Genomic DNA, 144,179 nt, shown 5'->3' with positions numbered 1-144,179 from the left:
ACAACAGAGATAGTGGTACATCTTATTATATGTCCCCATCCCAGGGGACAACTAATCATTGCAAAATAATTGAGTTAGAGTCTGTGTCTGTATGGGTGAAAGGAGCTCTTAAGTTGTTGATGATGTTACACATTATTTTAGAAGTGATTTTGTCTGGTCCTTCAGTGTTTTGTGGATGTGTACTGAATTTTATGCTTGCTAATGCAGAGGCTATATATACAGATTAAAAAATTGAACTAAAATCATCAAAAAATGCTAAACAATTGTAAATGAAAGAAAAAAAAATAGTTTACCATATTTCTAGCTTTTGAATTTCATGGGAGTGTGTGAGTGCATGTATAAGTAGATTATTTTTAATTTTCACCTACCACTAGCTGTCCAAATCATACTAGTTTTAAGTGTGAGTTCCACCCAGTTAATTTTAGTGCAGCTCTTTGGGATGAACATTTAGAGCCATCAACTTCATTGTATTATTAAATTATTTCAGCTGCTTGAGGTGAAAAATGTTTAGAGCTACCCAGTTCAAAATATAAATTAAGTCTTCTGTTTGGGTGGAATTTCACTATTAACAGCATTAGTGTATGAAAAACTATACTTCTGCAATAGCTGCAAACAGTACTGCAATGTAAAGTGAAAAATTTTTTTTAATCAGTACTATTAATTTTAAAACCAAAAACTGTAAATAAAAAAGATTCAAACAGTAACAGGAACTATGAATTTAAAAACAGTATTATTTCATGTATCGTAAAAACAACAAGATTTGTGGATGTAAAGCTATATTCATACTGTGTGTATTTATGTCTGAATAAAAAATTGTTATTCATTACTATACATCTTTGTTGTTATTTCACAAATTCCTACCCTTCAAATGTATATAAAGGCTGTGCGAGATGCACAAGATACTAGAATAAAGCATAAGGGAGGTGTTGTTTAAGATGGAGGAAAACAAAATATATGTATTGGTTGCATGGGATTTCTCCTATCGTGCTGCACATATAGGATTTTGGGAACAGACAACGTATGATCATGTGTGCTTCCAAAGACATATAGCAAACATGGCAGAAATTATATCTCCTGTGCTTGAAGAAAACCGCAGACATAGCATCTGGTTAAAACAGTGCACTATCAAACCCGGAACAGGGTTGAAAGAAGAAAGAAGGTTGTGAAGTAAAAATTCATTTATTTCTCATCCAACTTCAAAGTAATTTTACATTTTCATAAGCAGACACAGTAACAATATTTTCACAAATATTGTTCTTCCTGAGTTGATGGAGAGTAGGACACCTGCAGAATTCCAGGTCATGAATAGCGACAAATTTGAAGATTCCTTCCCCTGCATGTGTCCCATATTTGTAGCTTCACAGATTTTCCTCCAACATTCACTATTTTTGATTCAAACTCAACACTAATTGTGTGACTACTTTCATCCTTAAATTTACATTATATAAACACGACTTTCTGACCCAGCACTGTCGATAACTAAAAAATTGAAACAAGAAATCATACGACTCTGACATTGTCCAACACACATTTATTACGGCTTTGCGCCAAAATTCACTCTGATGCATTCATCTCTCCAGAACTGTGTTTGATTTCTCATCCAACAACACTCCACATACGTCAGACACTACACTTCCCTTTCCAGTGACCTAAAGACAGGGATAACCATCACCCTTCCTCCCTCTTCAAAAAGACTGCTGCCCCTAGCAGGCTCACAATACTCGACAACACATACAAAATACAATGCCTAATTAATGTACACAAACCCAATTGATACATAAAAAAAGACTACAAATACTCTACTAATTTCTAGAACGCAAAGAATACGGTACATCATGTTGTACTCTATCTTCCTGGTTTCCTCTGTGAGTAGCACCTTTCTTCACTCTCTCTTTCTTCCTCTTTCCTTCCTGTGACATGCCTGGAATCACACCCGGGCAACCCTTAAATGGTCGTAATCGCCCAACGTGTACTATTGTCATTCTAGTTGGCAGCTGAAGCTTAACATTAATGGGCGATGTGGTTTCAACAACCTGGTATGGCCCTTGATACCGCGTGAGGAACTTCTTTGTTTTCCATTTTTGTGTATAGGGGCTGGACAGCATTACCCATTGTCCCACCCTATACTGCAGTAAACTTTCTTTCCACTTTACTGCATCTTCCTGCCTTTCCAAAGCCTTTGTGTTCACCTTTTTCCAAACATCCTGAATTGTCCTAGTGAACTGACGTACAGATTCACCAGTCCTTCCTTTCTGTAGCTACACTAAATCAAACGGTGATGGCATTTTTCGCCTGTACACTACCTCATATGAAGACAAACCGGTATTTGTATGGACTTTTGCATTGTATGCACATACAATATGCTTCAAATACTCGTCCCACTGATGGTGATGAGAATCCACATAAAAACTCAGCATCTTCCCGATTGTTCTGTGTACCCGTTCTATCCTTCCGTTGGCCTGTAGATGCAACGCGCTAGTCCTCAACTTCTTTACGTTCAACAATTGACATAGTTCCTTCATTAAATCTGACATGAAGTTGGTCCCTTGGTCAGTAATTATTGTCTCCGGTACACCATACTTCAAAATCAAGTTGTTTACTAACGCTTGCGCAACCATTGCTGCCTGTTGATTTGGCATAGCCACCATCTCCACATACCTTGAAAAATGGTCTATTGTTGTCAGAATGAATCTGTTCCCCGATGGAGTTTGCCTAAAAGATCCTAAGATATCAATCCCCAGGAAAGAGAATGGACATGTTGCTTCCAGTAATCATTGTAGCTGTATCTGTTTCCGACTCAAATCTATTCTCAGTGCACATGGTATGCAATTCTTGACAAACTGATCCACATCTCCTTTCCTACCTCTCCACCAATACTTCTCCACCACTCTCCTGTTCGTTGCTCTACACCTACCATGACTGGATAACACATGATCATGTGCTTCCTTTAAAACCTCATCCCTCAACTTCGCTGGCACTACTACCCTTGGCCCTAACTTCATTTCCCTGCACAGAAGACCGTCGTACACGTTAAAGTGTGGCTGTGTCTGATACAATTTACAATCGTTGTACGCGTCCTGTAATTTTTGCCATGCTGCTATGTCATAACCTATAACTTATACTTTTGCCACCTTCCTACTTAGTGCATCCGCATTACCGTGCTTCTTCTGCTTCTCCCAGGCTTGTGTACCAGCTCGTAGTCGAATTCGCTAAGCCTCACAGCCCATTGAGCGAGTTTAGTGGATGGATCCTTCAACCCCAACAACCACTTCAGCGTAGCTTGATCTGTCACTACCCGAAATCTTCGCCCATATAAATAACATTTAAAATATGTGATTCCATAGATTACACTGAGCATCTCTCTCTCGGTTGTTGAGTAATTCTTCTCTGCTGCATTAAACTGCCTAGACACATAGGCTACATGATGTTCTTTGACATCAATTTCGTGACTAAGAACACACCCTAATGCTCGATTTGATGCATCACAGGCTAGTATAAACTCCTTTCGAAAATCTGGAAACACAAGAACGGGACTTGATGTTAACACTTCTTTAAGTTTGTCAAACGCTTTCTGACACTTTTCTGTCCACTCAAATTTCACACCCTTCCATAACAATCACGTCAATGGCTGTGCTAAATCTGCAAAACCCTTCATGAACTTTCAATAGAAATTGCAAATTACGATGAATGACTGCACTTCCTTAACTGTTTTCAGTCCCGAAAATCCCTTACAGCCTGTACCAACCTTGGATCTGTTCGCACTCCGTCCTTACTGATAATATGACCCAAATATTTTACTTCTTCTAACGTGAAATGACACTTCTCCAGGCTCAACGTCAAACGAGCTGCTCTTAACCTCATAAAGACTTCCCTTACCCACTGTCTGTGTCGCTCCATTCTACCTGAAAACATTAAATGTCATCCAAATAGACAAGACACTGCCATGGTTTCAAAACCTCAATACACTGTCTAGCAACCTCTGAAACGTTGCTGGAGCATTTTCAAACCGAATGACATTCTAATGTACTGGTAATGGCATCCAGGTGTAGAGAAAGCAGATTTTGGACAATCCTCTGGAGCCACCTCTAACTGATGATAACCACTTGTGAAATCCATCGTAGAAAAGTACTGACACTGTCCTAAGTGATCCCAAGTCTTCGATATGTTTGGAATGGGGTATGCGTCTGTTACTGTCTTATTATTGAGGTATCAGTAGTCACAACAGGCCCTGTATTTCTTAGTTCCATCTGCAGATTATTTAGGCACAACAACAATACCTGCTCCCAGGCAACTATTACTATGCTCTATAATACTGTCCGCAAGCTTGTTAATCAATGAAATCCTCCACCATCGGCTGCAAATACCTCGGTATTCTGTATGGTTTATGGTAAACCAGTGCTTCATTCCCTGTTGGTATCCTATGTGGAACTAATGGAGTTGCTGGTAATGGCCCTTGTGGAAAAAACAAATCCTTAAATTCCCACAATAATTCTTCCATATGCTCTCTTTCTTCTCCTTTCAAATGCTTAATTTTGTCAGACAATGCAGTTCTATCGGCAGTTAGTGGTTGATCGCTTTGCCTACCTCTCGAACACCAGTCTTCATCATCTGGTACATCAAAATTTGCCACTAAAACTCCTTTCCTCAAATTCGCATCTACCGTGCCAAAATTATACATATTCACGGTAACTACTCACCCATCGTTCCCCTCATGTACGCGTACAGCACTACGTTTCACAAAACAACCCAATGACCTCAAATCTTTATTATTCTTCAATGGTTCAATAACACATACTGTACCCACAGGTAGATTGGACTCCACACTTACCCAAAGCGACTTCCCGGTGCCACTAGACACACACTCATGTGAATTAAGCCTTAATGCTAATGTACATGGTACAATTGGTTTGTTCATTACATTGAACACCCCTGCAGTTCTGCATTGACAACAGTTTCCCCTAGAGGAAATAACATTCCACCAAGTTCCACAGTTCGTTGTCCAAGGTCAATTTTGGCATGATGCTGATGCAAGAAATCTACTCCTAGTATCATGTCGTAGCCCTCGCTCACCCGCTGTACTACCTCCATGCATGCATTAAATTGGACTTTGTCTATGCGAAAGTGAACTGTCACCGACCCCAAAGGCATGACCTCATTATCCCCCACTCCACACAACCTATAACATGGTGGGTATAACTTTCTTCCTCCCATTATATTCTTAGTAGCCACTGACACTTGCGCCCCTGTGTCCAACAAAATCTTAAACTTTTTAGTTCCTACAGATCCTACCACTGAACATTCCACCTGCACATACATATTCGTAGCATTGAAATTAAACTGGAGCTCCTTTAGGTGTGTCGTGGGCCCCCTCTGTCGTTTAATGCTTGTCCATCTCTCCTATCTTCATTCTCCATCCTCCACGCTGCTGATTTCCACCCCTTCCTCTATTCCTTGGTGACTGGGTACATTTCCTCTGCACATGTCCTGTACCACCACACTTATAACATTTTATAGCCGTTGCAAATACTGTTTGCCTTTCACATACTCCTGTTGCCATGTCTATTTCCTCACACTGAATTGCCAGCTGAATGGCCGAATACAAATCTTTCGGAGTCCCGTCATGCACTTTCCATTACATATGCACCTGTAACCCTCTCAAAAATACATCTAGTGCCCTTTGCTCGGCCTCCTGCAACAGAACACTATTCACTTCATTGCTCTGACCCAACTCGTAATTGTACTCATTAGTTTCCCTTATCCTGTCCGCAAATTTCTCCAGCGTCTCCCCCTGTCTCTTTGTCATTGTACTTAACCTCTCCCTAAAGTACCGAGCCCTATTCTGTTTCTTGAATCTTTGTAAAAGCCCTTCCTTTAACTTCTTAAGCCGTCCTGCCTTCCTTAAAGCCTCAGAACACCTTACATATGTTTTCGCTTTAGCCGTTAGTCTAATCTTGGCTACTCCATATCATCATGCTCAGTAACATCATACTGAAATTAACACAAAGGTAAGTAAACGCCACAAAACAATGTTACTCCCTGAACATACTAAGACTTATTCTGGCAACAAAAAATACTATGCCCATGCAAACATCTAAAATGTGGCTTGGCAAGCTGTACCAACAAGATAGAAAACATCCAACACTCGAAAGAACAATTTTGACAGCACTCACCACATCTTGTGACTGTACTGCAGGCGGTGGGCTCAAACGTCATACTGGACAGACGATGACCGCTATTCTGACACCAAATGTAGTGGATGGGTGCCAGGAGGTGCCGTATTAAAACTCGTCTGAGCTTTTCAAATGATTTATTTTTTCCATTGCAGAGCTTCGTTGACCTCGGTCCACATCACAGGCCCTGCATTGCTGAGATAGTACCCCCAGCAGCCTGTGTAATGCACTGTGTGTCGAGCGAGCCTTGTACGCCAGCTACAGAGTTCCAGTTATGTCGGGATGGCTGTGCTAGCAGCTGACTCAGCAGCCACCATACCCGTTGATTCCGCATTCCTCCGCCGGGAGCCGTAGCTGGCCGCACTGCTGCTTCTTCCTCTGCTGGCATATCTGGGAATGCAGTAGTAAATGACCACTCCCGTTCCGGCATCTGAACCTGCGGTCCTCGCCTTGTAAGTCTCCGGCATGTGTTGGGAGCCGAGACAACTGTTTGCGGTAGTGACCCAAAAAGTGGTCCACCCTGGCTGGCTGCAGACCCTACATCGGCCTCAGAGGGTCGAACCAATGACACGCCGTGGACTGGAATGCCGTCGCTCCATCTGTCACCATGTGTCGCCAGTAGTGTGACTTGCCCCACCATCCAGGAGAGCTGCCACACTTGGATGAATCTTGTTAGAAAACCACACCTATTTATACTCGGCTTCGCGGCTCTGTTTCGCTAATGCATTGCTCCGAGTCACGTACGCCCAACACCACAGTTGCTCCAGTGGGCCCCTCCTTCCTATAGCTTGCGACATGTGAACCACTGCATTTATGCTTTTCAGGTGTCGATGGCCCCTGTGGCCTCCACTCCACTTCACAACCGCTGGTCAGCATAACTTACTGCAATCCAGCCCACACCTGGCTGTAACTTGTGATCAGAATATCGCACAAAACTAATTTTCCCTATTCTAACCGGTGGTGCTGCTACACTACACATGCTGTGTCTTTTAATGACCTTAATAGATAACAGGTTTTATTAAGCTTTTGTGACAGCGCCTCAATGTGTGGTTTCCAGTTTAGAGTGTTACTGAAGGTAAGTTCAAGAAATTTGTTGTCCTGCCTGCTTGTATTGTTATATTTGCCAATAACTATAACTGCATTGAAGATTTTGTCTAGTGTGGAAGTTCATACTTAAGAGTTTTTTAGTATGTATGAGTAACCTATTTACTTCCAACCAAGACTGTAATTGACAAGTAGTTTCATTGACTGCATCTTGCAAAGTGTCACCTCTACTGGTTATCACGATATCTGTGTTGTCAACATAATTTGTTGTATGTTGTGTATCTGACCTGCAGTGCCTGGGTGTCTTTGAGTTTCTTATTTCTACATATTGCTTTCTTTCACTGAGGTAGCTAGGGAACCAATTGTGGGATACACCTCTAATTCCATACTACCTTCGCAGGAGAGCTTCTGTAAAGTTTGGAAGGTAGGAGACGAGGTACTGGCAGAAGTAAAGCAGTGTGAATGGGGCATGAGTCATGCTCAGTTGGTAGAGCACTTGCCCGTGAAAGGCAAAGGTCGTGAGTTCAAGTCTCGGCCTCACACAGTTTTAATCTGCCAGGAAGTTTCATTTCCAATCTAATTGACATACAGTATTCAAATATTTTTGAGAAGGCCACACCTGGCAGTACAGCAATTGGCCTATAGTTTGGTATGTCCGTTTTCTCTCCCTTCTTGTAGAGAGGTATAATTCTAGCAAGTTTTAGCTGGTTTCAAAACATTCCATCTAGAAATAAGGTATTTATGATATTTGACAGTGGTCCACTGATGTAATTTGAACACTTGTGAAGTAAGAAGCAGGGTATCATATCACGCCCTGCAGAAAAAATCTTTTTAACTCTTTTTTAATAATATCTTCAATTTCATATGGTGTTGTAGGAGATAGGAAGAAGGAGTTCAGAGGAACATTGTTTCTGAGAAGAGAGTGTGCAGTATTTGGAGAGTTAGTCAGGAGATTTGTGGGAAGAGAGTACAGCATTTGAAGAGTTGGTTAGGAGATCTGTGGAAATTGCTGAAGAATAGCTGTTGAATTTATTGGCAGTTTCATGGGCATTTTCAGTCTTTTGTCCTTCTATATTTAGTGTGATTTTATCCTCTATCCTTACAAGTATAGCTATCACACCCAACAGACAAGGATTAACTGGTGAAATTGTAAACAATGTTTTTCAGAAAATCACTAAGTGGTTCTCTGCAAATGGGCTTTCATTAAACTTTGACAATGCACAGCACATACAGTTCCAAACAGTAAATGGAATGACACCATTATTAAATGTAGACTTCGATTAGAAATCGGTAGCTAATGTAGAATATTCAAAATTTCTAGGTGTATGCATTGATGAGGGGTTGAACTGGAGAAAACACACTGAAGATCTGCTGAAACATTTGAGTTCAGCTACTTATGCTATTATGGTCACTGCAAATTTTGGCGATATACATCTCAGTAAATTAGCCTACCTTGCCCATTTTCATTCTATGTTTTTGTATGGCATCATATTCTGGGGTAACTTATCATTGAGCAAAAGAGTGTTCATTGCACAAAAGCGTGTAATCAGAATAATTGCTGGAGCTCATCCAAGATCATCCTGCAGACACTTACTTAAAGACCTAGAGATCTTCACTGTAGCATCACAATGTACATAGTCACTTATAAAATTTGTTATTAACAATCCGAACGAATTCAAAAGTAATAGCAGTGTACATGGCTACAACACTAGGAGAAAGGATGATCTTCACTACTGAAGGTTAAATCTAACTTTGGCTCAGAAGGGGGTAAATTATGCTGCCACAAAAGTCTTTGCTCACTTACCAAATAGCATCAAAAATCTGACAGATAGCCATAAAGCATTTAAAAGGAAATTAAAAGAATTTCTTAATGGCAACTCCTTCTACTCATTAGATGAATTTTTGGATATCGTAAGTGGATAACTTCCCCAACCCCCCTCTCCCCCCGTCCCCCCACAAAAAAAAGGAAAATTAAGAATATTAAGTGTCATGTAATATTTTGTGTAATGTAATATCTTGTGTAGGCACCTTTTATTAACCTGACACATTCCACATCATTACGAAGTGTCGTCTTCATGATCTATGGAACAAGTACTAATCTAATCTAATCTAATCTAACTTTCTACTAGTCTGTTCATTTACTATACCCCAGACGATCTTACATTTGTTAGAGGAGCACCTAATTGTTTTATCATTATGGGCTTTTTTAGTCCATTTCATAACTCTCCTGTATGTCGTTTTTTAATTTTTATAGTATACCTTGAACTCTTTGGATTTGCTGCTGTCCAGTTTGCTAAGTCTGTGCAGCAGCCTCATTTCTCGGGTGAAGTTTTAATACCTTTTGTGACCCAAGCATTCTGTTTTTTCTAAGTGATAGTATTTGTTTTCTCAGGGAAATGGCTATTCTACATCTACATCTACAACCATACTCCGCAAGCCACCTGACGGTGTGTGGTAGAGGGTACCCTGAGTACCTCTATCGGTTCTCCCTTCTATTCCAGTCTCGTATTGTTCGTGGAAAGAAGGATTGTCGATATGCATCTGTGTGGGCTCTAATATCTCTGATTTTATCCTCATGGTCTCTTCGCGAGATATACGTTGGAGGGAGCAATATGCTGCTTGACTCTTCGGTGAAGGTATGTTCTCTAAACTTTGACAAAAGCCCGTACCGAGCTACTGAGCGTCTCTCCTGCAGAGTCTTCCACTTGAGTTTATCTATCATCTCCGTAACGCTTTCGCAATTACTAAATGACCCTGTGGGCGAACAAGCGTACTGTAACCTACTTACTTTGTTTTCAGATTGCATTTCCTTTGGATTCTTCCAATTAATCTCAGTCTGGCATCTGCTTTACCGACGATCAACTTTATATGATCATTCCATTTTAAATCACTCCTAATGCGTACTCCCAGATAATTTATGGAATTAACTGAATTAACTGCTTCCAGTTGCTGACGTGCTATTTTGTAGCTAAATGATAAGGGATGTTTCTTTCTATGTATTCGCAGCACATTACACTTGTCTACATTGAGATTCAATTGCCATTCCCTGCACCATGCGTCAATTCGCTGCAGATCCTCCTGCGTTTCAGTACAATTTTCCATTGTTACAACCTCTCGATACACCACAGCATCATCTGCAAAAAGCCTCAGTGAACTTCCGATGTCATCCACAGGGTCATTTATGTATGTTGTGAATAGCAACGGTCCTATGACACTCCCCTGTGGCACACCTGAAATCACTCTTACTTCGGAAGACTTCTCTCCATTGACAATGACATGCTGCATTCTGTTATCTAGGAACTCTTCAATCCAATCACACAATTGGTCTGATACTCCATATGCTCTTACTTTGTTCATTAAATGACTGTGGGGAAGTGTATCGAACGCCTTGCGGAAGTCAAGAAACACGGCATCTACCTGTGAACCTGTGTCTATGGCCCTCTGAGTCTCGTGGACGAATAGCGCGAGCTGGGTTTCACACGACTGTCCTTTTTGAATCCCATGCTGATTCCTACAGAGTAGATTTCTAGTCTCCATAAAAGTCATTATACTCGAACATACTACATGTTCCAAAATTCTACAACTGATTGACGTTAGAGATATAGGCCTATAGTTCTGCACATCTGTTCGACGTCCCTTCTTGAAAACAGGTATGACCTGTGCCCTTTTCCAATTCTTTGGAACGCTACACTCTTCTAGAGACCTACGGTACACCGCTGCAAGAAGGGGGGCAAGTTCCTTCGCATACTCTGTGTAAAATCGAACTGGTATCCCATCAGCTCCAGTGGCCTTTCCTCTTTTGAGCGATTGTAATTGTTTCTCTATCCCTCTGTTGTCTATTTCGATATCTACCATTTTGTCATCTGTGCGACAGTCTAGAGAAGGAACTACAGTGCAGTCTTCCTCTGTGAAACAGCTTTGGAAAAAGACATTTAGTATTTTGGGTGTCTGGAGATTTTGTATTGATACACCTACAGCTTTGACATAAGACCAAAATTCCTTACGTTTTTCTGTCATGTCGGTACATAGAACTTTACTTTCGAATTCATCAAACGCCTGTCACATAGCCCTCCTCACACTACATTTCGCTTCGCATAATTTTTGTTTGTCTGCAAGGCTTTGGCTATGTTTATGTTTGCTGTGAAGTTCGCTTTGCTTCTGCAGCAGTTTTCTAAGTCGGTAGTTGTACCACGGTGGCTCATTTCCATCTCTTATAATCTTGGTTGGCACATACTCATCTAACACATATTATACAATGATTTGAACATTGTCCACCATCAGGTACCATGTAATCTGCTTTTTGTCACTTTTGCTAAACTGAAAAATCTTCCTACCTTTATTATATTTCTATTTGCAGCTGAAATCATCGATGCAGTAACTGCTTTATGATCGCTGATTCCCTGTTCTGCGTTAAATGTTTCAAATAGTTTGGGTCTGTTTGTCACCGGAAGGTCTAATATGTTATTGCCACGAGTTGGTTCTCTGTTTAACTGCTCAAGGTAGTTTTCAGATAAAGCACTTAAAAAAATTTCACTGGATTCTTTGTCCCTACCACCCGTGATGAGCATTTCAGTCTCCCAGTCTATACGCTGCAAATTAAAATCTCCTCCCAAAACTATAACATGGTCAGGAAATCTACTCTAAATATTCTCCAAATTTTCCTTCAGGTGCTCTGCCACAACAGCTGCTGAGCCAGGGGGCCTATAGAGACATCCAATTACCATGTCTGAGCCTGCTTTAACTGTGACCTTCACCCAAATTATTTCACATTTCGGATCTTCGTCAATTTCCTTCGATACTATTGCACTTCTTATCACTGTAAACACGCCTCCCCCTTCACTGTCCAGCCTGTCTGTGCAGTATACATTCCAATCTGAGTTTAAGATTTCATTACTGTTTACGTATGGTTTCAGCCAACTTTCTGTCACTAGTACTATATGGGCGTTGTGACAGTTTATTAATGAGAGCAGTTCTGGGACCTTTCTATAGACGCTACTGCAGTTTACTATTAGCAGATTAATACTGTTATTCCCTGTTGCATTTTGCTTACTCCTACCTTGCCGTGTCTCAGGAGGCATCTTGTCGGGCCTAGGGAGGGAATTCTCTAACCTAAAAAACCCACATGTGCACTCCACACGTACTCTGCTACCCTTGTAGCCACTTCTGGCATGTAGTATTAAAGTAATATTCAAAAATCTGCAAAAAATTGTCATATTTTTCGTTTGTAGTTGAAGAAGTAAATACGGTTTGCCAGTCTTCTTTCTTTAAGCCAAGTACAAAGTTATTTATGTTACTGTCACTATAACTTCTACACTTAATGACTGTTTTTCCTGTTGGGAGTACATTGAGTGGTGGATTAAAATGTATTGTTATTGCAGTGTGGTGTGCACTCAGCCTCGTGATGCCAATTGAGGAGCTACTCGACCGAATAGTAGCAGCTTCAGTCAAGAATACCATCATAACGACCGGGAGAGTGGTGTGCTGACCCCACGCCCATCCTATCCGCATCCTCCACGGAGGATGACATGGTGGTCGGATGGTCCTGGTAGGCCACTTGCGGCCTGAAGACGGACCGCTTTTTTAGTGCACTGTGATCTGAAAAACCAACATCTATAATTTTACAGTGCAATCAGTGTTAGTAGCAGACCTAATCAAGATAGCTGTTTAATCTTGTTGGACATTAAACTTTCATATTTAAGTTGAATGACCCCATTAAATTTACTAATTGCGACTTTTGAGCAGATTCTTCAAGGAAGTCAATGTTAAGAACACCACATATTATTATATTTTTTGACTTATTGTGACATGGTTTCTCTAGCAGTAGTGAAAAGTTTCTGAGAAACTGTACTTTCACAGTTTTGCCATTTTCAACTAAGTTTAGCACTTCAGATTCATTAGAAAGTAGAATATTGTCTTGTTCCTGGGATCTGAATGTGCTATATTTTTTAGGAAACACAAAATCAGACTCATAATTTTTATAGTTCATTTCATCCAAACCTGATGACACCAACTGATCATTGCTCACACAAATACTCAATAAGAACTCATTGTTTTGATTATGTACTGTTTTTGAGGCTGCAACTGTTTTTGAAGATCTTTAATTATTTCACTTATCAGTTCTAAATCTAAGTTGTACTGATGTCCAGTTTCCACGATACAAAAAAGCTCATTGCCAGGTCATAGTTTCACCCATATATTTAATGTTGACTCCTGTACCCTTTTCATGTAGGCAGAAGTTGCACTGTTCACACATCAATCCTCTCATCATCTTTTTGAAACTTCCTATGCTTAATACTATATGAAATCTCATTTTTATCACATGTATTTACGTTTTCAGTATTATGGTAGCTGTTAAAGACATGACTGCTGAGACAACCATTTGGAAGTCCAGAGACTATTAAAAACAGACCAAGGGACAAACTTTATGTCCAGTCTTATGGTAAAGGTATGTCAGCTATGGAAAATAAAGAAAGGGAGAACAATGCCATTTCATCCTAAGAGTAATGGCAGGGTTGAAGGCATTCATAAAACATTTGTTAAAATGTTGTCTTATTATGTGAATAGCTCACACTCAGACTGGGACAGACTATTCACATTTGTGATTTCTTTGTACAATACCAGGATACATGAAGCACCAGGGTTGAGTCCCTTTGAAGTTGTTTACAGTTGCAAAATGAGCCCCCCCTCCCCAATTTGCAATTTGAGATAAAGAAGTCATCATCTGTGATTAAGTCTAGTGAAATGAAGCTTCTGGCAAAATGATTAAAGTTTATTTGGAAGAGAGTTCAGCAAAATGATGCAGCTGTGACATGGAGATATGTAGGGTCCCCCTGAATAGGTCAGGCATGCACTACACGCAGGAAGTGGCTACAAGGGTAGCGGGGTACGTGTGGAGCGCACATGTGGGTTTTTTAGGGTAGAGAATTCCCTCCCTAGGCCCGACAAGACGCCTCCTGAGACGCGGCAAGGTAGGTGTAGGCAAAATGCAACAGGGAATAACAATATTAATCTGCTAATAGTAAACTGCAGGAGCGTCTATAGAAAGGTCCCAGAACTGCTCTCATTAATAAACGGTCACAATGCCCATATAGTACTAGGGACAGAAAGTTGGCTGAAACCAGATGTAAACAGTAATGAAATTCTAAACTCAGATTAGAATGTATACTGCACAGACAGGCTGGACAGTGAAGGGGGAGGCGTGTTTATAGCGATAAGAAGTGCAATAGTATCGAAGGAAATTGACGGAGATCCGAAATGTGAAATAATTTGGGTGAAGGTCACGGTTAAAGCAGGCTGAGGCATGGTAATTGGATGTCTCTATAGGCCCCTTGGCTCAGCAGCTGTTGTGGCAGAGCACCTGAAGGATAATTTGGAAAATATTTCGAGTAGATTTCCCCACCATGTTATAGTTCTGAGTGGAGATTTTAATTTGCAGCATATAGACTGGGAGACTCAAACGTTCATGACGGGTAGCAGGGATAAAGAATCCAGTGAAAGTTTTTTAAGTGCTTTATCTGAAAACTACCTTGAGCAGTTAAACAGAGAACCAACTCAAGGTGATAACATATTAGACCTTCTGGTGACAAACAGACCCGAACTATTTGAGACAGTTAATGCAGAACAGGGAATCAGTGATCATAAAGCAGTTACTGCATTAATGATTTCAGCCATAAATAGAAATATTAAAAAAGATAGGAAGATTTTTCTGTTAAGCAAAAATGACAAAAAGCAGATTTCAGAGTACCTAATGGCTCAACACAAAAGTTTAGTCTCAAGTACAGATAGTGTTGAGGATCAGTGGACAAAGTTCAAATCATTGTACAATATGTGTTAGATGAGTATGTGCCAACCAAGATTGTAAGAGATGGAAAAGAGCCACCGTGGTACAACAACCGACTTAGAAAACTGCTGCGGAAGCAAAGGGAACTTCACAGCAAACATAAACATAGCCAAAGCCTTGCAGACAAACAAAAATTACGTGAAGCGAAATGTAGTGTGAGGAGGGCTATGTGACAGGCGTTTGATGAATTCGAAAGTAAAGTTCTATGTACCGACATGACAGAAAATCGTAAGGAATTTTGGTCTTATGTCAAAGCTTTAGGTGTATCAATACAAAATCTCCAGACACTCTGTGACCAAAATGGTACTGAAACAGAGGATGACAGACTAAAGGCTGTAATACTAAATGTCTTTTTCCAAAGCTGTTTCACAGAGGAAGACTGCACTGTAGTTCCTTCTCTAGATTGTCACACAGATGACAAAATGGTAGATATCGAAATAGACGACAGAGGGATAGAGAAACAATTACAATCGCTCAAAAGAGGAAAGGCCACTGTAGCTGATGGGATACCAGTTCGACTTTACACAGAGTACGCGAAGGAACTTGACCCCCTTCTTGCAGCGGTATACCGTAGGTCTCTAGAAGAGCGTAGCGTTCCAAAGAATTGGAAAAGGGCACAGGTCATACCTGTTTTCAAGAAGGGACGTCGAACAGATATGCAGAACTATAGGCCTATATCTCTAACGTCGATCAGTTGTAGAATTTTGGAACACGTAGTATTTTCGAGTATAATGACTTTTATGGAGACTAGAAATCTACTCTGTAGGAATCAGCATGGGATTCAAAATGGACAGTCGTGTGAAACCCAGCTTGCGCTATTCGTCCACGAGACTCAGAGGGCCATAGACATGGGTTCACAGGTAGATGCCGTGTTTCTTGACTTCCACAAGGCGTTCGATACAGTTCCCCACAGTTGTTTAATGAACAAAGTAAGAGCATATGGAGTATCAGACCAATTATGTGATTGGATTGAAGAGTTCCTAGATAACAGAACGCAACATGTCATTGTCAATGGAGAGAAGTCTTCCGAAGTAAGAGTGATTTCAGGTGTGCCGCAGGGGAGTGTCATAGGACCGTTGCTATTCACAGTATACATAAATGACCCTGTGGATGACATCGGAAGTTCACTGAGGCTTTTTGCAGATGATGCTGTGGCGTATCGAGAGGTTGTAACAATGGAAAATTGTACTGAAATGCAGGAGGATCTGTAGCGAATTGACGCATGGTGCAGGGAATGGCAATTGAATCTCAATGTAGCCAAGTGTAATGTGCTGCGAATACATAGAAAGGAAGATCCCTTATCATTTAGCTACAGTATAGCAGGTCAGCAACTGGAAGTAGTTAATTCCATAAATTATCTGGGAGTACGCATTAGGAGTGATTTAAAATGGAATGATCATATAAAGTTGATCGTCGGTAAAGCAGATGCCAGACTGAGATTAATTGGAAGAATCCTAAGGAAATGCAATCTGAAAACAAAGGAAGTAGGTTACAGTACACTTGTTTGCCCACTGCTTGAATACTGCTCAGCAGTGTGGGATCCGTACCAGATAGGGTTGATAGAAGAGATAGAGAGGATCCAACGGAGAGCAACGTGCTTCGTTACAGGATCATTTAGTAATCACGAAAGCGTTATAGAGATGACAGATAAACTCCAGTGGGAGACTCTGCAGGAGAGATGCTCAGTAGCTCAGTACGGGCTTTTGTTGAAGTTTTGAGAACATACCTTCACCAAGGAGTCAAGCAGTATATTGCTCCCTCCTACGTATATCTCGCGAAGAGACCATGAGGATAAAATCAGAGAGTTTAGAGCCCACACAGACGCATACCGACAATCCTCCTTTCCACGAACAATACGAGGCTGGAATAGAAGGGAGAACCAATAGAGGTACTCAAGGTACCCTCCGCCACACACCGTCAGGTGGCTTGCGGAGTATGTATGTAGATGTAGAGGCTACAGCTCCATAGTTGAAAAAATGCTAGGTTACCACTATACCAAGTCGGAGATTATATAATGTCACAACAAGCTGCCATAAAACCAGGCATAACAAAGAAATTTATGTGGCCCTGGGAGGGATAATTTCAAATATTGCGTTTCATGTCACCTACCAATGCCAAATTACAGCTCCCAGATGGGAAGACTGTAGTCCATTTTGATTATTTAACCAGATGTAAAGATCGAGACATACAATCTCCTGTAGCAGATCCATTGAAACTCAGAAAGAATCATTTGGTGGAAAAGCAGTGTGCACTACAACTATTACACAGCAGCCAATGAGTTCTGAGCACTATAATTTACATACCATGCCTCCATACAATTTAATGTCTGGGGCAGGGTTTCCCAAATCGTATTTCATGGAGCACTGGTGTTCCACAAGAAGTGAATATGTGCTTAATAATACGGCATTTTTTTAACATTTTTTCTTATTTTTTAAAAATTTTATTCTGAATGTTGTGTTATTAGCTGTAATTTAGAATTGGACTAATGACTGAGTAAAATGAGTCTTTCCCATTGTTTCAGAATTTTATTAACCTTAAAAATAAATGAGGTGTTCTGTCCAAGTACCAAGACTCTCAAAATATTCCATCAGAAGAAAAGTTTGTCAACTCATGGTCTAGGGATTGAGAACAAATTTTATTGCAAGTCGTAGGTGGGAGGTAGAGTTATTATTATCTATGCCAGTCTATTGTTTTGACATTTTCAAGATTCTGTTGTGATTTTGCCTCAGTCAGGCCCTCATAACTAGAATATTTTTCTTAATTGTTGCATTTCTGCCATTCTTGTAAAGTTGCCTTTATGCCTTATAGGTATTTTATGCATAAAACATTTTAGTTTGACAGCACTTCTGCCTCTACAAAACTTCTTCTCCATTGGATTGTTGCTATGGACAACAGCCAGTCTGATATGAACATCTGGACTTTGTAAATCAATGCCAGACACAAAGCTGGCACCTTTTGCCCACTGTGTGCCACTCTCACATTCTAATGTGGTTGCATCTGAGCTCCACATGACTAGCAGGTACCTCTGCTACTGATGCACCACTACTTTTACTTTTGTATGTTACATTCTCTCTGTTAACCGGTATGTCCTATTCAGCCTGATTTCACTCTCTTGCTTATTCCTCTATATTTCATTATATGGCTCTACTAGTGAATGGTTTTGTCATATAGTTTGCATTATTTTGCTATGTTGAGACATTGTTGCTACATTGTTTTCACTGTTGTATGGTATAATGATGTTATGTTCAAAGTTTACAGAACATGAAAACTTATGTTAAAAAAGCACAGATCAATTGCCATCATCATGGAGAATGCCACCGCATTGTTTTGAAGGAATCTGCAGAAATAGGATCTCACTCTCTGCTGAACTGAACCACTTACTGTTCAACTGCCACTGAATAAGTGCAACTCAACCCAGCTTCACGTGCCCGGCAGTTGAGTAGACACTGCTGGTGCAATTCAGAATCTTTTGTGGACTCTGTTTCTCCTTAGAACATACTGAATACAGTTTGTCTCATACATGGCAAATTAAACTGGTACTCGGCTGATAGTCAAACTGATGCAATCTTTGTTCTGTGGCATTAGAATCAGAAAGTTTTACATCATCCCACACCCCTTTCTAGTTTCACCTGTGTTCCCATCAGAATTTCACTCCACATATACTCTGAGTAACAGACTTCTATTCAAAGCATTCATTGCTATATTCTGCAAGCTCAATTCTGGTTGTCCACTCAGCAGAAAGAAACTTTAAATGCTTCATCAAATCATTCCTGCTATTCATGCCAGAATTTAACTTCTCTCTCGGGACACACCCTGCCTTATCAGCTCTCCCAGATACCAAAAACACTGAATTGTTCAAGTCCTTGGATTAGTTGATAGCACAGTAGCACCAACAAATTTCACTAGATTGAGCTGCTGCCCATGTGATGGCATTCTACCATATTTTACAAGAAATAACTGTTCTCACGGTGATTCTAACCCTGCTGGCTATTCTGATAGTGAGTGTGATTATATAATGATGTTTCATACGCAATTTATGCAGTGAAATAAATACAGCCTCTCCAGCTGACCACATCCCTTGGTTAAGTTCCATTGCAAAAGTTATTTATGACTTTTATTTTTCTAATGTCATGAAGTGTAATTTTATAATCTGGCTTAGAGTTGTTTCCTGAATTAGAACTACTACTTTGTATTTCTCTTACAAACTGCTTAGTTCTGTGAATTCAGACAGTAATCTTTTATTATGTGCTAATTTGTTCATTTGATATTTTTTATTGTCACTGGTTATTTTTATTATCTTTCTGTTCAGATTAGATTAGATTAGATTAGATTAGATTAATACTAGTTCCATGGATCATGAATACGATATTTCGTAATGATGTGGAACGAGTCGAATTTTCCAATACATGACATAATTAGGTTAATTTAACAACATACTTAAGTTAATATAACAACTTTATTTTTTTGTGTTTTTTTTGTTTTTCTTTATTTTTTATTTTTATTTTTTTTTTAATATTTTTGTTTTGGTTTTTTTTCTTTTTTTTCTTAATTTATATCTAAAAATTCCTCTATGGAGTAGAAGGAGTTGTCATTCAGAAATTCTTTTAATTTCTTCTTAAATACTTGTTGGTTATCTGTCAGACTTTTGATACTATTTGGTAAGTGACCAAATACTTTAGTGCCAGTATAATTCACCCCTTTCTGTGCCAAAGTTAGATTTAATCTTGAATAGTGAAGATCGTCCTTTCTCCTAGTATTGTAGTTATGCACACTGCTATTACTTTTGAATTGGGTTTGGTTGTTAATAACAAATATCATAAGAGAGTATATATACTGAGAAGCTACTGTGAATGTCCCTAGATCCTTAAATAAATGTCTGCAGGATGATCTTGGGTGGACTCCAGCTATTATTCTGATTACACGCTTTTGTGCAATAAATACTTTATTCCTCAGTGAAGAATTACCCCAAAATATGATGCCATATGAAAGCAATGAGCGAAAATAGGCGTAGTAAGCTAATTTACTAAGATGTTTATCACCAAAATTTGCAATGACCCTTATTGCATAAGTAGCTGAACTCAAACGTTTCAGCAGATCATCAATGTGTTTCTTCCAATTTAATCTCTCATCAATGGACATACCTAAAAATTTGGAATATTCTACCTTAGCTATATGCTTCTGATTAAGGTCTATATTTATTAATGGCGTCATACCATTCACTGTACGGAACTGTATGTACTGTGTCTTATCAAAATTCAGTGAGAGTCCGTTTACAAGGAACCACTTAGTAATTTTCTGAAAGACAGTATTGACAATTTCATCAGTTAATTCTTGTTTCTCAGGTGTGATTACTATACTTGTATCATCAGCAAAGAGAACTAACTTTGCCTCTTCATGAATATAGAATGGCAAGTCATTAATATATAATAAGAACAACAAAGGACCCAAGACTGACCCTTGTGGAACCCCATTCTTGATAGTTCCCCAGTTTGAGGAATGTGCTGATCTTTGCATGTTACGAGAACTACTTATTTCAACTTTCTGCACTCTTCCAGTTAGATATGAATTAAACCATTTGTTCACTGTCCCACTCATGCCACAATACTTGAGCTTGTCTAGCAGAATTTCATGATTTACGCAATCAAAAGCCTTTGAGAGATCACAGAAAATCCCAATGGGTGGTGTTCGGTTATTCAGATCATTCAAAATTTGACTGGTGAAAGCATATATGGCATTTTCTGTTGAAAAACCTTTCTTGAAACCAAACTGACATTTTGTTAGTACTTCATTTTTACAGATATGTGAAGCTACTCTTGAATACATTACTGTCTCAAAAGTTTTGGATAAAGCTGTTAGAAGGGAGATTGGACGGTAATTGTTGACATCAGATCTATCCCCCTTTTTATGCAAAGGTATAACAATAGCATATTTCAGTCTATCAGGGAAAATGCCCTGTTCCAGAGAGCTATTACACAGATGGCTGAGAATCTTACTTATCTGTTGAGAACAAGCTTTTAGTATTTTGCTGGAAATGCCATCAATTCCATGTGAATTTTTGCTTTTAAGCAAGTTTATTATTTTCCTAATTTCAGAGGGAGAAGTGGGTGAGATTTCAATTGTATCAAATTGCATAGGTATGGCCTCTTCCATTAACAGCCTAGCATCTTCTAATGAACACCTGGATCCTACTATATCCACAACATTTAGAAAATGAATATTAAAAATATTTTCAACTTCTGACTTTTTGTTCGTAAAGTTTTCATTCAATTTGATGGTAATACTGTCTTCCTCTGCTTTTGGTTGACCTGTTTCTCTTTTAATAATATTCCAAATTGTTTTAATTTTATTATCAGAGTTGCTGATTTCAGACATGATACACATACTCCTGGATTTTTTAATAACTTTTCTTAATATAACACAGTAGTTTTTATAATTTTTGATAGTTTCTGGGTCACTACTCTTTCTTGCTGTCAGATACATTTCCCTTTTCCGGTTACAAGATATTTTTATACCCTTAGTAAGCCATGGTTTGTTACAAGGTTTCTTAAGAGTATATTTAACTATTTTCTTGGGGAAGCAGTTTTCAAATGCATTTACAAAAATGTCATGAAATAAATTATATTTTAAATTGGCATCAGGTTCACGGTACACCTCATCCCAGTCTAACTGCTGTAGGCTTTCCCTGAAATTTGCAATTGTTAAATCGTTGACTGAACGTACTACTTTGGAGGACTGTTTAGTATTGCTGAATGGAGCTATGTCATATATTGTAACTAGCTGTGCACCATGATCAGAAAGACCATTCTCAACAGGCTGAGCATTTATCTGGTTAAACTTATCTTGGTCTATAAAGAAGTTATCTATCAGTGAGCTGCTATCCTTTACCACCTGAGTAGGAAAATCAATAACGGGTGTCAAATTGTTCAGTTTAACTGAACTTAATTATTTAGCTTTTGTGATCATGTAAAATTAGGTTGAAAGAATAACCCTTCTGGTGTTTGTTGTAAATTATTTATTATTTGTTTATAAGAAGCATCAATGCGATGAGAAGCATCATGTTTTGTATTTGCAAATTTATACTTCTGGGTTAAATCTATTTAATTTCAAACATCATTCTGGTTGATGCTCAGAAAGATTTAATCAGGCAGTTGACATGATGCCTTACACACATTAATATACTTTTCAGTTGTGCAATTTTTCTTTGGTCAGTTAAGTAGTTAGACTGTTAGTCAGAGGATGTAACTCATGTGGCTAACAAACTCAAAATGAATTTTACTTGCAATGCTTGCATCCCCATGATTAAGTTAAAGCAAACTGTTGTGTTTCAAAATTCTGTTCTGCGACTTTGACCTGTCCTCTCATCAGGTCAGCAGCCAATTTGTGCCACCCTAATGGTTACCCAGGCCCCACGTAAGGATGTTGCACAGAGTATGCCCATCATCATTCTTTTTTTTAAAAAAAAGGTAACTGTCTGCAGTCTGATGAGGAGGCCTCACAATGCCATGTGGCCCCTGCTCTATCACAAATTACATTGCATCTGTTATCTCCTCTAATAATGATAGAAGTCAATCATTCATTTCCATTATTATTAGAGAATATTAAAAGAAAAACTGACCTGTAAACATGTGTTGATTATTTTTGAGTTATATCCTAATCCTTGTCATTCGAGTGTTTCAGTTGCTTGTACTCCTCAAAGCTGTCTCTGAAACCAGCTTTGACTATATTTGTAGTGCCACCACGGTCACAGTACTGTCTCAACAACTGTAGTCATTGCACATTGTCATAACAATTATGTTCACACCCCAAGAGTTTAATTTTTAAATGCAATATAAGTATTGTACTGTTAATAAAAATGAAATATTGTTATTGCCTAGAATTATGGCCCCATTGAGACTGTGAAATTGATGCGTGGTGAACTCTTTCAGGGAGAGGAGTGGAGTTGTACAAGGTGGCCCCAGACCATAAGTAATTTTCATTATTTAAATTTTACAAAGAGGCTGGTTTTTTTGTCCATCACCCTCCAGCTGTTCCAACTATAACTGACCACTTCCTGCAAGAATATGTTGAATCGCCTTCAGTAAAGCCACCTTACCAAACATGTTGCTGGGTCCCCCTGACTTGTAAGACTGAGGACTCTTGGAGCTGTGGCTGAAAATCACCTTTGTATTTGCCATTCTCTTTTAAGATGGCTTTGGGGCTACTACAGTTATCTTCTGTCACCCCCAGGCACTCCTTGCCATATAATTATATAATCCCCCGCCCCAAGTGCTAATAAACAGATACAGTTTACTTTTCTAAACCTCAGTACTATATATTAATTAAAAACCTGCACCTCTTTCCAATCCAGACTATACCTACAAAGGGGTGCAAATCAGTCCTGGTTGCAGATGATACAAGCACTGACGTGAAACTACGCCCACATCTGTATTCTGAGAACCACTGTGAAATGCATGGCAGAGAGAGAGCAAATGAGCATTACTAGAAATGAAGCAAATACTTTTTTGTGAAAGTTACTGACTGATTTTGCATAAAAGGGCTAGCTTTAAAGTTTGGAAAAGAAAGTAGCTCATCCAGTTTTCTACTATCAAAAATATTGCATCTCCTATTAACATACTACATCAACAAGAAGTAATAAACACGTTAGAAACTTCTAAGTCCTTAGGAATGTATGGTGATGAAAACTTAAACTGTAAAATCCATGTAACTGACCTGTTAAAATGTTAAATGTGGCTACTTTTGACATTAGAATAATAGCTAACTTTGGAGATATAAATCTTGATTAAGTTAATATATTTTGAATATTTTAATTCACTGATGTCTTGCAGGATAAAATGAAGTAACTCCTCACTTATGTAAAAAGTACTCATTGTACATAATAAGTAATTAGAATTATGTCTAGAATTTACACTTGACCATCTTCCTGCAGACGTCTCTTTATGCAACTGGGAATATTAACCACAGCCCCACATTACATTTATACACTTTTGAAATTTGTTATAAACAATTCATCTGCGTTTGAGGGTAGCAGTGATATTAACTGCCACAACATTAGAAGGAAAAATGATCTGAGACACCCTTTAATGAATCTGACTTTTAAAACTCTTTGAAAATCTACATATGAAAATAAATGTCTGACAGACAATAGCAGTGTTTCGAAATGTAGAGTAAAGATATTTCTCCTTGACAACTATTTCTATACTGTAGAACAATTCTGGGGTAGAAATAAATAGTTGAGTATAGAGAAAAGGCCTGTCAATGGAGAGCATGTAGGTACATAAATATTTTTCAACTTTATTTTTTAAAATACATGTACTGTGGTTTTTGTAATTAAAAAGAAAAGGGCAAAGATGGATGGGTCACACACTGAGAAAGCCAGACAGAGCAATTAAGAAGGATGCATTTGAATGGAACCCTCAGGGACCAAGGAAGAGAAAGAGGCCCAGAGCTACATGGAAGAGGATGGTGGAAGGGGAAGCAAGGATGGTTGGCAAGTTCAGGTTTGAATTGAGGGAAATGAGCGAAGACAGATGTGGATGATGAGTTCTCCTGGATGCCATATACCCCAAAAGAGGCCAGAGAAATCAAGTTAAGTCTACGTTTTTTCAATTGACACATTATTGTGACCTGTGGAACATGTGTAACTAACTAAACTTAAATTGGTTCACTTGATTTTTTTAAAATAAAAAGCAGTACAGGTCAAAATAAATTTTTATTTTTAATTCTGGTTATCAGTCTATAAGACCATCTTCAGATCATTACTCCAGATGATATGAGAAACCAGTGTATAGACCCGCTGCATAGTGCAGACTTTTACCTTCTGTGAACTGCTCCAGAACTGGGCACTTCTTGGCAGGTATGCCAGTACTACATACTGACTCTGTGCACTGTCTGCCCTGGAGCTGGTCCAGACTTGTCAGTATAACAGCAGCTCCTTGCTCTGCCTCCTTACATCATCTGGAGACTTGGACTGAGGATGGTCGCATAGATGGAAACCAATAACCAGAATTAAAAATTAAATTTTATTGTGATTTGGACTACTTTTTAATAAAATATTAAGTATGACTGCTGTGTTCCAAAATGATATCAACAATTATTACGTTATTAAACAATTTTTCCCTGTGTGTTGAGGATTTATTGGGTTCTTGTTTGTATATACACTGTGAATACCAAGCTCACATATCCTATTACGTCCTCTTTTGAGACTATTAAGAGTCCTGTTGGTCATAGGTATTACCTCCAGCATCACTACTATGATGTGCTTGCAGCATCAAGAAAATAAAAATCAATACATTTTAAAAACGTACCAACAAGTGTGGCTGGTTCACTATCAAAGCAGAATCTGTTAAATACCTTATTAGGGTAATGGTGTGTAGACATCTATTAGGCACTAAGGAAATTTCATTAAATGTAAATTACAGATAAATGGAAAAATTATGCCAGAAAACTGGAAAGACAGGATGACATGAATAGTAGAAAGGAGAATAGGTGGGAAATAGGAACACAGGAAAGGAATGATTTACTTGGGGGGCTTGTTTTCAAACAGCTAACATTTTTCTTAATGACGATGAATGAGACTGGGAAGCTCATTTATTAGAATAATAATCTTTATTTCTGTAATTTAATAATACTTTTACACTGTAATATATTTGTTAGTTTCCCAACTATAACTTATATAGTGAAGAACACAATTTTCTTTCTTAATTTATGGGTACTAGAAAATTAGCTCCAAAATTACAAAAATAAAATATGGCAAGTGCTCATAACAGTGCATAGACCTGCTTATGTCAGTGATATGCTAGAAAGAGAGTAGCCACAGCCATTGACCACCTCACAAAACTTTAACTCTGTCAGCATACTTAGAGTGCGTACAGCTCAAAACATTTCTTTAATCCAATCATAATATTGTTCTGCGGTGAAATGATTGAGAACCTCACAAAACTTTAACTCTGGCTGCATGCAGCTTCTTGAACACAAGTTTATAATGAAGCCTGGACCATGTAAGTGTCCATTTCCTGGCAAAACCTCAACGTAGACTCTGAAACTGGGTATATAACGGCATGCAATAGAGCTCTCAAAATATCCACCAGAACATATTGCACAAAATTGCACGCTTCGCAGATACTCTATAAGACTCCATGGTAAAGAGGTCACAGGTAATCTGAAAGAAAAAAAGCACATTTAACGATGGATATCAATGTAATGTACCACTTAATACATAAGCTGAATCTTAAAAAAAATCTTACTTCCAGGAGATGAAGTTTTAAGTACAGTTAATAGACACTTTTAAAAGTGTGCTGTGTGTGTGTGTGTGTGTGTGTGTGTGTGTGTGTGTGTGTGTGTGTGGGAGGGGGGGGGGGGAGGAAGCGGTGGCAAATTATGACTAGTTTTTTGAATGGTTAGTTTCTCCCTCAGGAAAGAAAGGTTGGTGAAGGCTAGAAAGGAGGGACAGTTCATTCAGCATCAAGGATGACAGGGATTCACATGTTGCATGGACAACAAGAAATGGACCCCTTTCAGTCTGGGGTGTGAGTGACCTGTCCCTTCTGTCTAATCTCTCCCAACCTGTATGTTTTTTATCCTTAAAGGAGAACTTGTAGTGAACCAGATAGATCCACACGTGATATCCTGTCACGCAGTTGTAAGGTGTGCCACAGAAGTCAGCAGATGCAGCTACACGTTTGACAACAATCGGAGGTTGCCACTCATGGATGCACATTGTAACGGAATGTATTAAAGGCTTTACTTTAATGAAGTAAGTTATACCCTCCAAATTCAACCAGTTTAACGAGTATTTATGATTACAGAAAAGTTATTGTGTATGTTAACAATGATTGCACAACATGTCTCCATAAACAGTCAACCCATTAAATCATACTCCCTTATGCTCTCCCTGAATCTCTGTACAACCTCTGGTTCTTTTAGTTTATCCAGGTCCCATCTCCTTAAATTCCCACCTTTTTGCAGTTTCTTCAGTTTTAATCTACAGGTCATAACCAATAGATTGTGGTCAGAGTCCACATCTGCCCCTGGAAATGTCTTACAATTTAAAACCTGGTTCCTAAATCTCTGTCTTACCATTATATAATCTATCTGATACCTTTTAGTATCTCCAGGGTTCTTCCATGTATACAACCTTCTTTCATGATTCTTAAACCAAGTGTTAGTTATGATTATGTTGTGCTCTGTGCAAAATTCTACCAGGCGGCTTCCTCTTTCATTTCTGTCCCCCAATCCATATTCACCTACTATGTTTCCTTCTCTCCCTTTTCCTACACTCGAATTCCAGTCACCCATGACTATTAAATTTTCGTCTCCCTTCACAATCTGAATAATTTCTTTTATTTCATCATACATTTCTTCAATTTCTTCGTCATCTGCAGAGCTAGTTGGCATATAAACTTGTACTACTGTAGTAGGCGTGGGCTTCGTATCTATCTTGGCCACAATAATGTGTTCACTATGCTGTTTGTAGTAGCTTACCCGCATTCCTATTTTCCTATTCATTATTAAACCTACTCCTGCATTACCCCTATTTGATTTTGTGTTTATAACCCTGTAGTCACCTGACCAGAAGTCTTGTTTCTCCTGCCACCGAACTTCACTAATTCCCACTATATCTAACTTCAACCTATCCATTTCCCTTTTTAAATTTTCTAACCTACCTGCCTGATTAAGGGATCTGACATTCCACGCTCCGATCCATAGAACGCCAGTTTTCTTTCTCCTGATAACGACATCCTCTTGAGTAGTCCCCGCCCGGAGATCCGAATGGGGGACTATTTTACCTCCGGAATATTTTACCCAAGAGGACGCCATCATCATGTAATCATACAGTAAAGCTGCATGCCCTCGGGAAAAATTACGGCTGTAGTTTCCCCTTGCTTTCAGCCGTTCGCAGTACCAGCACAGCAAGGCCGTTTTGGTTATTGTTACAAGGCCAGATCAGTCAATCATCCAGACTGTTGCCCTTGCAACTACTGAAAAGGCTGCTGCCCCTCTTCAGGAACCACACGTTTGTCTGGCCTCTCAACAGATACCCCTCCGTTGTGGTTGCACCTACGGTACGGCTATCTGTATCACTGAGGCACGCAAGCCTCCCCACCAACGGCAAGGTCCATGGTTCATGGGGGGGAGGAGAACAGAACTAACGGTTCCAAAAACAAGGTACACTTTGTTTCCTTTCTATAAGTGTCTTTTAACAATCACGAACCCCTAATTTTGTGAAAGTGGGTTGATAAACTTAGTAAAAACGTAATAAATTACACAGTCAGTAACATGAAACCTCAACTCTCAACATAGTCCCCACATCAACAGATTACCTCTTCATTTAACACAAATTTATTACTTCCAAGCAACTTTTTTATGTTCGAAACAGGAAAAAATACATTGGATATCTAAAGCACGGGGTTGGCAAGAACCTACTTTGAAGCCAAGGTTTTGCACTTTTCCCATTATAATGGATGATGGTTGACAATTTGAACCACTGTGATACAAAAGTAGATTTTTAAATGCTACTCTTGGTTGCTTTTGCCTGGGAATTTGACTTAAATTTTCCTAACCAAAGTTTTGAAAAGTACTCTGTGCACTGAAATTTTCATAGGCAGAACTTCCTTTAGGATAATATGCACTACCTTCTAAATGAACCTTAATTGACTACCTGGAATGTGCCAAATAAGTAGTGTTTGTGCAATCATCTTTAACTCCATTTATTTAGTTGGTTTTGAGCATTAGTACAGACAAACTCAGTTAATATCTGGGATCTAGTTCTCAGTTTTTAAAATAAGAATGTTTTATCACCATATACTGTTACTACTCATCTTAGATGATCTTTCTCCAAAATGCGTGATATCAGTTACTTGCACTAGATGCCAAAACACAGCTGTGCATTGCATTATGTCTGAAAAATGTGAACAAAACAATTTCAACAGTCTTACTTACCACAAACATGTTGCCATCCTATCACATGAAAGTGTAAGGAAGAAAAACCAGTTATTCTTCTTTTCATTGAGTAGGTGGTTGGTACAGAAGCAATAACAGCTTGATATATTAATAATAATTTCTTAAATGTAATAGAAAATATAGGGGCAAACAATTTAAGAGAACAATGAATGTTTCCTGATCAAGCACCTTCCTTAAAACATAATCATATGGTTGTCTCACTCATTTCTCCTTCTGAAACTGAGAAAATTACATATTCTTTCAAAAATAATAGGTCACCTGGATTTTCTAGGGTTTCCGACACAGAGCTATATACTTGATATCGTGTAATGAGCATTGTCTTTACTGAAGTATGTAGGACATTACTAACTCAGGACTTTTGTCCACAGAAATTGAAATATGCCATTGTTAAAATCCCAGTATGTCACAGGAGAGATGTCACCATCTACTAACCCATTTCACTACTGACATCATTTGCCAAAATTTTTGAGGAGGTGATGTATTCGACAACAGTATTCTGTCTGAATAACAGTAACATTCTTTGTAAATCAAAGTTTGGATTTCGGAAGAGTTACTCGACTGAGAATATCATTTACACATTCACTCACCAAATTTTAAAAGTGTAGCGGCACTACCATTCGGGATAGGAAAAGTCAGTTTTGGTGCAATATTTCTGAGCATGCAAGTTACAGCCAGGCGTGGGCCTGTTTACAGTGAGTTACGCTCACCAGCAGCTGCAAAGTAAAACAGAGGTCACAGGGGCGTAGAACTACCGGAAAAAGTACACACAGCAGTTTGCACGGCTCAAGTCATAGGCAGAAGGGACCCGTTGGCCAACCTAAGCGTTACGAGTACCTGACACAGAGTGGTGCATTTAACAAAACAGAGGCACACAACAGCATATAAATAGGTGCCGGTTCACTAACAAGGCATTCAAGTGTGGCAGCTCTCCTAGATGGTGGCGCGTGTCACACCACTGGCTACACACAGCAGCAGATGGGGTGCCAGCATTCCAGTCCACAGCGGGTCACTGGTTTCACCCTCTGAGGCCGACACAGAGTATGCAGCTATCCAGCGGTGGGCCACGCCACGGCTCGCTACCGTGGGCAGACTTGTCAGCTGCCGACACACGCCGGAGGCATCCCGAGGCGAGGGCAGCAGATTCGGACACAGCATCGCAGGCACTTGTTGTCGCCCTTGATCTGAACCACGACAGCGAAGAAGCGAGCAGCGAGCTGCCTGTGGCTCCCGGCGAGCAGCACTGAGGCAGCAGGGGCGAAGACCACCTAGTGGACTGTCAGCGCATCCTGACGTCGCGGCCGTACGAGGCCATCACACAGCAGTGTGTGGACGCGTCACTGAGGCAGCCATTCCACACCAAAGTGTTTTGCAGACAGCCGAGTAGTGTCCTCAGCATCGCGGGACCCGGTGACACACACTGAGGGGAAGGTGGCACTGTATTTGGAAACAATAAATCACTAGGAAAGCTCGAACAAGTCTTAATACGGTACCTTCTTTCTCTTCCCACTACATTTGGTGTTACCGTTACATTCGGTGTCAGAAGTTCCGATTACATTTGGTGTCAGAATAGCTGGACGTCTTCGGTACGGTACGATGTTCGAGCGCACCACCTGCATTACTGTCACGAGATGTGGTGAGTTTTGACCAGTTTATTTTGAGTGTTGGACGTTTGTTTTTCTTTTTTTGTGTTTTTGAGTACGGCTCGTGGCAGGCCATTGTAGATGTTTTGCATGGGCGTAGTATTTTTTGCTGTCAGAGTAAGTGTTAGTGTATTTGGGGCAGTAAGATGTTGTTTTTTGTGGCATTTGATTACTTTTGTATCGGTTTGAGTATGATGTTACTGAGTATGATTACACTGAGGTGTAGAGGGTCGGGTTATTTCTGTACTTAACTGTTTTGTTTTGGGATTAACAAGGAATGAAAGCGAAACAATGGCAGATTCGTGAATGCAAGCTGTGTTGGAACCAGAAGCAGTAAAGATTTTGTTAAAAAAGGTAGCACAGTTGACAGTGGACAATACATAGTTGAGGAGTGAATTAACGTCTGGACCTGAGCAGGAAACCACATCAGATCAGTCGTTGTTGCCTAGGATGAAGCAGCAGGACATTGATCCAGCTGCTGCGAGTTTGATTATACTGTTTTCTGGCAAGGCATCTGAGGATGTGCGTTCATTTGTGGAGGACTTAGAAACTTGAGCTGTGATGAATGGTTGGTCAGATGCACAGTTGTTACATGTAGCCAAGATTAGATAATGGGTGAAGTGAAGACATATGTAAGGTGTTCTGAGGCCTTAAGGAAGGCAGAAGAGTTTAAGCAGTTGAAAGAGGGGCTAGTACAAAGGTACAAGAAACAGAACAGCACTCCTTACTTTAGGGACAGGTTGAGTACAATGACAAAGAGACAGGGGGAGACAGTAGAGAAATTTGCAGACAGAAAAAGGGAAATTCATGAGTACACTTATGAGTTGGGTTAGAGTGATGAAGCAAATGGTGTTCTGTTGCAGGAGGCCAAGCAAAGGGGACTTGATGTATTTTTGAGGGGATTACAAGCGAATATATTGCGGAAAGTCCATGAAGTGACTCTGAAAAATTTTTATTCGGCCATTCAGCTGGCAATCCAATATGAGGAAATAGACGTGGTAATGGGGGTACGTGATAGATAAACAGTGTTTACAGCAGGTATAAAATGTTAAGAGTGTGGTAGTATGGGACATGTGCAGAGGAAATGTACCCAGTCCCCAAAGAATAGATGAACAGGTGGAAATAAACAGTGTGGAGGATGGAGAAGTGGAGTTAGTAGAGGTGGACAATTGTTAAACAGCAGAGCAGGCCCAAGGCCCACCTAAGGGAGCTACTGTTTAATTTAAATGCTACAAATACATATGCAGAGGTGGGATATTCAGTGGTAGGTTCCATAGGAAATAAAAAGTTTAAGATTTTGTTGGTCACAGGGGTGCAAGCGTCAGTAGCTACTAAGAGTTTAATGGGACGAAGACAGTTAGGCCCACCACATTATAGGTTGTGTGGATTGGGGGATAAGGAGGTCACACCTTTGGGGTCAGTGACAGTTGACTTTTGCATAGGGAAAGTCCAATTTGATGCATGCATGGATGTAGTAGTACCATGGGTAAATGAGGGCTATGACATGATCCTAGGAATAGATTTCTTGCATCAACATCATGCCAAAATTGGCCTTGGGCAACGAACTGTGGAACTTGGTGTAATGTTATTTCAGATAGGGGAAACTGTTGTCAATGCAAAGCTGTTTCAAGGGGCGTTCAACATAATGAACAAACCAATTGAACCACGTACACTAGCATTAAGGCTTAATTCACATGAGTGTGTGTCTGGTGGCAACGGGAAATTGCTTTGGGTAAGTGTGGGGTCGAATCTACCTGTGGGTACAGTATGTGTTATTGAGCCATTGGAGGATAATGAAGTTTTGAGTCCTTTGGGTTGTTTTGTGAAAAACAGTATTTTACGTATACAGGAGGGGAATGACGAGCGAGTAGTTCCCATGAATGTGGATAATTTTAGCGCTGTAGACGTGAGTTTGAGAAAAGGAGTTTTAGTAGCAAATTTGGATGTGCCAGATGATGAAAACTGGTGTTCAAGAGGTAGGAAACGCAATCAACCACTAAATGCCAGTAGAACTGCAATGCATGACAAAATTTAGCATTTGACAGAAGGGGAAAGAGAGCATATGGAAAAATTATTGTGGGAATTTAAGGATTTGTTTTTCCACAAGACCCATTGCCAACAACTCCATTAGTTCATAATAGGATACCAACAGGGAATGAAGCACCGGTTTACCATAAACCATAAAGAATACTGAGGTATTTGCAGCTGATTGTGGAGGATTTCATTGATTAACAAGCTTGCGGACAGTATTGTAGAGCATAGTAATAGTTGCTGGGGAGCGGGCATTGTCGTTGTACCTATAAAATCTATCGGTGGAACTAAGAACTACATGTTCTGTTGTGACTACCAATACCTCAATAATAAGACAGTAACAGATGCATACCCCATTCCAAACATATCGAAGACTTTGGATCACTTAGGACAGTGCGAGTACTTTTCTACAATGGATTTCACAAGTGGTTATCATCAGTTAGAGGTGACTCCAGAGGATCATCCAAAAACTGCGTTGTCTACTCCTGGAGTACATCAGAATACCATTTGGTTTGAAAAATGCTCTGGCAATGTTTCAGAGGTTGGTAGACACTATGTTCAGGGGTTTGAAACCACAGCAGTGTCTTGTCTATTTGGATGACATTATAGTGTTTTCAGGTAGTATGGAGCAACATAGACAGCAGGTAAGGGAAATCTTTATGAGGTTAAGAGCAGCTCGTATGGCGTTGAGCCAGGAGAAGTATCATTTCACATTAGAAGAAGTAAAATATTTGGGTCATATTATCAGTAAGGACGGAGTGCGAACAGATCCAAGGTTGGTACAGGCTGTAAGGGATTTTCGGGACTGAAAACAGTTAAGGAAGTGCAGTCATTCATCAGAATTTGCAATTTCTATCGAAAGTTCATGAAGGGTTTTGCAGATTTAGCACAGCCATTGGCGTGATTGTTACGGAAGGGTATGAAATTTGAGTGGACAGAAAAGTGTCAGGAAACGTCTGACAAACTTAAAGAAGTGTTAACATCAAGTCCCGTTCTTGTGTTTCCAGATTTTCAAAAGGAGTTTATACTAGCCTGTGATGAATTGACTCAAGCATTAGGGTGTGTTCTTAGTCAGGAAATTGATGGGAAAGAACATCCTGTAGCCTATGCATCTAGGCAGTTTAATGCAGCAGAAAGGAATTACTCAACTACAGAGAGGGAGATGATTAGTGTAATCTATGGAATCACATATTTTAAATGTTATTTATATGGAAGAAGATTTCAGGTAATGACAGATCATGCTGCGTGGAAGTGGTTGTTGGGGTTGAAGGATCCGTCAACTAGACTCGGTAGATGGGCTGGGAGGCTTAGTGAATTCGACCACGAGGTGAAGAAGCACGGTAATGTGGATGCACTAAGTGGGAAGGTGGCAAAAGTAGAAGTCATAGGTTATGACCTATTGGTATGGCAAGAATTACAGGACACAGACAACAATTGCAAATTGTATTGAACACAGTCGCAATTTAATATGTACTACGGTCTTCTGTGCAGGGAAACAAAGTTAGGAGCAAGGGTAGTAGCACCAGCGAAACTGAGGGATGAGATTTTAAAGGAAGCACATGATCATGTGTTATCTGGTCATGGAAGGTGTAGAGCAATGAATAGGAGAGGTAGGAAAGTAGACGTGGATCAGTATGTTCAGAATTGTATACCATGTGCGCTGAGAGCAGATTTGAGTCGGAAACAGATACAGCTACAACGATTGCCAGAACCGACATGTCCATTCTCTATGTTGGGGATTGATGTCTTAGGACCTTTCAGGCAAACACCATCAGGGAACAGATTTGTTCTGACAATAATAGACCATTTTTCAAGGTATGTGGAGATGGTGACTATGCCAAATCAACAGGCACCAATGGTCGCGCAAGCGTTAGTAAACAACTGGATTTTGAAGTATGGTGTACTGGAGACAATAATTACTGACCAAGGAACCAACTTCATGTTGGATTTAATGAAGGAACTGTGTAAATTGCTGAACGTAAGGAAGTTGAAGATGAGTGCGTTGCATCCATAGTCCAACAGAAGTACTGAATGGGTACATAGAACAATCGGGAAGATGCTGAGTTTTTATGTGGATTCTCATCACCATCAGGTGGACGAGTATTTGAAGCATATTGTATGCGCATATAATGCAGAAATCCATACAAATACCGGTTTGTCTTCGTATAAGGTAGTGTACGGGCAAAAAATGGTGTCACCGTTTGATTTGGTTAGGCTACAGAAAGGAAGGTCCAGTGAATCTGTACATCAGTTCGTGAGAACAATGTGGGATGTTTGGAAACATGTACAAAAGGCGAATTTGAAGGCTTTGGAAAGGCAGGAAGACACAGTGAAGTGGAAAGGAAGTTTACCGGAGAATGGGTAATGCTATCCAGCTCCTATACGCCAAAAGGGAAAACAAAGAAGTTCCTTACAAGGTATCACGAGCCATACCGAATAGTTGAAACCATATCCCCCATTAATGTTAAGCTTCAGCTGCCAACTAGAACAACAATAGCACATATTGGGCAGTTGCGGCCATTTAAGGGTTACCCGGAAGTGATTCCAGATGTGTCACAGGAAGTAAAGAGGAAGAAAGTGAGACTGAAGAAAGGTGCTAAGCACAGAGAAGATAGAGTACAGCATGAAGTACCATATGCTTTGCAATCCAGAAAGAAGTAGAGTATTTGTAGATTTTTTTTTTTTCTTGTTATTTATCATTGGGTTTGTGTAGATTAATTAGGCATTGTATTTTCGTATATGTATTTTCGAGTGTGGTGAGCCTCCTAGGGACAGCAGTCTTTGTGAAGAGGGAGAAAGGGTGATAGTGATCCTGTCCTCAGGTCACTGAAAAGGGAAGCGTTGAGCAAGTTGGTAGAAGTAAAGAACTGAGGAGGTATTGCTGATCTCGGCAGTTAACAGCCAGTATGCCAAGGGAGGAATTATGGAGCTGCCATAGAGGGAAGGTAATGGCATGTCCAGCCAGGGTGATAAGCACCAATCCAGACATGTGCATGGTGAGTTACCCTTAGCCAGGTGGGAAGAAATAGACTGTCCAAGGGACATCGTGGAGCCAAAATTGAGCTTGCAATGGGTCGAGATGCACTGGATCTTCTCCACCTACAAGAATTTTTTAGTAGCAGCAAGTTGTTTTGAGCGCGTAGTATTGGCAGAAGCAAAACATATAGAGCTCGAGGGGAGCAGAATTTTAATCAATGGAACTGCGTGCAACATAACAGGACCAACCTTCCATCTGCCAGCGTCAATTTCAGGAGTCATGCAATTGAATGTGACACAGCCACAGCTGTAGTGGCCAGAAGCAACTTTTGCCAAGGCAGAATGTGACCTTGTTAAATCAAACTCTGGAATTGGGTCTGTTGAGATCCATAAACCAGTTCATTTTAGAGCAAGAGGGGCACATATCAGCTGAAGAACTTGTGCAGTATGTCGATTAGTATAAGGAAGGGCAACGGCACTCTTAACAGCCATTGTGGTAGAACAGGTGAGTGGAAACCTTGAGAATATTTCATGTAAGTTTCCTGGTCATGTTATAGTTTTAGGTGGGGATTTTAACTTAGGTGCTATAGACTGGGAGATATGAGAAACTAGGGTTGATAACAGGGAAAGAGAATCATGCAAAATTGTTCTAAGTGGTTCATCCAAAGTTACCTTGAGCAGTTAATCAGACAACTGATGCAAGAAGGTAACATCTTACACCTGATGGTGAGAAAAAGACCCAAACTTTTCAACCCAGTTAGCATAGGAAAGGGAACCAGTCATCACAAGGCCATTACAGCATCACTGAATATAGTTATAAATGAGAATACAAAGAAAGGTAGGAGATCTTTCTGCTTAGCAAGAGCGACAAGAAACAAATTTTACATTACTTGAGTGGTAAGCACGAAAATTTCATCTCCAGTACTAACAATGTTGCATATCAATGGGCAAAGTTCATGATTATTATACAATATGCTTTAGATAGATACTAGCTGAGGAAAAAAATTAAATGAACCAAAAATTAGTTTAAGTAGAGCCATGTGTGAAGCATTCAACAAATCTGAAAGTAAAATTCGGTCCACCAAATTGACAGAAAATTCTAAAAAGTTTTAGTCTGATGTTAAAACAGTAAACGGATTGAAGCCATCTGTCCAGACAGTCCTTAACCATAATGGCACTGAAATGGAGGATAACAGAGAAAAGGCAGAATTACCAAATGTCTTTTACCAAAAGTGTTTCACACAGGAAGGTCGCACTGTAATGACTACAGTGGCACACACAGCGAGAAAGGCATTCTCCAATTGCTGTGATTTACTGTTAAAGTTCTGAGAGAGTGTATTCCTAGAAGAGTCAAAAAATGTATTTCTTTCTCCTACCTATGAAGATGATCAAGATAAAATTAGGGAGAGTCAAGTGCACATGGAAGTTTATCAGCATTTTTTCTTCCTGCAAACTATTTCCAATTGGAACAGGAAAGTTGAAGTGACAATGGTGCTCAAAGTGTCCTCAAAGACACATCACAAGGCAGCTTACATAGTACACAGGGTGAAGAAAAAAATTCTGCACTTGGTGTTTGGTATGCGATTCCTTATCCCAGTTCTAGACAAAAGTGTATCTAGCAACACCTAGTCCCACCAGTTGGTTTAATAGAAATGAGAGTTTAAAAAAAAACAAGGCTATGGCAACACTGTAACTGCATACAGCATGGTCAAAAACAGATAGCACGAGCTCCATGCTGTGCTAGAGCTGTGCCATTAGCTCAGTGAGGTGAGGCAATGTCATGGGCAACAGATATGCAGACGGGCCAAAGTTTGTGTTGTGTTTGCGCCAAACTTTTTTTTTCAGTTAAAACATCAAATTGTATCTCATTTACACCTCCAAAATACAGTATCATGTATATTTCTTTCTGTTACTGCTAGATTTATTTAAGAATGAAGACATAACATGAACTTATTACAGACATAAATGACCACTTTGTTTCGTTCGTGACACGCATAATGCCAGCAGAAATAATAGTCAATATAGTAGCATCATCTATGTCCAATGATGTACAAAAAATACAATACATAGGATACACTAGACTGCATATTATGCTACATACAATAATTCCAGTCTGTACATTTGACATCTGGGTTTATCTTCACAGAGCTAGTACATAACTGTACAAGCAACATTCCAAAGTGTGGCAGTGCACCATCACGCCAAAATCATAGCTGTTGCTGAACACCAAGTGGAAGGTTTTCTAGTGCATCAGACAAAGTATTGAAAAGAAACAAATGAGCTGCTCCGGGGAACACAATGGTAAGCCCCATCATCGTGTATTTTGCGGTAGATGGCTAATGATACCACCTGTGGGATGCACAATGCAGTAAACTTACTAGTAGTTCCAAATTCACTCAACAGATGTCAGGGCAGAGCTTAATGGTAAGTGCCACTGTCCATTTGTTGCGGAAACATAATGGTAAGTGACAGAGAGAATGGTGGCAAGTAAAAACATCTCCGAGATTATGGCAACAGTGAAAATGGCAGAAGACGAGGAATATACTTCCAATGATACTAATATCTTCAAGAGGGATCCAGAATACATTCCTAATGATTCAGATGACTCAGTGGTATGTTATTTTGTAAATATACTGTCTTTAGTATGTTTCACAAACATAATGGTAAGTGCATGTACATACCATTATGTTCCTGAAGTGCATTAATTTTGAGGTTATTTTAGAATGGCTACAATTTTTTGGCTAAGTGGTGTGTGAATGCGCATTTCTCATATATATTGTTACATGTAATAATAATAATGGTAATGGTAATAGTAGTTTTTGTTGTTATACAGGTTAATAGCGAATCAGATCATATTGCCCAAAACAACGAACAGTGTATCGCTCCTGCAGAAACCATTCAGGAAGGGGCCCTCGAACAGACAATGAGGTCATCTCGGAAAAGGCTGAGAGTTGATTCTGAATGCAAAATTAAACAGAAGAGGCTTAATTTGGGCGAAGAGTGTGTTTCTTGTACAGGAGCAACTGTAAGTAAAACAACTGTGGGACCTAATTGCCAGTGCCCTCGTAAATGTTTCGAAAAAGTAGGAGATTTGAATGTGATGAAACTATTCAAAACATTTTGGGAAGTAGGTGATTTTAACATTCAAAATGCATACTTATTTGGTGCAATGAAATCTAATACTGTTGCATGTCGCCGAAAAGCAGCTGGAGAAAATTCCTGGAGAAACTGTACCATTTCCTACACTGTAAAAGTTAGTGGCAGTGATATAAAAGTATGCAAGAAAGCTTTTCTTGCCATTCATGGTCTACATAAGAATTGTGGTTGTGTCAAAAATATACAGAAGAAAATCGCATCCGGATCTACCACGCCACCCCAGGACAAATGGCGCAAGCATACCGTACGTCCGTATGCTTACTCTGAAACTAGTGTTAACCATATCAGGGAACACATCGACAAAATACCGAAATACGAGAGTCATTACAGACGCTCAAACAGTCGTGCCAGATTGTACCTGGGCACAGATGCAACAAACACCTCCTGTTATGAGCACTATAAGAATGTTTTCTGCAAGGAGATGTCCTATGAGCCTGTATCTGCAGACAAGTACAGGCGAATTTTCACTGAAGAGTGTAACATAGGAGTAAAATCACCAAAGAATGATATGTGTAAGGCTTGTGACATGCTCATAGTGCAAATTGAGAGCACTGATGCCCCCAACTGAAAGTAAGTCTGGAGCATCAGTTGGAATTACACCAATGTCGGGCAGAAGCAGGGCAAGCTAACATTTCCATCCACACAAGATGAGCAGAAGCAGACAGTAATGTACATGTTGTGACTTTTGACTTGCAGCAGACTCTCCCAGTTCCTAAGTTAAGTTGTGTTCCAGCTTTTTACAAAAGGAAGATTTGGTTGTATAATCTCAATGTTCATGATTGTGTCAAGAAGAAAGGGCGCTGCTTTTTGTGAAATGAGACTACTACTGCCCGTGGATCAGAGGAAATTTTGAGCTGCCTTTTACGTTACTTTGCAAAATCTGATAACTGCTGTGGCCAAAATAAGAACTGGAACATGGTACTGTTTTGGAAATGTCTAATTTCAACTGGTAGAGTTCATGTGATTGAACACCACTTCCCCGTGAGCGGGCACACAACGTTGCCGTCCGATAGAGATTTCGCGACAATTGAAAATTACGTTCGCCGACAAGGACAACATGTGTACAGTGCAGATCAGTGGTGCAAGATCATCAAGACATCAGCTAAGAAGAATCCATTGCTTGTATATAATATGAAAAGAGAGGATTTCTATCAAATATGACACTCTAAAGAAGCATTTGTCTTCAGAAAGAAGACAGTTGATGGTTGAGATGTCAACCTAAGGAAAGTATGTAGGTGGAAGGTGACCTCCGAATATCCATCATCTTTATTCATCAGCGAGACATTTTGTCATGACATTTGGCATGAAATAAGCTTCAGGAAACGTGGAAGGCAAGGACCAGTTCCCACGCGTCGGCTTAAATACAATGGGCCAAGGCTTATTGAAAAGAAGAAAATTGCTGACGTCCTGTCGCTCCTAAATTACATACCTCCTGTCCACCATGGATTTTTCCTGTCACTAAAGCCAACAGTTTTGGATGAAAAAGACATTAGTAATGAGAGTGAGGAATGATTTTGCAGTTTCAGTAAAGTGTTGAAGACTTACTGTAAAATTTAATATGTAATGTGCTATCACTATGTGTTGTTAATGGTGTATGGTAATGTAATAAATTTTGTATATTTCATTTGTTTTAGTCAGTTCTGAGTTTCATTTATGTCTGTATAGTAGAAGATATATGCTAGAATCACTACAGAATAAAAGGATTGTTCAAAAAAAAAAATTATTTAGATTTGCAGATCAATCGAAACTTTAGATGCGCTGTATCTCGAAACTGTGATTTTGGTGCTTACCATTTTGTTCCCCCAAGCAGCTCATATGATATTGGGGCACATTCAACTTGTCCAGCAATAGATAAGGGACCAAAAGCACCCCTCCCACGATTCCAGCCCACAGGTTTATGCCAAAGCTTGCCTGAAAGTCACATTCATGGGAGACATGTGGGTTGTGTTCTGGCCAACAATGGCTGTTGTGGAGGTTGAAAATGCCTTCACAAGTGAAGCTGGATTTATCAGTCTATATCATATTATTTATAAAATGTTCATGATCTTCCACTTGGTGCAAAACACTGTAGTCATCAAATGCAATCTTCTGGCCATTAGTATTGAGTTAACATGTAATGACACGGATGCAGTTCTTCATCGTACAACTCTTCTACAGCCAGTATTTGAGACATTTGGAACTGTCTTGCTGTATCATAGGTACTTTGCTGAGGTGATTGGTGATCAGTTCCAAAAATCACATCTTCTGTTTGTTGAGTATATATAGCCCATTGCTTGTGCATGAACATTACTAGTTTCCCAAAGGCATTGCTCCATGTGACAAAGAAGATTCTCGTTGGGATGGCACCTTTGAGGGTACCGTGCAGCATGCACATAAGCAGCAGCAATAGAATTGTTATCAGATGCACCCAGCTCCAAATGAGTATCAATGTATTCACAGTTGTGCACTCATCTGGGAAGCTGCCCCACATGAACTTAACAGGCCCACTTATAGTTGTGCACTGCACGGTTAGTTGACACACAGATGCAGTTTAATGAATCCCAATGTCGTGTTGTAGGTTTTTGTCATGTGACAAAATGACTTCCCACTTGTAGACAAAGAGAACTAGGGAAGAGACACGACAAAAGTAAAAAGGGAACCTAATGAGGATTCAAACCACAGCTCAATGGTGGATGGGGGTTGGAGCAAATCACCAAGATCATGGAATGTGTCAGCACATGAAATTACAACATAAAAAGTAATAACAGATAAAATAAAATATTTATGAACCCAAAAAAAGGCAAGCCATAAGTTTACGTAAACGCAATCAACTTAATTTTTCAAGGAACTCCTTGGCAGAATAGAAGGAATGACCCATGAGGAAGCAACCGTTGGTTGTGAAAGCTTGAATTTTGTGTGTATGTTTGTGTTTGTTTGTGTGTCTATCGACCTGCCAGCACTTTCATTTGGTAAGTCACATCATCTTTGTTTTTAGATGTATTTTTCCCACGTGGAATGTTATATATATATATATATATATATATACACACACACACACACACACACACACACACACACACACACACACACACACACACACACACACACTCCTGGAAATGGAAAAAAGAACACATTGACACCGGTGTGTCAGACCCACCATACTTGCTCCAGACACTGCGAGAGGGCTGTACAAGCAATGATCACACGCACGGCACAGCGGACACACCAGGAACCGCGGTGTTGGCCGTCGAATGGCGCTAGCTGCGCAGCATTTGTGCACTGCCGCCGTCAGTGTCAGCCAGTTTGCCGTGGCATACGGAGCTCCATCGCAGTCTTTAACACTGGTAGCATGCCGCGACAGCGTGGACGTGAACCGTATGTGCAGTTGACGGACTTTGAGCGAGGGCGTATAGTGGGCATGCGGGAGGCCGGGTGGACGTACCGCCGAATTGCTCAACAAGTGGGGTGATGTTGTCGCCAGTGGTCGGCGGAAGGTGCACGTGCCCGTCGACCAGGGACCGGACCGCAGCGACGCACGGATGCACGCCAAGACCGTAGGATCCTACGCAGTGCCGTAGGGGACCGCACCGCCACTTCCCAGCAAATTAGGGATACTGTTGCTCCTGGGGTATCGGCGAGGACCATTCGCAACCGTCTCCATGAAGCTGGGCTACGGTCCCGCACACCGTTAGGCCGTCTTCCGCTCACGCCCCAACATCGTGCAGCCCGCCTCCAGTGGTGTCGCGACAGGCGTGAATGGAGGAACGAATGGAGACGTGTCGTCTTCAGCGATGAGAGTCGCTTCTGCCTTGGTGCCAATGATGGTCGTATGCGTGTTTGGCGCCGTGCAGGTTAGCACCACAATCAGGACTGCATACGACCGAGGCACACAGGGCCAACACCCGGCATCATGGTGTGGGGAGCGATCTCCTACACTGGCCGTACACCACTGGTGATCGTCGAGGGGACACTGAATAGTGCACGGTACATCCAAACCGTCATCGAACCCATCGTTCTACCATTCCTAGACCGGCAAGGGAACTTGCTGTTCCAACAGGACAATGCACGTCCGCATGTATCCCGTGCCACCCAACGTGCTCTAGAAGGTGCAAGTCAACTACCCTGGCCAGCAAGATCTCCGGATCTGTCCCCCATTGAGCATGTTTGGGACTGGATCAAGCGTCGTCTCACGCGGTCTGCACGTCCAGCACGAACGCTGGTCCAACTGAGGCGCCAGGTGGAAATGGCATGGCAAGCCATTCCACAGGACTACATCCAGCATCTCTACGATCGTCTCCATGGGAGAATAGCAGCCTGCATTGTTGGGAAAGGTGGATATACACTGTACTAGTGCCGACATTGTGCATGCTCTGTTGCCTGTGTCTATGTGCCTGTGGTTCTGTCAGTGTGATCATGTGATGTATCTGACCCCAGGAATGTGTCAATAAAGTTTCCCCTTCCTGGGACAATGAATTCACGGTGTTCTTATTTCAATTATATATATATATATATATATATATATATATATATATATACCTTAGGGGGTAAGTCTTTCCGCTCCCGGGATTGGAATGACTCCTTACCCTCTCCCTTAAAACCCACATCCTTTCGTCTTTCCCTCTCCTTCCCTCTTTCCTGATGAGGCAACAGTTTGTTGCGAAAGCTCGAATTTTGTGTGTATGTTTGTGTTTGTTTGTGTGTCTATCGACCTGCCAGCACTTTCGTATATATATATATAGACACACACACACACACCACTTATTGCCCAAACTGCCCATTTCTGAACCAAAAATATCGTTCAAGAATGGGAAGAGCTACTCCAAAATATAATAGCATACAACATAAGCGAATGAAAATAAGCAAAGTAAACTACTTTTCATGTCAAAATATCAGTTACTTCAAATACTGTTTCAATAGTAAAAATGATGGCAGTAAGACTCTGAAGACGATCCTGAACATGGGATTTCCACGACAGTTTACTATCTGTCTGAACCACGGAAGCAGACCATAGAGGAAAACAAGTTCACACCAGCACCATAGATATATAAATCGCCCTATATTTTTTAGATCATATAAAAATGATAATTTTACTGTTTTTTAATATTGACAAGTACATATTTTAATTAAGTATTTTTGATATGAAAGAAGATCTACTGAATACAGTATGTGCAAATGAAATGTAACAAATGTACCAGATGCCACCTGTCGGTAATAGTGTTATAATTAATATAAATGATGCGCACTCTGCCAACCAATTTTATGTGACGTAGCATGTGAAAGTTGCTGGAATTGGACGGGTTACTCCTGTAACTGAAATATCAGTACGTTCTGGTACATTTGATGTTGATTAGATGGGATGAAAAAGATTTGCTTGCGTGAAATAGTAAATTAGTATCATTATTTTTACAGATCTCAAGATGGTTCTGAATGAACCGAATCCAGTCATATGAATAAAAAAATTTGCAATCAAGACGGATTTTAAGTAACATTATAAAATCACTGATAGCTGTTTTTCCATAAGACAATATGTCTGTTTTTGCAAAATCTGTCTGAACACCTAGAAATTTGAATTGTTCAGTTTCACTTATCATATGCCCATTCTGTGAAATTAAAAGATCGGGTTTTGTTGAATTGTGTGTTAGAAACTGTAAAAACTGAGTCTTATTGTGATTTAGCTTTACTTTATTTTCTACAAGCCATGAACTTATGTCATGAACTGCACTATTTGAAACAAAGCCAATGTTGCATATAACAGCCTTTACTACCAAGCTAGTTTTTATATTCATATATATAAGACAAGGGATCATCAACATCCAGAAAAAAAAGAAAAGAAAACACTGAATCGAGGCTATAGAGTGCAAACTAAATTTTGGCAACATATGGATTTTTAGAAGACATTGTATGTGAATCGAGCCATTCTGCTCCAGGATGACTTAACTGTTGCCCACAGCTATGGAAATAGGAATTGGGTCCAAGGCACATGTACAGGGCATTACAGATGCCCTGATATGACTGAGGTCAAGTGGGCTGGGCATCACAACAGTATCTTCATGTATACGAATTTTTCTTCAAATAACTCTACAATAACTTGCAAGAAATGGAGTGGTGCATAGCCTTGCTGAATGCACAAGTTAGCTGTAGAATACTGAAGTACAGATTAGTACAAATGGAAGTACATAACTATGCAGTAGGTTTCCCTATCACTGACTGGTGAGACACAATGGCAGACTTATGAGGGCTCATGTAAATGTATGTGCTTTTCAATATAAACCTACCCTGCAGCCAGCATTTATTACAACTCATTTGCCCTGGTAACCTCTTTCCATGTTTTGAGCAACCTATGGGTACTCCATAGAGAGGAGATATTTCTGGATGTTTTGGCTGGCCAATCAATCTACAACACTGGTCAAACACACCAATTGAGCTCTTCAGTGGTTGTGGCACCAAAACAGAGAATAATACAGAGAAGGTAACGTTAGTGAATTCTGTTACCTTCCATTATTTCAATCATTGTACAAACACCAAACTGACAGATAAATAAAGGGATACACTATCAAAAGTCATCTAAAATCATTCAACAGAAAAAAGGCATGTGGACTTAATGGGACACCTGTACAATTCTATGTCAGATATGCACAAGAAATTATTTCACTTTCAGCAGCTGTTTATCATAGGCCATTGGAGTAATGAACTGTTCCAAATTATTACGAAAATGTGCAGATCATTCATATAATACAGCAGGGTCATCAGACATATGTACATGACTATAGGCCTGTATCACTGACCTCAGTCTGTTGTAAAAATATGGAGCAAGTTCCGGCATGATGTGAAATTTTAAATATTAAAATGCATTACATGACCGATCAGGGAAAACAACTTGCTTGTAAATGCCAATAAGACAATGTACATACAGTTACAAACAACTAAAACTACCAAGACTGACAATGTCTCCCTTGAGCTAGTTAATTCAGTTCTCGGCAAAGTAGGGAATCACAAATTCTTTCATATCATTGTTAATAAACTAGTCATACACATATTTATAATTACATAATATTTTGGTGATAATGTCATATGTTGCTAATAATCTACATCTATGTTAAATATTCTTTTACAGTATAACAACTTTTACTTACTAAAAAGGTTTTAAGCTTTTGCCTGAAAGTGAGGGGCTCATTTATTTCTTTAATTTCTTGTGGTAATTGTTGTACAGTTTTATCCCATTGTAAAATACACTTTTTTGCGTCTTTGCCTTGTTCTATCTAGATGGAGGTGGTGACAAGCTCTTGTTTCGTGGTCATGTATTAGGCTGTTTGTGTTGTACATGTTGAGAGTTTTCTTAATGAACAATATGTTCTGAAAGATATACTCACAAGAAACAGTTAGAATTCCTAGCTTTCTAAATAATTCTAGACAGTGGGCCCTGTTGTTGCTATTTGTTATTATCCTTATGGCTCTTTTTTGTACTTTGAACACAGTTTGTATGTTACTGCCACTTGTTCCCCAAAACATGATCCCATAGCTGAGGACTGAGTGTAGATATCTGTAATATGTTATTTTAAGACAGGTATTATTGCATACCGGTGCAAGGATTCTAAGAGCATAGCATGCTGTGGATAATTTCTTTCCCAAAATGTTGACATGGTTTGTCCATTTCAGTTGGCTGTCTACATTCATCCCTAAGAATTTGGTACTTGTTACACATTCTAATTCATTAGTGTTAACTTTTATGCTAGTGGCATTGTGTTTTTTGTTCAATTGGAAGTTAATATAGTTAGTTTTCTTTACATTTAGGGTTACTTTATTTTTGAATGACCAGTTATGGACATCATTGAGAGCCTCGTTTGCTCTTTCTGACAGTTGTGTTGGATTTTCACCTGTTATTACTATGTTGCTGTCATCAGCAAAAAGTATTTTTTCGCCATGTCTGATACTTTGTGGGAAGTCGTTAATGTATATAAGAAACAATATTGGGCCTAATACACTTCCCTGTGGGACGCCTATATTCACATTTTCTGGGTCAGACAGGTGTTTTATAAGGGAATTGTTTGAAACTTGTGATATCTCAACTCGTTGAACTCTGTTTTCCAAGTATGATTTGAACCACTTCTTTGTCACACCTCTCATTCCTATTTGCCCTAATTTATGAAGTAAGATTTTGTGGTCAACTGTATCAAAGGCCTTGGACAAGTCTAAAAAGATACCACTTACATTTTCACCTTTGTCCAGTGCTTCTAAAATTACTTTAGTGAACTGTGCTATAGCATATTGTGTGCCTTTTCCGGGCCTAAAACCAAATTGGTCATTGGAAAGAAGATTATATTTACTCAGGTAATTTAGCAGTCTCTTTTTGACTAGTATTTCTATTATTTTAGAAATGATAGACAGTATAGAGGTCGGCCTGTAGTTCTCTACATTTTCCACATCTCCGTTTTTAAGGATAGGTATAACTTTTGCTTGTTTTAGGTACTCCGGAAAGTATCCAGATTCGAAAGATTCATTAATTATGTCTGTTAATGGTCCCTTTATGGAGTCTATACAATCTTTAATTACGCAGACTTGGATTTCATCAAGTCCTACTGAAGTTTTATTTTTTAGTTGGTGTACTACTAGTGCCACTTCCCTTTCTGTAGTTGGCAAGAGCACCATTGAGTCTGTTGGCTGGTTCTGAGTAGGTAAATCATACGTATCTGGAAATTTCTGCTGCAATTTTTTTGCAATACTACTGAAATATGAGTTTACAAAATCAGCTAATTTTTTAGGGTTACCTACAGGTACATCTTTTTTTTAATATGTGAATTGAGGTCCTTATAGCAGAGTTAGATGTTTCCTGTTTGACGATGTTCCAGGCTGCTTTGCTCTTGTTTTCAGCTGCAAGTAATATTTTGTTGTTTGAAAGTTTTTTTGCAGCTAGCAACACCTTTCTGTAAATTTTCCTGTACTTTTTGTAGGATTGCAGAACTTCTGGGTTAGATTGATTATTTTTTATGGAGTTGAGATATCTAAAAGTTTCTGAGGATTTTTTGATACCTGTAGTCACCCACTGATTTCTCTTTGTAGTTTTAATTTGATAACGAGTTTTGGGAAACATCTCTTCAAATCTGAGTTTAAAAATTGACATGAACTTGATAAATTTCTGATTTGCGTTGGTTTCTGCATAGACTTCCCTCCAATCTTCATATTCTAGCTGGGATTTAAACTGATGCAGGGCTGATTTGGAAAACATTCTTCTGTATGTACAAAGTTTAGGAGGAGTTTCTACATGAATGTTAGTTTTTAAGATCTGGCAGAGGTGGTCTGCTAGGCCCAGGTTTTGGACAACAATATGACATTTTTTACTATCAATATCTGTAGCTACATGATCTATAGATGAGGAGGATTCTTTCATTATTCTAGTTGGACAATTAACAAGGGAGGATATTCCATAACAGCTTAGAATATTCACATATATGTTGCTAGCCTTATCAGGCTTCATCATATTAATGTTTAAGTCACCACAGATAATTACATTTGCTTTTGGTCCAGAAACCTTGTCTAAGCTATGATTCAGTTTTGAGAAGAATACATCAATGTCTCCACTGGGAGAGCGGTACACACAAAATATGACTAATTTTTTTGCTATGCCAGGTCCTATTATTTCAGAACTGTTTCCCCAAGAAAGTAGTTAAATCTAATTATAAGAAACCATGAAAAAAACCTTGGCTTACTGAAGGAGTCAAAATATCTTGTAACCACAAAAGGGAACTGTATCTAACAACAAGAAAGGGTAATGACCCAGAAACAGCCAAATATTATAAAAACTACTGTGTTACATTAAGAAAGGTTATTAAAAAGTCTAGAAGCATGTGAATCATGTCTGAGATTAATACCTCTGATAACAAAATCAAAACAATTTGGCATATTATTACAAGGGAGACATGGCAACCGAGAGTACAGGATGACAGCATTACTATCAAAGAGAATGGATACTTGACAAACAACAAGCTGTAAGTCGAAAACATTTTGAATAATCATTTTTTAAATGTTGTAGAGAAAATAGGATCTAAATGTTCATAAGAAGAAGCAACACAGTTAATGGAAGAGGCCTTACCCACACAATTTGATACAATTGAAATTCCCACCCCTGCTTCTAAAATTAGGAAGATAATAAACTCTCTCAAGAATAAAAGCTCACATGGAATTGATGGCACTTCCAGCAGAATAATAAAAGCTTGTTCCCAAGAAAGAAGTGGGACTCTTAGCCACAGATGTAATAGCTCTCTGAAGCAGGTTTTTTTTATTGCAGATAAACTGAAGTTGCCACTGTTAAACCATTGTATAAAAAAGAGGATATGTCTGATGTTAACAACTAAAGCCCAATCTCTCTTCTGACTGCCTTATCCAAAATTCTTGAAAAAGTAATGTATTGTAGAGTAGCTTCACACCTTTGTAAAAATAAAGTTTTAACAAAATGTCAGTTTGGTTTCCAGAAGGGTTTTTCAATGGAAAATGCTATATATACTTTCAATAATGAAATATTAAATGCTCTGAGGCAAGAAATAATGAACATTTTGTTGGAATCCCGATCAATCCACAGAGCTATGAAAAATAGAAATGTCAACACACAGTGTGTCAATTATAATCTGAGGTGAGCTGAAGAGTCCTAGATCCACTTGGGAGAAACTGCTGTAGTTGATGCCTTATTTAACTGGTGCCAATCCTAGTGATCTATTGTTTGATTCAAACCACGGTTACTGAAATTCATTCAAGTAACTGCGGAGCAAAGTCCTGCAGATGAACTGTGTGTGTGTTGTTGCAGCCATTTTGTATCACATTTCGATATGAGCATCTTTTAAATGCACTTTCATGAGCTGTTGTAGTTCTGAGTGATATTTTTACCAGCGCACATGATCAGCATGGAAACTAAATTGTCAGTGCAGCACAAGATGCTGCCCTGAGAAAGCCATTTCCACCCAGAAATTAATGTGGTCTTTCTCCTCTCCCCACAAACCTCTCAAAGGTGAACTCTTGGATATGGTCTGAACAGGGCTTATTGACACTTGCCACTCTAGTCAGGTATTTTAGGTGTTAGATAAGTTTGATGGACATTGTCACATCTTACCACTGCAAGTGTTTGTCAATTTGAACTGTTCAACAGGTTTAAATTAATTTCATAGTCATTACTACAAATAAGTACCAAATCTGAATGTGAGAGTCTTTACAATGTTCTTCCACAAAACCTTGTCACTCCTGTGTGACATTTGTACCATAGCAGATGATTATCATGAAGCGTATGTTATCGGCTATGCTGCTACTGCTTCCTCCCGCAACTGTGGCCACCGAGCAAGACTTTGCAAAGTCCTGGGCTCGCGACCCACAGATTGAAAAGCACTGAGCTTGAGTACAAACAAACATACACGCGTGCGTGTGCACACATGTGCACGCGCGCGCCCACACACACACACACACACACACACACACACACACACACACACACACACACACACACACAGGCTTGCAGGCACAGCCACACATACCTATGCACTTACATTGTGCCAACTGGACACACAACCACAGTAACTGCTATCTTTGAATGCTTGCTGCTGACTGATTGCCACTTTGTGTGATGTCTCTTTAAAAATATGTGTAGGACAGATATTACAAAATGTTAAAATATAAAGCTATTACCTTTTAGATATTTATATGAAAGACAAAAAAAGTATACAATATATATTCACTTTAGGTAAAGACATTATTTTGGTTAACAATTACCGTATTTCCTCGAATCTAAGGCACACTTTTTTCCTGGTTTTTGTGAGTGAGTGCAACGTAAGCAGAAGTTCTGAAAAATGTTGGTAGGTGCCGCCACAACTAACTTCTGCCGTCGAATATGTGTAGCGCTACACAGGCATGCTGTGCAGGCATAAAGATAAATACTGGCGCCAAAACCTCTGCGTCAGTAAATAAATAAAAAACGAAAAAGGTAGAATAATCTAAACATTATGGTATATATTCTTTTGTGTTTGCTGCTATCTCATTTAAATGCTGTCTGCCTAATAAACTACAAAACTAGTGTGAGAGAGCAGCAAACGTGGAAGAACATACATACCATGTCATGTTTATATTAGTTTTACTCTTATGCTGAATAGTGACAGTCAGAAATTAAGAATGACAACTGACTAGATTTTTAAATCTAAGATGACTCTAATTTCTGTGCAGAATACAATGTACTAAAGAGGCATCTGCAAAGATTTTCAAACGGAGAAAAATTTTTGCTTAACTCTCATTCAGAACATCTTCTTTCATACGCAGTCAATTATTTGGTTCCTATTGATCATTGTCAAAGAAAGCAGCAGTGTAAGTAACAGCCAATAGCAGTCCCTTGCCATTGATTCGCTAATGAGACAATTCCTCTCTTCTTTTTATTGTAAGCAGCAGTAGAGTGCACAAAAGCAAGCCATGCCGCGAGCGGCAACAGATCGTATACACTCATTATCTGAATGCAACAAACAGTGCATGACAAGGTATGACCATGCATTTTCAGCTTAGAGTGACATAAACACCTATAACAAAGAGAACGGCACTTATCAGATCAAAGCAAAATAAGCAATCAATTTAAACCAGACAAAGCACGTGAAAAAGAAAGGGAACCCATATAAATACAGACAGAGCTCCTGACGCATAGCGATGGCTACCTGGTAAAGTTTAACTGCTAAGCTTGCGACTTGAACCAAACTACTGTAGCTGTATCTTCATCCATTCAACCTAAACTGTGTCTCATGTTACAATGGACGAACTTTGTTTTGATTTGGAGGTGCAGTCTAAAACTTTCCTCTCCCCTTGAAATTCGAGTCTCAAATTTCAGGTGCAGCTTAGATTTGGGAAAATTTTTTTTCCTTGATTTTGAGTCTCGTTTTTCAGGTGCGGCTTAGATTCGAGTGCGGCTTAGATTCGAGTAAATATGGTAGCTCAATGTCTTTAAACTAGTACCAGCAATTACATGTTGTCAGAAAAGATAACATGTTCTTTAGAAATATAGAAATATGAGCTCTCAGATGAGGTATGTCAGGCTATCTCAATTCTACGTTCCTACTTGATGTCTCACTAGAAATATAGAAATATGAGCTCTCAGATGAGGTATGTCAGGCTATCTCAATTCTACGTTCCTACTTGATGTCTCACTTGAATTCATCCCATTTTTTCCCTACTGACATTCCTAGTGGCACATAAGACAGACAGTTTGCACTGTGGGTGGTGGCACAGTTAACACAATATTTTAGGCCATTGCAAAGAGGGGAGACATGAAGAGGAAATACACTACCAGCACCAAAATGCACCAGAGAAATCTACTACCAGCATTGGCAGCACAACCTACAATGTTTAGCTTCACCATGCAGTTATAATACAACTACTGCTAGGTTGTGGCAGGAATGGAAAAAAATGCAAGTTAATGTGACGTGTTCTGGACTGAGCCAATACGTGACAAATAAGCCCAGCTGCCACCTTTTCTTGTGTCATTTACAACTTAGTTTCATCTTTTTGCATGTATTGCTGATGCACTGTATTCAACAACAATACTGATTGCCAATCTTTTAAATGGAAACACCGAGTCTCAAAGAATATGCTTGATCAGAATCAAGGAAACATTGCTTATTTCCAGCTAGTGAGATGTTATTGGTTGGTAACTTGTTACACCACACAACAGCCAGTGCAGCTACCACACCACACTGATACACATAAAATGAGCTTACTCGCTTGATGTGGAAGAGGGAGAGTGGCCCTTCAACAACGGGAGTGCAGGTAGGGGTGAAAGCATTCTGCGAAGTGCTGAAAATATACTTTTTGTGCAGATCATTTGCTATGGCAGGGATGTCACACAGAAATATAACAAGGTTTCCATGATAGCACATTTGAAAGACTTTCATGTTCAAATCTGGCATGATATAGTTGCAAAAACTACATACACTGTTGATCGTAAAAAATAGCATCAGTGATAGAAGGCATGAAGCAAAACCATAGAGCCTGAGCTTTCTTTTAAATTTATATTTTACACATTGTACAGAAATTCACTGAGCCAACTTCTAATAAGCTTCGCAATGATGTGGAATGTGTCAGGTTAATAAAAGGTGTATATACAAAATATTACATTACACGAAATATTACATGACTTTTTTTTGGGTTGGGGGTGGGAAATTACCCACTTCCTACATCCAAAAATTAATCTAATTGGTAGGAGGAGTTGTCATTCAGAAATTCTTTTAATTTCCTTTTAAATGCCATATGGCTATCTGTCAGACTTTTGATGCTATTAGCCAAGTGACCAATTTTGCGGCAGCATAATTTACCGCCTTCTCAGCCTTACTTAGATTTAACCTTGAGTGGTGAAGATCATCCTTTCTCCTAGTGTTGTAGCCATGTACACTGATATTACTTTTGAACTGGGGAGCGACGTGTAGACAACCTCCAAGATGGTGCTCCCTGGGCAACACTGCAGTAAAATGCAACGGCAAAAAGTCTACACAATTCCGGCGACCGGACGCTCAAATGCCTCCCGGCCCACAAGAAGGCAAACGATTCAGAAGCGGAATGACTTCACGAAGATGGTGAGAGTGCGCCACTTCAATATAGAAGGCTACACAAGGACAAAAGGAGAAATCCTTGAAAAAATTGTAACAAGAGAAAGAGTAAGTGTTGTACTCTTGCAGGAGACACACCTGATGGATGAAAACATCGAACGATTATGCATACCAGGATTCACCAATGTGGGATACTCAGGACACGACAAACATGGTATGGCAACCCTGGTGAAAAATGAGTTTCTAGGAAACCTTGAGAACAATGTGGAATCGGTTCCACATGCAATGGGCATTAAACTGGGAGAGATGACAATCTACAATGTCTACAAACCACCTTCACCACCTTCGCAGCAATGGCCTATGGGAATCTTACCACAGGCTAATCATCCAGCAATCTATGCCGGCGACTTTAATTCCCAGCACACCAGATGGGGATATCAGAGAACCACTCCGGAAGGCGTTGGACTAAGTGACTGGGCTGACAACCGGGACCTACACCTCCTGTTTGATCCCAAGGACAGAGCGTCCTTTAATTCAAAAGTATGGGGCACAAAGACGACACCTGACCTGACCTTTGTCACACGCGGCGCAACAGGCGTACCAATGCAAGTTACAAGAAGAGTCCTCGAAGCTTTCCCACTGAGCCAACACCTCCCGATTATGTGGAGATCGGCCTTTCCATCCCAATCATATAGAGCCCCCCGATTCCACGGTGGAATCTGAGAAAAGCAGACTGGGGGAAATATAAATCTTTGATTGACAAGACAATAAATCGAATACCACCAAGTCCAGAGAACTACCAAAGGTTTGTAAACCTGATATATAAAGGGGCCCTAAAGGCTATCCCCTGAGGGGCCCGGAGGGAATACATTCCTTGCTGGTCAGAGGAGTGTGAGTCATTGTTAGAGCAGTATGAGAGGAGTGGGGAGGACTAGACTGCAGAACGACTGATCAACACTATGAATGAGGAACGTAGGAACAGGTGGAAGATGGCAATGGAGAATCTGGACTTTACCCATTCTAGCAGGAAGAGCTGGGGTCTGCTACGGAAACTGGGTGGTGCCACAACACCACGAAGATCGGCTGCGGGTGTGGGCCCATCCGAAATAGCGACTGCCATGAAACAGACCTCCAAAATACGCCTGAAGACTGAGGAGAAGGAAAGGATCTCCAGGAACCTAACCAAGGAATTAGCCAATAATCCAACTAATCTAGATATTGTCAAAGCAGTAGACGTCGAAGAGATTACCCAGGCCCTAACACTAATGAAAACAGGGAAAGCAGCCGGACCTGACGAAATCCTCCCAGAATTTCTGAGGGAACTGGGACCCATTGGGAGGAAATGGATGGCCAAGCTCTTCACGGAATGCATTAAATCAGGTGCACTCCCAAAGTTATGGAAAGAAGCTAAGGTAATAGCGGTACTGAAACCAGGTTAAGGATGGAGATAATCCAAAGAACTATAGACTGATCTCACTGCTTTGTACCTCTTACAAACTATTTGAGAGAATATTACTGGCCAGACTAGCACCATACATTGGGGCAAACCTCCCGGACTATCAAGCAGGGTTCCGTGTGGGAAGGAACTGCTGTGAACAAGTTTTGTCCCTTACAACATATATAGAGAAATATCTGATATGCCAAGCACCAGGTCACGTAAATTTGCGTATGTGGATAATCTGGCCATTGCATACCAAAGCAAAAATTTCGAAGATCTTGAAAAAACATTGAATGCGGACCTTGAAGCACTGAACACCTACTACCTTAAGTGGCATTTGCATCCCAACCCCAATAAAACGACCAGTACCATAATGCACCTTAATAACAGAGCTTCAAGCAGGAAACTACAGCTTTCCCTGAATGACTGGCATATCAGACATGAAGATAAGCCCAAATATCTGGGAGTAAAATTAGACCATACACTAACGTTTAGCTCCCATCTGGAAGACACCAAACAGAAATTAAAATCTCGAAATGCCATTATGTCTTAACTGGCTGGAACATCATGGGGGTGCGGAGCTAATACACTAAGGACATCAGCATTAGCCCTCGTGTACAGCGTGGCTGAATATTGTTCGTCAGTCTGGGCGAAAAGTGTGCATGTAAATTCAGACACCTAATTGAAAGAGACGATGAGAATTATCTCAGGCACACTTAGGGCTACCCCATGTGACTGGCTCCCAGTCCTTGCCAACATAGAACCCCCTGATATAAGGCGCTCCATGGCGACCTCAAGAATATATAGGAAGATCGTACACAATCCAGAACTCCCTATACACCAAGACTTATCACCCATCAACAGGCTAAAATCTAGGTCCCCCTTTTGGAAGATTGGCAGGGAATTACAGGACTTCGACCCAAAGCTAGCCTGGGGGGAATCATGGCGCAAAGGGACACACAAGAACCAAAAGCTTATTGATGACCCCAGCAAGAAGATAAATGGTTTTGATCTCCCTCGGAAGCTCTGGGTTGCCTTAAATCGCCTTAGAACAAGCGTGGGAAGATGCAAACATCTAATGAATAAGTGGGGACTTGCGGAGAGTCCCGTGTGTGAATGTGGTGAAATCCAGACAATGGATCACCTACTGGTGTGTGAAGTGGTAGGATATAGTGGTGAACTGAAGGACATACATTACTTGCCTGACCTAGCCATAGATTGGCTCAAAACTGTAAGTAGCATTGTGTAGTGTTGTAATTTCCTGGTGGATTGTAATGACACTGTAATATTTGCCTTGTATATGCCGAACGAATAAATAAACTTTTGAATTTGTTCGGATTGTTAATAACAAATTTCATAAGTAAATATATATATTGTTAGGCTACAATGAAGATCCCTAGCTCTTTAAATAAGTGTCTGCAGGATGATCTTGCATGAACTCCTGCAATTATTCTGATTACACATTTTTGTGCGATAAACACTCTTTTACTCAATGACGAGTTACTCCAGAATATGATGATATACGAAAGCAGGGAATGAAAACAGGCATGGTAGGCTAATTTACTGAGATGTATATCACCAAAATTAGAAATGACCCTAATAGCATAAGTAGCTGAACTCAAACATTTCAGCAGATCCTCAGTGTGATTTTTCCAGTTCAACCCCTCATCAATGAATACACCTAGAAATTTTGAATATTCCACCTTAGCTACTGATTTCTGATCAAAGTCTATGTTTATTAATGGTGTCATTCCATTTACTGTGTGGAACTATATATACTGTGTTTTGTCAAAGTTTAATGAGAGCACATTTGCAGAGATCCACTTAATGATTTTCTGAAAAACATCCTTTTACAATTTCATCAGTTAATTCTTGTCTTTTGGATGTGATAGCTATACTTGTATCATCAGCAAAAAGTACCAGCTTTGCATCTTTGTGAATATAGAATGACAAGTCATTAATATATATTGAGAACAGCAGAGGACCCAAGACAGAACCTTGCGGCACCCCATTCTTGATTGTTTTCCAGTTTGAGAAATCACCAATTTTTTTTCATATTATGTGAACTGCTTATTTCAACTTTCTGTGCTCTTCCAGTTAGGTATGATTTAAACCATTTGAGCGCTGTCCCATTCATACCACAGTGCTTGAACTTATCTAGAAGTATTCAATGACTAACACAATCAAAAGACTTAGAGAGATCACAAAATATCCCAATGGGTGACTTCCGGTTACTCAGAGCATTTAATATTTCATTAATGAAAGTATATACGGCAGTTTCCGTTGAAAAACTCCTTCTGGAAACCAAACTGACATTTTGTTAAAACTTTATTTTTAGCTACTCTACAATACATTACTTTCTTCAAGAATTTTGGATAAGGCAGTCAGAAGAGAGATTGGGCAGTAGTTGTTGACATCAGATGTATCCCCTTTTTTATGCAGTGGTTTAACAATGGGATACTACATTCTATCTGGGAAAATACCCTGCTCAGAGAGCTATTACATAAATGACTAAGAATCCCACTTATCTCTTGGGAACAAGCTTTTATTATCCTGCTGGAAATGCCATCAATTCCATGTGAGCTTTTATTCTTGAGAGAGTTTATTATCTTCCTAATTTCTAAAGCAGAGGTGAAAATTTCAATTGTATCAAATTGTGTGGGTAAGGCCTCTTCCATTAACTGCGTTGCTTCTTCTAATGAACATTTAGATCCTATTTTCTCTACAACGTTTAAAAAATAACCATTCAAAACGTTTTTGACTTCCGGCTTGTTGTTTGTCAAGTTTCCATTCGCTTTGATGGTAATGCTGTCATCCTGTACTCTCGGTTGCCCTGTCTCCCTTGTAATAATATGCCAAATTGTTTTGATTTTGTTATCAGAGGTATTAATCTCAGACATGATTCACATGCTTCTAGACTTTTTAATAACCTTTCTTAATGTAGCACAGTAGTTTTTATAATATTTGGCTGTTTCTGGGTTGTTACCCTTTCTTGTTGTTAGATACAGTTCCCTTCTGTGGTTACAAGTTATTTTTACTATTTTAGTAAGCCAAGGTTTTTCGCATGGTTTCTTATAATTAGATTTAACTACTTTCTTGGGGAAACAGTTTTCAAATTATCTTACAAGTGTATCATGAAATAAGTTATATTTTAAATTAGCATTCGGTTCCTTGTACACCTCATCGCAGACTAGCTGCTGAAGATTTTCCCTGAAATTTCTAATTGTTGAGTCTTTAATTGAACGCACAACTTTGCAGGGTAGTTTTGAATTACTGAATGGAGCTATGTCATATACTGTAACTAGCTGAACACCATAATCAGAAGGGCCATTCTCAACACGACATGAATTTATGTTTTTAAACTTATCTCGGTCTACAAAAGTGTTATCTATCAATGTGCTGCTGTCTTTTACTACCCCATTAGGAAAATTAATGACAGATGTCAAATTGAAAGAACCGAGCAAGTCTTCCAGGTCATTCTTCCTATTACACTCTTTCAGTGAATCAACATTGAAGTCCCCACAAATAATAATTTGCTTACCACTATCTGACAGATAGCACAACAAGGCATCCAAGTTTTCCAGGAATAAATGAAAGTTTCCTGAAGAGGACCTATACACTGTTACCATTATAAAAGAGCCCTCCTTCAGTTTAAGTTGACAGGCAGGTGCTTCTATATGTTGCTCTAGACAACACTTTTTTGTATCCAAGCTTTTTACACAGTGATAACTTTTGACATATATGACAACTCCTCCTCTCTCTTTATTCTCTCTACTCATATGTGCAGCTAGTTTATAACCACTGATATTTACCTTTTCCATATCAGACACAATGTGATGCTCAGACAGGCATAGCATATCTATTACATTATCAGATTCAATGTCATCTCAACAAACCAGGAGCTCATCTACTTTATTCTTCAAACCCGGAATATTTTGGTGAAAAATGATAACATCATTTTTTACTTTACGTTTGTGAGAATCTACTTTTTTCTTTAATCGATCAATATTTTGGTTAAATATGGTAACATTATTATTTACTTTCCTGTTGTGAGAATCTTGTTGGTTTGAACCTCTTTAGCACCTGCCTGCCTGAACTTCTCATTGGACACTGATGTTAGTCTAAAACAGAGGTACGTCCATGAGTACTAGTGTCCCCCCTTATGGATTTTGCTAACAACCCTGCCAGTTTACCCTTCCCTTTCCTATTGAGTTGTAGGCCATTCCTTGTGAAATCCCCCATATCAATAGCCTCGACAGGAACCAATCCAATGTCTGACAGAGTGGCCACCGCACGCAACTGATCCGACTCCATATTTACCCTCCTGACAGAGTGGTGCAACGGGGGCTGATCATGCCACATTAAAGCAGGCACCAGCCCAATGGTGGTATGGGTTGTTGCAAAGGCTATTTTCACCAGGTCACACTCAATACTGTAGCCCTGATCCCTATCAGTACTGTTTCCCACTCCTCTCACTATCTTCACATGTTCCTGCTTTGAGAAACCCTTGCACAAGGAACCTGTATCCTCTAACATGCACTTGGCTTGAAAAAGTTTGTGACCTGGTACCTGTCACCTAATGCTCCATGCAAAATCTGGCCCACACCTCTTCCATGGCTGCTACCTAGCAACAGAACTGTCCTCTTACTTTCTACTTTTTTGAAAGAGTTGGTTTCGTAGTGAGATTCTACTGCATCTTAACTACATCTATTTTATTGGCGCCTCTTGCTTACTTACTGTGGTAGCAAGACAAATCTATTGATTGTGACAACTGGGAAGCTGTCAGACACTGTTTCTGAAAGCTGTTGGGCACCAGAATTTCAAGATTTAAAACTGATACGTGGTTAATGTTTAGTAATTGTACCAGTTAACATTCCACATGAAATATGAATATTCTGTAGTATTATTTATTTTTATTCTGTGCATTGCATAAATTTTTAAATACTATGTCTGCATGCTTCCTTCATGGTTTTCAAATTATATAGTACACAATCAATGTTCATTGTGTGACCTCCTGTTGGTTACATTTTTTGATACTTATTTATGCACGGTATTAGTTGCCAATGTTGTTTTTCTCACACCTACTGGTCCCCATGTGCATTCAGATTGGCATTAAGTTTCATATATGTATGACTTGTTTTTGATACCTTATTTCCCCACTGCTGTGTGGTTAGTTCTTGTATTTATTTCTAAGTATTGATGTAACAGCTGACTATTTTTTGTACATAGTGGTGACAAAAGTTATGGGATACAGATATGCACATACACAGATGGCATTAGTAACACATACACAAGGTATAAAATGACTGTGAATTGGCAGAGCTGTCATTTATAGTCAGATGATGCACTTGAAAAGGGTTCTGAAATGATTATGGCCACACGACAAGAATTAATGGACTTTCATCTACATCTACATCTACATGATTACTCTGCAATTCACATTTAAGTGCTTGGCAGAGGGTTCATCGAACCACAATCTTACTGTCTCTCTACCATTCCACTCCCGAACAGCGTGCGGGAAAAACGAACACCTAAACCTTTCTGTTCGAGCTCTCGTTCCTCTTATTTTATTCCTACCTATGTAGGTTGGGCTCAACAAAATATTTTCACATTAGGAAGAGAAAGTTGGTGACTGAAATTTCGTAAATAGATCTCGGCGCGATGAAAAATGTCTTTGCTTTAATCACTTCCGTCCCAACTCGCGTATCATATCTGCCACATATCTGAACATGGAATGGTAGCTGGGGTAGATGCACTGGACATCCCATTTTGGGAATCATTAGAATACCAAATTTTGGGCATTATTTCTCACCACAGCCTTCACTTAATGAAGGAGAGCAGTGCTGTTTGTGTAGAGTTGTCAGTGCTACCAGACAAGCAATACTATGTGAGATAACCACAGAAATCGTTGTGGGACATATGATGAAGGTATCCACTAGTACAGTGTGGCAAAATCTGGCATTAATGGGCTATGGTAGCAGACAACTGACACAAGTGCCTTTGCTAACAGTATGACACCACCTGAAACTTCTCTCCTCGTCCATATTGCTTGGACCGTAGATGACTGGAAAACTGTGGCCTGGTCAGATGAGTCCTGCTTTCAGTTGGCAAGAGATGGTAGTAGGGTTCAAGTGTAGCACAGAGCCAAAGAAGCCACATACCAAAGTTGTTGATAGAGCACTGTGCAAGCTGGTGGTGCCTCCATAATAATGTGGGCTGTGTTCAATGGAATGGACTGAGACCTCTGGTCCAAGTGAACCAATCATTGACTGGAAATGGTTCTGTTTGGCTACTTGGAGACCATTTTCAGCCATTCATGGACTTCATGTTCCCAAACAATGATAGAATTTTTATGGATAATCAAGAGGTCAGTTTGTGCACAAAATCCTGCACCAGCAACACTTTCACAGTTATGGACAGCTAAAGAGGCAGCATGTTTCAATATTTCTGCAAGAAACTTCCAACGACTTGTTGGGTCCACGCCACATGGAGCTGCTGCACTAAGCTGGGCAAACGGAGGTGCAACACAGTAATAGGAGGTATTCTATGAATTTTTCACCTCAGAGTATAACTGTTCTGTGGTATTTCATGCCATAATTCCTTCTAACATGGCTATGACTTGATGATGTTGCACGGAATTGTGTCAACAAATTAAATTGTAACCAAGACTTTCCACAGACAATTAAGTGTCAATTCTGAATGATTGCCTACCTCATAGATGGAAGCATATATGTACCAAGTACCAAGTGAAGTACAAATTTTTTCATAGGAACACAGTTTTCTGTTCAGTCAATCTACAAAGATGATACTGCAAGAAACAGTGCAAGCAAGTAAGCAAGCAAATGTATAAAGGGCTATACTTCAGAGGAAAAATAAGTGATCATCGAAGAAAGTTTGATAGAATTGTGCACCAGTATATTGTAGCTCTAGAAAAAATATGCAAGAAATTACCTGTAGTCAACCACAGTTCGGGCAGCAAGTTCTTTGAGAGATGGTGGTTCGTACTTCTGAGGTCTATCTGGTATCACAAAATAGCGTGAAGTGAATGGATTATTTGACAAATCCAAAGCAAATTCATGTAATGGAAACAAATTGTATGGAAAAATTCGCATCATATTGTTGGAGGCCGTTAGAACACTGAAAAATAAGAACAAGAAGATATTATCAGTTAACAAAGTGACTAATTTTATATCATCAACAACAGTTTCTCTCCTGTTCTTATCTAATTAGGTATGATAAGAAATACATATAACAGTAACTTGGTGCCATATTTATGTCACCATCTCATCTGGTGCAACAGACTATGACAGTGAAATTGTAGACTGAAGAAAGGTCTAGTGATGTGGTAAGTACTAGGTTTTATTCTGCTCTGTGGGTAGAGAGTACATTTGCACATATGGTATCACCTCCTAAGTCTGCAAGAAGAGCTATGATCAATCAATCAATCAATCAATCAAATTTTATTGTCGTTCAGCTCATAAAGCAATAGACAACGTCAAGATAACTTACATTTTTAACATTAATTACTAAATACAATTTAGTTTGGATTACATAAGGCCATCCACTAGATACAGTGTTGAAAGACAGTATTTTCAGTTTCAAAAAATTCGTCTACTGTGTAGAAAGGATTATTTACTAGTATTCTGTACAACTTAGCTTTGAAGATATTGACAGGTAACTCTTTTAAATCTATACTTAACTTATTGTACAACTTAAGCCCAAGAACTAAATATGAATTCTGTGACTTGGATAGTCTTTGATATGGTACATCTAAACATGATTTGTTCCTGGTGTTATGGCTATGTACATCCCTTCTTAATGATATATTTGAAATATTGTTCCTAACATGCAATAGAACATTACAGATGTACAAGTTTATTATGGTCAGGCATTACAATTTAACAAACAAGGGTTTACAGTGTTCTAACTTATCTGAGTCGGTTATTATTCTTACTAATTTTTTTTGTAAAAGTAGAATGCTCTTTACGTGACTGCTATTGCCCCACAATAAGATTCCATATGATATGATACTCTGAAAGAAAGCAAAATATGCTGATTTTATATAACTATTAGGGACATGTCTTTTTAAGTTTCTAATTAAATAGATAACTCTTGAGAGTCTGGCAGATATAGGTTTGACGTGTGGTTCCCATGTCAACTTGTTGTCTACTATAACACCTAAAAATTTTATACTTTCTAACTCATGATTCTCTCTTAAGCTAGAGGAAAGTGCCTGGGTCTTACTTTCATTTAGTAGAAAACCGTTCACTCTAAACCATAATGAAATCTTAGCAAGGGTATCTTTAACTTTATTTTTTAGTGTGTTTAAATCTGAGGTGTTTAAATCTGAGCTGCACACAGTGCAGAGCAGCAGCAGCTGTGTAAGGTAGAGAGAAATGCCTGTCAGCACTGTGATTTCCTTATGGAAATGGCCAAACTGACAATTTTGGACTCCTTTCCAAACAGAAGGGGCCTTTGCTAAGGTGGCTATTGCCAACACTCATATGTATTTCATATTAGAATTGTTAGAATGACACAGTACAGAATTTCATCACTTTGATCAGTCACCAAATTAATAAAATCTCAATTATGTTAAGCATCTCCCTGAAACTGCATGAAATAGCACATCTGAACACTGTAACACATTGCATTAGTCATATGCTGCAGAGAGGTGACTCTCTGGGTTGTGGAAAGTAATACAGGGCGTATCAAAAAGAATCATCCAATTTGGCATGTCTGTATTTCTGAAACTAATAAACATATACAATGAATTTTGTTTTATGATGAACAGGAAACTCAAAAAGTTTTTTTTCATATCTTCTTATAGGTGTTCAATATGCCCCCTTGAGATGCACAGCATATGTCAATGTGGTATTCAAATTGTTCCCACACTGCAGCAAGCAGGTCTTGAGTTACAGCTTCCACAGGTGCTGTTATGCAATGTCTCAGTTCATTCAGTACTGTTGGTAATGGAGGCAGATAAACAGAGTCTTTTATAATAATCACATACAGTCAGGTCCGGTGACCTTGAAGGCCAGTAATGTAGGGTTGGATCATTCGGTCCAGTGCGATCGATCCATAGTTCAGTACTCTTTTGATTTAGAAATTCCCGCACTTCCAGATGCCAGTGTGGTAGTGCCCTAACCTGCTGGTAAATGAAGTCATTTGAATTAGTATCCAACTCTGGGAAAAGAAAATTGTGAAGCATATCGAGAGACATGCTTTCTGTAACAGTGTTCTCGGCAAATAAAAATGGACCATAAACCTTTTCCTTTGCACAAAACACATTAAATTTTGGAGAGTCCGTCTCATGTTGTACAACTTTGCGTGGTTGTTCTGTACCCCGTGTTCTCACATTATGACAGTTCAAATTTCCATTTAAAAGGAGTTTTGGCTTGTCACTGAACACTAAGCCTGGAAGAAAACTGTCGTCCTCCATCTCACCAAGAATGAAATTACAGAACTCCACAAGTTGTTGTTTGTCACCTTCATGAAGAGCCTGCAGTAGCTGAATTTTGTATGATTTGATGGGTAAACATCGATGCAACACACACCAGATGGACATCAGGGGCATGTTGAGTTGTCGAGATGCACGAAGAATGGATTTCTACGGACTCCTTGGTAAACTATGGCACACGCTTTCAACGTCTGTGTCTGACAGTCAGGGATGGCCTGGTGATTTGCCTTTACACAAACAACCTCTTTCTCCACACCATACCTAGTACGAAAGTCACACTGAAGAGTTATTACTGACCTGCACTGTGAAAAACATAGAGCAAAATATGCTTTCTGTTGACCTGAGATCATTTTTACTAGAACTGAAGTGGGCACACACTGCTGCTACCTAGTGGGAGCCATGCAAAACTCCAGAGTTTCCTCTTTCCAACATACGTATAGCAAATAGTGTAACAGTTCTGATTTTTATGAATTGGATGATTCTTTTTTATACACCCTGTACAATGATAGCAATATAATGAAATGACTTGACATAATGACATATTATTGCAACCAAGTGCTAACAATAATTAAAACTGATTTAAAATAAAAATTTTAAAAGATTCTGTTCAGATATTCTTCAGTTGCTTAGAATGTGTTGATCAAAAGGTACTTCCTTAATTCATGCTTAATCGTCACCAAATTATCCATACAACATCTAATACACTCTAGTTGGTTGTTATACACGTGTGTGCATGAGTCTTTTACGTATTAATGTTAATGTATTGAAGCTTTATAGATACTGGTATCAGATTTGTACTTTGCTCCACTTTCCAGAAACAACAATGGGCATTAATTCAGTAATATGAGCTCACTGGAGAAATATTAGTGATGCCTTTAAAGGAGCACACTTGCCACTTTGGGGTGATGTATATGCTGCAGAACTGATACCAGGCAGTCACATGGCCCTCTCCCACTGACATAAGTCATGTCAGTCAAGTGAAGTGTACATGGAAGTCTATTGTATGGAATCAGTAAAGATGGGTCGACATGGTGACATACAGAGCAGAAAAAAGGAGCTATGATGTTTGTTCAGAGGCATCCATGATTACACCATGAATGTATGTGCTCAATTTATTGGTGTATTGACACAGACTGTCCGAGACATCTATAAGATAGGGTACACTCACAACCATGACATAAGAACAGTGGTCATAAAATGATTCTAAATGAAAGGGACCAGAGATGAATGTCACACTCTTCCAATGACAGCCAGTTTCACTAACTAACAGAAACTGATGCTGTCAATGAATGCAGTCCATCTCAACCAGAGTCCAAGTTAATATTATAAAGGTAACTGCATGCAATGGATACCGGGAGTTGGGTACCTTACAAAACATCACTGAACACAGTGCTACATAAAGCTGTATGTCTTCAGTAGGTCAATCATCACAGAAACTGGACGGTAGTTAACTGGCAGGATTACAGTGCAGTTCACTTAGTCACATTTTTGCCTCTTTTCAAATGATGTGAGGCACTCAGTGCACTGATGGCCCAATGAGGCATTCAACCCACAGTGTGTGAAGCTTGGTAAGTGATGTTTTGATGATGTTTTTCATTTCATGACTTGGATCTACTTACACATGAAATACACAATGCATTTCAACATTGTCATTGACCATTTGTTGCTTTGTCTTGCACATCTTCATTATGAGTATGCTGAAGATACTACCCTCTTTTCCAAGACGACAAAATTCATGTTCACAGACCTGCATGCCTACGCTCCCAGTTTGATGAACATTCAGCATTCAACCACGCCTCAGTTTATCCATGGAATCCCCCAATCTTAATTCCATACAAATATCTGGGCTTGTTTGGAACAGTGGATGAAATGCAGCAATAAGATGCATATGGCATAGCTGAAGAAACATCTGGCCTCTCTTCCTCACTCAAATGAGGTCATTATCAAAGCTAATGTGGTGTTAGACAGTATTAGCATGATATATCTTGGGATTAAAAAAAAAAAAATTATTTTTTTATTTTTTTTAATTTTTTTATTTTTATTTTAATTTTTTTTTTGCCTAGTGTGCTTATCTAAGTTGTAATAGTTGTCAGGATGCCAGATTTTTTTAAGATTTCTGCGACTAAATGGAAAGATGCAGAATAAAGCACTTTCTTCATTTTTAAATTACTTATAGTACATACCAGGTGTACTGAAAATGTAGGTGAACTAAGGCATCTCATTAAATACATGACAAGGGTTTTGTAATTAACGCTGTTATATATTTGTAGTTCCATAAAATTAACACTATTTATTTATTGTATTTCATGATCTTCGTGGTGACTAAGATTTCAAGATGAACTTCATAGTACAATTTATTTAAAATTTATATTCCAGCAAAATGTTGAGTCTCATGCCCTACGTCAGTGGCACAACAGTTTAAAGCTATTTTTAATACATAAAGAGCTTAAAACACAAATTTAAATTGTTGTACCACAGAAAATAGTCATGAGGTTCGATAGTGGTCCAGTATGATAAATTTTAAATAGTTCGTACTATGTAGCCAATGCAGGGATTTTAGTTAATATTAAATAGCTGAAATTTGAACAAGCAGCAACATACAGTGTGAATTTTACATGTCATTGTTGAAGTAGACTATTTTTATAGCTCGAAGGTCTCTATGAGAAGTGCGGTATGATTGGTGTTGTGATTTTCAATCTGAAGACTGGTTTGATGAAGCTCTCTACATTTCCTGTGTAATCCTCTTCATCTCTGAATAACTACTGCAACTTAAATCCTTCTGAATCTGCTTACTGTGTTCATCTCTTGGTCTCCCTCTACGATTTTTACCCCCCACCCAATTCCCTCCTATACTACATTGGTGATCCCTTGATATCTCAGAATGAGTTCTATTAAACAATTCCTTTTTCTATTCAGGTTGTACCATAAATGTCTCTTCTCCAAAATTCTGTTTCAGTATCTCCTCATTATTTACGTGATCTATCCATTTAATCTTCACTATTCTTCTGTAGTACTACATTTCAAAAGCTTCTCTTCTATTCTTGTCTAAACTCCTGAACTGCTGATCATCCATTTTCTGTTTCCATACACGACTACACTCGATACAAATGCTTCCAGAAAAGATTTCCTAACTCTTAAATCTATATATGGCGTAGACAAATATCTCTTCTTATTCTCAAACACATTTCTTGCTAAATCGCCAAGCAGCCGTGAAATTTGAGAAGCTATTTTACTGTATTTTCACAGCCAGTTTTGGCAGTTCAATATGCCATTCAGGCCCGACATGCACGTCATGTACGTACACTCGAACGAATTGATATTTGCATACTGAAGCCATCAGTTTCTGGATGTTGGAATTCATATTTCAAGTGCTTCCTTTGAAGACTTGATTTCAAAGGCTTCAAAGGGAGCATCTGAAATACGAATTCATGGCATCCAGAAACTGTTGGCACCAGTATGTCAATATCGATACATTTGAGTGTCTATACGAGTACATGATGTGCACATGGGGCCTGAAGACGGCATACAAAATTTCCGAAACTGGTTGTGAAAATAAAGGAACTTCTCAAGTTGCTGTTTGCCAATTTTCCTTGTTAAAGACTAAAATATCTGTTGTGCCAGCAATAACTAGTTGTCATGCAAGGCAAAGCTGTTGCTGACAACTCTACAAAAAATCCACAATTTTTTATTTGTCTCACCGTATTTATCTGCTTTCTTCTGAGATGTCTACGCCCCCCCCTCCCCTTACCCCCACACCCACCCAATAAACTCTCACGCCCCCCAGGGTGGTAACACTGGTCTTTTGGTAACACTGGTCTAGCTTACCTCTAAGTTACCACACCTAAAGCAACAAATTTGCATCGTCACCCTTGCATCTCGTACAGCACGTTTCAACTGCATCTCCTGCTTGGAGGTACCATGACAGCCACATGTGAGGTTCCCACCGGTCGGTCGGCTGCTCAGACGTCAGACAGAAATGAGCCTAATTCCACCGGCTGTGTACAAGCGGCAGCACTCTGCAGCACAGCATAGCACAGTGCGAATGCTGCCCGCCTGAAATTAGGCGTAGACTGTTTGAGCCGGTGCCAAGTTGGGGGTAGCTATTTCCTGAAGAACTGCCGCCTCTGCAGCTGAACACCTACTCTCTTCACAGGTGCCACTGTGGGGCGTCCCACTCACATACACCATCCCTTTCTGTATGTTTCATGAATTTCCAATTTTATAGCGGAATTCTTCAACTTCGTAATACTGTATTATGTTAGTATGCTTCAAGATCAGGGTTAATTTTTATTTTCAGTGTACATTTAATATCCTATCTACTTCAGCCCTCATCAGTTAATTTGCTGTCCAAATAGAAAAGCTCATCTACTACTTTAACTTTACAAACCTAATCAGCATCATTTGATTTAATGTGACTACATTCCATTATCTTTGTTTTGGTTTTATTGGTGTTCATCATTATATCCTTTCCTCAAAACACTGTCCACTCCATTCAACTTCTTATTTATTTATTTATTTCTTACTCCATCTTAACTGTAATAAACTCACAAGGATATAGTGTGTGTCACTAAACAATCTATACATAGGTAATATACAAGGTTCGCAGAAGAGCTTCTGTAAAGTTTGGAAGGTAGGAGACGAGATACTGGCAGAAGTAAAGCAGTGAGTACCGGGCGTGAGTCGTGCTTTGGTAGCTCAGATGGTAGAGCATTTGCCCGCGAAAGGCAAAGGTCCCGAGTTCGAGTCTCGGTCGGGCACACAGTTTTAATCTGCCAGAAAGTTTAATATAAAAGCAGTCAATCATACAAAAGTAATACTTCATGTTTGCATTACACATATTTGGTAAGAATGACAGATTACAGCAAACATTAGCCACAGAAAGTGAAAAACAAATACAACCAATGAAAATAACTATTAATATTACATGAGTATGGCAACTACATCATTTATCAAACTTACACTATGGTATATCACCCTTAAAATTTCTGGTCCAAAAATCTATTACGTTTTCTGATTGTGACTAAAAAACTCCTCCAAACAATAAAATTCACTCTGCAGTAGAAATTACTTCAGATACTTCCTAAAAGAGGAATGGTCATCAAAGTTGCTTTTAATATAAGGAGGGAGATCTTTAAAAAGTTTTGCACAAGAGAACTGCACACCCTTCTGCACCATAGTCAGATTTGTACAATCATTGAGCAAATCATACTTTCTCCTAATATCATATCTGTGATATTCACTACTTCTTTTACAAAACACAGTGTTTTTGCTGATGAAACACAGAAGAGAAAATATGTACTGGGAAATAACAGTAAGAATTTTTAGTTTCCAGGAAAGGCTTCTACAACTGCTTCTACAATCTATGCCACTCATTAGTCTTACAACATGGTTTTGGGCCAAGAGTATTTTCTTTGCTAGTGTTTAGTTTCCCCAAAATATAACATGTTATAAGAGACTGGAAATATGTGTAGTATGCTACATACATTGTGTATATATTTCCGCTCCTGGAGAGAACACGTAGGGCAAAATTTGATGTACTTGTGGCGTAGAGCGCCATAAAAATCGATATTTGTTCTGTGCGTAAGTGTGCTATCTTTGAGGAGAGGGCTTTGGAGAGCATGTTGGACGCTAGCGGCAGTTAGCCTCCGGACTTGTATCTGTGTAGACGCTAAGTGTGAATAAATCTGTATATGAGAGAATTCTGGTTGTTTACCTACAACTATACCATATTCCCTCACTGGTGACCCCGTTTTTGTGTAATACACATCCGAGTTACCGCCTGAAGGTTATTTACGCGCCTACCGCGTCGGGTTTCTCCGCGATCGCGAGGGCCTTTGTTCAGCTCCAGACAATGGCCTTTCAGCATTCACCGCGGCCCGGATTCCAGCAACATCTCTCCAGCACTCCTGCCGTCATAGTGGACATGCGGCAAGACTCTTCAGAATCCTTCAGCCCAAACATGCAGTGGAATTCATCGAGTGTCGCCAGTTTCTTCCAACCGCCAACGGTCGTGGACTCTGGCTTTGTTAGCCGGGACCTTCCCACGTCTTCTCCACAGAGTGTTGGTCGGAACATTTCTACTCCTGTGTCGAACACACAATTCAATACAGTTCATGGCGTCGAGCGAGGTTTTGCTACATTGGAAAATCCAGCAGTAAATTCAAACTCGAATCAGTTCCCACCACGTGTGTATCCTTCCGCGCCGGCTAGTCAACAGGTGTTCAATGATCGCCAAACAGCAAATATCACACTGAGTGTGCATCCTAGTGGACGTGTGTGGGATCCTTGTGTTGCTTCTAATCAGATCAACAATTCTGTGCTGGATAGTAATTACTCTGACATCTACAACCAGCCCCACCACTCACGGTCGAGTGAATACTGTGTGTATAACGGACATTCACCGGTGTACTCAAGCACTTGTGGCTTCTCTCTGAGCTACCACGTCAATGAGAATGCACATTTTGACTACGATCCTCACACCGTTCGAGCGTCCGCCGCTTCTCAGCCGCCCCCCGGCGTCAAGTGAATTTTGCGATTCCCGCATTACGGGACGCCAATAGTCCGGACTCGCATTCTTCTGCATGCTCTACTTCCGTCCGAAGTAATAGGCGCACCTCCGCAGTGACTGCAGTGCCGAATCTGCCAAAATTACCAGACTTCAAACCTGCTCACGCGGAGTTCTGGTTTAACCTGATTGAGCAAACATTCAATGTCTGTGCTTTGGACGACGACACACGCTTCGCCTGCCTCGTGAACCATCTTCACGACTGCGTCGATTTAATTTATGATCTGGTCAAAGCACCCCCCCCCCCCCTAGCAGGGAAGTATTCTGTGGCGAAACAAACGATACTGGAGCGCATCTCTAAAACCAGGAGAGAAAATGTGCGACAGCTCATCTACGAAGAGCGTCTCGGCGACAGGTCACCGTCCCAGCTGTGGCGGTGCATCCATCTTCTCGTCGATGAGCAAGTTATGCCTGATGACACGCTCGCAGAAATCTGGACTGAAAAGCTGCCTTTGCCTGTCCAGACTGCAATCTCTGCGTATGAAGATAGGCCAGTAAATGAACGTTTACAAGCCGCCGACAGGGCATACTCCGCCAGGCAACATGAGCTCCGTGCACTGCATTCTGGACGTGACTGCACTAAGATGCTTTCTGACGTCACGCCCCTGTCTGGTGCTTCTGATAACAAGTTTTTTAAACTAACCGCCCTGCCTGCACCTTCAACTCCTCGCAACGACAGTGCATCGACCTCTGTTGAAGACTATGGGGCACATACTCCGTCACCTAGCAACTACCCACAAGGGCACAGGCCCGCCCAACCTTACTGTTTCTTCCACGCGAGATTCGGGGAGCAAGCTCACAAATGCCAGTCACCGTGTTCTTACCCAAACTCCAACCACACGTAGGCTACGGTGCCGCCTCCTGCGATGTAAACAACGGGCACCATCCTACGTTGCACTCCGTTTTGGACAATAATAGTAAGTGTGTTCGAGTCTATGTTCGCGATTTACGAACAGGCGTATGTTTTCTGGTAGACACTGGCACAGACGTCTCTTTGCTGCCGGTTCGCCTAGCAACCAATAAAGTGCAACCACACAAAACAGTGCTTCGTGCAGTGAACTTGTCTACCCTACAGTGTTCGGGTTCCACTTTGTATACAGCGAAACTTTCGCCCGAGTGCAAGCTGGAGTGGACGTTTCTAGTGTCAACAATTGAAGAACCTATTCTCGGAATTGATTTCCTCAAGCACTATCAGTTGTCACTAGATTTTGTGCAAAATACTGTGGTTTACCCCTCCCTTAACAAACATATTCCTTTCGCTTCGCCGAGTGACAGTTCGGCTAACACCAAACATGTGTGCTGTGCTAAGAAGTGTGTAAACCTATCCTTGGAGATGCAATCTTGGACAAACAAGTGGCTAGTGGAGTGCGCCAAGTCTTCTAAGTTGCGGATGGAACGTATGGAAATGCTGCTGCATCTCCGCGACATACACCACGAGTTGGCCTCCACACAACAACGCCTCACGGCACTACAAGCAGACGACTCATTGGCTACAGAGAAGGTCAGTCCGTGCCAATCTGGTGTTCCCGTGCCCGCGCACGTTAACGACAATGTTGTGAACTCTGTAAACTGTGTCAGCACCCCCTTTTGTAATGATAGGGTATGCCCGAGTGCTCATGCTCCTTGCGTTCCGAATGGAAAATTAACTTGCCAAGCTTGTGGCAATGAACTACGGCCATCTGCTGTCCGGCCACGCCCACTCGTGCCTACAGCGCTCGTAGCGGCACGGCCCGCTACCAAGAACCAGTGTACCAACCTCGCCCATGTTAACACGTGTGTGGCCTTTACGCAGCCTACGAGCGGGTGGCACACCTGTACTTCCGTGCCCTCAGCGCCACAGCTTGGCCCGTCCACCACTGCCTGCTCCGCTTCACGGACATCTGACTATCGTGGCACGCCACGTATTGCAGTAGTCACTAACGACACAGTTCATCGGTTACATCTAACCGATGGGCCGCCCATATCGCAACGTCCACGCCGCCTCAAGCCGGAATTTATGAAAATTGCAAAAGAACAATTGGACGATCTGTTACAAAAGGGAATAATTGAACCTCCTTCCAGTTGCTGGGATAGTCCTATCCTGTTTGACCAAAAGAAAGATGGTACTTGGCGTATGGTCGGAGACTATAGGCATTTAAATGCCCGCACCATCATTGATAAATATCCGGTCTCACACATCGCAGACTTCAATCATGCGTTCGCAGGTGCAAAGTACTTCTCTGTTTTGGACTGTAAGCACACATTTCATCAGATTCCTATGGCTCCGGAGGACATAGAAAAGACTGCCATAACCACTCCCTTCGGGCTGTTCCAATACAACTTTATGCCGTTTGGGTTGAAAAATGCACCCCAAATGTGGCAGCGTTTCATCAATCAAACTTTATCCCATCTAGACCTTTGTATCGTATATATGGACGACATATTGGTTTTTGCTTCTACTTTAGAACAGAGTGAGGAGCGTGTTCAAGTCGTGACAGATATTTTAGCAGCCGCTGGTATTGAACTGAACGATAAAAAGACTCAATTGCACCAGTGTTTCGTCACATTCCTAAGTTATGTTGTGTCATCGGACGGTCTGACACAACCACAGGACAAGATCAAGTCTGTTCTCGAGATGCTATGCCCACAGACCTACAGGGAATTACGCAGGTTCATCGGAACAGTTAATTATTACCGGAAACATTTGCCAGCCGCTTCTGCGGTGCAGGCTCCTCTCACAGATGCTCTCGCTGGCCCACAAACTTCTGGCACCCGCCAGGTACCATGGACACTAGACATGGACAAGGCATTTAATGAGCTCAAACAGCTGTTGGCCTCCACTGCCACTATTGCTCACCCACGGGCGGATGCCACAATGTTTATCATTACTGACGCTAGTGACAATGCTATCGGCGCAGTACTGAGTCAGACATACAACGATGTTACGACACCCCTGCAGTTTTTCTCAAAAAAGCTAAACAACGCGCAGAAGAAATACTCAGCATTCGACAGAGAATTACTTGCAGTTTACGAGGCCATAAGACACTTCAGAATTGATGTTGAGGGACGAGATTTCTATGTGCTCACTGATCACAAGCCGTTGGTTCCTGCCGTAAAAAATCCTGTGGCTGATCTGCCCCCACGACGCTTTCGTCACATCGATTACATCTTGCAATTTACAAATGACATTCGCTACATCCGAGGAGCGGGCAATGTGGTCGCTGATTTTCTCTCGCGTGTTGGTGCTGTCACAACCCTAATTGACTTAATGGACCTACCTCGGTTGCAATCGGCAGACCCCGATACCATGCAGTTAATTTCAGACCACAGCTCCTCTCTCCAACCAGTACGCTCTACTTTCCGCCAACCGGTACGCTCTACTTTCCCTGGCATATCTGACTTACTGTGGTGTGATGAATCGACTGGTATGTTGCGGCCATTCATTCCTAAGCCCCTTCAATGCCAAGTCTTTGACAAACTACACACATTAGCACACCCCGGTGTCAAAGCTTCCACCCATCTGGTAGCTGAACGGTTTGCCTGGAGAGACATGCGCCATGACTGTCAGTCTTGGGCAAGGGCATGCGTGGAGTGTCAACAGAACAAAGTTTCCAGGCACACTTCTCCACCCCTTGGCTGTTTTGCCCAACCGCCAGGCCGGTTTCACCATGTTCAGGTCGACCTCGTAGGCCCTTGGCCCCCTCCGAGGGTTTCCGTTACTTGTTTACAACTATTGACAGGATGACTCGGTGGGCTGAGGCTGTGCCTATTCTGAACATTACCTCTGAGACAGTAAGTCAAGCATTCTTAGATTCGTGGATCTCTCGATTTGGCTCACCTGTTTACCTCACCACTGACCAGGGGCGACAATTCGAGTCTTCAGTTTTCTCTGACTTATGTAAAATGTGTGGTATTGTCAAAATTCATAGTTCTGCATACCACCCCCAAAGCAATGGGCTTGTTGAGCGATGGCATCGCACCTTAAAGTCTGCCCTGCGTTGCCATGACTCACTATGAACAGAGGCACTGCCCTTCATGCTTCTTGGCCTTTGTGCCACTTTCAAGGAAGACCTCAAGGGGTCCGTAGCTGAGTTTGTATATGGCCAACCTCTGGTTTTGCCTGGAGAATTAGTCACTCCGACCCCACTTCCATGGCCCTCTGAACTCCCTTCACTTCTCGAGCGGGTGCGCTTGCACTGCAGCAAAATTCAGCCGCCACCTCCGGCTGCTCATACACCTCCGTGCGTGTACGGACCGCGCACGCTAGACTCTTGTGAGTACGTGTTTCTCAGAGACGACTCAGTCAAAGCCCCACTTCAGTCGCCCTACACAGGTCCTTACAAGGTCGTCAAACGCTCTGAGAATAACATGGATCTCCTCATAAAAGACTCTGTAACCACGGTCTCACTCAATCGAGTGAAACCAGCTTTCATTGAGCCTCAGGTGAACCTCCCTGATTCTACCCCTATTTCTCCCACTCCTGCTTCGAGCGGCCATCCATCTTCCCACACCATGCATTTGGGTATTGATTTTCCACAGCGTGTTTCTCTGCCGAACACTGCTCCTTCTCCGCGTTCATCTAACTCGAGTGGCCAATCTTTTCGGGGCTTCACTCCTCACAGCCCTCGCAGTCGAACTGCCAACCACTCGGATTCTACCATTGTGTTACCATCTTCATGTGACAGCTCTTTGTCACGCCGTTCAACCCACGCTGGCTCCTCGTTGCCTTCGGTCACGCTCCCTCGTCTGTCAGCTGATCGCCCGAGGTTGTCTCCCGCGCAGTCCAGTGCACCTGCCACCCCCCTCTTAGCAGATGCTTCCCCCTGCCATGGCTTTCCCATACCTGCCTGCCTCCCTACCATTGCTCGTACAGGTGCCATCCAAGAATTCACAACACATGTGCACCCTGATGACGTACATAAATTATCTGTTGTCGTAGATGGCGATACAGTGTGTGTGGTACTAGCGTGTGACAATATTGAGGGAGGAAGTGCAGAATCTCGTGTGGTGCGCCGCTTTAAATTGAGCAGAAGTGCTGCGTGTGGCAATTTGCGTGCCTTTGTTAGGCCTTCTGACAAGGTGATTCTCCGCCTGCCGGCTGACAAAGTGCTACACCTTCACTCCAGGACGGGACGTCGTCTTCAGCCGCCGGCGTCGCTTGCTGACTTCACCGGCGACGTACCGGGCTTCACCCCCCGGTCTCCTACCAGTCGACCGCTTCCGCCTGACGCAGAAGAACTGTGCGTTACCTTCCTAACTTCTCACCCCCCCCCCCCCCCCATTCACAGGGATGTACTCCATACTGCGCGGGGGGGCTATGTGGTGTAGAGCGCCATAAAAATCGATATTTGTTCTGTGGGTAAGTGTGCTATCTTTGAGGAGAGGGCTTTGGAGAGCACGTTGGACGCTAACGGTAGTTAGCTTCTGGACTTGTATCTTTGTAGACACTAAGTGCAAATAAATCTGTATATGAGAGAATTCTAGTTGTTTACCTACAACTATACCATATTCCCTCATACTCTCTTCTGAAGATTTATTATATGATGAGACCAGTTTACTCTTGAATCAATTACAATTTCAGCTCTTTCTGTTGACTCTGTGCCACACTTCACAGTTAACTCTTTATGTTCAATGAGAGTCCATTGACGTTGAACAATTCTATTAAATCAATAAGAATATTCTTAACAGATCCTTGAAGATCTTCAGATGCATGACCATCAATCATAATCCTGGTATCATCAACAAAGATGGTAAAAAAGCACTGTAGCTTTGTACATTGAGGAATGTCATTTTTAAATATGAGGAACAGTGAAGGATCAATGATGAATCCTTGAGGCACTCCACAAGTCGTATATTGATGAGAGATGACCAAAGAGCATTTTGGAATAAAAATTCCACGTTATAAAGAAAGATTCTAATTTCACACAATGTCCCAACCAAATTCTACACAATTACAACCAAAACAAAATGAACAACAAAGTTGAGATACTTAGAAAAAATTTGAAAATTAAGGTAAACACAATTTTCTATTCCACTGAAAGAAAAACACAAAAAAATTTAAAAATATTATTCAAATGCAATACCATGAATGGGACAAAATTTATTTTGTTTTTTACATTGATAAATAAAATGTAATCCTACAATTTTAGCCAATTTATCAACATCATTTGTAAAGATTTGTGTATAACATTGTGGAAGGGTAATTTTATATTTATCATCTAAAAGAAATAAGACTGTATCCCCAAATTTAGTTGGTAAAATTTTGACTTTTGAAATGGCGTAAGATTTACATTTTTTAAGTTCTGGTAATTCAGCGAACATTTCAGAAATACCATATTGTTAAGCTCAGCTAACAGATTTTCAATACAACCATTCACGTTCATTTTTATTTATACAGAAAAAATTTAAAGAATCAAATATTAAAATCTTTTTTCAAGTGTTTTGAAAACGTTTGGAAAAAGTTTTAATTTTTGAAAATGTAAAGTTTTCAGTTTTTATCTTCTCTATTTTTCTGAAAATATTTCAAAAGGAAATGAAGATAGGAAGTTAAAAGTTCTTTAATTTTTTTCTAATTTTTTCATTTAAGGAAATAAAAATTTCCAGTAAGCATTCTATGTTGTGAATCACCAGTCAAATTTTTTTTACCATATACAATAACATACGCATTTGTATCATTTGGAATATTTTAATTAAATAATGCACATAGTTTCATTGTTGTCTTTTGAGTATTTACAGCATTCATTCTTCTAGTTGTACTGATTACATAGATAGGATAATTTTGAACAAAGTTGAAAGGAGTTACATTTACATCATTATTTAATTGGTTCATCTTTTAACATCTTCAAAAGAATCATAAGCTTTTAAGAAGTTATTTGGTGGTTCAACATTCCATAATTATTGAGGCAAAACATTTCCTCCATTTTTTAAAAAATTACTTTGTAATGTAACATGATCGAATAAAGAAGACTCATGTACTGATAACTCATTATTTTGTTGGGTAGTTTGGAGAACAACGAAAATAAAGTAAGGTGTATCAATTTTGGTCAGATTATGGTAATTAGCAATGTCTAATTCAAAATTTATTTTTCCTTGTAATCCAGCAAATTCAGTTGTTTGCAGTTTGAAGAAAGAAATTCTATTTTTTGGAATTTTAAGTCTTTCTAGTTCTAGTTCAAGTGAATATTCTGGCTCATATTTAACAAAAGGAACGCGTATTTCCACACTTTGACAACAATTTTACCTTCTTTTGGAAGTGTAGTATTATCATTTTTAGTAGTCCAACAAAGAATATAATCTTCTTCATCTTTTCTTGAACTCCAAGTAAAAATTACGGTAAAATCACCATTCCACATTATTTACTAATAAACTTTTACAAAAGCCACCAAATAATTCTAGGGGATAAAGACTTTCATTTTGTTTTTCATTAATTTTCCATTGTGAGAATACGTCCTTCCACATTTAATTCATTCAACAGAGAAGAAGTTAATCGAATAAGCACTGAAGAAGAAATAAAAGGATGTTCGATTCTAGATAAAATACTGTTTCCTTTTTTAATTGTAATTATTGAACACCTTTAAAACATAATTATCAATTAATTTAATATCTGATTTACCATCACGTGCAGAAAAATCAGTTCCATCTGTGCAAATAACATCAAATGTCATATACAGGTTGGTCAGAAAAAGTGTGAAATGCTTGTAGGGATGTTACAGGGCAAGTTGTACTGAGACATAAATGTTGAGAAAGAAATTCAATACGTTGCGCTGTTTCCGAGTTATTTAGCATTGAAGTTAGCCAATCAGATAGTCAAGCGTGTAAATTCTAGTTTCAGCTAATGAGACAAAGCACTCGTTGGGATACACTGCCCCTGGTAGGCCGCTTGAATGCGAGTGCGCAATACCCCGATTGGCTAACTTCAATGCTAAATAACTCGGAAGTGGCGCAACGTATCGAATTTCTTTCTTAACATTTGTATCTCAGTACAACCTGCCCTGTACCATCCCTACAAGCATTTCACACATTTTTGGCCCACCCTGTATAGTTTTGAACAATAGGATGAATGCAACAATCACCCATTTAATATAAATTTGTTACCTTGTTAGTATGATTTAAATTAATTTTAGTTTTCTCATTAATGGGATATGAGTGAAACTGGTAACTTTTGATATGGTTCATTATTTATTAAGAGAAAAATCTACTTACTCATTTCTAAAACAGATATTATAAAAGCACCTTTAAAGTCAATCAAATAATCAATATCATCAGTTATAGTTACACCTAAATTTTGAACAGTATCAAATACTGGAGTACATATTTATAGGGTGATTTCTTTCATAAATTATTGGACCACCAAATTCAGCATTTTGTTTAAATGAAGCAATAATAGTTCCTAGACGAAAATAATCATAATGTTTTTACACATTCATAATGTATAAAAACATTCTATCAGCCAAATTAAAAGTTACATTATATAATTCAAATGAAATAATTTTAGGAACAGCTTTAACAATAGTTTCTTATTACCTTTGGTAATTTGATTATCAAACCTTAAAACTTGACAAACAGCATCTCCTTTATCCATCACTAATTTAACATCGCTTTCAATAACAATTCTATTTAAAATTTTATCTGCTTTAATATGAAATTTGTATTTTTTGAATGAATACATTTTTCTCAATTCTTCAAACTAAATGGACCAACAAGAATTACTAGTGATTCTCCAATACTGTAAAGTTTTAATATTTTTCAATACAATATTTGGAGCTAAGAATGTTCAGAAAAAACCAACTAATGAAAACATGTTCCACGTTTTTCTTATTGTAACAGTTAATCTTTTCTTCACAAAAGATGAATTATCACTCACTTGAAATAATCTACTCACTTACATATATAAAAAAAACTGTGCCAATAAATGGCGGATTGGTAACCAAAAATAAGAATTCAAGGAAAGAAATTAAAAAATAAACATGGTAAACTTTTCCCAAATTCCATTCGATGCAGTGTAACAGGACCAAGTGATTGTGGAAAAATATCATTGGTGATTGATAATTATATTTTAGCACCTGGATGGTTAAATAAGCAAAAATTAAGCATCTTTATGTTTATTTTAAAAGTTTTGATCAACCAAAATATGAAGAATTTATGAAAAGATGTGAAACAATTGAAGATAAAATTGATGAAAGACTTGCAACTTGTATTGACAGTAATCATGAAACTATTCCAGTAGGTGAATGTGAAAAAAATTCAGTTGTAGTGTTTTATGATTGCACTCTCGAAAATCAAGATATAGTTAGAGAATATTTTACTATAGGAACACATAAAGGAGTATATTGGGTTTATTTAAAGCAAACATTTTCAAAAATACCAAAACAATTGTTGTTGTTGTTGTGGTCTTCAGTCCTGAGACTGGTTTGATGCAGCTCTCCATGCTACTCTATCCTGTGCAAGCTTCTTCATCTCCCAGTACCTACTGCAACCTACATCCTTCTGAATCTGCTTAGTGTATTCATCTCTTGGTCTCCCCCTATGATTTTTACCCTCCACGCTGCCCTCCAATAATAAATTGGTGACCCCTTGATGCCTCAGAACATGTCCTACCAACCGATCCCTTCTTCTGGTCAAGTTGTGCCACAAACTTCTCTTCTCCCCAATCCTATTCAATACCTCCTCATTAGTTATGTGATCTACCCATCTAATCTTCAGCATTCTTCTGTAGCACCACATTTCAAAAGCTTCTATTCTCTTCTTTTCCAAACTATTTACCGTCCATGTTTCACTTCCATACATGGCTACACTCCATACAAATACTTTCAGAAATAACTTCCTGACACTTAAATCTATACTCGATGTTAACAAATTTCTCTTCTTCAGAAACGCTTTCCTTGCCATTGCCAGTCTACATTTTATATCCTCTCTACTTCGTCCATCATCAGTTATTTTGCTCCCCAAATAGCAAAACTCCTTTACTACTTTCAGTGTCTCATTTCCTAATCTACTACCCTCAGCATCACCCGACTTAACTCGACTACATTCCATTATTCTCGTTTTGCTTTTGTTGATGTTCATCTTATATCCTCCCTTCAAGACACCATCCATTCCATTCAACTGCTCTTCCAAGTCCTTTGCTGTCTCTGACAGAATTACAATGTCATCGGCGAACCTCAAAGTTTTTATTTCTTCTCCATGGATTTTAATATCTACTCCAAATTTTTCTTTTGTTTCCTTTACTGCTCGCTCAATATAGAGATTGAATAACATTGGGGAGAGGCTACAACCCTGTCTTACTCCCTTCCCAACCACTGCTTCCCTTTCATGTCCCTCAACTCTTATAACTGCCATCTGGTTTCTGTACAAGTTGTAAATAGCCTTTCGCTCCCTGTATTTTACCCCTGCTACCTTTACAATTTGAAAGAGAGTATTCCAGTCAACATTGTCAAAAGCTTTCTCTAAGTCTACAAATGCTAGAAACGTAGGTTTGCCTTTCCTTAATCTTTCTTCTAAGATAAGTCGTAAGGTCAGTATTGCCTCACGTGTTCCAGTATTTCTACGGAATCCAAACTGATCTTCCCCGAGGTCAGCTTCTACTAGTTTTTCCATTCGTCTGTAAAGAATTCGTGTTAGTACTTTGCAGCTGTGGCTTATTAAACTGATTGTTCGGTAATTTTCACATCTGTCAACACCTGCTTTCTTTGGGATTGGAATTATTATATTCTTCTTGAAGTCTGAGGGTATTTCGCCTGTTTCATACATCTTGCTCACCAGATGGTAGAGTTTTGTCAGGACTGGCTCTCCCAAGGCCGTCAGTAGTTCCAATGGAATGTTGTCTACTCCGGGGGCCTTGTTTCGACTCAGGTCCTTCAGTGCTCTGTCAAACTCTTCACGCAGTATCGTATCTCCCATTTCATCTTCATCTACATCCTCTTCTATTTTCATAATATTGTCCTCAAGTGCATCGCCCTTGTATAGACCCTCTATATACTCCTTCCACCTTTCTGCTTTCCCTTCTTTGCTTAGAACTGGGTTTCCATCTGAGCTCTTGTTGTTCATACATGTGGTTCTCTTATCTCCAAAGGTCTCTTTAATCTTCCTGTAGGCAGTATCTATCTTACCCCTAGTGAGATAAGCCTCTACATCCTTACATTTGTCCTCTAGCCATCCCTGCTTAGCCATTTTGCACTTCCTGTCGATCTCATTTTTGAGACGTTTGTATTCCTTTTTGCCTGCTTCATTTACTGCATTTTTATATTTTCTCCTTTCATCAATTACATTCAATATTTCTTCTGTTACCCAAGGATTTCTACTAACCCTCTTCTTTTTACCTACTTGATCCTTTGCTGCCTTCACTACTTCATCCCTCAGAGCTACCCATTCTTCTTCTACAGTATTTCTTTCCCCCATTCCTTTCAATTGTTCCCTTATGCTCTCCCTGAAACTCTGTACAACCTCTGGTTCTTTCAGTTTATCCAGGTCCCATCTCCTTAAATTCCCACCTTTTTGCAGTTTCTTCAGTTTTAATCTACAGGTCATAACCAATAGATTGTGGTCAGAGTCCACATCTGCCCCTGGAAATGTCTTACAATTTAAAACCTGGTTCCTAAATCTCTGTCTTACCATTATATAATCTATCTGATACCTTTTAGTATCTCCAGGGTTCTTCCATGTATACAACCTTCTTTCATGATTCTTAAACCAAGTGTTAGTTATGATTATGTTGTGCTCTGTGCAAAATTCTACCAGGCGGCTTCCTCTTTCACTTCTTAGCCCCAATCCATATTCACCTACTATGTTTCCTTCTCTCCCTTTTCCTACACTCGAATTCCAGTCACCCATGACTATTAAATTTTTGTCTCCCTTCACAATCTGAACAATTTCTTTTATTTCATCATACATTTCTTCAATTTCTTCGTCATCTGGAGAGCTAGTTGGCATATAAACTTGTAATACTGTAGTAGGTGTGGCCTTCGTATCTATCTTGGCCACAATAATGCGTTCACTATGCAGTTTGTAGTAGCTTACCCGCATTCCTATTTTCCTATTCATTATTAAACCTACTCCTGCATTACCCCTATTTGACTTTGTGTTTATAACCCTGTAGTCACCTGACCAGAAGTCTTGTTCCTCCTGCCACCGAACTTCACTAATTCCCACAATATCTAACTTTAACCTATCCATTTCCCTTTTTAAATTTTCTAACCTACCTGCCCGATTAAGGGATCTGACATTCCACGCTCCGATCCGTAGAACGCCAGTTTTCTTTCTCCTGATAACGACATCCTCTTGAGTAGTTCCCGCCCGGAGATCCGAATGGGGGACTATTTTACCTCTGGAATATTTTACCCAACAGGACGCCATCATCATTTAATCATACAGTAAAGCTGCATGCCCTCGGGAAAAATTACGGCCGTAGTTGCCCCTTGCTTTCAGCCGTTCGCAGTACCAGCACAGCATGGCCGTTTTGGTTATTGTTACAAGGCCAGATCAGTCAATCATCCAGACTGTTGCCCTTGCAACTACTGAAAAGGCTGCTGCCCCTCTTCAGGAACCACACGTTTGTCTGGCCTCTCAACAGATACCCCTCCGTTGTGGTTGTACCTACGGTACGGCTATCTGTATCGCTGAGGCACGCAAGCCTCCCCACCAACGGCAAGGTCCATGGTTCATGGGGGTGGCCAAAACAATTAGTTACAGACAATTTAAATTTTTTAAATATTTTCTTAGACCATGATACAAATTTAAATCATATTTATCATGAAATAGTTGTTAGTGATTTAAAGTTTGTTGAATTTAAACATATATGTAGTAAATGTTGGAATGAAGGTAAATTACAACTGATATGACACGAAACGTTAATAATGGTAACTATAGAGAAAAGATTATGAACTTTTTAAATGCTGAACATAAAAACCTTGAACTTAAACATAGAACACAAGAACACTGAACATAAAGGATAATAGTAGAAAAAAAAATGAATGGAAGAACTAAAGATGGATGGGAAAAGACCTAGACGGCACCCAAGAACACGGAGGAAAATGGGAGTGAGAATATCTGTAGAAAGGAGAGGTGTGACCTGGCAGCAAGTGGAGGAAGACAAGTGGTGGGAGGACCGAACTAAATGGAGAGGACTCATCAGCTCGCAGACCTGGCAGTAGCTGGAGCGGGATTTGGATATAGATAGATAGATAGATAGATAGATAGAAAAATAATTAACATATTTTTATCCTTTATAAATAACTCAAACCTTAACAAACAAATTTAGCAATTTATTATTTATGAACCAAAAGGAATTTCTTATTTAATTAGAATTTTTTAAATTATTTACCATACACCTTCTGGAAAAGTGAAAAATATGGAAAAGGATTACTTAATAGTTTAATTAATAAATTACCATTTGAAAAGCATTTACCAAAATTTTGTGGTCCTGGATCAAAATTTGAAGGAAGATAAGCTAGAGGTGGTAACGGACTTATCTATTCGAAGAAAAATGTAAAAACCACGATATTACTTATAGAGCTAATTAAGAATTAGAAAAAAGACATGAAGCAGACAAAAACTTCAATTATTAGCAAAAGAAACAATGAATGCAAATGATTCCTCATTAGGAGAAAAAATTGTTGCAACTGGAAAAATAGAAAGTGTTGATGCTGTTAAAAGTGGAGAGTGATAATAAAAAATTATTTATTAATTTTTAATCTATTAAAATTAATAACTTTCCGATTGATTATTCTGTGTTATCTAGTGACAAATTAAGCCAAAATCACTTAAAGTCAATAATGGACAATTAAATAGTAATGAGCAATTTTTGAAAAATATATGAAACAGAAAACAACTTTAAAACTGTTGGTGGAATATTACTGTGTCATTAAATTTTCTGAATCATTCAATGTCTTAGAAAAAAGAAAGAAACAAAACATGTAGGTGGAATTTTACCATTAATATTAGCTGTGTTACCATACTTGGCAACTATTTTTTAACCTGCTGCTGGTTCTGCAGCAATTTCAAATGCAGTTATAAATAAGAAACTAGGTGATAAAGAATTAGAAGAACTAAAAAGTCATAATTTAGAAATGGAAAAAAAAGAAAGTGAAAAAAAATAAATAATCGAAATGTTTAATAATTCCATATCTAATTTTCACAATAAGAATTAATTAAACAACTTAATCAGTTTTGTGGCATTTTTGTGACTGATGAGTGACCAGTACCCAGTTAAGCAAAAATTTAGAATGTTGAACAGTAAATTTTGATGCTTCTGATCATGTTGGTACTCATTTGCTTTCTTATTATAAAAATAAAGATATGAAATTAGTTTTTGATTAATATGGATGAAATATATGTAAACAACTATTTCAGTATCGAATCAATACGAAACTCCAATGAAGCAATGTGTGGAAATTTGTTTTTTTTTTTTTTGTATTAAAGCTATTATGCTCAGTTATTAGAAGCAAATATTAATAATGAATAAATTTTAAAATAAAAAATATTCAATCATCAGTAGACTCAAAATAGTTAATATAATTAAACAACTTAAAAAATTAAAAGCTATTTTTAAAGTAACTAGAGGTTAGATTGGTTTTAATTGTAGAAGAATTGTGAATATAAGTGATCAAACAGATGCAAAAGATGTACTGAACAATGAATATTTACAAAATGAGTTATGAATTCTTCTTGCAAAAATCTGAATGTACAAATATTGTAACACAACCCAGTAATTACATTACTAAACAAGAACTAAGTAATTACTTAAAAAAAAGGAATTTATAGAAGTTATTGCAGAACTATATTTAACTCCATACTCAAATAAGTTAAGAAAACTATTTATAAAGTATATGACAAATAAATTATTCAATTTACTTTTAAGGCTGGAGGTGAAGAGAAAATGCACAATTTCAATGAATATAATTTAATTCTTAAAAAAGTAATTGTTGTTTGTGAAAATATAAACAGAGAATTAACATTTAATGATTTTGATATTTGGGTCAGTGTTGATGTATTGAAACATTTAATCCTCTCAAATTAACAACTAAAAATAGAAGACAAAGAATTGAAATCCTTGTTCAATTAGTAAAAGTAAAAATAGTAAATTAGTTAAAAATATTTGTTAGTGAATGTCTGAATATTCGTGAACAAATTATTAATAAATTACATAAACCAATTAGAAAGGATTTTAAAGGAAAAAATATAATTTCTTTTGGAACAGATGAATTATGGCAATCTGATTTAGTCGAAATGGATTCAAGTAATTTCAAAAGTAAATAAATTATATAAATAAATTAAATGTCGCAGATTTTTCAAAATTTGCGTGGCTATTCCAGTTAAGGACAAAACAGGTAAAAATTTATATCATTCTTCCGAATAAATATTCTAGTCAAGATAACGAAAAAATGGTACAGAATTTTATAATGAAGAATATCAAGAATAAATGAAAAATTATTCAGGTTTTAGTGATTTAAAATCAACTGCTGTTGAACGATTTAATACAACACTGAAAGATAATATGTGGAAGAAATTCGCTCTTCAAGGCAATTATAAATGAGTTGACTTAGATTCTAAGTTAATTGATGAATATAGTAACACAAGACATGCAATGATAAAAATGGTTCCGAAAGATGTAAATAGAGGAACTGAAAAAAATCTTATTGAATACATTTTATGTAACTGTTTTATTGGATACTGAACATGGATATAAAATTGGTGATAAAGTTAGAATAAGTTGGTAAACAAAAATTTTTTAAATTCAACATGTTATTTGTTCTAATCCAATTACACATAATTTGAAAGATTTAAATGACAAACAAACAAAAGGAAATTTTTATGAACAAGAACTACTGAAAATTAATTTTGCAGATGTTTATCATGTCGAAAAAGTTTAAAATATGGAACGTATTAAATGGTATGTTAAATAGTTAGGTTTTGATAATTCACGCAATAGTTGGGTATTTAAAAGTAATGTAATTTTTTAAAAGGTTAGTAAATAAAGTTTATATATAAATGGGAAGTGTTGTTGTGAACTTGAACAAATTTTCATTGCATACAATATTCATTATGCTTTTTATTTCAATAAAGAATATAGAGTTTATTGTGGTTTTCAAATATATAACAAAACTGACTACTGACTGAATAATTTGAGAATATCAAATTTGAGTTAAAGAAATCAAATGGTTTTAACGAATTTTGTATATTATATGTACAAAAAATTTATGACTGTTATTTAAATTTAAATATGAAAAAAGTAGTTAGAAATTTAATTTAAATTCTAGGAAACTTTTACTAGTTTAATTATATCTTAATAGAATTGTTTTTGTGAATAATCAGCCAAAGTATTAAAATAATTTCGATAACAAATAATTCTTCAATTTTTTTTCTAAATCTCTGTAACTCAATCCATACTTTATTTTACTATAATTTTCCAAGCTTTTAAATTACTCAACTTTCTTGTTAATTTTATTTAGGTTGTAAATATATAGAACGAAATTTTATATTTATCTTATTAAGACGATTACAGTTATAATGTAGCTTTGAGTTTCTTAATCGAAATTTCGGTTGATGATATAGGTAGCTAAGATTTGATTGATGCTATTTATAAAGAGAAACATTTATTAGGTTGGTACTTTTTAAATAGAGTAGACTTTGTTTTTTTCAGTATAGGCTAATGAAGTTTGATGCTTCTTATTTATAACGAACAAAATTTATTACATTTGAAAATTTTTAAATGAATAATGAGAGTTTAGTTTCTCAGGATAGGTAAATGATGTTTGATGTTTCTTTTTGTAAAGAAAAAAATTTATTATATTTGTAAATCTTTTAAATGAGCAAATGAGAATTCGTTTTTTTTCGATATAGATAAATAAGGTTTGATGATTGTTATTTAGATCACTAGGGAACGATTGACAAGAATGGGGGAAAGAAATACAGTAGAGGAGGAAGGGGTAGCTTCGAGATACAAAATAGTGAAGGTATGGTAGCAGAGGATCAAGTAGGTAAAAAGACGAGGGCTAATAGAAATCCATGGGTAACAGAAGAGATGTTGAATTTAATTGATGAAAGGAGAAAATATAAATATGCATTAAATGAAGTAGACAAAAAGAAATAGAAACGCCTGAAAAATGAGATCCATAGGAAGTGCAAAATGACTAAGCAGAAATGGCTAGAGGACAAATGTAAAGATGCAGAGGCGCATATCACTAAGGAAAACTGAAGAGACCTTTCGAGAAAAAAGAATCACTTGCATGAATATCAAGAGCTCAGATGGAAACCCAGTTCTAAGCAAAGAAGGGAAATCAGAGAGGGGGAAGGAGTATATAGAGAGTCTATACAGGGGTGATGTTCTTTAGGACAATATTATAGAAATGGAAGAGAATGTAGATGAAGATGAAATAGGAGATATGACACTGTGTGAGGAGTTTGACAGAGCACTGAAAGACCTAAGTTGAAACGAGGTCCCAGGAGTAGACAACATTCCATTACAACTACTGACAACCTTGGGAGAGCCAGGCCTAACAAAACTCCACCATCTAGTGAGCAAGATGTATGAGACGGGCGAAATAGCTTCAGACTTCAAGAAGAATATAAGAATTCCAATCCCAAAGAAAGTACAAGTTGACAGATGTGAAAATTACCGAACTACCAGTTTAATAAACCGCGGCTGCGAAATACTAACACAAATTCTTTACAGACGAATGGAAAAACTGGTGGAAGCCGACTTCGGGGAATATCATTTTGGATTCTGTGGCAATGTTGCAACACGTGAGGTAATGCTGACCCTAAGACTTATCTTAGAAAATAGATTAAGGAAAGGCAAACCTACGTTTCTAGCATTTGTAGACTTAGAGAAAGCTTTTGGCAATGTTGACTGGAATACTCTCTTTCAATTTCTGAAGGTGGCAGGGTAAAATACAGGGAGCAAAAGGTTATTAACAATTTGTACAGGAACCAGATGGCATTTATAAGAGGGGCATGAAAGGAAAGCAGTGGTTTGGAAAGGAGTTAGACAGAGTTGTAGCCTATTCCCGATATTATTCAATCTGTATATTGAGCAAGCAGGAAAGGAAACAAAAGAAAAATCCGGGGTAGGAATTAAAATCCATGGGGAAGAAATAAAAACTTTGAGGCTTGGCGATGACATTGTTATTCTGTCAAAGACAGCAAAGGACTTGGAAGAGCAGTTGAATGGAATGGATAGTGTCTTGAAAGGAGGATACAAGATGAACATCAACAAAAGCAAAACAAGGATAGTGGAATGTAGTCGAGTTATCTCAGGTGATGCTGAGGAAATTAGATTAGGAAATGAGACGTATAAAGTAGTAAATGAGGTTTGCTATTTGAGGACCAAAATAACTGATGATGGTTGAACTAGAGAGGATATAAAATGTAGACTGGCAAAGGTAAGGAAAGTGTTTTTGAAGAAGAGAAATTTGTTAACATTGAGTATAACTTTAAGTGTCCGGAAGTAGTTTCTGAAAGTATTTGTATGGAGTGTAGCCATGTATGGAAGTGAAACGTGGACAATAAATAGTTTACACAAGAAGAGAACAGAAGCTTTTGAAATGTGGTGCTACAGGAGAATGCTGAAGATTAGATGGGTAGATCACATAACTAATGAGGAGGTATTGAATAGAATTGGAGAGAAGAGAAATTTGTGGCACAACTTGACTAGAAGAAGGGATCGGTTGGTGGGGCATATTCTGAGGCATCAAGGGATCACCAATTTAGTAATGGAGGGCAGCATGGAGGGTAAAAATCGTAGAGGGAGAACAAGAGATGAATACACTAAACAGATTCAAAAGGATGTAGGTTGCATTAGGTACTGGGAGATGCAGAAACTTGCACAGGATAGAGTAGCATGGAGAGATGCATCAAACCAGTCCCTGGACTGAAGGCCGCAACACCCACAACATTTATAAAAAATAAAATATGAGATTTGTAAATTTTTAAATGAGAATTTTGTTTTGTGGGCATGGATAAATTATTTGGTTGGTTTAAAAGGGGGTGGGGGGAATGGTCCAAACTGCTTGGTCATCAGTCCCTGATAAATTTTTTGGTTTGGAAATTCTGTGAAATTAGAACTTTGATTTATAACCTGGAATCTTTAATCCAAAATGTTCTTTGGTCCAGAACTCTCATCAATATACTACTTCCACATTTAATAGTTCTCCAATTAGATGAGAGCAGGACAGTATGGGTCTCATCAGTACTATCTACTACTAAATTCTGCCTTTGAGGTATGTTCCACAATTCTTGTATATATACGCTTTTCCAGAATCTTTGAAAAAGCAGTTAGAAGGGAAATTGGTTTTTAATTTGTGACTTCAGTTTTGTCACCTTTCTTATTTGCTACGCCAGTCATTCCTGATAGGTCTGCTTGCTGTAATGGGTTTTGGTGGTTCACAGTGTCAAAGGCTTTTGACAAGTCACAAAATAATTTTATTGTTACCATTTTGTCATTAATTGAATCCAGAACTTTATTTGCGAAAGCGTAGATTGCTTGTTCGGTTGACAGACCTTTTCGGAAACCAAATAGAATTTTACTGAGAATGTTACATTTATCTGGATGTTCCACAAGTCTCTTATATATATGCTTTTCCAGAATTTTTGAAAAACTAGGTAGAAGGGAAATTGATTTTTAATTTATGACTTCAGTTTTGTCACCTTTCCTGAAAAGGGGTTTTACAACAGCACATTTGAGTCGGTTAGGCTAAGTTCCTTGTTGTAAGGTTACATTGAAAATGTGACTAAGTACATCACTTATACAAGCACAGCCTTGTTTCAGTAAATTATTAGAGATATTATCTAATCCAGTAGAATACGTATTCCTTAGAAAGATGATTGTTCTTTTCATTTCAGATGCTGTGCCAGGTGTAATATGAATTTTACCTGTATGTTTGGGTAGAGTCTTTTGCATATGACACAGAACTTCATTAACACAGCCCTTTCAGTCTATCTGTTCTGAATCTGTCAAGAAGTGGTTGTTGAAAATATTGACTATGTTTTCAGAATCATGTACTAGACTTCCTTCATGTTCAGATCTTCAAAAGTTCTTATGGACTTCCCTGTCTCCCTTCTAACAATATTCCAGATAGTCTTCATTTTGTTATGAGATTTATCAATATCTTTCTCATAATAACAATGCTTTTGATTATTGTATTACCTTCTTTAGTATCTTACAGTACATTTTATAATAGCCAGTTCATTGTGTCCTTAGTCATTCTAACTGCAATGTAATGTTCCCTCTTTGTTTTACATGATTGTTTAATTCCCATTGTGACCCAAGGTTTGTTTGGTAATGTACCAGTATTGCTTCTAACAAACATGTTTTGGGAATACCTCTTCAGAGATGGCTGAGAAATCATTTATAAATATATTAAATTTAGCATTAACCTCAGCCACCCTGTATATTGGGTTCTAGCCCAACTGTTGCAGTTTTTGTGTAAAGATGTCAACTCTAGACATTGACCTAATGGATTTCCAGATGGGGATTAATTCCTTGAGAGGTGTACTGTCATACAGTGTGAGGAGTTGTCCATCATGGTTACACAACCCATTCAGGGGTGACAGTGAAGCTCTGGTACCTGCTTAATTCTATAAATACATTGTCTATCAAAGCCTGACTCTAAGGTGTGATACTAGTGGGAAAATCAACTGCAGTAAGATTATATGAATTCATCAGATGTTGGAGCTCTACTTTGCAGTTGGTTTCAGTTAAAAACTCTACATCAAAACCCTCAAATAATAATTTCACTATTTTTAGTAAATAAATCAGAGAACTATAATTCTATTTGAACAAAAAAAAAAAAAAAAACCTAAAATTAGTTCCAGGTGCTCTGTAAATTAGCACGACTATTATTGGGGAGTTACCTACATTAATTTCTATTGCACATGCTCCAAATAGTTGTTCTAAACAGTATTTCCTTACATTTATAGCTCTAAACATAATATTATTTTCAACGAAAATAGCTACAACACCTCTTTCCTTGTTCTCCCTAGAACAGTAGCATGCAATATTGTAGTCAGACTCTAAATGTAATAAATTAATGCCAGTTGTGATACATTATTTAGGAAAATATAATATTTGAGCATTTTTTATACAATTTCTCTCATTTATATTAACTGATAGCTGATCTGCTTTGCTGATAATCCTCTAATGTTTTCATGAAAGATAAACAGGTTAGACTTGATTGTACAAGTGGCACTTGTCTTGGGTGCTTTTTGTTCATTGTGTCTGTAGTTTAGTTAAAAATTCTTTCACACGAGATGGGCGCACTACTTTCCATCTTCTTACTATTCCTTGTGCAGTCTGCTTTGCTGTTGTGTTTACTTCTGTCGGTGCTGGAACTTCTTCTTCTTCTTCTGCAGGTGATGTTATGCCTAAGAAGTTCTTGGTGTATTTTTAGGTGCTGCTTCATGGTGATCATCAAGTGGTAAAGCTATTTTTGAAGCTCGCAAAATCTGTGCTTCGTTCACCTCTGTTCTTATTGGCTTGAACCATTTCGTGACTTGCATCTGTTTTACTGTTGAATTGTTACTTTCTGACCTACTGGACTTAAACCACTTTGTAATTGGCAACTGATTGATGGCTTTACTGTTTGCTGCTCGCAAAACACTTTGTGGTTAGGCATATGATTGCCACTTGTCCTAATATCTTCACTGTCCCGTGAAATATAAATAAATATTTTATCAGCAAGTATCCCATTTCCTGCTGCATTTAAATGAAGTCCATGAGCTGTATAGAAACTCCATTCCAAAATGTCTATGTCTATAACACCGACATTCTGGAAATTAGTATATATTTTGGTGAAACTCTTTTTTGCAACACTCATTTCACGGTTCATGCATGACCAACCAGCCATTCAGTAAATCATGATGTTGTGGGTCATTCACAACGAGCACATTTGTATGAATTAAATTATTTAAGCATTTTATCAGTTCTGTGCTAGACTTGTAAATCTCACTTTGATAGAAGCCATTACAGCCTCCCAGCAATACAATGAAATTGTCCTAGGTCAAACTAGTTACATACTTCACTTAATTTTGTCAGAAACTTTAAACATTGTTATTGACTGATGTCCAGCAACCACACGTTTACTTAATTACAGAATGTATGTATAGCCACTTCGGCTGCACAAATTTGTCAAATTGACCATGGTTTTGGCAGCACTAAAACGGTCTTCATCAGAATTAGTGGCTCTATCTTGAAAAAAGCTTTTGTTGCGTAATTGCAGCTGTTCATTAAGAATGAGACCACCCTTCATTCTGATTTAGACCACCATAGCGCTGTCAAAATGATGGTCAATCTGACAAGAATTTTATGCAGCCGAGGTAGCTATACATATAATTAAGTTAACCCATGGTTGCTGGATGTCAGCCAATATCAATGTTTAAAATTTCATGATTCCCACCTGCTGAGGTCTCTAAGGCTGTGACGATATACAAAGACTTGAAAATGAAAATTCTGAATTCTTCCGATAGGCTGAACATCGAAGAAGAGCTAGAGATTTTTAAACACCTATCTCATTCTTAACAAACGGTTGCAATTATGCAACAAACACTTTTATCAAGGTATAGAGCCGCTAATTCTAATGAACACTGCCTTAGTGTTGTTGAAACCATGGTCAATTTGACAACAATTTTATGCCACTGAGGTGGCTATACATACATTCTGTAATTAATTTTGTTAGGTTTGCTAGTTCACACAATGGAGCTCCAGGCTTCAAGAATTCAGATCCCTTGAAATTGTATTTTTCCTTTACCACTGCGGATATTCCCAGTCGTGAGTAGTCCAGACACACATGTTTTTTTGTATTTTATAATTTTCGCACTCAGGGGATTGCCTAGCAATGGTCTGTTTAGTTTTTGTGATTGATTTCCCAACTTTTCGACTTCAGCTGGTGTGATCATTGAATCTTTAGCAGTGAACACAGAAAAGTTTTTATGCACTCGAGTTTACTGTTTTTATGCACTTAAGTTTCAGTGTTTTTCCACACAGAAGTTTCGCTGTTATTTTGAGATTGTATTTCCTGGGCGCTGTTTTCTTCCTTGTTCCACTTGTCTGCTGAGGCCGAATTTTCTTGGTTCATCAGTGCCTCACCTTTCCTGCATTGAAGTTTCTTCATGTGCAGTTTCAGGGCACCGACTATAAATTGTAAACTGGAAATACGTTCATTTAGCTTTGAAATTTCCTCCTATATATCCTCTTGAATTTCTATAACATTGCCTTCAAGTTTACCTCCCTTGTCCAGACCTTTTATACACTCCTTTCACCTTTCAACTTTCTCTATTTTACTTAGTACTGGTTTTCCATTTGAGCTCTTGATATTCACATGGCTGCTTATCTTTACTCCAAAGGTGTCTTTAATTTTCCTGTAGGTAGCATGTTTCTTTCCCCTAGCAAAACTGCTTCTAAATCCTTACATTTGTCCTCTCACCATTCCTGCGTAGCCATTTTACACATCCAGTCAGTTTCATGTTTTAGACATTTGTATTCCCTTTCACCTGCTTCTTTTGCTGCATTTTTATATTTTTCCCTTTCATTACTTAAATTCAATATCTCCTGTTTTACACAAAGATTTATAGCTGGCCTTGTCTTTTTACTTATTTGATCCTCAGCTGCCTTCACTGTTTCATCTCTCAAAGCTACCCATTCATCTTCTGCTGTATTCCTTTCCCCTGTTCTAGTTTCCTAACGCTCCCTCTGAAAATCTCAAAAACCTCTGGTGATTTCTACTTTTCCATATCCTATCCCCTTAATTTCCTATCTTTTTGCAATTTCTTTAATCTACATTTCATAACCAATAAATTGTGGTCTGAATCTACATCTATCCCTTGAAATGTCTTACAATTTAAAATCTGGTTCCAAAATCTATGTCTTACTATTATACAAGATGCAAAAAAATGCCACATTTGGTGGTCGGCATGTGAGTCCTCATCCTAATTCAAGACAAAAGTGTATCTAGCAAAATCCAATTCCACCAATAGGTTTTATAGAAATGTGATTTAAAAATTGAGGCAAAGCTGTAACTAGATACAGCATGGCCAAGAACAGGTAGCATCAACTCTACACTGTGCCAAAGCTGACCCATTAGCTCTGTAAGATGAGGCAATGCTGTGAGGAATGATATGCAAACTCACCAATGTTCGAGTTGCACTTATGCCAAACACTTTTTCCAGTTACAGCATAAATCTGCACCCACCGTGTGTTATCTTGTGTATTTCTTTCTGTTACTATTAAATTTATTTAAACATTAACACACACGATGACCTTCTTACAGACATAAACGACCAATTTGTTTTGTATGTGACACAAATAAAGCCAATAGAAGTAACTGGATACAGTAACACTGTCTGTATCCAGTGTGGCACAAAAAATTATGTACACAAACTACACTAGAGTGCACATTATGTATGATTGATGCCCAGGATTATCTTCACACAGCCAGTATGTACATGTATGGGCAACTTTCAATTGAGAGAAGATGCTCAAAGTGACCATCTTGCATTTTCAAACACCTTGCCACATCCTGGATCATACTTTCTGGACCCTATGCAACACAACTGCATCCATCACTGCGAAAGTAGTATGTACACAAGCTGCTAGGTCATGTACATCCATGGATGGGACTACAAACTGGCTCCTGTAAATGTCGCCACACATAAAACTCTAGTGGATTAAGGTCCGGGGAACGTGGAGGCCAGAACACTGGACCTCTACAACCAATTCATTTCTGTGGAAATACTTCATCTAAATATGTATGCACATTCATTCAAAACTGCAGCAGTGTACCATCATTCTGAGACAATGGCTGTCACTGAGCAGCAAGTGGACATTTTCTAATGCATCATACCAAGCACTGCAAAGAGATGGGTGATAATGGGGCACATTGAACTTGTCTAGAAATAGGTAAGAGCCCAAAAGCTCTCCCCCCATGGTTCCAGCCTACAGGTATATGCCAAAGTATGGCTGAAAGCTGTACTCATGTGGGACATGTGGGTTGTGTTTCAACAAATAATGGCTGTTGTGGAGGTTGAAAATAACCTTCACAAGCGAAGCTAGATTCATCAGTCTATATCACCTTATTTATAAAATGTTTATTATCTCCTACTTCGTGCAAAAGCCATTCACAAAAATTGTACTCACTGAACATGATCTTCTGACCACTGATGTTCTGTTAACGTGTAATGATATGGATGTAATTCTTTATTGTGCAACACTTCAACAATCAGTCTTTCAGATATTTTGAACTGCCTTGCAAAATCATGGGTACTTCACTGAGGTGAATGGTGAATGGTTTCAAGATTTGCTTCCTCTGTTTGTGGAAGATGTCTAGTCCTTGGATGCCCTCTGCCCTTTACTAGTGGATCAAGACTACCAGTTAGCCATAGGTGTTTCTCCTGGTGACAAACAACATTCTTATTGGGATGGCACCTTTGAGGGTATTGTGCAGAATACGCATGAGCAACAGCAGTAGCTTGGTTATCAGATGCACCCAGCACCAAAAGCACATTGACATATTCATTGTTTGCATAGTCTATCAGGAAGTTGCCCTACATGACCTTGATGGGACCAGTTAATGTTGAGCTCTGTGTGGTTAGTAGACATGTGCATACAGTTTAATGGAGCCCACTGTCATGACAAATGACAAAATGATATCCTGCTTATAAACGAAGAGAACTAGGGAATGAGCAGGTAAAAATTAAAAAAGAAACCTGACATTTATTTGAATGTGGGTTTTGATGGAAGGGGATTTTCCCATATGACCATTTCATGAGTGTACTGTGAGTATCAGGAATCTGGTAAAACATCAAATCTCTGATACTGTTACAGCCGGAAAAAGATCCTGCAAGAACTGGACCAAGAATAATTGAAGAGAATCATTTAACATGACAGAAGTGCAATCCTTCTGCAAATTGCTGCAGGTTCCAATGCTGGGCGATCAATAAGCATCAGCATGCAAACCATTCAATGAAATATCATCAATATGGAATTTTGGAGTCAAAGACCCTCTCGTGTACCCTTGATGACAACATGACACAAAGCTTTAAGCCTCTCCTAGGCCCATCAACATCAACATTGTGTTGGTGGCTGGAAACATGCTGACTGGTCAGACGAGTTTCATTTCAAATTCTATTGAGCGTATGGATGTGCATATACAAGTATGGAAACAACCTCATGAATCCATGGACCCTACATGTCAGCAGGGGACTGTTCAAGCTCGTGGAGGCTCTGTAATGGTGTGGGGCATGTGCAGCTGGAGTGATGTGGGACCTCTGATACATGAAGATATGACTCTGACAGATGACACATACGTAAGCATTCTGTCTGATCACCTGCATCCATTCACGTCCATTGTGCATTCCGATGGGCTTGGGAAATTACAGTAGGACAATGGAACACCCCACATGTCCAGAATTGCTCCAGAGTGGCTCCAGGAATTCTATTCTGAGTTTAAACACTTCCGCTGGCCATCAAACTCCCCAGGCATGAACATTATTTAGCATATCCGGGATGCCTTGCAACGTGCTGTTCAGAAGAGATCCCCACCCCCTCGTACTCTTACATATTTATGGACATCCCCGCAGGATGCCCAAATTGCAGAATCGCATGAGCATACAGAGGCAGTGAGGGACATCTTTTCTGATAATTAGCAGGTGGAGCAATTAGGTAGCATGGTAAACAGTCCCCAGTGACCTGTGTGACCTCCCAGGTGGCCTCACCTCTGACCAGGTCAGCACGTGTTGCTGCCATTGGTGATTCAGGTGCATTGGCATTGCTGCACTGTCGATCCTTGTCCTTGTGGGCTCAGCAGGTCTAGGCTGCTCACACCATCATAATTCCACATGCGGCATTTCTTGTGTCATCAGTGCCATTCTCCTTCTGCTTGTTGCGTGAGCCAGCAAGCCTGCCCCAATTGTCATTTGTTGCGTGTTCACCAAGACTGCTTGAACGTATATGGTCATCCATCAGATAGGCCATTTGGTATCTGTTTCTGACTGTAAGTGGGCCATGAGAGGCACTGGATGTCCCAGTGTTTTCACTGCACTCTGGGGCTGCCTCCGGCACCCTGCACAGGTCACACCTACATATTTTGCTGACATTGGTAGTGGACAGGTAACTGGTCAAATTTCAGGCAAACACAGGAATGATGGTTAACCTCATTAATTTAGATACATAGAAGCTCTTGGTGTACCTGGAGTTGCAATAGCCTCTTTATCAGGTTGTGCCTTATAGTAAACAGTGCATTCCTTTGTGAGGGCTCTTCTCCATTTCTGAGAATCTGGAATGGTAACTCACATTGTTAGTTGTCTTTGGATTAGACACTTTTTCTATTTTTGGGTTCCAGATCACTGAAAAAGTAAGTATAGTGTCTCAATCTGTGCCTTTTCAAGATCTTAACTCCTTACTGTAATCATACAGCCAGCTGTTTGAAAATACCTTGGGCCGGCAGAAAGTTTTGAGGTACAAATTTCTCTTAAGCTGTCAGTGGTACATAAATCCTGTCATTCCTTCTCACTTCCTTTTCCATGTATGACAAGATAAAGGCAGGGTTGGCAGGATCAAGGTGTCATTTCTCCTATTTTGTTGGGTCAGTGGGCCACCCCTTAGGTGGTGATTCATATTTGCAAGAGCACTTTGCATCTTTGCTGTGATTTTAAACTGATGATCAAAGCACAATGTGTCACTGATTTGTATCTCATTCTGTGACAGGCAGAATTATTGGCAAAGTTGTCACCAATATTTTCCCTGCATCAGCTTGTAAGATGCCTACCTGCAGTTGCATTGGACACATTTTCTTGGACTTTCCTGGTCCTGTACATACCCAACTGGCTTTTCCAGTTTATTTGCTTGCCTTTTGGAATCTCATCTGCACCTGGAGTTAATCAACACTACTTGGAACAACTGATTTAGGACATTCCCTGTTGTGTTAGTTACCTTGACCGATGATACCTGGGTAACATGCCCTACTTGGGAAGAACACCCACAAAACCTGCAATCAATTTTCCAACGCCTCCTGGAGAATGGAATTTGTTGCAAACTGGAAAAGTGCTGATTTTCTTCCTAAATGTGCTCTTTTTGAGTCATGTGCTTAGTAAAGATGGTGTCATTCCTATGGATGACCACATCAAAGTCATCATGAACCTGCCAGCAAACAAGCACCTGAAGGAGTTCCCATCTTTTTTGGGTAAGATTTTGTATTATTCTCAGGTCACTCCATGAGGTGTGCACATCTGCCAACCTCCTAACCAGCTTCACCAGAAAGGTGTTAAGTTTGTCTGGGCTGCAGATTGTCAATGGGATTTTCAGTCTCTCAAGCAGTTGTGGCGTAGAGCGCCATAAATATCAATATTTGTTTAGCATATAAGTGTGCTATCTTTGAGGAGAGGGCTTTGGGAAGATGTCGGCCGCTAACGGCAGTTAGCCTCCGGACTTGGTTCTGTGTAGAAGCGAAGTGCTAATAAATCTGTGTCTGAGAGAATTCTAGTTGTTTACATACAACTATATCCTATACCCTCACTGGTGACCCCATTTTTTTGTGTAATATGCGTCCGAGTTACTGCCCGAAGGTTATTTATGCGCCTACCGCGTTGGGTTTCTTTGCAATCACGAGGGCCTTTGTTCAGCTTCAGACAATGGCCTTTCAGCACTCACCGCCGCCCGGATTTCAGCAACATCTCTCCAGCACTCCTGCCATCGTAGTGGACATGCCGCAAGACTCTTCGGAATCCTTCAGTCCAAACATGCAGTGGAATTCATCGAGTGCCGCCAGTTTCTTCCAACCGCCAACGGTCGTGGACTCTGGCTTAGTTAGTCTAGACCTTTCCACGTGTTCTCCACAGAGTGTTGTTCGGAACATTCCTACTCCTGTGTCGAATGCACAATTCAATACAGTTCATGGCGTCGAGTGAAGTTTTGCTACTCTGGAAAATCCAGTAGTAAATTCAAACTCGAATCAGTTCCCGCCATGTGTGTATCCTTCCGCGCCGGCTAGTCAACAGGTGCTCAATGCTCGCCAAACAGCAAATATCACACCGAGTGTGCATCCTAGTGGACATGTGTGGGATCCTTGTGTTGCTTCTAATCAAGTCAACAATTCTGTGCTGGACAGTAATTACCCCGACATCTACAACCAGCCCCACCACTCATGGTTGAGTGAATACAGTGTGCATGACGGACATTCACCGGCGTACTTAAGCACTTGTGGCTTCTCTCCGAGCTACCACGTCAATGAGAATGCACATTTTGACTACGATCCTCACACTGTTCGAGCGTCCGTCGCTTCTCAGCCGCCCCCCCAGCGTCAAGTGAATTTCGTGATACCCGCGTTACGGGACGCCAATAATTCGGACTCACTATCTTCTGCATGCTCTACTTCCGTCCGAAGAAATAGGTGCACCTCCGCAGTGACTGCAGTGCCGAATCTGCCGAAACTACCGACTTTAAACCCGCTCACCCGGAGTTCTGGTTTAACCTGGTTGAGCAAACATTCAATATCTGTGCTTTGGACGATGACACACGCTTTGCCTGCCTCATGAACCATCTTCACGATCTCGTCGATTTAATTTACGATCTGGTCAAAGCACCCCCCCCCCCCCAGCAGGGAAGTATGCTGTGGCGAAATAGATGATACTGGAGCTTGTCTCGAAAACCAGGAGAGAAAATGTGCGACAGCTCATCTACGAAGAGCGTCTCGGCAACAGGTCTCCTTCCCAGCTGTGGCGGTGCATCCGTCTTCTCGTCGATGAGCGCCACTTTAAATTGAGCACAAGTGCTGTGTGTGGCAATTTACGTGCCTTTGTTAGGCCTTCTGGCAAGGTGATTCTCCGCCCGCCTGCTGACGAAGTGCTATACCTCCACTCCAGGATGGGACGTTGTCTTCAACCACCGGCATATTGCTTGCTGACTTCACCGTCGACCACTTCCGCCGCCTGATGTGGAAGAACTGTATGTTACCTTCCTAACTTCTCACCCCCCCCATTCTTAGGGATGTACTCCATACTGTGCGGGGGGAGGGGGGGGGGTGGCGGCTATGTGGCATATAGAGCGGCATAAATATTGATATTTGTTCAGTGTGTAAGTGTGCTATCTTTGAGGAGAGGGCTTTGGGAAAATGTTGGCCGCTAATGGCATTTAGCCTCCGGACTTGGTTCTGTGTAGAAGCAAAGTGCTAATAAATCTGTATCTGAGAGAATTCTAGTTGTTTACCTATTCCCTTATAGTGCTTGTCTCTGTATTTCTGCATGGCTTCCTTTACACCAGATAAACCTATTAACCCTGGCCTGTGACGTCTAACAGTGTGGTATTATCATGGAAAAAAGTGCTGATGGCTTGCACTAGATTTTCTTCTAAAATCATTTTTGTCAATGTTGCCGCTAATGCCCAAAAAACATGTGTATTAGTTAATGACAACAAATCAGAATTGTAGTTAATGAGTTGCAATATCATTGTGGAGGCCGCAGTATTAGTACCAGAAGCAACAATGGAGGCACAAGGTGCATCTTGACTAGTACATCTGAATATGGATTTGTCAGAGCTCCTATCATACAAAGCAGAGTGTGCGACACATTGTCCATTCGTGGCAAAGCTGATCTAGATCAGAAGGCAGTTTTTATATGGTTATTAAAAACAGTGAAAACCATAATGCAGACTCACTGTCCAAGATTTTGGTCATTAAGAGACTCAGTTTTCTACAATTTGTTCTGCTCATTATGAGAGGTGACTGCTGAGCAAAGTTTGTATTTACCATGACATTTTTTACCATTGCAGATGACGGTTCCAAAACACATGCACACAGGTTGACAGTACTGTCACAACTGTTCCCCCATCCCCCTTTTCCATGGTCTTCAATTTGGTGATTGAGAGATGGCACTATTTTCAACAGGACAATGCTCATCCACATGTGGAACATTTCTGTATGAGTTGTCTGTGTGATATTGAGATACTCCCATGGTCAGCAAGGCCCCCAAATCTGTCTCCGAAACAACACATGTAGGACCAGCTCGAATGTCAACTCTGCCCCAGTGCCAGTATCCAGAATATCGAGGACTAGTTACAACAGTTGTAGTCCAGGTTATCTTAGAAGAGGATACAAAGGTATTATGACAACATCCCCAATCAAATCAGTGCATGCCTAGAGGTCAGTAGGGGTGCAACATCATTCTGTTAAGGGGACTCATACAGCCAAGTTCTTTGTAAATTTGATTTGATATTGCAGTCACTTAAATAACATCACATACCCTCTCAACCTGTAGAGTTTCATTTTATTTCTTTCTTCCTTTCTGGATGTTTCACTTTTTTGATCAGGAAGTGTAAATAAAATAAATAATAAATAAATGAAATGTTCGTTTCCATGCATTAAAATGTCAAGATGCTCATTAAAGATATTTTTATGTGAAAATTTATGAAAATTAGATTTTTTTAAAAATGAATGGGCATAGCTGTTACGTGTTATGTTGTATGTTTATTGTGAAAGAGAACAGAGGGGACGGAAGAGTCATCTTGCGAAAGCAGCAAAAATCTGTACCAGGAACATTGCCCGATGGTGGCACAATTATGTGCTAGCTGCAAAAAATGAATTTGAGCTAGCTGCTAAAATTCAAGGTCATCATCATAACAGCTGTAATACAGAACCAAAGCATTGTAACTTTGGCTGTTTTAGGACTTACGTGAGACTGTTCATTAGAATTTTGCCTGGGTCAGCACATCAGTCATAGTGGTAAATGAGGAGCTCTACTAGTATGTTACAATGTGGTAATGTATGTGATAGAACATATTCTGAATCTCTGAAGTTGATATGGGTGTTTAAGTCTAATTTCTAAAATATTTTGGAAAGTAATAGTGAGAGAGTTGGACAGTGATTGGTAATCAAAAACGTGGTGGAGCCATGTACGATTTGTCCCAATTTTTGTTTTGTTCCTGTTGAATAGGAAGTGTAGGTTGGAAAACCTTAGACCATTAGTGGGATTTTAAGATTTTTTCTATGACTCAACACCATGCCAATCAGTGTACTATGCTTTAATTGGTCCAGTATCATTGTGTGTTCATTTTACATGTAGTTAGAGAGATAACAATAATAATAATAATTAATAACTGAATAGCAATAATCTAACAACAGAAGAAGAAACTAGCTCATGAAAAAATGTCCTTACCATCACTAAATATGAGAAAGTTATTTTTACCATTTGTGCAGATTCAGTATCAAACTCTTTTTTTGAATGTGGCAAAGCTTTTACGCAAAATTTGATCAAGTGATATCAGTAATTCATAGCAGTCAGATGCAGGTAAGAGTTTAAATTAAATCAAATACTATATGATAGCACAGACACAAAAATATTTGTCAGGCACCTAGCAGAACATTAAGCATTATTATGATCCAAAGTCGTATAAAGTGAAATTCAAATTAAAAATATAAATCTTGTCTGTAATAATAATTGAATTTACCTGTGGTGATACACTTTTGAATACATTGGTACCGAGCGAGGTGGCGCAGTGGTTAGACACTGGACTCGCATTCGGGAGGACGATGGTTCAATCCCGCGTCCGGCCATCCTGATTTAGGTTTTCCGTGATTTCCCTAAATCGCTCCAGGCAAATGCCGGGATGATTCCTTTCAAAGGGCATGGCCGACTTCCTTCCCCATCCTTCCCTAATCCGATGAGACCGATGACCTCGCTGTCTGGTCTCCTTCCCCGAAACAACCAACCAACCAATACATTGGTTACTTTGAGAATGTATTACCTTTGGTATATATAATCAATAAAATAATAAAGAATGACTGATATAATCCACTGGTAGTCAGCAGTTGTCACTCAATGGCTGTAAGTTTAATGACTGTGGAATACGAGGTTCTTAGGAAACTATGATTTTAACTGATCATGATTATGTGAATCCCCATGGGCATATCAGATACCAACTTCTAAAATATACAAGGAAAAATATCACAATGGTTGGAGCAATATATTTAATATTAGCTGTCACTATCATATTATGAAGCCTGCTTAGTGTCAAAAAACCCAATATCTGATAATATGACGTGGTAACATCACTCATGAACTCTGAGGAAGTGATTTCTTCTAATATACACTAGTTATGAAAGAATTTTCCAATTCTTGGGACTCTAGCAGGCATCATACATCCTGAAGATAACCTACTTTATTTTTTCAGATGACACATGAATGATTTGGAAGACTAATATAACATGCACTGTCACTTTAAAGGCAGCACTACATGAACCATTGAGCACAAATTTGCTGGATCTCATCAGAAACATATGCTTATGTGTTTTCCCTGCGTAGCAATGATATACCAGAAGTAAGGCACCACAAATTGAAGCCACCACAAATAAATGACTAAAACTGTGAGCTACATAACACATCCCCAAAACTTTCTTGTGCAGAATGTCTTACATAGTGAAAGGTTAATGAAAATGTTTTACGCAGCAGAGCATTAGCTTGTACTCTTTCTGTTATAAGCATAGAGTAGCAGAGAGAAGGTGTGGAAAGAAATAGTAAAATAAGTGCATCAAAGAGTCACACTATTTTGAACAGTGGTTATCACTTTTTTGGAAAAAATTATAATTACTAGTCTCATTAAATCAAAGTTGCAGCAATCTAAATATCAATAACATACCTTAAACCATCCATCTCTTTCAGAGCAGTTGGGAGGGTCACTAAAAAGTTATCATCCAGCAGGCAGATTGCAAGGTCAAGTTCCACCACTTCTTGTGGTACATTCTGAAGCTGTCAAAACAAAATAAATACTTAAATTAAAATTTGTAAGATCACTAACACAGCATCATTTTAATGTTTTTGTAATTATTGTCACCTGCAGTGTTACTACTTGAAACATTACACTGCAAAATCCTACATGCAATACAAACAATGAAATGATTAATGACATCCACTCAAAATATAGTGGAGGACTTAAGCAGTGAATAAGTGTGTGATCAAAGGTTCAACAAAGTAGTTCAGATTAAAAACTTGTACTCTTCTTTGAGCACACATATACCCACAGCAACACTGTCCAGGTTCTGCAGCTTGAATCGGATGACTGGTTGTCTTTGGTGGAAGAATGAAGAAGAGATGAAGAGAAGGAGACTGAAATGGAAAAAGGGGAGGGGGGTTTGGATTGGAGGAGAACAGGACAGATGTGTGGCATCAGAGATAGTTCACTACAGTGTAGATTTGTGTTACACACAAGTATAAGGACACAGGATTATAAAGGAGGTTCAGAAAGGCCATTAAGAGAATGGTGTAGATTGATTAGATATAAAAACAATACTCTGAGGACAAAAATGAAGGAATTGCTAATGCAGTACATCTTTTTCCTGGTAATGAACACTTGAAGGCAAACTTACATTGACTATGGCATCCATCCCTCCCTCAAATGATTTTAAGTTTAAAAAAACTGTTCCTTATATGTATTATGTATAGAGTGTTCAACAGTGCATATAATTTGTTTTTATATTTTAAATTTGCTCGAAGTGTAATGTTCTAGTTGCCCTATATCTCGAACAGCTGTTACACTGTTAGATGCACTGGCCAAATAAAGAAATAACGTAAATGTATTTATTTGTGTCATATTCTATGACTGTATTAGCATGTATCATTTATATTTTTTAAATTGTTTTTTTTATATTTTTGTATATTGGCACAGCTGATGTAAGTTTTCTCATTTCTATATTGCATAGCAGCTGTTGATTTGGCACAGTGAGTATGCAGAATTTTGTTGTCTATCTTCTGTTTTCACTTACTTGCTGCTTAAGGTAAATGGTATTTTTTCATGTCATAAGCATTTTTTTGTTGTTGCAAATACTTTATCTGTACAAAATCATTTTTATCCAGTATTTAGAATTTTATTGCCATCAGCCATCTATCTTTGTGGAAACACAAGATTTCTGGCTTTCAATAAATAAATAAAAAAGAAAAAAACTGTTAAATCATAAAATAACCTAAAGTGAAGGATCCAGAGAACAGAAGTGAGAAGTCAGTGTCTGATGGGGTAGAGAGGGAGTCACAAAAAATGAGACAGGACCAGAGGTGAACGCCAGTGTATGATTAGGTCTTATTGTTTATGAGACCAGGAAGGCTGTGGAAACAGAAAATATATTTGAAGGGCAATTACCATTTGCACAATTCAGAGAAGCTTAGGTATCAATCAAGATTCTAGCAACTGTAAGGCAGCCACTGACATTGACAATGCCTCCTTTTAGATATCCCCAGAGCCAAAAGTCACATAGATTCAGATCAGATGATCTTGCAGGCCATGCATTTGGAAAACCTCTGGAGATAGCATGTTCAAGGAATGTTGCATTAATCAGTTCTTTCAATGGTGGAGGGAAATGAGATGATGCCTCATCTTGCATAGAAACAGTGATTTCCATGCTGTTGAGCTCTTCCAAACAGCATGCTGTACAAGGAGATCTCAATAACTTTCAGACGTCATGCTACACCTGACAGGTCTTCTGAATATACTCTGTTCAAAGAAGAATGGACAGAGTATAAAGGTGTTTATGAATACACACCACAAAGACACACACAGTGAGTGAAATGGCTCTTTGTGCACAACATCGAATTAACAGAATCTCAGAGCTTGCTTGTCTGTTTATTTACTGCATCCTGTAGAGTAAAATGTGCCTCACCACTCCATAGAATATTGCTTGGCCACTTGTCATCAATTTTGATGTATGCCAGAAACTGAAGAACAAATTCAGAATGTTACTGCAGATCACAAGGTTTCAGTTGCTCACCATATGAGTCTTGTACAGGTACCAGTGTAAAATCGACCATAAAACTTTCTGTTCTGTTGAACATGGGATGGACAGTTCTCATAACACTGCATGAGCACTAGCACTACTTGGAGAACATGCTGCATGGTCAGTTAGGAAGAGGAGATTAGTGTTTAACATCCCGTCAACAACGAGGTCATTAGAGACGGAGCACAAGCTCGGGTGAGGCAAGGGTGGGGAAGGAAATCGGCCGTGCCCTTTCAAAGGAACAATCCCGGCATTTGCCTGAAGCGATTTAGGGAAATCACGGAAAACCGAAATCAGGATGGCCGGAGGCGGGATTGAATCGTCGTCCTCCCGAATGCATGGTCAGTTACAGCAACAGCAACCTCATCAATAACTTCCACCAGGATAGGATGCCTTCCTAGTCCTGGTGCCTTGCAAAGCTCACTCATGTTTTCAAATTTCATTATCATCTTCTTTAAACCATTTAATGATATCAAGCATCTCCTCAGAGCTCTGGGTCAGCAATACTGTCTAAAGGCAGCACTGTAATTGCTGCCATTTACATAAAACAGTTTCACTAACAATGCACAGTCTCTCATTTCAATAGCCACATTGCTCACTCACATTACGGCTTGTCAATTGACAGTGTGGATGTCATACCATCATACAACCAAAGTACAGTGTAAGATCTGCACTTGATGGTCAAAATTGGAACTAATAATTTTCCAGTGTAAATCGGTTCCATATTAATCCATTAGCATATTTAATTCTACTGCTCTATGATAATTACAGCTCACACTGAACTTCCATGGGTAACACTTTAATTATAACCACCTGGTAGTTTGGTGATTGTCATTCATATGGGTGAACTGTTCATGAATACTTGTGCACACGTTAAAAGCCATGCAGCTGTTGAAGAGGTATTGCATATGATGTGATTGCTGTCAGAGGTGACCCTGCCTCTGGCTGCACTGTTGACAGATCTGGAATAGGATGTGCTCCATAGATGCATGGGACAGGCCTTGCATGTCAGTATTTTAAATGGATATGAACAATAAGGCAAGTGGTTGTATCTTTGGGAATAATGAAAACAGAATAGTCATAGCCCTGATGGAGGACACTGTTCAGCTATTCCAATCCCATGTGATATTCAATATATTCAGTTCACTAGAGTAACTGGTTTACTTTCTTCTTTTTTTCCCTACACAAATTAGCAGTAATAGAAAGATGGTATGTAAGTTGTTGGTACAGCTTCCTCCTCAAATGTCTATTTCAAAAATATCCTCTAATACAAGGAAGAACATAAGGTCAAATAATAACTGTTCTATGTTTGATAGGAACATCAAATATAAAGTACTCTCATAATTCAGAGATCAAACTAGCTGAACATGTCTTCAGTTAGGATACAAATTCAGCTTGAGAGAACTTCAAAGTTTATTATGTAAGATCATTACAGTAAATGTAGTGAATATATAAATACGTTACATAGAGAAATATGCACTTGTAAACGAGGTTACATTTTCTGTTTCTTGCTCATGTGATTGTGTAAGTACTTCAGAGTTAAGTGCAATTCTGATTTTAAAAAAGTGGCGATGAAGGAAATAAACTGAATGCTACATTTTGCATGCTCTAGGGATTGAACACATCAGCTCGTTATTACAACAGCTACAGAAATCCTATTAATTAAAAATTTACCTATTCTTATTTTGCTTTAACAGGAAATTCTGAGTATATTCAAAGGAGAACAATGAAAATGGTTAAAAATTTGTCTGCAACATAGAGGAAGCTCATACAATTCAAGAAAAATCTGAACTGGCAGATGATTATATAATGTTGAAATTGATTTTTAAGATTTTAATTTTAAAGTTGTATATCTGTTTAATATATGATATTTAACATGTACATTTTATGTTAACACTAATTTTTTATCTTTGCATTGCAGTTGTAACACGCTATCACTAACACAGCCTATTACAATGTATGTGTTCAGTGACATGTAAGTAATCTGAATTATCAAAAAATGGCCATTTTCTGATGAAGCCAGCTCAGTAAAGGTGTCTTCAGTAGTCCCTACATCTTTCTCCTGCAGAAAATACAAAAATTAAATTAAATACTGCTCATGTATGGATCTATGTTTTGTACACAATCCATATATAGTTCACCTATGGATGGAATTTGAATAAACTTTGATATGCAGGAGACACAACTAAGACAGGATGCCCAAAATATATTCAGAGTGAGAAAATGCAGTGTGAGTCAAAAGTCTAGCATTTGACAATTCAATACTTCATGCAAAAATGTAGGTAGAGAGGTGAGAATTGACACATATGCTTGAAATGACAGGGGGTTTTACTGAAAGTGACTGACATATGCTGCTTCATATGACACAAAAGCAGTAATTAGCATATAAATTGATTTTTAGCAAAGACAATTTTCTTAATAGCAAATGCTTAGCATGTTGGCCATCATTCATCAACAATACCTGTAGTCAAGAAACAAGGCTGTGAACAACATTGTACAGCATATGAGTAGGTATGGTGAGGAAATTACTGTTGTACGTTGTCTTTTAGCATCCCTAATGTGGTCAGATGATCAAGGTAGACTTGTAGCTTCAGGTAACCCCACAACCAATAATCACACGGATTGAAGTCTGGAGACATGGGAGGCCAGGTAAGCCAAGCATCATGGCTATGGTGGTTCAGCATGTGATCCTCACCAAACAATGTGCATGTGTAGCAATATGAGGTGGAGCACCATCCTGAATAAAAGGTCATGCCTTCCAGCAGGTGTTTATTATCCAGGCTGATTATCTCTCTCTCTCTCTCTCTCTCTCTCTCTCTCTCTCTCTCTCTCTCTCTCTCTCACACACACACACACACACACACACACACACACTACAGCACATTTTATATGTGATTCTCATGTGATGTCACTGATGTGTTGCTATCCAGTGCCAGCTTCTGGCCAGTTTTTGCACCTTTTTGTTCCATCATAACCCCATGCCATTTCAGATGTGTGTGTCAATTTTTCCCTCTCTACCTACATTATTCTGTGAATTAGTGCATCTTCAAATGTTAATGAACTTTTGGGTCACCCTGTATATTAACACATTCCAGTTGGGCTACAGTTGTTGCTGTAGCCTCCCACATGTAAACTGTTTCAATTTCTTTGTGTTGCTGCTGCTTTTAAGATGAAGGATTCAGGCAAATTACCCTACATTTCAAAAATACTGGCATTGATTTCAAAAGCATCATCAATTTCAGAACCAGATACTTCAAGAAGCCTCAGTATTTCTTCATCAATCATAGTGTGCCCAATTTTACAACAAAGCTTTTTCAATCAAGGCAATTATGGAAGCGCACTGCAACCATGAATGAATGGGAAGTGATTACACCTGTAATACATTTTTCAAGACATGGCCAACTTTGTGGAAGCATGAACGTCCATTTAATGTCTCTTAGAAGCACTTAAAGATCAAACAACTGACTTCAAGCCATCACTGCTTGGAAATAACGCATCATGAAGTAACATCCAGGAAAGCTGCACTTGGAAATTCTTTGAGAACTGGCTGTTAGGCACATCACAACACACCTGTAGTTTCTACAGGCAGTGATCAGTATGTACTAAAGTGTAGTTTATGCCAAGATCTAGGGGACAGTGTTAAGAATTTTCGGAGACACATAAGCTATGCCAAAGTGATCATGCACCCCAAAGAAGAACTGTCAGAGCTGTCCCCCCTTCCACAAAACTACCTTTCTGCAGGGAGTATTTCCCTAAACAGATTTAGAAAAATTTATAATTTTGTATGTAGGTTTCTTAGAAATGAAGTATATTTAAAACTTCACTAAAATTAAGAACACTGATGAAAAATGTTGCAAACAACAAATAAAATGTATCATCATACTAAATAAATTACCAAAAATATTAATAGTGCATAAATAATTGATTACAAACACAAGAATTAGATCAGAACCAGAATTTTATTGTCTCATAACATGTATGTTATATCATTGATTTAGTGTACAGGAGACTCATCAAGCTTATGGCTATATTAGATTGTACATGGAGTACAACGTTTACTAGAACTATGAAATATCTGAATATAAAACCACTCCATCTACAGGCCACAAGTGGCCCATTGGGACCATCCGACCACCTTGTCATCCTCAGTGGAGGATGCGGATAGGAGGGGCGTATGGTCAGCAAACCGCTCTCCCGGTCAGTATGATGGTATTCTGGACTGTAGCCACTACTATTCGGTCGAATAGCTAGTCAATTGGCATCACGAGGCTGAGTGCACCCCAAAAAATGGCAACAGCGCATGGCGGCCTGGACGGTCACCCATCCAAGTGCCGACCACGCCCGACAGCACTTAACTTTGGTGATCTCACAGGAACCGGTGTATCCACTGCGGCAAGTCCGTTGCTATCTGAATATATATACTATTAATTTTTATCCTGCTCAAATGGTCAGATCATCATTTAAAAATTTACCAATCGAGTAATAGCATTTTTGTACCAGAGTGCTATATAATTTTCTTTTTACTGAATCAGTTTCAATCTTTTGCAGATTTGTCTTTTTAAACTTGTATATTTTCATTCCCATATATCATAGGGTCTGCATGAAAAGATTGAGTCTATGTGTAGGAAGCATGAAACTTTCTCTGTTTCTAGTTTCATATCCATGCCGGAAGTTATTTTAAAGCAAACAGTTTTGGATTATTATTTGTGAAAACAATTATTTCCTGTAAATACAGTAAGGGAACCCTTAGTGTGTTTAGATCTCTTAATAGTGGGTGACAAGATTCTCTTGGCTTTGTGCTACACATGTTCCTTATATTTATTTTCTGTAAAGTTAATATTCTTACCAAATTACTAGCATTTTGCCAGAAGACAGTGGTGTATCTCACTATTTCCTCAAAGTAGCTATGGAGCACTGCCTTTTTCATGTCTGTGGCAGTTGCATTGGCTAAGATTGACATAGCAAATGCCAGGCTGTTCAGTTTATTTTTTAAATAGCCTATATATGATGACCAAGACAGATTTCTGCCAAACTCCATTCCTAAGAATTTAACACACTCTGTTTTGCTTAGTTCCAGACTTCTGTGCATAATTTGAATACCATTTATTTTAGATTGTCTTGTCTTAAACTCCACAAACTGTGTTTTTGAAATATTTAGTTTTAGACCATTTAGATGGAACCACACATTTAGGATTTTCTAGAGTTTTTACGGCGTTTTCAGAAACATCTTCTGCATTTTTCTTTACTATCAGTACTGATGTGTCATCGGTGAATAAAACCAAATGATGATAATTGTAATCAAGGTATATATAACTGAGAGTTGAGAAAATATCTCCTTTGAGGAATTCTGTTTTTATTACAATTTTATGTCTTATTTCCTTTTTTTGAGCAAAGCAAACTAATTGATTATGTCATGGAAGTCAAGTTTAGCAGCTGTGTCATAGTCCATAAAGACAGCTGAATTTGATAGTCTGTTGTCATTCATGCTTAACCTTACAAAGATTTTTATAATCCTTAGTTTGCTGAAACTGTGTTCACCAAATACTGCAGTCACTAATATTGTCATAAATATCTATAACATTATTACAACTTTTTGAATATACATTTCTTAGCCTACACTTTAAAAAAAAAAAATATTCTTCAAAATATCAGAATGGGAAATTGTGTCTCTGCTCTTCATCAGCTCTTAAACCTTTAACTTGAAAGCAGCTATTTCATAAACTGTCTCCACTGTATAAACATCTCTGCTACATTTTTCATGAGTTCCTCTCGATAACTGAGAGGTGAGCATAGATGGCAGCCATGTGGAGGACCGAGGTTCAATTGCTGCTAGTGTCAAGGATTTTTCCTTTGTGGGAGAACTGGTATAGTGTGCACCCAGCCTCATGATGCCAACTGAGGAGCTGCTTGACTGAGCAGTAGGGCTCCACAGTATGGAAAGTCTATAAACTGGCTGGGAGAGAGGTATGCTGACCACATGCCCCTCCATACTGCATCCACATAATGCCAGAAGGTAGAGGATGAGACGGTGGCCAGCAGACATCCCTTGGGCCGTCACACCCTGAACAAGAATTCGTTTAAAGAGTTTTCAAGATATGATACTGAGCTTTCATATTAAGACATTTCTTAATAGGAAATTTTAGTCAGATTAAACTGAATATGGGTGTCAAAAACACATCATATATTCTTCCATGTATTTTATGTCACTGGATTCTCCATCTTAAGTATGATTATAATGGTTTGTGCTGCACGTTTACTGCTAGCACACCTCCAGTGCAGTCCATCAATGATGAAACAAACCCACAAATTTTTGGCACTTTTGACCTGCAACAGCACTATACACCTCACTATGATTCACTCAGCTATGCACATACAAATGACATCCAGCAATCACTGAACTGAGAGAGAACTTGAAAGACTGTAATATACTCTTTAGAGATACTAAATTACAATATTTTTAACAAAATACAAACTCACCAGAAAAAATACAGAGATTATCTGACTGATTTTAAAGCTCTGCTGCACCCTGGAATATCAGGCTAACACTAAAAATTTGTTAACACTCTTTTCTGGTGGCACCAGAAGTCAAGCCATGTGAGTCAACAACTGTCAAACTCCAAGCTAGGGGGAAATACTGAGCAGACTGAGATGAACATGGATGTGATTGTGACAAGTGGGACCTGCTGAGTGCCCCAATTTGCAAGTGAAGCACAACAACATTGTGGCAACAGACAGATATCATAATACTGGTAACAGAGCAGAGTGACACAAGAAACCACAATTATAAGACAACAGTAACTATACAGCCACTGATTCTACAGAAAATGGCATTTGGAAAGATGAAGGTAATAGGAGAGCCGACCATGCAAGAAATCTAGTACACACAATGTCATTGCTACCTGCACTGCAGCAGAGTGGACAGAAAGTACCAGTATAAATACTATGCAACTCTCAGTCGCAGCAGTCCCATGATACAGGGGAAGCTATGTCAGTTGACCCTCTGCATTCCTTATGGTCTACAATCATCTATGGAGTTGCCAATCTCACTGGTGAGACTCTGACACTGCAAGCTGCAGTGACAACTTCTGAGTCATCACTGATTGGGTGCAGAAACTGCCACCAGTCTGCTGACCTACTGGAGACTTGACCAGCCAGGCCAGGAAGCTGTATACTATCTGCCGATGTGAGAAAGAGCCGCAGCTGCTGCTCGCCCCATTCCTGCAGCTGACAATGATGCTGTCAGCCTCTAGGGGCCATGGGTCGGACTCTACACGATGAGTACTTCCAGCTGGGCTGGATGGTGAGTCTCCTGGAACACATACTCAATGAGAGCACCTCAGAGACTGGTCCACAGAGGCTGCTGTCCACCATTGTCCAGTAAGGACTATGTCTGCCAGTGTCTGGGGCCACTGGCCAAGCCGTGTCATTAATGGCCAACACACTATCCTTCTGTGATGCAGCAGAACTGCTGAAGATGAACTTTCACTTCTGCTGACTGGGTCTGCACTCCACTGGCCTGACGGAGCTACCATTGCCTGAACTTCTCATTGTGTCTGTGTATGTGCGGATGGATATGTGTGTGTGTGCGAGTGTATACCTGTCCTTTTTTCCTCCTAAGGTAAGTCTTTCCGCTCCCGGGATTGGAATGACTCCTTACCCTCTCCCTTAAAACCCACATCCTTTCATCTTTCCCTCTCCTTCCCTCTTTCCTGATGAAGCAACCGTTGGTTGTGAAAGCTTGAATTTTGTGTGTATTTTTGTGTGTCTATCAACCTGCCAGCATTTTCGTTTGGTAAGTCACATCATCTTTGTTTTTAGATATATTTTTCCCACGTGGAATGTGTGTGAATTAAAGCTTTGCATATGTGAACTAAATCTATGTGAATGTCTGAAAACTGATTGTTATATGGACAGCAAATAAATACTTAAAATGGGTCCTACAATACTGCAGTAAGAGCTTCACTGATGAACATGAGAGAGCTGTGTGGATTGCAAATGTGTGATCTAAACTCACTGTTGCCACATAAACCATGTTAGTGATTAGACATTTTTTGGTAGTAATTGCATCTTTATGATGCAACTTGGATGAAATGATACTGTGACAATAGTGTTCATTTACAGTCACAGGCTGAAGAAAAGGATTCCTCTCATAGGAAGAAGATGGGAGCACAATCCACAAGAGAACTCACATACCTCTCTCAGTTAATTTTTAAACCACCTTTCTTTCCTCATATTTTTCCAGTCAGTTTTTAGACCCTCAGCAGGAGGGGGTCGGGGGTTCCTATCTCACCACCTCCTTATTATGGCCCTGTACACAAGTAGTTTTTAATGTTTATTGCTGGTGAATTAAAACACTGACTTTGGCTTTTAGTGTGGAATTATATCCACATTAGAAAGAGCTATCAAAGAGGACTTCACAAACATAGTGCATGTTGAACTTGATCATACAGGAACAAGATAATAGCACTGAAAATCGCTGTACCTCTGCCAGGTGAAGATATGCCACTAATGTCTACCATACAGTAGCACATGTAAACAGACACATAACTCATGTAAAGTTTGTGTGTTTGCCTGAGCACTTGAAGTGCATCAGTCTGTCCTCTGCTCTTGTAGTAACTGAAAATTTGCTTGTGAAGCTATTCAGAATTACTCCAAAAGTCAAGAAAGTGGATATGGTTTTTGTTTATGACAAATGTTGCCAAATGATTAGAACAGCAGTGCAGTTGGATGCTGAAAGATATCCTGATCATTTCAAGCGCCTAAAAACTCTCTTTCCAAATATTATTAAAAAACTTTCCAGAAACAGTATCTATGAAGAATGAAATACACTAACAAAGAAGAACAGTAACTGGTTAGAGAAATGCAGACAACATTTTAGCAGCAATAACACACAATATATGATGAGATAAAAGAAATTATTCAGATAGTGAAGGGAGACGAAAATTTAATAGTCATGGGTGACTGGAATTCGAGAGTAGGAAGAGGGAGAGAAGGAAACATAGTAGGTGAATATGGACTGGAGCTAAGAAATGAAAGTGGAAGCCGCCTGGAAGAATTTTGCGTAGGCCGCAGGGCATAACTTAATCATAGCTAATACTTGGTTCAAGAATCATGAAAGAAGGTTGTATACATGGAAGAACCCTGGAGGTACTAAAAGGTATCAGATAGATTATATAATGGTAAGACAGATATTTAGGAACCAGGTTTTAAATTGTAAGACATTTCCAGGGGCAGATGTGGACTCTGACCACAATCTATTGGTTATGAACTGTAGATTAAAACTGAAGAAACTGCAAAAAGGTACAGTGTTTCAGGGAGAGCATAAGGGCAGAATTGACAGGAATGGGGGAAAGAAATACAGTAGAAGAAGAATGGGTAGCTTTGAGGGATGAAATAGTGAAGGCAGCAAAGGATCAAATAGGTAAAAAGACAAGGGCTAGTAGAAACCCTTGGGTAACAGAAGAAATATTGAATTTAATTGATGAAAGGAGAAAATATAAAAATGCAGTAAATGAAGCAGGCAAAAAGGAATACAAACGTCTCAAAAATGAGATCGACAGGAAGTGCAAAATGGCTAAGCAGGGATGGCGATAGGACAAATGTAAGGAAGTAGAGGCTTATCTCACTAGGGGGTAAGACAGATACTGCCTACAGGAAAATTAAAGAGACCTTTGGAAAAAAGAGAACCACTTGCATGAATATCAAGAGCTCAGATGGGAAACCAGTTCTAAGCAAAGAAGGGAAAGCAGAAAGGTGGAAGGAGTATATAGAGGGTCTATACAAGGGCGATGTACTTGAGGACAATATTATGGAAATGGAAGAGAATGTAGATGAAAATGAAATGGGAGATACGATACTGCGTGAAGAGTTTGACAGAGCACTGAAAGACCTGAGTCAAAACAAGGCCCCCGGAGTAGACAACTTTCCATTGGAACTACTGACGGCCTTGGGAGAGCCAGTCCTGACAAAACTCTACCATCTGGTGAGCAAGATGTATAAAACAGGCGAAATACCCTCACAGTTCAAGAAGAATATAATAATTCCAATCTCAAAGAAAGCAGGTGTTGACAGATGTGTAAATTACCGAATTATCAGTTTAATAAGTCACAGCTGCAAAATATTAACGCGAATTCTTTACAGAAGAATGGAAAAACTAGTAGAAGCCGACCTTGGGGAAGATCAGTTTGGATTCCGTAGAAATGTTGGAACACGTGAGGCAATACTGACCCTACGACTTATCTTAGAAGCTAGATTAAAGAAAGGCAAACCTACGTTTCTAGCATTTGTAGACTTAGAGAAAGCTTTTGACAATGTTGACTGGAATACTCTCTTTCAAATTCTAAAGGTGGCAGGGGTAAAATACAGGGAGCGAAAGGCTATTTACAATTTGTACAGAAACCAGATGGCAGTTATAAAGAGTCGAGGGACATGAAAGGGAAGCAGTGGTTGGGAAGGGAGTAAGACAGGGTTGTAGCCTCTCCCCAATGTTGTTCAATCTGTATATTGAGCAAGCAGTAAAGGAAACAAAAGAAAAATTCGGAGTAGGTATTAAAATTCATGGAGAAGAAATAAAAACTTTGAGGTTCGCCGAGGACATTGTAATTCTGTCAGAGACAGCAAAGGACTTGGAAGAGCAGTTGAATGGAATGGACAGTGTCTTGAAAGGAGGATATAAGATGAACATCAACAAAAGCAAAACAAGGATAATGGAATGTAGTCTAATTAAGTCGGGTGATGCTGAGGGAATTAGATTAGGAAATGAGACACTTAAAGTAGTAAAGGAGTTTTGCTATTTGGGGAGCAAAATAACTGATGATGGTCGAAGTAGAGAGGATATAAAATGTAGACTTGCAATGGCAAGGGAAGCGTTTCTGAAGAAGAGAAATTTGTTAACATCGAGTATAGATTTAAGTGTGAGGAAGTCATTTCTGAAAGTATTGGTATGGAGTGTAGCCATGTATGGAAGTGAAACATGGACGATAAATAGCTTGGACAAGAAGAGAATAGAAGCTTTTGAAATGTGGTGCTACAGAAGAATGCTAAAGATTAGATGGGTAGATCACATCACTACTGAGGAAGTATTGAATAGGATTGGGGAGAAGAGAAGTTTGTGGCACAACTTGACTAGAAGAAGTGATCGATTGGTAGGACATGTTCTGAGGTATTAAGGGATCACCAATTTAGTATTGGAGGGCAGCGTGGAGGGTAAAAATCATAGAGGGAGACCAAGAGATGAATACACGAAGCAGATTCAGAAGGATGTAGGTTGCGGTAGGTACTGGGAGATGAAGAGGCTTCTACAGGATAGAGTAGCATGGAGAGCTGCATTAAACCAGTCACAGGACTGAAGACCGTAACAACAACAACAACAATAATGAACATATGAACCTTACCTGAGTTACGTGTTGGCTTACATTTTGTACAGTAGGGCAGATGCCTGTGGGACTCCTTTTCTGATGACGAGACGGTAGTTAGTGGCACTGTTGTATTATTTCTATATGATCAAGTTCCACACATGCTATGGCAATGAAGTCCTTTTTTAATGCTCTTTTCAATACCACAGCAAAAGTCTATAGTACCATTTTAAGGAAAGGAAGTTTGTTTAATAATTCAACACCAACAAATGTTAAAAATTACTTGCATATGTCACACCACTGTCTGCTATAATTTAGTGAAAACTGTACCGCTATACATTTACTCATTTGTGGATTACTGCCATTAAGTTGTGATGCTAGCAGTCTGGTGTAGTGGTTAGTGTCAACAACTGCCATTCTGTGGGTCACCAATTCAAATCTGAAGACCAGCCAATATTTTTTTACTCAATAATTATCATTTCTGAAATGTTCTCATTATGTCTTATAGTTGAAACGTTTGTATATTCTGGTATAGCTGTGGTTTGTGTAAATAACAGCACTATCTGTCCAGAAGTTCATTTATGTTCTGGCCATATTATGGAATCAGTAATAAATGTGTTTTCAGTGCTAAGTGTTGTACTTCATTGATGATCCCACCTTTTGATTTGGACTCGATTGTGCTTTTGACGTGAGATGGTTTGGTGAAGATGCAGCTTATTTCAATATGTCTTCATCACCACGGTTCCAATTAGGCAACATAAAAGTCGTCTCCTGCATGGACACGACTTGGAATACAAACGGTGCAGCACTCCTAAGATATGTATGTTAAGGAGACTATTGATTCTAAAACAGAAGTAAGTAAGCTGCATATGAGGTATCCATTAGTGTTTTCCAGAGATGCTGGTCAGGACCTGACAAAATGGCTGAAAGAATTTGACCAAGCCACAATATACAAAAGGTGGGATGACATGATGTGTTTGACTAACATATACTTTTACGTGTATGGCAGGTCCCAACAGTGATTTGAGAACAATGAAGAGAAGCTCAATAGCTGGACCGAATTCCAGGCCAAACTAAAGAGAATACTTGGCGACAGTCAGCAGCAGGTCCACATAGTTGAAGAACAACTGAAGAACAATGCCCATCATCATAGGGGAATGACATACAGAATGTTTTAGCCCCTATGTCACATTGTGAATATAAATATGGCAGCAGCTGGCAAAATCTTGCACTTGATGAAAGAAGTTTGAGAAGACATGTACCCACCTCTTCTGGTAAAGGATGTCATAACAATAAAGTAATTTATCAAGTGGTGCCACCATATCAAGGAACTGTAACAGAAAAGAATTGGGCAAAAGAAGTACGACCGACTCCCAAATGTGGTCCCCACGGCAGCTGTGGAAGACCACCATGACCTTGCCTGTCTCATATGCCAGATAGTAAAAGAGGAGCTGCAGCAGTGTATGGAAGTCAGAAATATCAGCCCAAGTACAGCACCCAGGAATGTGAACCTCATAAATCGTGACGTAATAGAGAATGACGAATAAGAGGTGTATCCGTCTTTGGCACCAACCTCTACCACCAATCAAATGCACAATGAATAATGGACTAGACCAACTTGGACTTCTGTTGCAACTGTCAAATGAGAACCCAGCATCAAACCAGCAAATGTACAACCAACCGCTCCACCAAATACGAAGCCCCATAAAGAAATGGACATTTGGAAGGCAGAGAACAACATGGTGGTATGTTTTCACTGTGAATAGTCTGGACACATTGTACACTACTGTAGACAAAGAAGATGAGTGTTCAATCACTATTATGCCATGAGATGTCCGCTATCACAACAATCCTCTTCATACCAGTCAACTGTAGATGATTATAGTCACCTTGTAGGGTGAAGCTCATCACTGTATCCTGGACAACATCACTCTCCAACGTACCATAGCAATTTCCCATCACCATAAACAGAAACCAGCCACTCACCTAGCAAAAAAAAATTCAGGAGGTGAGGCCACCACAGATAAAAATCCTCCACAGACAACAGTCACCTAGATGTCAGCAAATTTCAATAACATGATCATTAACAGCCAACCTGTCTGAGCACTAGTTGACTCAGGGTCTTCCTTCCCTGTAATGTGGGATTGTGATCGTCATCAGCTAAAGAACACTATGTCCGTGATATAAAGCAATTGTGCTGAAAGCTACAAATGGGAAATATTTCCAGCCAAAAGGAACATGTATAGCAAGAATAATTATCAATGGTAGAACACAATGCTCCAAATTTGTCATTTTAGCAGAAGCTAGTGATAATGTTATCCTCGGATAGAAGCTCTTGCACGCATCACAAGCAGTCATAGGCTACAGAAGATCAGGTCTCCAGACTGATGAAGCTGTTACAAAAAGCTCACATAACATAGATTCCTCCGAGTGGTTGTTTGCCAATGAAAACACTGTTATCCGACCATCGTCAACAAGATGAGTTCCAGTCATCAATAAAGATGCTCAGCTAAACTGTGAAAGTTCTTTAATTGCAAAAAACTGCTCAGGCTCACAAAAGAAATCTACTTGCCAGCAATGACCATAATCACTGCAGGTGGCCAAGGAGTACTTTGTATCACTAAATGTCAGCTTCAACTCGTCCCTAAAAGTATTTGTATAAGTATAGCTCAACCAGACCAGGAATGGCACCTTAGTGTCAGCAATGAAGAATCATTCTGCACTACCACTACATGCAACACCAGGGAGGAAGCTACTATCAAACTGCCAATAGTATCTGGCCTCACCAAAGAACAAAGGTGACAAAGGAAAGTCATTCTGCATTAATTCACAGATGTTTTCAAATCCAAAGTGGAGAGAAGATAGGCCTAGCAGCACATGATAAAATGCTGTGTCAATACTGGGGATCATCCATCAATTAGCCAAGGTTCATATGGAGTGTCACTGGATGACTGATAGATAATCCCGGGGGGAAGTGGAGATGATGCTGGAAGATGATATCACCTTGAACCTTCAGAGAGTCCTTGGTCCTCACCTGTGGTCCTCTTCAACTGAAACAACAGCTTGTTACATTTCTATGTCACCTGCCAATGGCTAAACAAAATCGTGAAAAAAAAAAAAAAGTCTACCCATTGTCGCCCATTGATGACATCCTGACTGCCTGAAAGGCACGAAGTATCTCTCAGCTATGGCCTTGTAGACATGCTAGTGGTGAGTCAATATTTATGAGTCAGACTGGGAAAAGACTGCATGCGTAACATCTGGCAGCATCTATGAGTTCAAAGTCATGCTGTCTGGACCAGATAACACTCAGCCACCTTGGAGTGTATGATGGGTAACCTGCTGCAAAACCCTACATGGTTTTCTATCATGGATAACACCATAACTTTTTCAAAGACTTTTGAAGAACATTTAAGCTGCTTGTCAGCTGTGTTTAAGTGTGTACATACCAGAGCCCTCTGCCCGAACCTGACAAAGTGCCTTTTCATCGGACAAGAAATAAAGATCTTCGGGTACCCAGTTAATGGCGATGAAGGCCAGACCAGTTCAGAGAAAATAAGATTTTCTGACTCCTTGGCATATTTGTGAAGTGAAAGTTTTTCTGTAATATGCTCATACTACCTACGATACGTAAAGGACTTCTGTACCAAGGCACATCCCTTGCATGAACTATTGCGAGGGGACACCAAATTTTCCAGAACGAGATGCAGGAAAGGCCCTTAGAAGGCACTAACATCTCCAGTTCTAGGATTTTAAGACAGGAATGACAGGTCAGAAGTTCACACTGATGCTAGCAGTTTTGGGATTCATATAGTTCTAGTACAAACACAGGAAGGTGCTGAAAAGGTGACACCTTATGATTCCAGGATACTTACTAAGTTCATAATGAACTTCTGTACATTCAAGAAAGAGGGCCTTGCTGGTGTTTGGGCCATCAAGAAGTTCTGTCTTTATTTGGCAAACCATTCACCATCATGGTGTACCAGCATTCTCTACGCTAGCTAACTAGCCTGAAGGATCCATTGGGTCAACTGGTGAGATGGGTACTGAGACTTCAGGAGTATGATGTCACAGTGGTATACAAAGTCAGACACAAACACAAGGATGCCAACAGTCTTTCACGGAATCCTGTTGTGGAACCCAGCAAGATGGATGAAATATCAGTCATTACTGCATTAAATTACATTGCTGCTGAACAGAGAGAAGATCCAGAACTGCTGAAAACCACAGAAGGAGGAACCAACCACAGAAGAATTCCAATTAACAATTGTAAGATTGTATAAGAGGAACTATGATTTGGTGGGATGGAAATGGTTGCTCGTCATCCCAATTCATATGTGGCCAGCTGTCTTGAAGTACTTCCGTGATTCTCCAATGTCTGGTCACCTGTGATTCATGAAAATTCACCAAACAGTGGCAGGAGAACACATATGTAAAGGTATCACAGTTTGCAAACTTTCAGAGAGAGTGACTCCTTCTTCTGGGAGAAGGGATGAAGGGAAAGGAAGAAGGGTGCATGAAAAAGGCTGGTGAGGTTTGGTAATAGGGGTAGAGTTCAGAAAAGTCACCCAGAACCCCAGATCAGGAGAGACATACTGGAGAGGATGAGAAGGAAAGGCTCTTTCCTTCTCATCCCATCCAGTAAGTCTCCCCTGACCTAGGCTTCTCTTCCAAACTCTAACATTTTCCTAAGCCTCATCCATCCTTTACCTTCACCCCTCTTCCTTCCACTTCAAGCCTTCTGCCAGAATAAGGAGTCACTGGTTCTGAAAGCTTCTGAACTGTAATACCTTTTATGTGTGTGTACTCCTGCTGCTGCTATACAACTACTTATATTATCAAAAACTGATTATTTTCATTGATATTCCAGACAGAATCAGATGCAGGTATCACTGGCCAAGTCTCTACCGATCCAATTACACACTACATGAGCCACTGAAGGAACACCAGTTGTCTCTGGGATATCTCGTACCAATCCTGGCTGCAGCAGCACCAATCCAGCAGACTGGAATCAACCTGTTGGACAGGTTCCTCCAGTAAACAAATGGGAGTTAATTGTACAATAGTTTGCACTGACTACCTCACCTGCTACGCTGTCACCAAAGCTGTACCAACTGCCAAAGCTTCAGAAATTGAATTTACTTCTATAAAAAAATTAATTTGAAGCATGGAGCACCATGTGTGATGATCTGTGATTGTGGGAAGCTTTTCCTGTCCAGAGTACTACCCAAGGTGATTTCACTTTGTGACATCACTCACAGGATGACAAGTGCCCACCACTCACAGATGAATGGCCTAACAGAATTCTTTAATACGACATTGGCAGATATGCCCTTAATGTATTTTAATGATGAACAGAGAGATTTGGATACAATATTGCCCATCAGTATATTCTCATATAACAAAATGAAGCAAGATACTAAAGGCTTAACACTGTTCTTTCTACTTCATGGTTGCGAGGTCAAAATGTCAATTGATGCACTGTCTGGATGACTACATGAAACACCTTATTACCAGGAATGATTAAAGAGGCAGCTGGCTTGCGTACAGGCCCTGGACAGCTATAAAAAACATTGACAGTGCTTTAGTGCCAAATACCATCTGGTGAGATGCAGCCTGGGACACTTGATGTGGATTTTTACACATGTGCTAAAGTGAGGCTATCCAAAGAGTTAACTAGTTTGCTACTCTGGTCTACATCATATATAACATATGAAGCTGAAGCTTATGACCTTTCATCAAGAAATGGAAGTGAAGAGATGTCATCTGTGTCCTCCACATCAAGTCCTACCGCAGTCCTGAGGGGCATATCGATAATGGGAACTTCAAGGAAACTGAAGGCCAGCTCAACAATCATGAATCTCTGATGGGAGGGGCTATCTTCAAAGCTTAACATAGAGAAGAGGATATGACAACACAACCACCAACATTGCCATACAGGGTGCCATTAACAAGCTCTATATCCAGGATGCTGTTGTTGGTCCCAATGAGAACTTTTAAATCAGAGGGTCACAGTTTCTCCAGGAGAGGGAGCAATGCTGCAAGTTGTGATGCTACCAGTGTGGTGGAGTGGTTAGTGTCACTGACTAGTGTGCTGTAGGTCACCAGTTGAAATGTGCCCACCAGCCATTACTTGTTATTTAGCAATTATCATTTCAAGAAGTTTCTCAAAAAATCTCATATTTGCAATGTTTGTGTATTCTAGAATATTTGATGTTTGTATAAATAGCAACAGTCTGGAATATCTTATGTTTGTTTAAACTGCAGTACTCTGCATGCAGGAATTCAGTTCTGTTCTGGCTTTAAATTGGTGTCAGTAATAAACATATTTCACTGACGACCCTGTCTTTAGATTTGGACTTGGCCGTGGTTTCGACATGACAGTATTTTGGGTGGCTTATCTTAGTTGTCTTACCATGTATAGCATAACAAAGAGTAGCAGATATTAAGAACATTTCAGTGTTGGGCAAATTTTTTTCATACATACTATAGAGAGAATCTATAGCTCATAATACTGCTTCAAGTCTCAAATATAATGACCTTTTTTTGTAGTCTAATATGTGGAAGAGTGACTTAGTTATTTACTTTACCCTGTTTTGTCTGACTACAATCCTGTATCATCTCCAATAATTGATTGTCCGAATCATAGTACAGTATGGTGACGTTGTGGAATATCCAGGACTATTCTCATGGCAAGATCCGAATGTAAGTGGTTTGATATTGCTTTTTTATGACTTTTGCACAATGTTCCAGATGTGTAACTCTGACATAGATGATGATTATGCATGAGTATGGAAATGAAAGGGAGGTGGAGACTTTACTTCTGAACAGTACTGCAATTGTAGCACCAACAGGAATTCCAAACTTAATGTTCATTCTTACAAATGAATCACCAACGATGTCACATCCCCTCACAAACTTCATTAACTACTGGGAGAGTTTTGGGAACTCAGGACTGTAGTCCACAGTATGGCCATGAAGTAAAAAATGTCATCACTTTATTTGTGTTTATCAGCCAATTACTGATTATGAAAATGTCTTTTACTGGTACAACTGTCAACCTCTGAGTTCAGTGCTACTGTACTAACATGTATTAGAATTAGTGGTCTAGGTATGTGCTGCACTAAGGCATCAAGGCCTAGATGTTTAGTCTATTAGTCAAACACTGATCTGAATGAAATAGTCAATGTCAATTTTATGATTTTTATCCAACTGAAATCAATTGTATTTCTACAGCTATAACTGCTCATCACAAACACCAGTAAAGTGCTTGGCAGACAATACTTTTTACTGGATATACATAACAGTCTTTTCTTTTTCATTTACAGGCAAATGGAATGAAGGAAGATTAAAGTTTAATGTCCCACTAACTGCATGGTCATTAGAGACAGAACACATGCTCAGATTATGAAAGGATGGTGAAGGAAATCGGCCATGCCCTTTTCAAAGGAACTGTCCTGGTCTTTACCCGAACTGATTTAGGAAAATCAGATTTGCAATAGAAGCATGACACAAATCTCTGAAAATGGATTCCCCTGTGAGGTTTTGTTATTGAAATTTTATCTTCATGTCCCCATACCATATTTTCTGCTGCCAAGTCATTGGCGGACTAATGATTAGTGTCACTTCCTCTAGATCACATAGTCCCTGGTTCCATTCCCAGCCAGGTCAGAGATGACTTTGCTGGGGACAGCATGTTTGTGTCATCCTAATCATTTCACCTCACCATCTTCTACGGTAAGGTGCGTAAGTAGCATCAAATAGAAAGTTTTTGCCCAAGAGGCCGGATAACACCAGATGGGGTCTGCTGGCCAATAATGCCATATGTTCATTTCATTTCATTGGGGAGAGCTATTATTCCTGACTTCTGTCAATCCATCTTACAAATAAAGTAGCTGTTTCTTAAATTAATATAATATTTAAAATAACTCAAGCAACATAAAACTTGAAATGCCCACCTGGTAAATTATCCCAAGTCTCTATATATCAAGACTTCAGATGTAATATATTGTTTATTACAGAACTGAGTGAGACACCTAACCACCAAGATGATAAGAATTGACATTCTCTCATTACTTTCCATGAAATACTCCATTCATAGTGACAACAATTATTACTTTGAATTAGTGTGTTCCTACACTTACCAGTAACCTCTGCCATGTTCATACTGGCAATGGTTATTAATTTGAATTAGAGTGCTCCAAATCAAATGCAATTGCATCCATTACAAAAAGAAACAGGGAAATTATTGTGAACTGAACAGAAAGATTTTTGTCCTCTTCATTATTATGCATAATATTCCACGTTCAGTCTTCTCTCTTTCTGAAGTTTCCTAAGCAGGTGTTTGATGGGTGGTGAGCATGTTCCTGTATCTTCTGGTTAAAAGATTTCTCAGCAATTCTGTGACATCCTCATACTTAAAATCAGTCTTTCATAATTTTGTACCATATTTTCCTAAACATGGTTGAAAGGCTCTGTCTGATCTAACACATATACAACATAAACTTACATTGTCCATATTAGACTGTGGTTCAGAAATTGTGACTTTTATGACATTAAAAACAAATTAAAACAATTATCTGTATCAGTCACTTTTATTTTCTCCCAATATGTATTTCGAGGGTTTACACCCTCATCTTCAGGTGGATCAGTAGACATGCACCATCCTCACAAGATGGCATTGCGAATAGATGTGGTTGTAAATCGTTCTCTAGAAATCGGAATTATATTTAATCTTTTATGTGTATGTTGCAACAAAGATGATGGCACAGGTATTAGATTGTGTGCAGTAACACACGTGTGGGCTCATGTTTTGTGTTTGGTGAGTGTACGCACAGTAACTAAAGCATGTGACTGTGACATTGAAACATGCAACCTTCAAGAAACTGCTGTTAAGAAGTTTTCTCTTGGAGTAGCAGAAAGTACTGCTGATGCCCTTCAACAGAAACTTATGGCAGCAAAAAGGTTTGTTTGTAATTTGGAGACAGTCGTAAAATCACTCACAGTGAAAATGTCTAGTGATGGTACTGGTAGTGAAAATGAGAACTGTTGCATTGTGCTGAAAGTACTTTCAAGTGTGAAACAATACCAGCAAGTGTATACAATGGCCGTGTCTACCAAAAACAGTCCTGAAGTGATTTCAGATGATAAATTTCCCCATACGATAAATCAAACATTGCGAAAACCAAGTGATTCTTTAGATACTGTGAATATTCCCATGAATGTTACAAAAGTACAAAAGACGTACATAAAATTGAATAACAAGGACAGTATGTTTCCCCATGGCAACATGAAGTGCCATGACATAAGTTATAAATTTTGAAGATGCTTAGTGAAATGAACATTAACATAACACCATTCATAAAACAAAGTGCACCTATGTATGAAGTAACAAAGGACTGCTGTACACTATTGGAGACACTCACAAAAAATGATGTTGATATCTTAGTTGGAAGTTCTAATGATGTGTACCATAATAATGCTAAACAGGCTGTCAGAGAAGCAGTGAAAGCCCTAAGCAATTTATGAAATGTAAACATGATTGTCTCGAGCATGCCAACAATATATGACTTAATTCCTACATCATGCGTCAACAAAGAAATCGAAAATACTAATAGGAAACTACAGAAAATTGCTACAGCATTTCCTAATTCATCTTTCCTCGAATGTCATTCCCATGAAAGGGCTCATTATACCAGGCATGGTATGCATATAAATAATAAGGTAAAGCAATTTATGTGTAATCAAATTAGAGAACATATTAGTAATATAACTAAGGGAAGCAAGTCAAAACTGTCCTAGAAATGGTAATACAAGGACATCCTGGTGTTTAAAATGCAAAGGAGAAAAATAACTTGTCAGATGGTGTACAAATCAAAATGCTATGTCCATTTAAAACACTCTTCTCAGCTGAAGTTGTGATTTCACTTACAAGATTAACATCATCTGCAGAAGAAAAAGATGTGACATCTATGAGAAAAATGGAAATTCCAAATTCAAAAAATGGGAAGATATCTTCATCAAGCAATCCAAATAAAAGGTTGTTGGGCAGAAGGAATACTGAGCCTCCTTCACATCTGAAGGATTTTTTATGTGTGGGCCTGAAGAAAAAAAGGGACAACAGTAGGTAGTGTCAGTGGATTCTCAGTCAGGTAACAACAGCACTAATAGAATAAAAAAGCATTTCATCTAAATATAGGAAGCCTCTTAAGTAAAACAGATCAACTACTTATTAACATTAATGAAAAGGGCTGTATAAATATTGCTCAGGTTTTGTGCTTAACTGAGCACCATGCTGTTGATAAATGTGCTTTGCCATCTATGGTAAATTATAGTTTACTAACAAAATACTGTAGGAAAAGTAAAGACAAAGGTGGAGTAACAATTTATGTTAAGGATAGTATAGCATACAAAGCCATAAATATTAAGAAATACTCTGTGGAACAACAATTTAAGGCATGTGCAACTGAAATAATAACTAATTTCTACACAATAATAGTGCTGGCTGTCTACATGGCACCTTCAGATGACATAAAAACTTTTCTACATATAATAGAACTCCTCCCATCAGGGTTACATGCAAGAGCCTAGGTTATTGTAGTTTAGATGATTTCAATATAAACTTTTTGACATAAAATATGAATAAAATTGACTCTGAGATTGTGATGACCTTACATAATCTGATACCGGTAATAAATTTTCCAACAAGAATTACATCTGAGTCCCAAACTATGACAGATAACATTCTTTTAGATGTAAGTAGACATCAGAATGATACTGTCAGGCAGTTTATAAGTGGGCTTTCAGATCATGATGGACAAATTCTCATTCTTTATGACGTTAATCTGTTTAAAAAACAATTTCCTCAATGGGAGCTCATAAGAGTAATGAACAAAGAGGCAAAAGAAACTTTCAACCATAAGTTGTAGCAAATGGATTGGCCTTCAGTATGTAGCCTTGATAATATTGACTCCAAATTTAACTGTTTTATACACGAATTCTTAACTCTTTTTGAAGAAATATTTCCACAGAAATGGGTCAAAAACAGTGCTTCCAATTCTGTAAGTAAGCCTTGGATTACAAAAAATATAAAACAGTCATGCAAAACCAAAAGGGAAACATATGCTGCAATAAGATTATCTAAAGATGTAGAAAAATGGAAACACTATAGATTATACTGTAAAATTTTAAAGAAACTAATACAGAAATCAAAAGCCCTTTATTATGAGAAGAAAATGGATAATTCTAATAATGAAATAAAAACAATTTGGAGCATTGTAAAAAAAGAAATAGGAAGTGATACAACAAGCACAGAAGATGTAAATGGAGGAAAACTAGTAAATAACCCAAAAAGTGTGGCTGAGGTTTTCAATACACACTTCCTATCAGTAACTCAACAGATTGGTTGCAAGCTGATGTTGATGAAGCCATAACTCTTTGTCAAGCTGTATATTCAAACACAATTCCAGAAACACACCTTAACCCCGTCACTGTAGACGATATTCAAAACATCATCATGTCTCTAAAAAGTAAGAACTCTGCAGGGGTTGTTAATCATTCTAATAATTTATTGAAATATTCTTATGTGTGGATAAGGGACATTCTCTGTCACATATTCAAAGTATCCCTTCAAAAAAGTGTTGTTCCCAGTACGCTGAAGTATGCCATTGTGAAGCCCCTATACAAAAAGGGTGATAAAACTGAATTAGTCAACTATCAACATATCTCTCAGATTACAGCTTTTTCTAAAATTCCAGAAAAACTAACAAATATAAGAATTGAAACTTCCTGGCAGATTAAAACTGTGTGCCTGACCGAGACTCGAACTCGGGACCTTTGCCTTTCGCGGGCAAGTGCTCTACCAACTGAGCTACCGAAGCACGACTCACGCCCGGTACCCACAGCTTTACTTCTGCCAGTATCTCGTCTCCTACCTTCCAAACTTTACAGAAGCTCTCCTGCGAACCTTGCAGAACTAGCACTCCTGAAAGAAAGGATATAGCGGAGACATGGCTTAGCCACAGCCTGGGGGATGTTTCCAGAATGAGATTTTCACTCTGCAGCGGAGTGTGCGCTGATATGAAACTTCCTGGCAGATTAAAACTGTGTGCCCGACCGAGACTCGAACTCGGGACCTTTGCCTTTCGTGGGCAAGTGCTCTACCAACTGAGCTACCGAAGCACGACTCACGCCCGGTACCCACAGCTTTACTTCTGCCAGTATCTCGTCTCCTACCTTCCAAACTTTACAGAAGCTCTCCTGCGAACCTTGCAGAATTAGCACTCCTGAAAGAAAGGATATAGCGGAGACATGGCTTAGCCACAGCCTGGGGGATGTTTCCAGAATGAGATTTTCACTCTGCAGCGGAGTGTGCGCTGATATGAAACTTCCTGGCAGATTAAAACTGTGTGCCCGACCGAGACTCGAACTCGGGACCTTTGCCTTTCGCGGGCAAGTGCTCTACCAACTGAGCTACCGAAGCACGACTCACGCCCGGTACCCACAGCTTTACTTCTGCCAGTATCTCGTCTCCTACCTTCCAAACTTTACAGAAGCTCTCCTGCGAACCTTGCAGAACTAGCACTCCTGAAAGAAAAGATATAGCGGAGACATGGCTTAGCCACAGCCTGGGGGATGTTTCCAGAACATTTAAGTCTTGTTCAGAAAGGTGTTCATTATTCAGCCACAAAAATTTTCAACTCCCTTCCATCAGGTATTAAAGATCACATTAATGTCTTACCTACTTTTAAATGTAAATTGAGAGAATACCTAATGGTAAATTCCTTCTATTCTCTTGATGAGTATCTACAGATAAAGCAATGATTTTTTATACTGATAAAAATTTGTTTGCTATAGATCACATTAACTGTTTAATTTGGAAAATGTACTATATTTCCTTTTTAGGTATTGTTTTATATTACTTGAGCTATACCTTTGATTTGATTTTAACCTACAAACTTATTCATAATCTTATGGTACATTTTTGTCATTTTATATATGTGTATTATTTGTTTAATTTGGAAAATGTACTATATTTCCTTTTAGGTATTGTTTTATACTACTTGAGCTATACCTTTGATTTGATTTTAACCTACAAACTTATTCATAATCTTATGGTACATTTTTGTCATTTTATATATGTGTATTATATCTGTTGTATGTAATCTTGACTCATTCCACATCCTTGTGATTTATCACAATACGGATTAATGGAATACGAAATAAATAAATAAATAAATAAAAAATAAAGAATTTGACTGTGTTGATCACCAGATTCTCTTGCCAAAAGCAAAATTAGTAAGAATAAGTGGTGTTGCAGGTAATTAGCTACAGTTATATCTCCAAGACAGAAAAGAAAAACTTGTCTTGAATAGCTCAGGTACAGTATGTGATATTTCTGTACATTCTGAATGGACTTCCATTACATGTGGAGTTCCTCAGGGCTCAATTCTTGGACCACTATTATTCTTCACTTTTATAAATGATTTACCATCATGTACAAGCCTGCCGTGTAAATTTACTTTATTTGCAGATGATACCACAATTTCTGTGAGCAGTAGAACAGATAGGAATCTTGAGGAATCCATTAATCACATACTATCAGATGTGGTTAAATTGCTCAAGGTGAATGGCCTCTCATTAAATTCCAGTAAGACCAATTTTATTCAGTTCTGTACAAAAACAGCAGAAGAGAGAGAACTAAGTATGACATGTGGTAATCAGCCAATAGAAAGAATGGAAACAACAAAATTTCTTGGATTTTACATTGACAAGAAAATGAACTGGTGTCCACATATTATAGATCTCTGTAAGAGGCTTAGCTCTGCTATGTTTGCTTTACGGATTGTCACTACATGTATTAAACCAAACACTGCAAAAGTGGCATATTATGGCTATTTTCACTCACTCATTGAATACGACATTACTTTTGTGGCAACCAGCCACTACCAAGGAAGGTGTTCATTGCTCAGAAGTGAGCTTTAAGAGTTATACGTGGATTACGCCCAAGAGACTCATGTAGAAATAGCTTTCAAAAACTCAAAATATACACAACTACACGCCAATATATTGTTTCACTTGTGTGTGTTGTCTATAAAAATATAGAGATGTTTCAACCAAACTATCAGGAGCATAACACATGGAGGAAGAATGACAAACAAAATGAGCAAAGAAATTTGGGCTTGGTGCAAAAGGGTGTCCACTAGACTGGAACAAAACTATTCAGTACTCTTCCACCTACAATAATGACAGAGATTCATAACAAGAGTACCGTATTTACTCGAATCTAAGCCACATTTTTTTACGGTTTTTGTAATCCAAAAAACCGCCTGTGGCTTAGAATCGAGTGCAAAGTAAGCAGAAGTTCTGAAAAATGTTGGTAAGTGCCGCCACAACTAACTTCTGCCGTCTAATGTATGTAGCGCTACACAGGCATGCATTGCAGGCACAAAGATAAATACTGGCGCCGAAACCTCTGCGTCAGAAAATAAATTTAAAAAAAAAAATAGAAGACAAGCTTTTTTTCTCCGCCTCGAGTTTCGACAACTGCATTTTCGTACATTACCCAACGAAGTAAATAGAAATTCCGTATTGTTCATCTTCGAATGTAGCAACCTTTCAAATATTCGTAACAACAAAAATAAATTTCTTTACACAAAAATACCAACAATGCACAAGACTTTAGGACTGCTGCACGAGTTGATACGCTGGCGTTCTTCACGTAGCGGCACATATTGCTTCGTGGAATTTTGTGAAATGCTTGTTGGTGTTAGTGAACGACAATGAAATGCTTTCATTACAGTACCAAATTCAAGCGGGGAGTTATTTCTTTAGCGGAACAAGGTTCTAATCGTGCTGCAGGTCTGCGATACGGGATTGATGAGAGCAACGTCAGGTGACGGCGACTGAAGAGAGACAAATTATTTGAATGTTCAAGTAGCAGGAAAGCATTTAGCGGTCCAAAGTGTGGACGATATCATGCACTAGAAGTGATTTTAAATGAATTTGGAAAGGAATAGTGTGAACGCCGAAATTTTAAAAATTAAGGCACATGAAATGCATGCTAGAGAGCAAAAAATCGAACATTTTAAGTTTAGTCGCAGCTGGATTGATCTGTTTATGAAGCGCTGGGGTTTTTCACTTTGGAGGCGAACTTCAGTTGCACAGAAGCTGCCGAAAAATTATGAAGAGAAACTTGTGGAATTTCAGCGCTTCATAATTAGGCGGCACACAGAAAAGCAATACCTTCTTGGTCAGATAGAAAATGCTGACCAAACTCCCGTATATTCTGACATGCCGTCAAATTATACGGTTAACGCCAAAGGAAAGAAAGACATAAGTGTTCTTACAGCAGAGGGTGGAAAACAGATGTCCGTCATGCTTGCTTGCACAGCAGATGGACATAAATTACCCCCATTCACAGTTTTCAAGCGAAAGCCTTACCGAAATCGGAAGTGTTTCCAAAAACTGTAATTGTAGGAGCAAACGAAAGTGGGTGGTTTTCGGAGGACATGGTGCTTGAATGGATTTGGCGTTTGTGGAATCGTCGTCCTGGCGCAATGCTTGGTTTATGCAGTCTGTTGGTATTAGATGCGTACGCAGGCCATACAACACCTGCAGTAAAACGAAAATTAGAGGGAAGCAAAAGGAACTTGGCAGTAATTCCAGGCGGGATGACTTCAGTTCTGCAACCACTTGACGTCTGTTTGAATAAACCATTTAAGGGCAAGCTTAAACGCATGTACACAGGCTGCCTTTCGAAAAGCGACAGACAACTGATACCAACAGGACGTGTACAACGGTGACAAGAGATGGTTGCTAATAGGAAATTTTATGAATCGTGAAACCCATGCAGTTATGCAGTATTCTCTTCACCATAAGAATAATACGTATGTAAACATTATGCCATGTATTCTTTCGTGTTTGCTGTTATCTGATTTAAATCCTGTCTTCCTAATAAACTACGAAACTAGAGTGAGGCAACGGCAAATGCAGAAGAATATACGTATCATGTCATGTTGATATTCGTATTATTCTTATGCTGAATAGTGATACAGTCAGAAATAAAGCACGGCAACTGACTAGATTTTTAAATCTAAGATGACTCCAATTTCTGTGCAGAATGTAATGTACTAAAGAGGCATCTGCAAAGATTTTCAAACGGAGAAAAATTTTTTGCTTAACTCTCGTTCAGAACATCTTCTTTCATACCCAGTCTATTATTTGGTTCCTGCTGGTAATTGTCAAAGAAGGCAGCAGTGTAAGTAACAACACATAGCAGTCCCTTGCCATTGTTTCGCTAATGCGGCAATACATTCTTTTTATTGTAAGTGGCGGTAGAGCGCACAAAAGCGAGCGGCAACAGGTCGTATAACAGTCATTATCTGAATGCAACAAACAGTCCATGACAAGGTACGATAGTGTATTTTCAGTTTAGAGTGACGTAACACCAACAAGAAAGAGAACGGCACTTATCAGATCAAAGCAAAATAAGCAATCGATTCAAACCAGACGAAGCACGTGAAAAAGGAAGGGTCCCCGTACAAATATGGACGGAGCGCCTGACGCATAGCAATGGCTACCTGGTAAAGCTTAACTACTACTTGCGACTCGAGTCAAACTGCTGTAGCTGTATCTTCATCCATTCGACCTAAACTGTGTCTCTTGTTACAATGGCCGAACTTTGTTTCGATTTGGAGGTGCGGTCTAAAACTTTTCTCTCCCCTTGAATTTCGAGTCTCAAATTTCAAGTGAGGCTTTAGATTCGGGAAATTTTTTTTTTCCTTGATTTCGAGTCTCGTTTTTCAGGTGCGGCTTAGATTCGAGTGCGGCTTAGATTCGAGTAAATACGGTAAGTTTAAGAAAGCATTAAGAATATTTATGCTAGAAAAAGGTTTTTAGAGTCTAGATGAGTAAGCAGACCGAAAATGGAATGGCAGCACTCCAGTAGGTCGCTGCGAGCGGGTGCAGACCGCCTGTAACCCCGGTGGCGGGGGAAGGCCACAGACATAAATACTGATCCAGGTCCACTCGAGGAGCAGTCTCAGCTTACAAGCTACGTTACTGAAATATCGTGCAAGAATGACGCTGTTATCCAGCAGAACACCTGACAACCCGAGATGTCATTAGCTCGCTGGGAAAGTCTCAAGAGTTACAACTGTCTGTATACTTCCATACAAGCCCTGATTTCTGTTATCTTGTTGTTGTGGTCATTATGTGAAATGTATGTTGGTTCCAGTAGAATTTCTCTGCTGTCTGTCCCAAATGCCAGTTCTCTAAACAATTGACCTTCCCTACAACCAATCTTACATGCTCATTCCATTTCAAATCATTCCAGTTCACACTGTGTACCTTATCTCCCAGTACCTGCTATGCAGCAGAGTATGACATTATAGCTTTCGTCTGCCAGTGCAGTGTGGCACAGAAATCCAACCGACATACCGTATACACTCAGATAATCCACACGCTCGAATAATCTGCGCACCCTAATTTTGAGGTGGGGGAATTCTTTTGTTTGCTTAAATTTGTTCCATTTAGAAAAAAATTGTTCTAGCTTACATATAATATCAATTGGTTTGAAAAAACGTGTCAAAATCTTGACATGCTTTGAACAGGTTGATAAATCATTAAAACGCAACTGATTCGGTGGCACGCAGCTGGCTGGCTAGCAGGCCTGCTGGCTGGCCCATTAGCTAGGCGGTCAGCTGGGGAACATTATCCCCGTCAGCTGGGACTATAGTCCTACCTACATTAGCAAAAGAAAGAAATGAGGATTACCGTGTTTAAGAATTTAAGTTAATATCTGCAATAAAATACACTCATGGAAATGGAAAAAAGAACACATTGACACCGGTGTGTCAGACCCACCATACTTGCTCCGGACACTGCAAGAGGGCTGTACAAGCAATGATCACACGCACGGCACAGCGGACACACCAGGAACCGCGGTGTTGGCCGTCGAATGGCGCTAGCTGCGCAGCATTTGTGCACCGCCGCCGTCAGTGTCAGCCAGTTTGCCGTGGCATACGGAGCTCCATCGCAGTCTTTAACACTGATAGCATGCCGCGACAGCGTGGACGTGAACCATATGTGCAGCTGACGGACTTTGAGCGAGGGCGTATAGTGGGCATGTGGGAGGCCGGGTGGACGTACCGCTGAATTGCTCAACACGTGGGGCGTGAGGTCTCCACAGTACATCGATGTTGTCGCCAGTGGTCGGCGGAAAGTGCACGTGCCCGTCGACCTGGGACCGGACCGCAGCGACGCACGGATGCACGCCAAGACCGTAGGATCCTACGCAGTGCCGTAGGGGACCGCACCGCCACTTCCCAGCAAATTAGAGACACTATTGCTCCTGGGGTATCGGCGAGGACCATTCGCAACCGTCTCCATGAAGCTGGGCTACGGTCCCGCACACCGTTAGGCCGTCTTCCGCTCACGCCCCAACATCGTGCAGCCCGCCTCCAGTGGTGTCGCGACAGGCGTGAATGGAGGGACAAATGGAGACGTGTCGTCTTCAGCGATGAGAGTCGCTTCTGCCTTGGTGCCAATGATGGTTGTATGCGTGTTTGGCGCCGTGCAGGTGAGCGCCACAATCAGGACTGCATACGACCGAGGCACACAGGGCCAACACCCGGCATCATGGTGTGGGGAGCGATCTCCTACACTGGCCGTACACCACTGGTGATCGTCGAGGGGACACTGAATAGTGCACGGTACATCCAAACCGTCATCGAACCCATCGTTCTACCATTCCTAGACCGGCAAGGGAACTTGCTGTTCCAACAGGACAATGCACGTCCTCATGTATCCCGTGCCACCCAACGTGCTCTAGAAGGTGTAAGTCAACTACCCTGGCCAGCAAGATCTCCGGATCTGTCCCCCATTGAGCATGTTTGGGACTGGATGAAGCGTCGTCTCACGCGGTCTGCACGTCCAGCACGAACGCTGGTCCAACTGAGGCGCCAGGTGGAAATGGCATGGCAAGCCGTTCCACAGGACTACATCCAGCATCTCTACGATCGTCTCCATGGGAGAATAGCAGCCTGCATTGCTGCGAAAGGTGGATATACACTGTACTAGTGCCGACATTGTGCATGCTCTGTTGCCTGTGTCTATGTGAATGTGGTTCTGTCACTGTGATCATGTGATGTATCTGACCCCAGGAATGTGTCAATAAAGTTTCCCCTTCCTGGGACAATGAATTCACGGTGTTCTTATTTCAATTTCCAGGAGTGTATTTTAGTCAGTAAATGTGCTGCATTACCTCTCTACTCACCATCACTTTCATCGTCATCACTAGCAGCAGAATAATTGTTATCGTAGCCATGTTTCCATAGATTGTCATCCTCTGTTGCATCCAGTGAATTTGTGACACCACATTTTTTTAAGGATTTTTCCACCAGTGGTTGCACAATGGAGTCCCGTGCACTTTTCACCCACTCAAAAATCTGGGACAAATCTGGGCATTTGATTTTTCCACTTGGTGTGAACTTGTGGTTTTCATAAGCCATCCATTGCGTATATAGCTGTTTAAGTGCAACTTTGAATGACTGATTTATGCACAAACCTAGTGGTTGTAGGATGTATGTTAGACCCCCAGGGATAATGACCATATCAGTTTTCCCTTTTTGTAATTTGTCTCGCACTTCCTTAGCTGTATGTCTGTGGAAGCTGTCCTGGATCAACATGTTACGTAAATTCAGTAACGTACCAGGACAACATTGCCAAATCTGCATCACCCAGTCAGTCTCAAGATCATTGTCTATCCACCCTAGTATGCCTTGTAGTGATATTTTCAGAATAGTTTTCCTTTTACACATCATTTGAGATGGCAGTTTTCATACATCGCCAGTTACAAACAACATTACTGTACGCCTTTGCTTCTCACTGTCACTATAGTTCAATTCTTTTATCTTGGCGGCTCACGCATGCCCGCCCAGACGCGGGAGATTGCTGCGTTGCCAGTTGCACACGACGCAGGCACCAAGAGAAGCAGCGCCATTGTATAGCATAGTTTGCAAGCTTACGGTTAGGGGGGAGCATGCAGTTAATGAAGTAAAGCCACCACGGCCGCATTAACCCTTTCGCTGCTACACAGACGTGCTCCCCGCGACTTTGTCACTGTACTGCTCTCCTGTGCAGACACATGGTGTTCTGACTGCTTTGACACTCTTATCATTCGATTCCACAAAAACTATTTGGCCCAAAAATTAGATTTTCACACATCTTCTTGACTGATACCTTCACACTATAAATGACTTAAATATGTTTCGATGTTTAATGCAGTTATTATGAAGCATTAAATATAGTAAACTATTGCACGAAATTTCGAAGAGTTTGCAGAGGTAAAAGTCCATAGCATATACTTTCCGTATGGTCGATTTTAGTTGCCACAATGTTGAGAATGAAATGTGGACAAGATACCTAAATTTCATATAAATTTTACTGTATAACAATATCTCATTTAATTTAAGTACCACACAGGTGTCGTATGTAATACTGAGAAATATTCCATCTTTCGCGACTGTAACAAAATTTTTATTTACACCGGGCACGTTTGGCTTTATTTTAAAGCAAACTCTTCAAAATTTCGTGCAATGGTTTACTACATTTAATGCTGCACAATAACTGCGTTGAACAGCGAAGTCATTTATGGGGGGAAGGTATCAGTCAAGAAGACGTGTTAAAATCAAATTTTTGGTCCAAATAGCTTTTGTGAAATCGAATGACAAGTGTGTCAAAGCATTGGGAACACCATGTGTCTGCACAGGCGAGCAGTGTAGTGATGACAAAATCGCGCACAGCGCGGAATGTGGGGAGCACGTGTCGGCAGCAGCGACAGGGTTAATGAAGAGACAAAGCACTAGCAATTGCAAAAAATTGCATTCAAACGAATAAAATTCGTGAAGTAAGGCACTTCAATATTGTTTTTAAATAAAGAAAATATTAAGCACCGAGGACCGCACAAGGTTTGAACTCATAACTTTGCACTTATCGTCCCAACACCTTTTTTTTTTCATTTTGTTCGTTATTGATCGTTGTGTTTGGTCATTGCGGACGTCTCAAGACATCCTGTTCAAGTTCGGTGGTTGATCCTTCTACTCAGTTTTTTATTACAGAGGCCAACCGGCTCTGACCGAACACGCTGAGCTACCGTGCCGGCAGTTTTTTTTTTTTTTTTTTTTTTTTTTTAGTTCGTTGCATCTGCTCGGGGCGGACGTCGTAAGACATCCAGTTACATTCGTTGTTGATCTGTTGACTCAGTTTTTTTATTACAGAGGGCACATTACCCTCTGACCAAACACGCTGAGCTACCGTGCTGGCTATCACCTTAGCCGTTACACTAACGCAACTCGTCCGACAACAAAACTCCAGAGGTTTGTAACATGTCACGCAAAATACTGACAAACACTGTTGGTGTGACTATGAATTACTCACGCTTCGTCAAAGTACAATAAACAATTACCGCTGTTCTTTATTGCGAAAAAGCGGTTCGTGAGATTGATACAAACACCTTTCCTTGCTATCGCCTGAATTAGGAGTCTTATTGCTTGTTTAGTTTAATTAATTAATAGAATATGAAACAATTGGTATAAAGAATGCTTTTTCCAAACATTCTATAAAAGAAAGTCTGCTATCAAGACATTGCTTTTGTTCTATTACTTTATTTATGACTGAACGTTTCTAAAACTGAAGACACTCGTCCGTGCTCTGCACTGCAGTCGAGCTTTGGCAACGTTGTTCTCTGTTCATTTGCTGACTGTGTTTTGTGTCGTCAGATGCGCAGAATGAACCTAAACTCGGCCGCCAACATAAATGACGTGCACTTTAGTTCATATGATGATGCTGGAGTCTCCTTTCCTGTTCATGGTGTTGTCTAGCGGCATCTCAAAATAGACTGGCGTCGGATCCGCATTACCAATTTACAATAATATATAGGACTACTCGTGTCGCAGTTTTATCGTGTAACGATGAAAGCTCACTATTTTTTCCTGGTCATCACCTGGAAGCCATTGAGCGATAGTAGTTTTCCTCCAGAGTCCTTATCCATTTTCGTTGAAAAATCTTGGCAGCCAGCCCTGCCTAGCTTTGAAACTGGTAATACCCAGTTCTTTGGCTAAAGCCAGTGCTTTAAGTTGGTACATTTCACTGTGCATCCATATTTTCGCTTCTCATCTACGTAATCGTAGAGCCTTTTTTGGGGGTCCGGATGCTTTGCTTTTTGGCCACGAAACGCCTGGTGATTACTATTAGTTTCTTGAAGCTGTGTTTTGTTTTTTTGCCCGGTTGTGAATACAACTTTCACTCACATCATACTTTCCCCCTGCTGCAAGGTTTCCAATGTTCTTGGCTTCTTCAATAAATTTCAGTTTTTCTTTAGCAGTGTACGAGCGATAACGAAAACTTTTAGCCATAATTAACGAGTTTGAAGATGTTGTTAACATGCTACTGATGTGTCACAAACTGAGGTCACAACAATGCAATTAACATAATGGGATCTATTGTTGGAGGTGGAGCAGTACCAGCCTTGTTTCAAATAATCTGTGCATCCCAGATTTTTGTCCTTAACTTTGGGAAAAAACAAGTGCAGATTATTTGAGTATATACAGTCATGTTATAAAGAAAATAATTACATTTTATGTAAATATGAGGAACATCAATAACTCACCATATATTTGAGGGATTCAATCCTCAATAAACACGTAAAAAGGACTGAGAACATTGCTAACTTTTAGATGTATCCTTCTTCAAAGCTAACAGAATACATATATGCACGCATACGTACACATACACATATACCTGCACGACTGCAGTGTCCAGCTGACAACATCGTGCAGCTTGACGGGGATGAGAGGTTGAGTCTGGTGGAGTGGGAAAGAGGAGAAAGGAGGTGGGGAGCAGGACCAATTCAGCACATGTTCTGGTCAAAGGGGGAGTTGTGTGCAGTGTTTAATGACATAGGGGAGTGGATCAGAGGAGAAGACAGAAGAACAGAAGATGGATACTATGGAGAAGAGGAGTTGAGTGCAGGACTGTTAGGATCACAGGGCAGGGATGCAGGTGAGCGGAGGATAGAAGCTAGCAGAAACTGAGGACAGGAGAGATATGAAACTGAAGCGTGTGTTACAATGACAATTAATATGTACATAATTCAGAGAAGCTGGTGTCAGGGAGAATTTCTGAAGACACAGTTTGTGAAGCAGCTACTGAAACTGATTGTGTTGTGCTCAGCAGTATTTGCGCCATTTGGTGGGCATCTCCACCCTCGGCCACAGTTCATTCAGATGGATAACTAGTTGGTTGTTATTCCTACAGAAAATGGTGTGCAGAAGTTAGAACAGAGCTGGTATATGGTATGGCTTCTTTCACAGGTGGCCTGTCCTGTGATAGGATAGGATCTGCCTATGACCAGACCCGGGTAGGACGTACTGGGCAGGTGTGTCAGGTTGGTCTTGTACTTCCTGTACTTCAAGACAGGTATGATCCCTGTGTCAAAGGGTTGGGAGCAGGTGTGATATAAGGATGGACTAGGATATTTCATAGACTGGGAGGGAAATTAAGTACCACTTTTGGAAGGCAGCATTCTCAGACTTTTCTATGTATTTATCTCTGAATCGAAACTTCAGATTTACAGTAAATTGTAACCCGTACTCTTTCCATTACTTACTTTTAATTAAAGGCTTTAAATTACTACAATTATATGTCATATCCTACAGCAAATTGTCTATTATGAGGATAGACTGAAACTTTTGATAATGATGCCAAATTTCAATGAGAAATACTAACCCAAATAATAAGTAGTGTTACTGTAGCTACCACCTAATGATTTATTGGTTATCACTTCCATTAGATCATATTCAGAAGCTTGTTTATAAATACAATACAAAAACTAAAAACTTTAAATATTACAAAAGCATAGAATCACTGTAATAAAATATATAATAATTGTTTGGAGAACTGTACCTCATTATCTTGCAAACTAAGTACAACCAAGTTCTGTCTAATATGAGGGCGTGAAAGGAAGTCCCAATTTTCTTGTGCACCTAATTTGTTGTGAGCCAGGACTAATACTCTCAACTGGGGAAGATCGCCAATGAAGACTGGAATCTTAATCAGATTGCAATTTACTACTTCAAGGTGCACAACATTGAGAAGTCTGGCAAGAGACTGTGGTAGGCAAACCATTTTGATGTTATTGAGCTGAAAAAAGGCAAATAAGCAAGGAAACCTCTTAACTTTGATCAATTCCTTAAATCAATTTTTAAGACACAGAATGTGACTACAAAGATTGAATAACATGATACCACTGAACTTTGTAATTTTTATGGCACACTGAATACTCAGTAGATGTTTTGAGAGTGCAGGTGGTCACTGTTTGCTACAACACATGATTTTTCATTTGGGAATTTAACACACACCCTCAGGAGAGCTGTGTTTGACAGTTCTTCTGAAGATATCTGGTAGGTACTCAGATCAAATACAAGTATTGTAGGTGGTAGTAAATAATGACCAGCTGCACTCATGAAGCATGATCAGATGATACCATACAGTAATCAATTTCATTGTTTCACATGTAGAGGTTGACAATCTGGGTATCTCTTCACGCAAAAAAGTAATTACCATCCCATCACCCACAGGTACAGAGTTTCATAAAAATTCATCAAACACCTTTTGCATGAACTCCTGTTCCATTTGCATCTTAGAACATCAAATGTGACACTTAAGTATACTTACAACTAATGAAAAACCGTTCCCCTAAAAAAAATGAAAATTTGAAGTGAACTTTTTACACAAGTAGTGTAATACATACCTTCAGCATTGTCAGGTACTGAGGGAAATCATTAATGTTTTCTACCTCTCTTGGAATGTCAGGTGGATTTTCATGTTGTGAAGGATCAACTCTTTTACATAGTTGCCTCAGAAGAGTTTCAAAACGTTCAAGAACAATTGTGGTGTTACTTATTCTCAGTTCATGAGGAGGCTCCCTCAGCACTATAGTAAGAATGTCTCTGAACAGTCCACCTACAGATATCTGCAGCACATTCTCTCTTGAAATCTACAGTACAAAAATAAAATAAAATAAAATAAAATATTCCCCTTTCATTGAAAAACTGACATTGGTATTCACATACAATAGTAAAAATTAACGTTTAAATCTAATGCCATATTCCATATTTCTGCATGTCCAGGGAATTCATTCATTTGAAAAGGATATGACTTCAGGCACTTAATGAAAATAGAAGACTGCATAATCAACAACCATTTTTCCATTAATATTATGACACTGATAAGAGATAAGTAGAATCATTGGACACGTAAAAAAATGACGAAACATGTCAAGCACGACAGAAACGCTAAAGAACTCATCATTACTTTCATACTTTTTCAACTGAATTTCCTCCTGCAGAAATAAGGAGAAAGAAGATTGAAGTAGGTAGATGGAAAGGGAAGCAAGGTAATTTATAATAAACAAATGAAATCAAATCATAAACAAAAGAGAGATGTGAATGTAAATAGCAGACACAAAGAGAGATAATGGAAAGAGAAGACAGATAAGCACAGGAGAAGTAACAAAACAAAATACCCACTTGTTAATTTCCTGAGTGTTGACCAACTGAGATCTGTTAAATACTCATCATATAGAGGCATGTACTTTAGATTTTTGTAACAATGGTTATTATCTTTTAGAATTATCTTAAAGGCAAAAGAGTTAGTTTATATTTATCCTATTTGTACTCCATGATTAATGTAATTTAAGCAATGTAGATTTATGCCACTTACAGTACCTCAGTTGGGTAATATGATCTATTGTTGTTATCTGCTTGTGGTTTCTCAGCCTCTGACTGTTTTGATTAGTACGTTTTTCATGCTTTTATATAACTTTTATATAGTAGGCAATGAATAAGAGCACTTGTGCTCAGATACAGGGTGAATTGGCTGCTGCCCAAGAACAGCTAGAATCTGTATTAACCACAGTCTACAGGCTTCATATTGCTATCCTAAGCTACGGTATCACTGAAGAACCTGTAGTAAATGCAGTGACATCTATTATGTCACTGGAATCCCATGAAAAGCTAGATGCCAATGCTTCTTCTGATCTATAACAGCTTACTACTTGTCCTCGTTTGAGAGTGATTGGTGAAAAGCAGTGTGATCACATATCTCTGAGCAGAAGGTGAATGTGGGAACTGGCTGTAAAATGTGTGAAATGGCTGCACAGATGTCTCTCATGGCCGAGTGGCAGCTAAGAGGTGCTGTTCAATGCTGATGACACATCTGAGTTCGAATGGGATGCCTTGCCTA

General features: G+C 39.3%; 1 protein-coding gene across 1 annotated transcript; it reads right to left on the bottom strand.

Moving 5' to 3' along the window:
- Positions 1–61,732: 61,732 nt before the first annotated feature.
- LOC124771147 lies at positions 61,733–126,393 on the bottom strand. Its single transcript, XM_047249294.1, has 4 exons — positions 126,385–126,393; positions 108,464–108,583; positions 104,397–104,506; positions 61,733–61,922 (listed from the first exon to the last, which is right to left on the bottom strand). The coding sequence occupies exons 1-4, from the start codon at positions 126,391–126,393 to the stop codon at positions 61,733–61,735; spliced, it is 429 nt and encodes a 142-aa protein (XP_047105250.1).
- Positions 126,394–144,179: the final 17,786 nt, after the last annotated feature.

Source organism: Schistocerca piceifrons, unplaced genomic scaffold, assembly GCF_021461385.2.
Source record: "Schistocerca piceifrons isolate TAMUIC-IGC-003096 unplaced genomic scaffold, iqSchPice1.1 HiC_scaffold_899, whole genome shotgun sequence".
Lineage (NCBI taxonomy): Eukaryota > Metazoa > Arthropoda > Insecta > Orthoptera > Acrididae > Schistocerca > Schistocerca piceifrons.
This window is presented reverse-complemented; position numbering and strand designations above follow the sequence as displayed.

Bases quoted from the DNA above. Each gene is read 5' to 3' on its own strand.
- LOC124771147 (XM_047249294.1), bottom strand. The intron at 104,507-108,463 runs GTTAGTGATAGC...TTGTTTTGACAG, and splicing joins CATACATTGTAATAGGCTGT to CTTCAGAATGTACCACAAGA. The intron at 61,923-104,396 runs GTATGTTATTGA...CTTATTTTTCAG, and splicing joins AAAGAGATGGATGGTTTAAG to TGTTCTAACGGCCTCCAACA.